The sequence below is a fragment of the Oncorhynchus tshawytscha genome, linkage group LG07 (genome assembly GCF_018296145.1).
Source record: "Oncorhynchus tshawytscha isolate Ot180627B linkage group LG07, Otsh_v2.0, whole genome shotgun sequence".
NCBI classification, from domain to species: Eukaryota; Metazoa; Chordata; class Actinopteri; order Salmoniformes; family Salmonidae; genus Oncorhynchus; species Oncorhynchus tshawytscha.
The window spans coordinates 52,188,398-52,307,943 of NC_056435.1; the positions used below are offsets into that span (position 1 = coordinate 52,188,398).

Genomic DNA, 119,546 nt, shown 5'->3' on the forward strand with positions numbered 1-119,546 from the left:
TTTAAAATAAGCATCCTCACATCGTCATTGTCTATTTACGTGGCCCGACAGTCTCGCAAAATGGAGTATTGACATAAGTCTTTCCCGGGAGCCGAAGTGAAAATCGACAGAAACCACAAATCTGTGACAGCTGAATTGACACAGATGACAGTAATCCACAATGCACCACGTGATCAATTAAATATATCTAGATACTGAAATATTTTATCCGTACGATAGATTGCTAGCTTTAGCTACATGGATCGAGCTAACGCCATCGCGACCATTGCAATTCCAAGTATGTCATAAAAATGGCAAGGTAAACACAGAAATGTAAAATATTCGCGTCTAAAACAATGTAAAAATGTACGAGGCAACGCCATTACCTTCTCGGACTGAACAGGTCGTCCATGTCGGAGGCTCTTAGTGTCGTTTTTAGGTTGACACTGCCAGCGTAGTGGTCGATACAAACTATGCTATTCCATACTACTCAAAATGGAGGCTAAGAGACGATTTTTTTTCTCCCTAGCACTAAATTGTGCAGTGACCTCAGCCCCACGCTCAGCATTAAAAGTTCCGCTCTCCGTAGATATAACGGAGCATGTGCCGCGGTCGCTAATAGGATAATCTACTGTAGTGTCTACAGAGCCATGCCCCAGAGAGCATCGATACCAAAATATAGAACCGCTTCGAACGCAGACATTATTCAGAGCGCCAGGAAAACTGTAGAGCGCGAGAATACTGAACAGGTTCACACCTGGATACATTATCCAGCCCAGACTATTATTCCAGGAATACATATTTTAATAATACATTATAGAACAATGGCATAATAGTCACACCGGTCACCCTTATAATACATATGCTTGACAATCAAAAAATTGTACACATCTTGCAAAAAAAGTAATGACCACAGGGAAATGGTTCAGTTCCAAACGAATTAGTTTATTCAACTACCTTTATACTTTCCCAAACCATGTTATTTTTGCTCTATATTTAAATAGTAATAATAGCAACTCACACTAATCCAAATGTGCCCCCCCCAACAAAGAATTGTAAGTAACTAGTCTACACAGACACCTTGTGATTCTAGGGCAGCAGAATACATGTAGACTAGGGTAGGTAATGTATGCATGTAACCAAAACCTATGGTCATGAAGTGTAACTTCATATACCTTTCTAGCTGCCTTGACGTGTGTGTAACTCAGTTTGTTCCGTAAACTTCTTCAGCATTTGCAAGTAATCATTGGAATGTTTGCTAAACTGTTATGTGCAAGTGTGTGCCTATATGCCAATGAGTATGTGCCCATTGCACTCAGTTAAGCCAGCGGGTTCCTGAAGTTCTTCCCAGCAAAGACAGCCTTGTCTCCCAATTCCTCTTCAGTTCTGAGAGGAAACTGAAAATACAGTTTAGCACCAAAGCAATATTCAAAACAGTTATGAAGTGTATAGCTTAGTCTGCAGTTTATCTTCAGTGTCCATACTGTATGTGATTGTTTGTCTATTCTAGTTGTAGCAGCAACATTTCACTTAATCAAGTTTAGTACATGCAAATTATTTGGCAAATAAAGGAGATTCTGTATAATGGTGAACTAAAATTATACATTTCCCCAATGGTTATGCAGGATTACATGGGTAAAAAACATGATCAACAAGAAAATAAATCCAGCAGAATAAAAATGACAAGCATCACAACATTACAGCCTAATCAAAGGTCATGAACCCTCACCTGAGAATCTGGTTGTACTTGGCCAGACGTTCAGAGCAGCAAGGAGCCCCAGTTTGGACAAACAGACAGGGGCAACATTAATTACATAGCAATAATGTAATGTAACAAATATAATTTAAAATCCATGATAACAATGATTCCTTTGGGCAGCCCCAAACCTGTCCAGTGCACAGGCCCACCACCAGATCAGCAATGAAGGTGTCCTCAGTCTCCCCAGAGCGATGGCCGACCATCACTCCCCAACCACTGGACTGGGCCATCTTGCACCTGGACAGGGGAAAGAGGACTCATGACGTGGTTAGAAGTTCACACCGTTGGAAAATTGCATCATGCAAGGCTCACATTAGACTTACAACTGGCAGGTTGTTTGCCTTGACTCACATGACATAACGGTTTGTAGACAGTCATGAAAATATAAAATGTAATGCTCATCAATGTATAGTATAATTACAAACTCCTAAATCTCAGGTATTTTCTCAGGTCTGCCCCCTCCCCCCCCAAAAAAAAGTCAGGGAAAAAACTGAGGTCAGAGCTCCTCTTGAAGTCACTATGGAGTGTAGATAGTGTGTGAAACTTACGTGGCCAGAGACTCCGTCACAGAGCCGATCTTGTTGACTTTAAGCAGCAGGCAGTTGCAGGCCTTGGTCACTGTGAGGTCATCACCCACCACCTGGATCTTCTCCGTGCTGCCAGTGAAGTTGGACCACGCCTCCCAGTCCTCAATGGACACCACTGTCACAGAGGGGACATAGAGCAGTGATCACCGAGAGGAAAGTCATGGTCCTGTACATTAGAGTAGACTAAACCATAGAATTGGACATTGTGCGTCATTTCATTTGCCAACCATAATATTTAACTTTGCCCAACTCCATTATAGTGTAAACTGATTCATGGAATTTGTGATAAAATACAAAGCTGATCCAGCCAGAGACAACATGAAATACTTTTGAAATACTCTAAAAGGTAAACAAGGACAAGACAACTGGGTAATCCTTGCAGAAGCTCTTGTAGACGTCAGCCAGCTCATCAGGAGTGATGTAACGCTCTGGGTCATCAGGAGACTTTAAGTTCAAGTCATATTTACCATCCCTGTAGAACTCAGAGGCAGCCACACCCATGCCAATCACCACCTCTTCTGTGTATCCTGCTTTGCTGATGGCCTCTGATAAGCTCTAGAGCTGTGGAAAATTAAATGGGTGTTCATTTGTTAGAATAATGGGTTATACATTGGCAACACCTTGTGATCATGTGGGTACTACAAGTTAGTGGCTGAGGTGGTGAGTTTCCCATATAAAAAGCTGCATCCAAAAAAGTACCAAAATATACTTTGTGCTGAAAATAAAAAATATACACTTTATGTGATCAAAATACTCTATGATTACATCTGATACCTTCCTTGTTCTCCAGGATGTTGGGAGCGAAGCCACCCTCATCTGCCACATTGGTGGCGTCCTGGCCGTAATTATTCTTTATGACGTTCTTCAGGTTGTGGTAGACCTCAGCCCCAATACACATGGCCTCCTTGAAGGTGCTGGCACCCACCAGTAGGATCATGAACTCCTGCATGGCCAGCTTGTTACCCGCGTGAGACCCACCATTGATCACATTAAAGGCCTGGGAAATACCAAATCCAAGATTTTTATTTGATTTCATTAAATTAAAATATATTTTGAGATATGGATGGAGAAAATTAACTACACGACAAGCTGTAAGACAAGGCATGTGTGAGCGTGTTTTGAGCAACAGTATTTTACTCTTACAGTACTGACTTTCACACCCTGTACTCACCGGCACAGGCAGGATGACCTCGGGGTTCCCAGCAAGATCAGCGATGTGACGGTACAAGGGGAAACCTTTCTCTGCTGCGCCAGCCTTAGACACCGCCAGGGAAAAACCCAGGATGGCGTTGGCACCAGACTTGGCTGATATGCAAAAAATAAGAATAAATGCAAGTGAAATTGATCAAAAATAACCTCATATGGGGCAAATATTGAGTTACTTAGCCGACAGAACTCATTCAGTGTGACTTACAATCAATGCATTTAACTAGGTAAAACATGTCCTCCGCATTTTAATCTGAAACTTACACTTGTTCTGTGCCATCCATGATCTGATCAATTTTCTCCTGCTCAACCACAGACACATCCTGAGATGAATAACAAACAAGTTAAGCACATAGCATTTAAACTGAGGAACAAGGGCTGCATTAACTACGAGTATGTGGCAGAGTGGGCACTAGACCTGTTTATCTTTACCAGGTAGGGAAACATCAACACGAGCAAAGACAACATTCCATGTCATTGTACATCAACTTTCAAGAAGTATTATTTCTACTGTACCTGACCAACGATTGCAGGTGCAAGTGCAGAGTTAATGTGGTCCACGGCTTGTGAGACACCTGAAAGGACAATGAAACATTACAGACGAACAGCCTTGCCACTCTGCAGCCATCTGGCATTGCCATCAGCCAGAGGGATTGCTTCCGGTGAAATTAATGAAAGCTGCTCTACTGCATGCGTTGTGCTCATGTTGTGTAACATCCAATGGCAGCGTCCAACCGCAAGAATGGCAGAGATTCAATTCGATGGCTGACACGCACATTCATTCCATATTGTGAATTGAAATAATGTGCTCTGTAGCAGGTAGAACATCACAGTGATGTTACGCTGATGGCAAAGCAACGCATGCAGTGGAGCTGAAATGTAAGAAGCATTGACAATTGGGGGATTTAGAAAGTAGCAATCCAAGCTACAACCCAGTATGCTTTTTCAGACACTAAAACAAATGTACCTCAGTCAGAGCACCATTCAGTTTTTTAGATTGGTGAATCATGCAACCATTACTGTGACAAAGGATTAACTTCACACACAAGGATGCATTCAGAGAAAACAGATTCCATTATAATCATATTATGCAGTTATAGTATATTAACCCCAGATACACACCTTTCCCAAGGTAGCATGACTTTGTCATGTCATTGTCCCTGAGCTCCAGGGCTTCATAGATACCAGTGGAAGCGCCACTGGGTACAGCTGCTCTGAACAGACCTGGGAGACAAGAGTGACAGATATAAAATAGCGTTTGTCATGAAAAGTTGGACAACCAACTATAGCAGTGGTTCCCAAACTGAGGAACACAGGGTTAGGCCAATAGCAACATTTACCTTTGTCAGTGTAGAGGTCCACCTCCACAGTAGGGTTGCCACGAGAAGCAAAGATCTCCCGGGCATGAATCTTCAGGATGGACATGGTGCTCAACCTTTGGAGGAGAAAAGTCTAAATATATTTAAGACTGCTAACCAGAACTTGTAGCGCACGATCAGTCCTATAAACATGATACTTCAATGTCCATTGTGCAACCTCTAGAGCCTTAAAATGTGAATCAGCATGTTTATTTCAGTGTATCAGTCATTTGAGGTATCAATGTTTTTCACATACCATCAAACCTTAAGTCAAGCCAATGAAGGCATGAACACCACCCCAAATGGGCTTGCTATATCAGAGGCCCTTTGTTGACTGCTGAATACAAATCTACTAGGTCCAGTAGAACCTACTGCTATTTCAGTCAGTGGTGGTTAAAAATGACTTTCATTGCATGAAAAGTCCTTTTCCTAAAAGTGTCCTTTCTGGTTGCGAGCTTAGTGGTGCTAGCAGTAGGTTATTAGCTACTGTCCATCTCATTAATTACATTGCACTGTACTAGACCGAAGCAGTGGTAAGGCATCTGTCAAGGCTAGAAGGACTACTGAATGTCAGGACGTATTGACAGTCAAAACCCAATATGTATAATTCTGAATGTTGTAGGTCCTCTATTCTTGGCATTGACATTGGATACATTTTTTCAAAAGATACCTACAGGGATTTCAAGTCATCCAATTGACATGAGATCCCCTAGTAATCCTGTCAATGGAACATCCTTTTAACTTGGTGCAAATAGTCTCGTACGTGGGTTGAGATTGCAAACTAGTAATTTACTGTGTCTTGCATCAAGTATATTGATTAAATGTTGAGTCTCCAAAGTGGTTAGCTAGCTTTAGAATTCTAGTCAAACTTGAATTGAAATGTTGTAGTAACTTTCAAACTTTGCACGGATGAAACAGGAGTGGCTAGACTAGCTAGCGGAAACACAGGGGAACTTTGTTGAAAAGTTACGGAACAAGGGTTAGTTATAAATTAACAAAAGTATGTGGAACCCTCTAAAAATAAGTGGATCCGGCTATTGCAACCACACCCATTTCTGATAGGTGTATAAATTAGAAAATAAGAGCCGCACACTCTAGGAGCTCATATGCAAAAATGTAATACCAACGTTTCGACAGCCAAGCTGTCTTCATCAGGGTATAATCACAAACACTGCGGGATGACTCGTTTATATAGTGTCAAAAGACAGGTGTCTGTAATCATGGCCAGGAGTGGCCTAATATCATTGGTTAATAATCAAATATTAAAATGTCATACAAAGAACAGCATACAAACAAATGGATAGCATACGATCATAGATTAGACTATACAAGTTTACAAACAATTACAATGGCAAAGTCACAATAATGGCTTCAGATCAAAGTCTACGTGGAGACGGAAGGGCGCAAGGGTCTTTAAATTAAAGATCCAGGCAGCCTCTCGTTTTAACAATAAATTATCAAGGTCACCCTCTCCTAGGGAGGGTGACATGTTCGATGCCAATATAACGCAGAGACGAAATCGAGTGGCCTGCCTCCAAGAAGTGGGCCGCAACTGGATAAGTAAAGTTTTTACACCTAATGGTGCTACGATGCTCTGAGATACGTACTTTTAATTCGCGGTTTGTTTTACCCACAATTTTTACCACAAGGACAAGTTATAAGATAAATAACTGCCTTAGTGGAATACGTAATAACACCTTTTATTGGGATTGATTTCCCTGTTTGTGGGTGTTTGAAGGATCTACATTTATAAGTGCCATTGCATTGAGCACAGCCATTACATTTGTAATTTTCATCCAGTAGGGGCGCAAATAGACGTTGTTCAGGAATATCTTGAGGTGGTAAATCAGAGTTTACCAATTGGTCTCTGAGATTTCTCCCCCGCGAGAGGTGTATAAATTAGACCACACAGCCATAGACAAACATTGGCAGTGGAATGGACTTACTGAAGAGCTCAGTGACTTAACTTGACACAGTCATACGATGCCACCTTTCCAACAAGTCAGGTTGTAAAATTTCTTCCCTGGTCAACTGTAGGTGCTGTTATTGTGAAGTGGAAACTTATAGGAGCAACAACAGCTCAGATGCAAAGTGGTAGGCCACACAAGCTCACAGAATGGGACAGCTGAGTGTTGAAGTGCGTAGCGAGTGAAAATCTGTCCTCTGTTGCAACACTCACTACCAAGTTCCAAACTGCTTCTGGAAGCAACATCAGAACAAAAACAGTTTGGGAGCTTCATGAAATGGGTTTCCATGGCCAAGCAGCCGCACACAACGCTAAGATCACCATGCCAAGCATTGGCTGGAGTGGTGTAAAGCTCGCCGCCATTGGACTCTGGAGCAGTGGAAACGCGTTCCCTGGAGTGATGAATCACGCTTCACCAACTGGCAGTCCGACAGAAGAATCTTGGTTTGGCGGATGTCAGGAGAACGGTACCTGCCCAAATGTATAGTACCAACTAAAGTTTGGTGGTGGAGGAATAATGGTCTGGGGCTGTTTCAGGCGCCTTAGTTCTAGTGAAGGGAAATCTTAAAAGGAACAGCATCCAATTACTTTCTAGATGATTCGGTGCTTCCAACTTTTTCAGCATGACAATGCCCCAGTGCACAAAGCAAGGACCATACAGAAATGCTTTGTTGAGATAGGTGTAAGAACTTGACTGGCCTGCACAGAGCCCTGACCTCAACTCCCTCGAGATGAATTGGAACATCAACTGCTAGCCAGGCCTAATCGCCCAACATAAGCTCCTGTCCTCACTAATGCTCGTGACTGAGTGGAAGCAAATCCCCGCAAATGTTCCAAAAGACCAACTCAATATTAATGCCCACGATTTTGGAATGAGATGTTCAACGAGCAGATGTCCACATACTTTTGGTTCTCTTTGGAAAGGTCGAAGAACAACTCAAAGCTCAGTCTTCGAAACCTGAAAACACACCTTGCGCTTCAGTTGTGAAAAGCACCTGCAGATCCAGGCTTTAATTTTGTCATAACAATGGTCATTTTCTTACATAACAGATACATGTGGTTAGTCACTTACCTTTGAATTAAACTAGAAGTCAAGGTGAGTCGAAGGGCAGTCTTTCCTGAGTAATTCTGGCGAGTTGTGCGTTAAGTTCTGGGAGGTGGAGAAAAATACTTCCACTCTGTCTTTTTCTGTGTTTTGCTCTTATTCTTCTCTGGAATCATCAACCAGAGCTCTCCACCCACCCTCTATAGTTTAGGAGTAGGGCCTACATGTCATGGGTCTGTGCTTTTGATTTACTGAGAGTAAAAATGGAGGAAAATGGAGGAAAGAAAGCTACTATTCCCCACCCAACTCCAGAAGCCTAATGAGATGTGTTTTTCCTCCCCAATGTAATCCCATAAAATTAGTACTAGGCCCTCTATCAGAGGAGGCTGTGGGAGGAGCTATAGGAGGATGGGCTCATTTTAATGGCTGGAATGGAATTAACGGAACGGAGTCCAACATGTGGTTTACTCATGTTTGATGTGTTACCGTTCCATTAATTCCATTCCAGCCATTACAATAAGCCTGTCCTCCTATATCTCCTCCCACCAGCCTCCTGTGATCTCTATGTGTAACCCCTGGTGGTATGCAGGCCTACTGTATGTTGCTCAATACATCGTTAACTCTGGTTGCTGTGTGAGTGTATACTGTATGTGTGAATATACATTTTTCACGCAGGCTCCCTGCATGTTGCCCAATATCTTACAGCTGGCAGGCACAGCATTCTGTTTACTCTATACTGCAATCTGTGACTTTTATGAGCTGAACAGCACCAGGAAGTCGTATATGGTCTTGCCAGTCAACATGGCTTTTTACTACATCCACTTTTATGCAATATCTTATTGTTTATCAAAGACAAAATGTGTTGTTGGTCAAATGTAAATGGACTGAAATACTTTGTATTTGTCTTTATGAGAATGATGAAACCACATCACATCAGGGATAAACGTACAGTACCTTCAGGGCGGTGTGTTTGTGTGCCTTGGTACCCATGGTAACGCCATCGTAACAGGATTCCCTGAGCTGAGCTCACCATCCCCACAGGGTCTGTCTGTTCCCCCTTTCCCCCTCTGTCTGTCTGTGTACCAGTAGCTGCATCATTCCCACAACCCCTACTTCACCTGTAGCTGGAACATGACATCTGTCTCTGGGTGTTGTTCTTTATGTAGCCTATTGTGTATGGATGCAGGTAGGTACCTGAATATCTGAGTGAGGTTACAGGATTGACAATGTTTGACAAGTAGTTTGTGGTTTAACCACTGTGCAATCAATGCAAGGCAGATGTCCTGAGTAGGAAGTTGAATCAGCCAGTTAATTGGCTTGTTTGGTTGCTGCTTTGCTTCCCAGATTCACCTGGTCCCATGGGGTTCTAGTCATTTGAACCCCCTGTACTGCCCCACCTGGTGCACAAACACCTGGGGCCCAATTACCTGAGAATGCAAGTCAGAGCACAGCCTTGTTGCTGGGGTGCATGTGCCCTCTGAGGATTACCCCATGCCCACTCACACCAATTGGAAGATCTCACAGTCTGTGTCCGCTATTATACAATGGACTGGAGTTCAATATTAGATCTAATTAAATATTTGAATATACAGTATATTGATTGAATAGTTTATCCCCCAAAAATTAACTCTGATATTAGTTACTAGTTTTAGTGGCTGGTTCTGTATTGCATATTCATGGTTTTAGGTGAGGTGAGATTAGCTGTGTGTCATAGAACATGATCAACTGATTTTGAATTGCGTTGGTAAATGCTATCCCTTGACTTTGGCACCCTGTAAAAACACTTTAAATTGACAAAAACATGACAAATAATACATGTTCTGTTTCATTGAACTGTTATTTAATAAGAAAACATATGTAAGTCCTTTATGCTACAGAACATATATTTGTATGTATTGTCAAAACTCCTGGGTGCTAGCAAATTGGCTTGTCTCATTGGTGATGTGCAGATGTCAGAGGAGGCTGGTTAGAGGAGCTATAGGAGGACAGGTTCATTTTAAGGCTTGAATGGAATCAATGGAACCAAGTCAATTGCGTTTTTTCCATATGTTTGATGTGTTAGGTACCGTTCCAATACAATAAGCCTGTCCTCCTATAGCTCATCTCACCAGCCTCCTCTGGTAGAGGTGTAGTGACATGTTTTGGTGATTTAGAGATATCTATCTATTATTTTGAATGCTAGACAGTAAACACAACTATTTAATAAAACCAAAAAATGCATACTAGTATAATGTGTGTCCCTCAGTTTTATGTCATTGGTGTTACAGCCTTGATTACAAAGATATACAACAACCTTGAGCATAATTTCAAGTGGCAAAATGTTATCGGGGGAGGAATCTATTTTAAACAAAATTATTCTCTAATAACACCCTTTTAGTATGTACTAAATTATTAGTTGATTTAGAATGGGAAGATGTACCCAAATACATTTAAATTAAATAAAAACTAGAAAACGTAAATCATTGTTTTCCCCAAAATGCCATGCCCAAATGCCACCATAATTCAAGAACGACCCATAAACTTCCAGCTGGGGTTAAAGGTTTGTACTTAAAAGTAAAGCTGGCCTGGCGGTCATTTCAGGACCACCATGTCTATGACTTCATGGGCATTTGTCAGTTTCACCTGCAGTATTTACAGCAGTGTTCATAAACCCCTTTTCCTGGGGTGCAGGCTTTTGTTTCAGCCCAGTACTAGTTCAGCACACCTGAGTTTAAGAAATCAACTAATCATCAAGCCCTTGATCAGTTGAGTGAGGTACTGTATGTTAGTACAGCCTTAGAGAATATGTACAGTTACTGCTTTTGAGAATATATATAGATTAGAGAGATGCATGTATAGTAGACTGACCAAGAATGTACTTTTACCTCAAGCTTTTACTAATACTTATACCTTTTACTGTGTTACACTCCATTGGGAGTTACATTATTATGTTATTTTGTATATCAATGCACTTTGTTCATTCATTTTACTCTTTAACACAAGCTCAGGTCAGGGGGTAAAGGTGTGTTTCAGACGAGGAAGAGAAGCCCTGCCAGGGTAGGGCGTGGTTCTCGACTGCAAAGCTGATGTCATACATGCACGAACACACATACCCTAGTGAACTCTCGGTAGGCTGGACAGACGAATCACAGCAAAGGAGATGCACGCACCTGCTAGGTGCTTGGTGCAAGGTGATTGGTTACACCACAGAGAGACATTGGGGTAGGGCTGGTAGGTGTACATGTAAACCAAAACCTTTACAAACTCAGACTCTTCACATTAAGAGCTTGTTCAGGTAACATCACCACCACTCCGGAGTCCCTCAACAATGGACATCACCTCTACCTCTGGTGTCTGCCTTTCTGCCTTCCTTTGACATCTACTGATTAACTGATCTCCTGAATCTCGGAGGCCTCTCTGCCTTTTGAATCTGACCCAGGCATGCAAGAAATCATTCGTCCTTCAGCAAGAGGAGGAAAGAGGGAAGAGGAAGAAAAGCCTCTCTAGCAACAAGACCCGGTAACACAATAGTATCTCTTGTTATGGCTTCTGGCTCTCTGGCTGCTACAAGGAAGGATAGGGTAACTTGTAATTATAAAACCAACGTTTTTAAACAGTACTATCTTTGTACTGAGTTTTCTTAATTACTATAACCCGTTTTTTACACAAGGGACTTTTTGAAATACTTTATAAAATCACTATCACAGAATATTATTTTAATGGCAGTATGCTGATATTTTCCTGTTTTACTTCAGTATTTATCTGTAATGTGATTTTTCAAATGGAAAATAAGTCCAGATTTGAAGGGTGTTTGACTGAGATGGCATAAGATAAGAGACACCTGTCATCACTGAGGAAAGCCTCTCTCCCGAGCTTGTGCTCTAAACAGAGGAGAATGGTGGTACAAAACAGGAAAAAATCTATCCTTTGACTAGACAAACCAGTTAGGGCACATAGGTCTAAACAGAAAGAGTCTTGTCATAAGTTTCTAAATTCTACTATGTGCAGGATAAGCAAAGTATGCTGGTCTCATGGATGAATTGACTTTATGTTGTTGTTGATATGCTGTAAGGAGACAGTTTCTCTATTCAATTATTTTATATTCTACACAGACAATTGTTAGGCTCCAGATTTAAAGGGGGGAAAAGGTGGAGAGTGAAAGGGCCTCTTCTTTTCAGTATAATAGATGTAACTGGCATGATTGTCTTCTCTAATAATAACTTCAAAAGGGTCTAGTCAGGCTTGTTCTTACTTGTTTTTAATTGGTATGATTAGAGATGAGACTAAATGAGAGTTTTCCCCCTCCTCATGCAAGTTCTGTAAGTCAATAGACGTACATTAAGTTGCGTAGTTATTGGCCTAAACTAAAGTAAGAATTCACTGCTCAATCTGAATCTCTGGTTTGATAATTGTTGGTTTATAAAGAACAGTTGCAGTCTTGCCTTGTTTGTGCTATTCCATTACTTGCATAGGCCAGCAGTTACTTACTTAAATATAAGCAACAATGGATATCATGGTTGGGAATGTGGAAGATACAATAGGAAAATGCATTAAAACTGTAGCTGATGCTACTGTATACACAACTAACACCAGTCATCTACAGGTGGTGATAATGTCATTTTCCCAAGAGGTCATTGTTGCTAGGCTTTAGGAATGTCTTCCTGCGAGAATAATATACATTTTGTGATGTGGCAATGTGCCTAGCCTCAAATATATGTGTTGAAAGTGTATACAAGTGTAATGGCCTTCACAGGTGAGAGGTCAGGTAGTGGATTGCATGGATTGGTTTTGTGTGGTTAAGACCATGCAGCCATTTTGTCTGAATGACTAAGCAACCGGTTGAGTCCTTTGTTTAATTTCTGTTTGTTCACGCATGCAAAGCGCTCAGGTTAGGCAGTGACCATGCAGATGCTGAATTACCCGTTTGCCTTTAAAGCAAAGTAGATTTTTGCATCTATGCATACAACTGGATATGATGTAAAGTCATTACTATACTTGTGTCACTTGAAATGTATCAATATACTAGAATTACAATTTAGAGTTTAATTAGATTATTCAAGAAAACAGGGCTTTATTGTTAAAAGGTCATGTAAAACCTATTGTAAACGTTTACTCCGGAATATTGAAAACATCATGTTTCATAAAAGGAGAATAAAATGTCACATCTTCCTTAGCCCCAAAAATGGATTAGGGACTAGACTAGGGATGATTATTATCTGATAGATGCCAAATATATAGATTTCTTGTATATCAATTGCTTCCTTATATAACTGTTCTTTCAGCCCCCTAAAAGATCATTTCTCTCTTTTGTCTCCCTCTCTCCTTTTCTCCCTTGGAGGGCCTCTAGTGCTGTTCTGTCTACTGAAATGCTGCCTGGCTGAAGACTAGGAGGGAGCAGGGCATGTCTGTGGGTTTTGCCTTTCATGGGGTCTTGAATGACCAGAGAGAGACTGGATGTGGCTCTCTCTCGGGCTCCAGGGGGAAATTTGAGATATTTCCCCTCTCTTTTCTCCCTCTACAACTCCTCACTTTTTTCTTTTTACATTCTTCCTTTACTGCTCTATTCACAATGGTAAGATTACAGGTGTTGCTGTTTGATTTCCTTCTCAGTCCCCTCCCTTTTTACCCTCCTACATACTCCCCCTCCCTCTTTTGTCCCACATTTTTACCTTCGCCCACCGCCATACAACTTTCCCGCTCTCGAAACCCACTAATCCCATGACATTTGCATCAAGTAATGTTTGATTTGCTTGTTTCAGAGAAAACCCTTTTCTTTAAGTTTGTTCTGACAACAATGGAGGCTATATATTTTGAACATGAAGAAAGAATTCAAACAGGATTTTACTTGTAGACTACAATGAATGAAATCAAATCTCTACTACTGAAAGTAATGTGGATACTTTACATAAAAGGGCTAATGTAATCAGACAATATGTATTTGGTGAAATAACACAAGACCAATTTTGAAATGCTACAATGGTGCAGGAACAGTGTGAATTGTGCACAGTGCATACAGTTTGTACGTAGGATGTTATGTAACGTATAATGTTTGCCGAGAAGTGTCATTGAGGGCATTCAATGTTGGTGGCAGTTTGCCAATGTGGCAATGATAAGGTGATCTTGAGGCATATTAGTCGAGACATGGGAGTAATCATCTTCTGAAATTCCTGCCATTGTGGTACTCTAGAATACTACATTACCTGCGTAATACAGTAGCGTTTTGTTACAGCTGCGGCCTGACTTTGCGAGGGCCCAGTGGCCTACCATACTTTGTTTTAGCTAACAGCGCAGGTGCATAACTTCAAGGAATCTTTGTAAAACCACAGCCTCTTAAATGATAGTTTATGTTCTTGGATCATAAAAAAGCCCAGTTGTGATGTGTTTGGATAATTATTAACAATGACTTAGCCTACTGATGTGGTTGCAAAATTATAGAATAAAAACATCAAAGAAATCCGACAGGGTTTGATAAACACAGCAGTGCTTTTCTGGATCCACCTGTATGGTAGCTTCCTCTATTTACACTGTCTACATCTGTGCTGCTCTTGTAAATGAAATATTGATATTTGGATGGCCATCTCCATCTTACGAGGTAGTTTTGGATGTTATAACTCCCTCTAATACTGCCTGGTAATGATGATGATGACCCTCTGCAGGCATCATAGACAAAAACACATAACACAGAAACACAATCCCACGTAGCACTGTATTTTCTTAGCCCTTGATCCTGGGTAGTAATATCTTATGAGTTGCTGATACGTTTGAATAGTATTCTAAGGGTTGTGTAGAAGTAGATATGCTCTGAGGTTGGATATAGTTAGTTATGTGCTTTTGGTGACCTTCCCTTTCTTTGGCTTCCAAAGCACGTCTTACCTGACAGTGCTGGGCTGTACACAGGTGTTCTAACACTGTCTGGTAATGATGTCCCCTGAAAGCCCCTCAAACAACCACACCATCTCAACAACCAATATAGGTGTAATGGCACTGTCGCATACCTGAAGCAGGACGTGTTCACAGTTAAATCGTTTTTTACTGTTTGGAAATTGTTTTCAGTCAACTCTATGTTTTAGAGAGAGACCCTCTATGTCTGTTGGCATTGCCATTGCTCAGGTGTAGACTCTAAGTCACGTGAACTCCAGTTCAAAGTTCAGAACATGGAAAGATGGAGACTGTAGTAGGGTAGTCTTTTTTAAAGGACTACATATGTGAATAAGACAATGATGGAACAACTGGCTGAAGGAAGCATCCAGAACAGGTGACACCAGACTTTAAAGGCTGACAGAGATAGTCCCATAAGAAAAGAGGATGAGGTAAAAGTCCTAAACGTCGTCTGTGGTGAGCACCTTCCGCCTAACCCCCCATTTGTGAAAAGTAGTTCCTCCCTGCCTCCTGCCCTTTGTGTAGATTTTCCACCCCACCCAGTAGTTAAAGAATACCAGTGAAATGACTGTTGCAGTAAGAGCCACTTCCTCTTCCCCTCCCCCAGTCAGAGCTGAATCTGGGCCTTTGTTGGCTCGTGATTGGTCCAGCGGCCCTACTGTACCTGCGTGGCATATTGTGCAGCTGACACCTGAGATCTGTGTGAGAAAAATAAACACAACTACCTCTATGGCTCTCCTGCTCTCACTTTCTCTTTATTTCTCTCTCTCTCCTCTTCTCCAGTGAAATCTGGTGGCATTAGCTGAATCTGATTATTGCATTTAAACTAAAATGAGAGGTTGATTCACTATTGTTGAAGTTGTTGTTTTTTTCATTACTCTCAACCAGTTATAACTCTCAACCTATTGCCCTATTCAACACCATTATGATTGTTAAGGTAAAACAAAGGTATACAAAGAAACAGAGTTCTCAAACTGTGTGTTCTGTAACAAGAGGTTGGCTGTACAAATGAGTGGAAAGTGGACACAAAAGCATTAAGTGATGGAGGTGTTTGTCAAGGGTTGTTCTTCTGAGTTCTGGTTTACCAACACTCAATAATTTAATCACAGCTTTGTGTACTCATTCTGAACTCTGAAATTGTAATGTCATCATTTTTTTGCATGTCCCATTAAAGATCAAATAATTTAAAGATTGTGTAATATTGCCTTATGACAAAGAATCTGCTCCAGTTATAAATGTCTTACTATAATTGTATATTATTACCTCCAATACATTTTTAAAAACTTTTCACCACTGGTGTGTTGCTATGAACTATTCCAATTCTCCAACTTATTTCTGTCTTCTTTCTTCACAGCTTGTCTGTCAACAAGCTGCTGTAGCTACAAAGACCCTGGCTACTTTTCTCTGATGCTCCTACCTAGACCTTATAATTGTTGTCTTACCAGACAAGTTTAGATCTAGTTACTCTGTCTAATACTGTCTGGTAATGCCGTCCATTACAAGGTATCTCATCGCTCTTCTTCTGTCAGTTTCTTGGACAATCTGTACAAATCAACTGGTATCCGGTCATGTGATGTCTTTTTCCCTCAATGGCTTTTTCCATAACTGGCATGTAAGGTTTAATTGCAGGTCAAATAAAAATAGTGTTGAATTATGTTATTGTATGCAATATCTCTAGTCAAAAACATCCTATAGGATCCCCCCAAAAAATATCCAATTAGAATCCCAAAGAAAATTCAATAAGATTTTGGAAGCTATCCTATAGGATAGGATTTTATCCCATGGGATAGTACCGTGTACCTAGGACAGAATCCTTCAGGAGTCCAATAGGACTGGTTCCAAAATCTGATAGGATTTTCTTTTGGCTTCTATTATTGAGTAGGGTAACTTGTTATTTTATATTTGGTTTTTTTCCAGGACAGATGTAAGATTGATTTGGAGACAGATATAGAGAAGGGTGAAGTGGTTAAGGGCACAGACAGTCGGCCGAGCCAGGGCTCGAATCCCCGTCTAGGAGGAGGCATGTGTGGTCCGGATTTGGGAGCTTAGACCGCTACACCAGACTCCAGCACACCGATAAGATTTTTATATTAGATTATTGTATATAAAATCCTATTCAATAGAGCCCAAAAGGACTGGTTCCAAAATCTGACAGGATTTTCATATTGGCCTCTAATTAGATCCTTGTATTGGAATCCTATCGGATGAAACACTATACGCTATAGTTAACTTGGCTGCTTAACACATGGAGCACCTGTGAACAGTGGACACGTCAACTATAATAGCATCATAAGCAACCAATATTGAACTGCCTCCTTTTCCACTTGAGATGCCGACCCTATAGTGGGGAACCGCCGGCAATGTCGAGATAGGGAAAATGGGGAGGGAGCACCTTCTAAGGATGGAGGGAGGGTAGGGGTGACAGCTCTGGGGGGGAAGGAGGCAGGGGAGGAGTTACAATCCTGGTAGGGAGGGAGGGAGGGAGGGAGGGAGGGAGGGAGGGAGGGAGGGAGGGAGGGAGGGAGGGAGGGAGGGAGGGAGGGAGGGAGGGAGGGAGGGAGGGAGGGAGGGAGGGAGGGAGGGAGGGAGGGAGGGGGGTAGGTACAATCCTGAATGGAAGGAGTTGGGCGGGTGTCATTATCTTTAGGTTTTTATTTTCCTCTCCCTATCCCAACAGAAAGAGGGTAAACGGAACATTCTCTATTTGAAAGCATAGCTGACTATTATACTGTATATTAAATTAAGAATGTTCATATCTTTGTGTTACTGTACCTAAAAATGTATTTTCATTCTACTTTTTTTTGCATATATGCAATGTAAATATGCTGTACATTCTAAGGGGAAAATTATCATTGTAAAATTGTATTTAGTATTGTATATAATATTGTAATGTCTTCTAATTCAAAAGAAAATAAGTTGCATGAATAAGAATCAAATCAAATAACTCAAGTGTTTTGTTGAAAAATGTGTACTGTACTGGTGGTCAAACTCCAAATGAATGTGTAGCCTTGAATCACTCCCTTATTGTGGTGGTGAATAAAACCTGTTGTTTCCAATTAAATCAAATATTGTAATTCATGTTGTTGTATTGTACTGGAACAAATGACAACAAACTTTAATATAATGGGTTCAATTAAGAAAAGTTCTGATTTAAGACGTATCAAAATCCTATAGGATCCAATAGGATTCCAGTAGGATTCTGATAGAGCTGACACAACATCCTATAGGATCCAATAGGATTCCAGTAGGATTCTGATAGAGCTGACACAACATCCTATAGGATCCAATAGGATTCCAGTAGGATCCTGATAGAGCTGACACAACATCCTATAGGATCCAATAGGATTCCAGTAGGATTCTGATAGAGCTGACACAACATCCTATAGTGTTGTGAAAATCTTATAGGATTTTATTGGAAAAATCACTAATTTTGTAAGATTTTTTGACTAGGAATGCCTTGAATAGTTATTTGTCTTACATTGTTTTGTTGATTATGTTAAAGGTCTTCAAGCAGTATTTGTGTGTGTTTTTCATTATCATATGAATCATTATAAAGTTTTGCACAACTATTCAAATTCAAAAACACTATATTAACATGCAAACATATTTCTTACAGTGAAATCGATAAATTCAATCACTACTCACTTTAAAGGTCAATTGCAGCTGTTTTTAAAAATGTCTATATCAAATCATTTCTGGCTAACAATTAAGTACCTTGATGTGATTGTTTTCAATTAAAATTGTAAAAAATAAACAAACATTGCTCCTTAGCAAAGAGCAATTACTCAAGCAAGAATTTTGCTTGGACTATCTGGGAGTGGTGAGGGGAAAACTGAGAACTAGCTGTTATTGGCACAGAGATTTGGAACTCTCTTTCTTATTGGTTTATTGACTAATTTAAACCCTGGTGATGTCACCGGGAGGCCAAAACTCCCTCCCCACCAAAACAGGCAAAAATTGCAGGTGGTCTTTTCTAATAGCTCTTACACTAAAAGGGCATTATCATAATTGTCACAATTTCACAGTATTATTCCAACCTGTGGAAATATACACTTGGTGGACAGTTTATTAGGTACACTCATCTAGTACCGGGTCAGACCCACCTGGTCAGCAACAATGTTCAGATACGCTTTGGCATTCAAACGTGTCTCAATTGGTATCAAGGGACCTAACATGTGCCAGGAAAATATTCCCCACACCATTACATCACCGCCACCAGCCTGTACCGTTGACTCCAGGCAGGATGGGGCCATGGACTCATGCTGCTTATGCCAAATCCTGCCACTGCCACCAGCATGACGCAACAGAAACCAAGATTTGTCAGACCATGCAATGTTATTCCACTCGTCAATTGTCCAGTGTTGGTGATCAAATGCCCACTGGAATCGCTTGTTCTTGTTTTTAGCTGATAGGAGTGCAATAGCCCATCCATGACAAGGACCGACGAGTTGTGCGTTCTGAGATGCTGCTCTGTAGATCACTGTTGTTCTGCGCCGTTATTTGCCTGTTTGTGGCCTTGCATGATTCTTGCCATTTTCTTCTCGACCTCTCTCATCAATGAGCTGTTTTCGCTGACAGGACTGGCGCTGACTGGATGTTTTTTGTTTGTCGCATCATTCTCGGTAAACCCTAGACACTGTCGTGAGTGAAAAGCCGAGGAGGCCGGCCATGCCTGGCATGCCATTTTGCCCATTCTAATGTTCAATCGAACAGTAACTGAATGCCTTGATGCCTGTATGCCTGCTTTATATAGCAAGCCACGGCCACGTGACTCACTCTCTGTAGGACCTAAATATGTTTGTGAATGGGGTGGAGTACCAAATAAATTGGCCAATGAGTGTATATGAAAAACAGGAAATCAGTTTGTGTATCTAGTTGAATTCTACTTTTTGTGCAGTAGGTGGCGGTAAAGTTCCATTCTGAACTCAGGCCCCCCAAAAAAGGTCCAGGAAGATAGAAATCAAATAATATCAAATCACATTTTATTGGTCACATACACATGGTTAGCAGATGTTATTGTGAGTGTAGCGAAATGCTTGTGCTTCTAGTTATGACAGTGCAGTAATATCTAACAGTAATATAACAATTCCACAACAACTATCTAATCCACACAAATCTAAATAAAGTGATGGAATAATAATACATACATATAAATATATGGATGAGCGATGACCGAGCGGCATAGGCAAGATGCAATAGATGGTATAAAAAACAGTATATACAGTGAGGGAAAAAAGTATTTGATCCCCTGCTGATTTTGTACGTTTGCCCACTGACAAAGAAATTATCAGTCTATAATTTGAATGGTAGGTTTTTTTGAACAGTGAGAGACAGAATAACAACAAAAATCCAGAAAAAAAACACTTGTTAAAAATTTTATAAATTGATTTGCATTTTAATGAGTGAAATAAGTATTTGACCCCTCTGCAAAACATGACTTAGTACTTGGTGGCAAAACCCTTGTTGGCAATCACAGAGGTCAGACGTTTCTTGTAGTTGGCCACGAGGTTTGCACACATCTCAGGAGGCATTTTGTCCCACTCCTCTTTGCAGATCTTCTCCAAGTCATTAAGGTTTCGAGGCTGACGTTTGGCAACTCGAACCTTCATCTCCCTCCACAGATTTTCTATGGGATTAAGGTCTGGAGACTGGCTAGGCCTCTCCAGGACCTTAATGTGCTTCTTCTTGAGCCACTCCTTTGTTGCCTTGGCAATGTGTTTTGGGTCATTGTCATGCTGGAATACCCATCCACGACCCATTTTCAATGCCCTGGCTGAGGGAAGGAGGTTCTCACCCAAGATTTGATGGTACATGGCCCCGTCCATTGTCCCTTTGATGCGGTGAAGTTGTCCTCTCCCCTTAGCAGAAAAACACCCCCAAAGCATAATGTTTCCACCTCCATGTTTGACGGTGGGGATGTTGGGGTGTTCTTGGGGTGTTCTTTGGGGTCATAGGCAGCATTCCTCCTCCTCTAAACACGGCGAGTTGAGTTGATGCCAAAGAGCTCCATTTTGGTCTCATCTGACCACAACACTTTCACCCAGTTGTCCTCTGAATCATTCAGATTTTCATTGGCAAACTTCAGACGGGTATGTACAGTGGGGGGAACAAGTATTTGATACACTGCCGATTTTGCAGGTTTCCCTACTTACAAAGCATGTAGAGGTCTGCAATTTGTATCATAGGTACACTTCAACTGTGAGAGACGGAGTCTAAAACAAAAATCCAGAAAATAACATTGTATGATTTTTAAGTAATTAATTTGCATTTTATTGCATGACATAAGTATTTGATCACCTACCAACCAGTAAGAATTCCGGCTCTCACAGACCTGTTAGTTCTTCTTTAAGAAGCCCTCCTGTTCTTCACTCATTACCTGTATTAACTGCAGATCTTGTGAGATCTTGCATGGAGCCCCAGGCCGAGGGAGATTGACAGTTCTTTTGTGTTTCTACCATTTGCGAATAATCGCACCAACTGTTGTCACTGTCTCAGCAAGCTGCTTGGAGATGGTCTTGTAGCCCATTCCAGCCTTGTGTAGGTCTACAATCTTATCCCTGACATCCTTGGAGAGCTCTTTGGTCTTGGCCATGGTCGAGAGTTTGGAATCTGATTGATTGATTGCTTCTGTGGACAGGTGTCTTTTATATAGGTAACAAACTGAGATTAGGAGCACTCCCTTTAAGAGTGTGCTCCTAATCTCAGGTCGTTACCTGTATAAAAGACACCTGGGAGCCAGAAATCTTTCTGATTGAGAAGGGGTCAAATACTTATTTCCCTCATTAAAATACAAATCAATTTATAACATTTTTGACATGCCTTTTTCTGGATTTTGTTGTTCTTATTCTGTCTCTCACTATTCAAATAAACCTACCATTAAAATTATAGACGGATCATTTCTTTGTCAGTGGGCAAACGTACAAAATCAGCAAATACTTTTTTCCCTCACTGTACATATGAGATGAGTAATGCAAGATATGTAAACATTATTAAAGTGACTAGTGATACATTTATTAAAGTGGGTAGTGATTTCAAGTCTGTATATAGGCAGCAGCCTATATTGAGATAGAAGCTGTTTTTCACTCTCTGGGTCTCAGCTTTGATGCACCTGTTCTGACCTCGCGTTCTGGATGGTAGCGGGGTGAACAGGAAGTGGCTCGGGTGGTTGTTGTCCTTGATTTTTTTTGGCCTTCCTGTGACATCGGGTGCTGTAGGTGTCCTGGAGGGCAGGTAGTTTGCCCCCGGGTGATGCGTTGTGCAGACCGCACCACCCTCTGGCAGTAATGGGCGGTGCGTTTTCCGTACCAGGCTGTGATAAAGCCTGTAAAAGTTTGTCAGGGTTTTATGTGACAAGCCAAATTTCTTCAGCCTCCTGATGTTGATGTTGATATTCACCACACTGTCTGTGTGTGCGGACCATTTCAAATCAAATCAAAATCAAATCAAATGTATTTATATAGCCCTTCGTACATCAGCTGATATCTCAAAGTGCTGTACAGAAACCCAGCCTTAAACCCCAAACAGCAAGCAATGCAGGTGCAGAAGCACGGTGGCTAGGAAAAACTCCCTAGAAAGGCCAAAACCTAGGAAGAAACCTAGAGAGGAACTATGTGGGGTGGCCAGTCCTCTTCTGGCTGTGCCGGGTGGAGATTATAATTATAACATTTCAGTTTGTCCGTAATGTGTACACCCAGGAACTTAAAACTTTCCACCTTCTCCACTGCTGTCCACCGATGTGGATAGGGGGGTGCTCCCTCTGCTGTTTCCTGAAGTTCACGATCATCTCCTTTTTTTTGACGTTGAGTGATAGGTTGTTTTCCTGACACCACACTCCGGGTGCCCTCACCTCCTCCCTGTAGGCTGTCTCATCGTTGTTGGTAATCAAGCCCACTACTGTTGTGTCGTCTGCTAACTTGATGTTTGAATTGGAGACGTACATGGCCACGCAGTCATGGGTGAACAGGGAGAACAGGAGAATGCTGAGCACGCACCCTTGTGGGGCCCCAGTGTTGAGGATCAGTGAGGTGAAGATCTTGTTTCCTACCTTCACCACCTGGTTTGGCAGCCCGTCAGGAAGTCCAGGATCCAATTGCACAGGGCGGGGTCGAGACCCAGGCGCCCAAGCTTAATGATGAGCTTGGAGGATACTATGGTGTTAAATGCTGAGCTGTAGTCAATGAACAGCATTTTTACATAGGTATTCCTCTTGTCCAGATGGGATAGGAAAGTGTGCAGTGTGATGGCGATTGCATCGTCTGTGGACCTATTGGGGTGGTATATGCAAATTGAAGTTGGTCTAGGGTGGCAGGTAAGGTGGAGGGGATATCATAGTGATTGCGGCGGAGCGGTTCCTGGGGCCGAAAGATTACATGCAATATTACATGCAATATTAGCACAAATCCCTCCCACTTAGATCCTAGAGCCTGAGAAGGGAGATATGGAGAACTGCTTTGCTTAATCTTGGCCAGGTCTCAGTTGTATGCCAACCAAGGTCAGCAACCCCTGTGGCGGCCAGCAACCCCTGTGGCGGGCCAGGCACAGTGCATGCCAACCAAGGTCGCCAGGTGCACGGTGTTTCCTCCGACACATTGGTGCGGCTGGCTTCCGGGTTGGATGCGCGCTGTGTTAAGAAGCAGTGCGGCTTGGTTGGATTGTGTTTCGGAGGATGCATGACTTTTGACCTTCATCTCTCCCAAGCCCGTACGGGAGTTGTAGCTATGAGACAGGTGTTTCGTATTGCGTCAGATAACAATATTGACGAATACGCTGATTCGGTGTGCGAGTTCATTAGAACGTGCGTTGAAGATGTCGTTCCCATAGCAACGATTAAAACATTCCCTAACCAGAAACTGTGGATTGATGGCAGCATTCGTGTGAAACTGAAAGCGCGAACCACTGCTTTTAATCAGGGCAAGGTGACTGGTAACATGACCGAACACAAACAGTGCAGCTATTCCCTCCGCAAGGCTATCAAACAAGCTAAGCGTCAGTACAGAGACAAAGTAGAATCTCAATTCAACGGCTCAGACACAAGAGGCATGTGGCAGGGTCTACAGTCAATCACGGACTACAAGAATAACTCCAGCCCAGTCACGGACCAGGATGTCTTGCTCCCAGGCAGACTAAATAACTTTTTTGCCCGCTTTGAGGACAATACAGTGCCACTGACACGGCCTGCAACGAAAACATGCGGACTCTCCTTCACTGCAGCCGAGGTGAGTAAGACATTTAAACGTGTTAACCCTCGCAAGGCTGCAGGCCCAGACGGCATCCCCAGCCGCGCCATCAGAGCATGCGCAGACCAGCTGGCCGGTGTGTTTACGGACATATTCAATCAATCCCTATACCAGTCTGCTGTTCCCACATGCTTCAAGAGGGCCACCATTGTTCCTGTTCCCAAGAAAGCTAAGGCAACTGAGCTAAACGACTACCGCCCCGTAGCACTCACTTCCGTCATCATGAAGTGCTTTGAGAGACTAGTCAAGGACCATATCACCTCCACCCTACCTGACACCCTAGACCCACTCCAATTTGCTTACCGCCCAAATAGGTCCACAGACGATGCAATCTCAACCACACTGCACACTGCCCTAACCCATCTGGACAAGAGGAATACCTATGTGAGAATGCTGTTCATCGACTACAGCTCGGCATTCAACACCATAGTACCCTCCAAGCTCGTCATCAAGCTCGAGACCCTGGGTCTCGACCCCGCCCTGTGCAACTGGGTACTGGATTTCCTGACGGGCCGCCCCCAGGTGGTGAGGGTAGGCAACAACATCTCCACCCCGCTGATCCTCAACACTGGGGCCCCACAAGGGTGCGTTCTGAGCCCTCTCCTGTACTCCCTGTTCACCCACGACTGCCTCCAACTCAATCATCAAGTTTGCGGACGACACAACAGTGGTAGGCTTGATTACCAACAACGACGAGACGGCCTACAGGGAGGAGGTGAGGGCCCTCGGAGTGTGGTGTCAGGAAAATAACCTCACACTCAACGTCAACAAAACTAAGGAGATGATTGTGGACTTCAGGAAACAGCAGAGGGAACACCCCCCTATCCACATCGATGGAACAGTAGTGGAGAGGGTAGCAAGTTTTAAGTTCCTCGGCATACACATCACAGACAAACTGAATTGGTCCACTCACACAGACAGCATCGTGAAGAAGGCGCGGCAGCGCCTCTTCAACCTCAGGAGGCTGAAGAAATTTGGCTTGTCACCAAAAGCACTCACAAACTTCTACAGATGCACAATCGAGAGCATCCTGGCGGGCTGTTTTCACCGCCTGGTACGGCAACTGCTCCGCCCACAACCGTAAGGCTCTCCAGAGGGTAGTGAGGTCTGCACAACGCATCACCGGGGGCAAACTACCTGCCCTCCAGGACACCTACACCACCCGATGTTACAGGAAGGCCATAAAGATCATCAAGGACATCAACCACCCGAGCCACTGCCTGTTCACCCCGCTATCATCCAGAAGGCGAGGTCAGTACAGGTGCATCAAAGCAGGGACCGAGAGACTGAAAAACAGCTTCTATCTCAAGGCCATCAGACTGTTAAACAGCCACCACTAACATTGAGTGGCTGCTGCCAACACACTGACACTGACACTGACTCAACTCCAGCCACTTTAATAATGGGAATTGATGGGAAATTATGTAAATATATCACTAGCCACTTTAAACAATGCTACCTTATATAATGTTACTTACCCTACATTATTAATCTCATATGCATACGTATATACTGTACTCTATATCATCGACTGCATCCTTATGTAATACATGTATCACTAGCCACTTTAACTATGCCACTTTGTTTACATACTCATCTCATATGTATATACTGTACTCGATACCATCTACTGTATCTTGCCTATGCTGCTCTGTACCATCACTCATTCATATATCCTTATGTACATATTCTTTATCCCCTTACACTGTGTATAAGACAGTAGTTTTGGAATTGTTAGTTAAATTACTTGTTGGTTATTACTGCATTGTCGGAACTAGAAGCACAAGCATTTTGCTACACTCGCATTAACATCTGCTAACCATGTGTATGTGACAAATAAAATTTGATTTGATTTGATTTAATTGGATACTATGAAAAAGGGGGTAAAATTCACAAACAAACATATATTTTTTTTTAAAGAAGGAAGAAGTTTTTTGGCAATGTACTATTTTTTATAAGGGTGTATTAAGTATTAAGTTAGTTTCAATATTAGGTATTAATTAATTTATTTATATATTTTATTTTGGTTTCAAACCATCCAGTTGGTGGCGGCAATACACCTTTTTGAATGTAGTCCGCCATAAAACCCACAGAAGAAGAAGACGAATACGAAGATGAAGAAGAAGAAGAAGAAGAAGAAGAAAGCGAAAACGGAAAAAAACGAAAACGACAAAGAAGAAGAAAACATTGAAGAAGAAAACAAAGAAGAAGAAAACAAAGAAGAAGAAGAAGAAGAAAACAAAGAAGAAGAAGAAAACGAAGAAGAATAAAAACATTTTTGCACGTTTGCAATTTTCTGCACATGCAGAGGTTACTTCTGGTTTCTACCACAGTAGCCGCAATACAGTTTTCATTGATACATCCCACAATATTTGGCTATTTTGCAGATTCAGTACATTTATTTATACATTTGTTTAGTCATCATGTCGGGAATACCACCAGATACCTGGCAGCCACCCACAGTGAGCCTGGAGACAACGTAAGCACCGGTAGCTAACTAGCTAACGTTAGCTATTGTTTTGAATGAATGAGCAGCTAGCTAGGAGTTATTCAAATGCTTGCTATTCAATTATGTTTAACCAATACCAAATGCTATGTATTGCTGTCCATTGGTTAATTTAATATCCCATGGAATAGGAATGCTCTTAGCTTAATTTCGTGTCCTCGCTTGTTCCAGAATGGGTACAATTGTAGTGGAACTGTACTGGAGACATGCTCCCAAAACGTGCAAAAACTTTGCTGAGTTGGCCAGGAGAGGTTACTACAACAACACCAAGTTTCATCGAATTATCAAGGACTTCATGGTGCAGGGAGGAGACCCCACAGGAACAGGTGAGGCAGATAAACACAAATACAGATGGTTGGGAAATTCTTTAGAATGTTTTGTTAAATATTGTTCCACTACCAGGGGGGTGTTCTGCAGGACACAACGTTTTGAAATGTTCAGATATAAATGTTATGTTGCTTATAGGTCGTGGTGGTGCATCCATATTTGGCAAACAGTTTGAAGATGAACTAAACCCTGACTTGAAATTCACAGGTAACTATACAATTTATAAACAGGAGAAAACATGTCATAGTAACAAAACGTTGTATTTTTTATGTTGCTCTCTACTGCTTTCTTATGGCGCCCTCTCCCTCCCTAGGTGCAGGGATCTTAGCAATGGCCAATGCAGGACCAGACACCAACGGAAGCCAGTTCTTCCTTACCCTAGGGCCTACTCAGTGGTTGGATGGGAAGCACAGTATCTTTGGGAGGGTGTGCCAAGGTATATCAGTTGTCAACCGCGTCGGCATGGTTGAGACGAACTCACAAGACCGACCTGCCGATGACATAAAAATCCTCAGGACAACTGTACCCAACTGAGACTCATTCATACAACCAGCAACTACTTTCTTGTACAGTCATTGTGTCATGATTTATGCCTTTGATTCATTTTGTTATTCTCAAATCAATAATGTAGCCTAACCATTGTGGTCATTATCACTAAAATGATTGAGTGACATGGTAGAAATGACACACTTGAGAATATGCCTGATGTTTATCTAATGATTGCAGATAAATCTCAACCTGAAACTTGAACAGACTACCACTGGAGGGAGACAAACAACAGAACATACAAGTCATGTTGGTCTTTTTCATAAGACATGATATTTAAAATTTTAAAAAGCCTACTCTGTTATGGACACATTATGTTTTGGTTATAATGTTTGGTAATCTCCCTATAGTTTGAGGGTTAATCAAGTTCACCTACCCTTAGCAGGTGCCAGGAAGTCATAAACCCTGCCAATTTCTCACCTTAGAACGTGATTTTAAACCTAACCTTAACCATACTGCTAACCTTATACCTAACCTTAAATTAAGACCAAAAAAAATGAATGAAATGTTTCATGAATTTTTACGATATTGTGCTTTGTGTAGATGTTATTTATCTCTCTACTATTACTCCAATTGAAATGCTGTAGCCAGTTAGCTTGGCTGCTAGCGGGGTCACTCACCGTAAGTAGTGATACCTACTGAAAACAACTTTTTGTTCATGGCACAGAACTCTCATTTAACTGTTGTCTTCCATTAGAACTTTTTATTCTTCGTTTACAGTTTGGCTTGTTAAATTGTTGCTTGGTGAGTAGTTCCTCTTGTACTGTTGAGGTCTCTTTGCTTGACGTAGGCTTCCAAGCCTCCTAGCTGTGGTTGGTTGCTTTCTTTTCAAACCTGGCAGCCATTTGACCAGTTAGGCCATGGTAAGACTCCCAGATGTGTTCTGGTAGTGCACACACAAACTTGATGGCAGCTCCACTGAGACAAAAATGCAGCCTGTCTACTTTGTCTGCCTCAGTCCACCACACCTCTTGGCCAGCCTCTCAAATGGAAGGATAAAGGAGTTCAAGCCTGCCACATCGTATGCTCTGCATGGGTAACGCTGCTTCGAGGGTGGCTGTTGTCGTTGTGTTCCCGATTCAAGCACAGGTAGGAGCGAGGAGAGAGACGGAAGCTATACTGTTACACTGGCAATACTAACGTGCCTATAAGAACATCCAATAGTCAAAGGTTAATGAGCAATGCAAATAGTCTGGGTTGCCATTTCATTAGGTGTTCAGGAGTCTAATGGCTTAGGGGGTAGAAGCTATTTAAAAGTCTCTTGGACCTAGACTTGCCGCTTCGGTACCGCTTGCCGTGCAGTAGCAGAGAGAACAGTCTATGACTAGGGTGGCTGTAGACTTTGACAATTTGTAGGGCCTTCCTCTGACACCGTCTGGTATAGAGGTCCTGGATGGCGGGAAGCTTGGCCCTAGTGCTATACTGGGCCATTCGCTTTCAAGTCGCTGTAGTTGCTTGCTTCTCACCAACTGCACCATGCAAGATGGCATCCTGAAAACCGGTCTTCTCATGAAAACGTCTGTAGCGTCCAAACGATTTGGCCTATAAACTAATTTCACCACTCTCACGAAGACAATGGTGTTCTCTGGGACTCATCTGAAGGTAACCCATACAAATGAATGGAAGCATGGAGGTACTTTTGTGCCAACAAAAATAAGGGGTTAAATGTGTCCAAATAAACAAATATTTCCTGAGCTATTTCCTTATATGTCACTCACTGAGTGACAAGGAGCTGGCATGATGGTACAAACAGACTGGGATTGAGGCGAAGGTCTGGAGAAGCGAGGAATGTGTGTGAGAGTGTTTGTCTTTGCATGTTGTGGCTAGAACAGAACAGTGGAAGATATCTCTTCTGTGCCATACCATCTTGCCCCTCAGGGAAAATATTTCAGGTAAGGTAAATAATGTCTACTCCCCAACAGTCACAACACTGATTTATTTGACTAAACTAACCTCTATTATGTTAGAGAAGACGTGAGAGAAGATTAAAAGGCATGTATCTTACGTCATAGTCAGGATGGAAAGAATTAAGATATGACCATCTTAACATTTTTCTCAAAAGGGGGTCGGATCAAATAGGATTACACATTTAATTTTCATTAAATTTTCATTTTCATTAAATTTTCATTTCAATTTTTTTCATGGTGTGTGTGTGTGTGTATCAAGGTTATTATAGTAAACTGAAACTAAAATTAAGACTTAAATTAGAAAAACTATTTAGTAAACTGAAATAAAAATTGAAAACATTTGAAAAACTAAAACTGTACTGAAACTATTATTTTACTGCAAAACGAACTAAAATAAAATAAAAACAATCATACAATTATTATTATTTATTTTTTTACTCCTAATGGTTTCAAGCTTTTTTTTCTATTGGGGTTTTCAAGCTTCTGAATCTGGTGGGTAAATGCTGCCAGTTGATGCCGGTGTTTCTAATGGGTAAATAGGCCTAGTTTGTGCATCAGGGAAGCATTCCAAGGGCAATCACCAAGCGTGACAGGGCCAAGCTAGAGCAGCTTGTGAAGTCACAGGAGCCATTTGCGATCCACACCGACCTACTTTAAACTGATAGCCAGTCGCTGTCTGATATGGTGCCGTGCTTTCTCAACCTTTAGGCATACTTGCAGTCAATTACTGTTGCCAAATAGTTGGCACAGGTCCTACACAAGTCACTGCATGAGTGTTTTGCATGCATACTGAATTCTCTGGAAGCCAACTTTGATCCAATCCCTCCAGCAACTTCCCAGATGGCACTTCGCTCAACAGAGATGGAGCCACTTATGAGGGAAGCGTCTTTTGAAGAGTCTTTTGTACTTCAACAAATAGAGAGTACAGTCTTGCAGCAGCGGGACCCCAGGAAGATACTAGCACAATGAATCCAACAAGCATCTCAAACATAGTGCTTCAGAAATATAGCTTCCTCGCATAGAAAATTGTGTCCGAGGTCACTGTCCAGCCAGAGGGTCAACCTGGCAGGGCGTTAAGTGTTCTATGTGAGCTGCAAAAATACGTTCAAGAGTTAAAATGTCGTCCGGCGCCGGCGCCGACAGAGATGGCCGCCTCGCTTCGCGTTCCTAGGAAACTATGCAGTTTTTTGTTTTTTTACGTGTTATTTCTTACACTAGTACCCCAGGTCATCTTAGGTTTCATTACATACAGCCGAGAAGAACTACTGAAAGTAAGATCAGCGTCAACTCACCATCAGTACGACCAAGAATATGTTTTTCGCGATGCGGATCCTGTGTTCTGCCTTACAACCAGTGTAACCGAGTGGATCACATGCAGCGACCAAAAAAAAAAACGACTCAGAAAAAGAGGGAAACGAAGCGGTCTTCTGGTCAGACTCCGGAGACGGGCACATCGTGCACCACTCCCTAGCATTCTTCTTGCCAATGTCCAGTCTCTTAACAACAAGGTTGATGAAATCCGAGCAAGGGTAGCATTCCAGAGGGACATCAGAGACTGTAACGTTCTCTGCTTCACGGAAACATGGCTCACTGGAGAGACGCAATCCGAAGCGGTGCAGCCAGCGGGTTTCTCCACGCATCGCGCCGACAGAAACAAACATCTTTCTGGTAAGAAGACGGGCGGGGGCGTATGCCTTATGGCCAACGCGACATGGTGTGATGAAAGAAACATACAGGAACTCAAATCCTTCTGTTCACCTGATTTAGAATTCCTCACAATCAAATGTAGACCGCATTATCTACCAAGAGAATTCTCTTCGATTATAATCACAGCCGTATATATCCCCCCCCAAGCAGACACATCGATGGCTCTGAACAAACTTTATTTAACTCTCTGCAAACTGGAAATGATTTATCCGGAGGCTGCATTCATTGTAGCTGGGGATTTTAACAAGGCTAATCTGAAAACAAGACTCCCTAAATTTTATCAGCATATCGATTGCGCAACCAGGGGTGGAAAGACCCTGGATCATTGTTACTCTAACTTCCGCGACGCATATAAGGCCCTGCCCCACCCCCCTTTCGGAAAAGCTGACCACGACTCCATTTTGTTGATCCCTGCCTACAGACAGAAACTAAAACAAGAAGCTCCCACGCTGAGGTCTGTCCAACGCTGGTCCGACCAAGCTGACTCCACACTCCAAGACTGCTTCCATCACGTGGACTGGGAGATGTTTCGTATTGCGTCAGACAACAACATTGACGAATACGCTGATTCGGTGTGCGAGTTCATTAGAACGTGCGTTGAAGATGTCGTTCCCATAGCAACGATTAAAACATTCCCTAACCAGAAACCGTGGATTGATGGCAGCATTCGTGTGAAACTGAAGGCACGAACCACTGCTTTTAATCAGGGCAAGGTGTCTGGTAACATGACTGAATACAAACAGTGCAGCTATTCCCTCCGCAAGGCTATCAAACAAGCTAAGCGCCAGTACAGAGACAAAGTAGAATCTCAATTCAACGGCTCAGACACAAGAGGCATGTGGCAGGGTCTACAGTCAATCACGGACTACAGGAAGAATCCCAGCCCAGTCACGGACCAGGATGTCTTGCTCCCAGGCAGACTAAATAACTTTTTTGCCCGCTTTGAGGACAATACAGTGCCACTGACACGGCCTGCAACGGAAACATGCGGTCTCTCCTTCACTGCAGCCGAAGTGAGTAAGACATTTAAACGTGTTAACCCTGGCAAGGCTGCAGGCCCAGACGGCATCCCCAGCCGCGCCCTCAGAGCATGCGCAGACCAGCTGGCCGGTGTGTTTACGGACATATTCAATCAATCCCTATACCAGTCTGCTGTTCCCACATGCTTCATGAGGGCCACCATTGTTCCTGTTCCCAAGAAAGCTAAGGTAACTGAGCTAAACGACTACCGCCCCGTAGCACTCACATCCGTCATCATGAAGTGCTTTGAGAGACTAGTCAAGGACCACATCACCTCCACCCTACCTGACACCCTTGACCCACTCCAATTTGCTTACCGCCCAAATAGGTCCACAGACGAAGCAATCTCAACCACACTGCACACTGCCCTAACCCATCTGGACAAGAGGAATACCTATGTGAGAATGCTGTTCATCGACTACAGCTCGGCATTCAACACCATAGTACCCTCCAAGCTCGTCATCAAGCTCGAGACCCTGGGTCTCGACCCCGCCCTGTGCAACTGGGTACTGGACTTCCTGACGGGCCGCCCCCAGGTGGTGAGGGTAGGCAACAACATCTCCTCCCCGCTGATCCTCAACACTGGGGCCCCACAAGGGTGCGTTCTGAGCCCTCTCCTGTACTCCCTGTTCACCCACGACTGCCTGGCCATGCACGCCTCCAACTCAATCATCAAGTTTGCGGACGACACAACAGTGGTAGGCTTGATTACCAACAACGACGAGACGGCCTACAGGGAGGAGGTGAGGGCCCTCGGAGTGTGGTGTCAGGAAAATAACCTCACACTCAACGTCAACAAAACTAAGGAGATGATTGTGGACTTCAGGAAACAGCAGAGGGAACACCCCCATCCACATCGATGGAACAGTAGTGGAGAGGGTAGCAAGTTTTAAGTTCCTCGGCATACACATCACAGACAAACTGAATTGGTCCACTCACACAGACAGCATCGTGAGGAAGGCGCAGCAGCGCCTCTTCAACCTCAGGAGGCTGAAGAAATTTGGCTTGTCACCAAAAGCACTCACAAACTTCTACAGATGCACAATCGAGAGCATCCTGCCGGGCTGTATCACCGCCTGGTATGGCAACTGCACCGCCCTCAACCGTAAGGCTCTCCAGAGGGTAGTGAGGTCTGCACAACGCATCACCGGGGGCAAACTACCTGCCCTCCAGGACACCTACACCACCCGATGCTACAGGAAGGCCATAAAGATCATCAAGGACATCAACCACCCGAGCCACTGCCTGTTCACACCGCTGTCATCCAGAAGGCGAGGTCAGTACAGGTGCATCAAAGCTGGGACCGAGAGACTGAAAAACAGCTTCTATCTCAAGGCCATCAGACTGTTAAACAGCCACCACTAACATTGAGTGGCTACTGCCAACACACTGTCAATGACACTGACTCTACTCCAGCCACTTTAATCATGGGAATTGATGGGAAATTATGTAAATATATCACTAGCCACTTTAAACAATGCTACCTTATATAATGTTACTTACCCTACATTATTCATCTCATATGCATACGTTGATACTGTACTCTATATCATCGACTGCATCCTTATGTAATACATGTATCACTAGCCACTTTAACTATGCCACTTGGTTTACATACTTATCTCATATGTATATACTGTACTCGATATCATCTACTGTATCTTGCCTATGCTGCTCTGTACCATCACTCATTCATATATCCTTATGTACATATTCTTTATCCCCTTACACTGTGTTATAAGACAGTAGTTTTTTTGGAATTGTTAGTTAGATTACTTGTTCGTTATTACTGCATTGTCGGAACTAGAAGCACAAGCATTTCGCTACACTCGCATTAACATCTGCTAACTATGTGTATGTGACAAATAAAATTTGATTTGATTTGATTTGATTTGGCATGTTTACAGAGTCACCTCTTCAGTTTTGGCAGGCAAGGAGCTGGCAAGCTGGTTGGCTGTAAACTAAGATATTTGTTGTTTTGCTTATTTTTTTGATGTTGTTGCAGATGTTTTTATTAACCCTATTTGAAGGGGTTAGTCAGGGAATATTCAGAGGTGGAAACTTTCCATGGGAATTAACGGGAATAAATGCAAATGAATATTAATACCATTTAAAAGTAGATGTTTTTTGCATTGGATAAATTTACCATATCATATGGAGACAGAAACATAAACCTTTTACCTTATCATAAGTAGACATAATTGCAAATTATTAAATCTTTCAAATAGAAAAAAATAACAATTTAGTTACGAATCGAACTTTAAATGAGTTGACTCTTCATATGGGATGATTTCACAGAACAACAAAAGACAAGGACTATTGAATGATCCCCAATGATCCATCACATCTCCCAAAAGCTTTTTCAACATATATCTGTAAAATGATAGTCTGGAAACTAAAGCTTTGGTTGTCTTCCTCTCCAGGCTTCCATGTCTTCTCCCTGGACCTCCTCAATGTCCGCCTCTTGAACATCAGACTCTGAGGCCTCAACTTCACTGTCACTTTCCAACCTTGTTGAGGATGGCTCATTGTCAGGCTAAAAAAGCCTCAAATTTGCCCGGGTGTCCACCAATTTCTCAACCCTTGTAATGGTCAACCTGTTGCATGCTTTGGTGTATGTGTATGTTCCCAAACAAGGACCAGTTGCGCTCTGAGGCGGCTGATGTTGGTGGGATTTGGAGGATTTAAAAATATATATATATATTTCACCTTTATTTAACCAGGTAGGCTAGTTGAGAACAAGTTCTCGTTTGCAACTGCGACCTGGCCAAGATAAAGCATAGCAGTGTGAACAGACAACACAGAGTTACACATGGAGTAACAATTAACAAGTCAATAACACAGTAGAAAAAAGAAAAAAAGAGAGTCTATATACATTGTGTGCAAAAGGCATGAGGAGGTAGGCGAATCATTACAATTTTGCAGATTAACACTGGAGTGATAAATGATCAGATGGTCATGTACAGGTGTGCAAAAGAGCAGAAAAGTAAATAAATAAAAACAGTATGGGGATGAGGTAGGTAAAAATGGCTAGGCTATTTACCGATAGACTATGTACAGCTGCAGCGATCGGTTAGCTGCTCAGATAGCAGATGTTTGAAGTTGGTGAGGGTGATAAAAGTCTCCAACTTCAGCGATTTTTGCAATTCGTTCCAGTCACAGGCAGCAGAGAACTGGAACGAAAGGCGGCCAAATGAGGATGATGGAGGCAACAGAGGAAAGAGCCTCAGATCCACAAAGTCCCTTCAACCAGGTGGCTGATGAGATATGTTGGCACAACTGCCATATTGCATCTCCATTCCAAAGCCCTTGCTTGGAAGTGAACTTCGCCAGACTGCCAAGAACCTTTCCCTCATCCAGGCCAAGGTGGCGAGATCTCTGCACCAGACAGGATGCTCTTGCCAGCATACTTAGGGTCCCACATGTATGCTGCGGTGTGTATGGGCTTCAGGCAGAAGTCTTCACGCTTTTTGATGTATTTCAGACCAGTAGTTCTCTCTGCTTGGAGCAACAGTGAAGTGGGCAGGGCAGTACCGATTTATTCTCTTACAGAGTCTGAACATCAGCAGAGTCTGCAGAGTCTGAACATCAGACAGGATGGCATTGCCTCCCTCAATCCGTGCAATGGCTACGACTATAGTTTTCAGAAGTTTCAGGCTGCTTACCACTCTTTCTCCCAAAATGGGACAGTAGGTAGCCTAGTGGTTAGAGTGTTGAACTTGTAACCGAACGGTTGCAAGATTGAATCCCCGAGCTGACAAGGTAAAAATCTGTCTTTCTGCCCCATCATTGTAAATAAGAATTTGTTCTTAACTGACTTGCCTAGTTAAATAAAAGTAAAGAAAAAAAAAAATATATATATATATATATATATATATAGAGAGAGAGAGAGATAATCCAGGAGGATCCTCTTGATAGGGCTGTCCATATCGGCAGACTGTGATATGGCCCTTTCTTGGAGAGACTCCTTCCCCTCCAGGAGACTGTCAAACATGATGACCACACCACCCCAACGGGTGTTGCTGGGCAGCTTCAAGGTGGTGCTCTTATTCTTCTCACTTTGCTTGGTGAGGTAGATTGCAGCTATAACTTGATGACCCTTCACATACCTAACCATTTCCTTGGCTCTCTTGTAGAGTGTATCCATTGTTTTCAGTGCCATGATGTCCTTGAGGAGCAGATTCAATACATGAGCAGCACAGCCAATTTGTTCTTAACTGACTTGCCTAGTTAAATAAAGGTTACATTAAAAATAATAATAATCTTACCCCAACTGTAGGTCCATTTGTGTGTGTGTGGTCACTTAGGCCTGTACATCAACCAGCACTGCTTACAATGACAATGTTTTCACTTTTGGTGACTTTACCTACAATGCATGCTCTATGAATATGACCATAGTGCAAGATTTTGCTTTCAAAGTGCTTCTTGACTGTCTTCTGGTCTGCCTCTATAAAGGTCAAGTACAAAATGGAGGAAATTAACAATCTGTGGCTTAGGTTGAATTCAAAGTTGACACCAGAAGAGGCTGGTGGGAGAACCTATAGGAGGATGGGCTCATTGTAATGGCTGGAATGGAATAAATGGAATGCATCCTCCTATAGCTCCTCCCACCAGCCTCAACTTTCGGTCTGGAAGCACGCTTTTGCCTGCACCTACAGTAATGCTTAGTTACTGCGTTTTAACTGAATCACAGTCGAGAAAGACAATTCCCATTGATGTTATTTGAAAATTCCTAATAAGACATTTTATTCAAATTAGTCTCAGATGAAGATTTCTTAAAATCACTCACAGCCAAAGATATTAACATTTTATACTCATGCTCTGAGGTCATGAGCCCAGCTAGCCAGGGGAAGTGTCGGTTGGCTTGTTTAGCTGTCCACGTGCTCTGACAGAGTTGTTCGCACGATACTGCTGTCTGTCCAGCGCTAGTACGCAAGTGGAATAATCGCAGTAAGAAACAACAAAACTGAGTATGCAAATGTGAGTAGATTACGTTGAAATCAAAGGTCGGCCATCTTTGTGGCAATCTCTAGTTTTTATTATGCAATACGAGACAACAAGCTACTACACATATAAAAGACTGTACCACACAGGTACAGTTATAGCCTACACATGGAGATGAACCTAAAGGCACATACAGTACAAACCAATACTACTCACCCGACAGACAGGGTAGGTGTGGACTTGGCTGTTGTCTTGGCTGTAAGTCTTCTGGTCCCCAGCTGTTCCCCTCTTAGCATACATCGCCTTTGAATCAGTCAACAATTTCAACTTTAACTTGAGTGGAGCATGCATTATATATCAATACCATCGAAATGAATCCCCCTCCAATTGTACCCATAGTACAGATTAATGACTTAAAAAGGTGGACTTCTCCAGATCTGAATGGCAGGATTGCTTACACCTGATTACAAATCATAGGCTATCACTGTGATTTGTTATGTTGATTATTTAAGTCAGGTGTTAGAGCTGGGCTGGGACAAAACCCTTCACACACTACTGCTCTTCAGGACTTCCTGAAATTACAAACAGACCAAAGCAGAAGAATAGTGTTCCAGGTTGAAACAGCTTACCTAGATGAGAGGTGATAACCCAGGCACACCCATTGGTTCTGGAATAGAGCAGGTGCAAATAAGGTTTTCAATTTGGCATCAATAACATGACAGTTATTCTACCTCAAAAACAAATGTGTGGATACCAATTCATTTAAAACCCACCTTAGCAAGTAGGACTAAATAAGGTTTCATAACCTTGCCAAGTTGGAACACAAATTATCTGCTGTCCAGAGGGTAACAACAAACAGATCAATGTCATCCTTCATTAAAGTAAGCACACTGACTCAAGAACGTTGAAGTAGATACAGTGCAATGGGAAAGTATTCAGACTCCTTGACTTTTCCCACATTTTGTTACGTTACAGCCTTATTATAAAATTGATAGAAAACATGTTTTATTATCATCAATCTACACACAGTTTGCAAAGCTGTCATCAAGGCAAAGGGTGGCTACTTTGAAGAATCTCAAATATAAAATATATTTGGATTTGTATAACACTGTTTTGGTTACTACAGGATTCCATGTGTTAGTTCATAGTTTTGATGTCTTCACTATTATTCAACAATGTAGAAAATAGTACAAATAAAGAAAAACCCTGGAATTAGTAGGTTTGTCCCAAAAAAAAGTCCCAAAGAACATAGTGGCCTCCATCATTCTTAAATGGAAGAAGTTTGGAACCACCAAGACTATTCCTAGAACTGGCCACCCGGCCAAACTGAGCAATCGGGGGAGAAGGGCCTTGTTCAGGGAGGTGACCAAGAACCCAATAATCACCATCTGTGGAGATGGGAGAACCTTCTAGAAGGTCAACCTTCTCTGCAGCACTCCACCAATCAGTAAAAGGCGCATGACAGCCCGCTTGGAGCTTTCCAAAAGGCACCTAAAGACTCTCAAACAAGATTCTCTGGTCTGATGAAACCAAGATTGAACTCTTTGGCCTGAATGCCAAGTGTCACTTCTGGAGGAAACCTAGCACCATCCCTATGGTGAAGCATGGTGGTGGCAGCATCATGCTGTGGGGATGTTTTTCAGCGGCAGGGACTGTTAGACTACTCAGGGTTGAGAGACAGATGAAAGGAGCATAGCACAGAGAGATCCTTGGTTAAAACTTGCCCCAGAGCGCTCAGGACCTCAGACTGAGGCAAAGGTTCAACAAGACAACGGCCCTAAGTATACAGCCAAGACAAAGCAGGAGTGGCTTCAGGACAAGTCTCTGACTGTCATTGAGTGGCCCAGCCAGAGCCTGTATTTGAACCTAATCGAACATCTCTGGAGAGACCAGAAAATAGCTGTGCAGCGACACTCCCCATCCAAACTGACAGAGCTTAAGAGGATCTGCAGAGAAGAATGGGAGAAACTCCCCAATTACAGGTGTACCAAGCTTGTAGCGTTATACCCAAGAAGACTTGAGGCTGTAATTGTTGCCAAAGGTGCTTCAACAAAGTACTGAGTAAAGGTCTGAATACTTAATATTATTTAATATTTACACATTTGCAAACTGTGCTTTTGCTTTGTTATTATTGGGTATGGTGTGTAGATTGATGATGAAAAAACAGATTTAATCAATTTTAGAATAAGGCTGTAACGTAACAAAATGTGAAAAAAGTAAAGGAGTAGCTATTGGTTAACTATTTAATTAACTATTTAGCTGTTCAGGGTCCTGTTGGTTCCAGACTTGGTGCATCAGTACCGCTTGCCATGTGGTAGCTGAGAGAACAGTCTATGACTTGCGTGGCTGGTATATCTGACACTGCCTGGTATAGAGGTCCTGGATGGCAGGGTGCTCAGCCCCAGTGATGTACTGGGTCATACGCAGTACCCTCTGTAGAGCCTTGTGGTCGGATGCCAAACAGTTGCCATACCACGCAGTGATGCAGCCAGTCAAGATGCTCTCAATAGTACAACTGTATAACTTTTTGAGGATCTGAGGGCTCATGCCAAATCTTTTCAGCATCCTGAAGTGGAAGAGGCGTTGGTTGTCTTGCACTCTTCGCGACTGTTGATGTGTGTGGACCATGATAATTCCTTAGTGATTTGGACACAGAGGAACTTGAAACTCTTGACCTGTTCCACAACAACTCTGTCGATGTGGATGGGGACGTGCTTAGCCCTCCGTTTCCAATAGTCCACGATCAGCTCCTTTGTCTTGCTGACGTTGAGGTAGAGGCTGTTGTCCTGGCACTACACTGCCAGGTCTCTGACCTCTTACCTGTAGGCTGTCTCATCGTCGTCAGTGATCGGCCTACCATCGTCGCTAACTTAATGATGGTGTTGGAGTCGTGCGTAGCCACACAGTTGTGGGTGAACATGGAGTACAGGAGGGGACTAAGCACGAACCCCTGATGGGCCCATGTGTTGAGGTTCAGCGTTGCGGATGTGTTGTTGTCTACCCCCACCCCCTGGAAGTGGCCCGTCAGGAAGTCAAGAACACCTAGCTTCACCGTCTAAGTTAACTAGCTAGTTAACTAGCAGGCTAGACTGTTGGTTTATAAAAACCAAAGAAAGCTTAACTCGGTTTTATGAACTCCTCATGCATTTAAATGGATAGACAAATAGACTGCTAATTTAGCCCTGTAGCCAGGCTAATGTTACTAGCTAAATAACAGGTATTGTATACATTTTAAACTTTCCCAAGACAGTCTACAGAATTTTCAATTTAAACAAATTCAGCCAATTAATTCATTACTAAATGTACTGTAGCTATCATACTAATTTGAGTGTACAGTATTTACGTTTACTGTGTTACGCTTAGTCTATGAGAGCAGGCTGCATTTTCACAACTTGGTCAAACACATTATTTTCAACTATCATTTTTAGCATCCAATTTGTAAGCAAATTTGAATCAGTTACAATAAGGAAGTAATATCCAAGACAAGACCACTGCCATATCTGTAACATTGTAAGTAATCATGATGAATCTGAAGAAGAGTTTCTCCGTGAGCAAGCAAATATTTAAATAACTGAATTAAGTGTTGACAGGCTTTAGGACAGAGTAGAAAGAAGAAGCTGGAAGTTATTTTTTACAGCCTTCAGTCGATTTTACATGACTTAATCAGGCCAGGAAATGAAACATAACTGAAAAGCTTTCACAAAAAAACATCACTTAACATTTTCATGGGGCTGTACTACACAGATTCAACATTAAACACAAATCCATGTCTCAGTCAAATAACCGTCATATCCTTCCATATTTGTGGCCCCTCACGGTTTTCCCTGACAATACTGTTTTGAAAATCACGGACGGTTGTGATACAGCCTGGAATCAAACCAGGGTCTGTAGTGATGCCTCTAGCACTGAAATGCAGTGCCTTAGAGCGCTGCGCCACTCAGGAGCCCAAAATTCAGGAAGCAAACTGAAATTAAAAAGCTTAAAAGAAGAAGCTATTTATGTCTATTTATGTTTATGTCTGACTAAAAAGCACCCTAAGGAAAAGCAAAGCTAAAATGGTGTGTTTAGCGGGCATGGATGTCTGGAACACCGGCAAGTGCATTTAGAACCGTATTTTAACTTTTGGGTTACCAGGTGCCTATTTTCAATCACCAGTTGCACAGAAAAAAAATAAAAATAAACCTTCCATAAAGCACTCAGGACGCCCCCGACGGATAGATGGCCGTAGTAGGGTCCTCCCATAGTGGGCTTGGATATCTGGAACACCGGTAAGTGCATTTAAAGATCTCTTTTAAATATGTCCACAGTTTTGGCGCCCCTCAGGTTCTCTGGCAGACTGTATGCTCTCCATCCAGTCTTGGTCAGTAGCCGTGCTGCAGCATTCTGTATGTTCCACAGTCGACCAATGGCTTTCTTGGGTAGACCAGACAGGAGAGCATTACAGTATTCAAGCCTGCTTGTAATAAAAACATGGATGAGTCTCTCTGTATCAGCCTGAAATAGAAAAAGCCACACTGTGGCAATGTTCCTCAGGTGGTAAAAAGTGATTTGTCACATTTCTAATGACTGGAAATTGAGTTCAGAATCTAAAACGACACCATCGTTTTTCACCTGGTGTTTTGTCTTTATTGCCCGTGAATTCAAATGTGAGGTCAGATTCTCTCTGTGCTTTGGCTCCAACAATATGTACCTCGGTCTTGTATTGATTTAGCTGGAGGAAGTTGTGAGCCATCCAAGTATTTAAATCACTAATACAGTCTAATAATTTATCCGTGGAGCTAAAATCCTCCGGTGACACAGGAATATAAAGTTGTGTATCGTCTGTGTAGTAATGCGAATCAATGCTGTGCTTTCTGATACCGCTGGAAAGGGGTAACATATATAAACTGAACAGTACCAGACCGAAAATCGAAGATTGTGGAATGCCACATGTAATATGTATTTGCTCTGAGTTATGTTCACCAAGGGTGACAAAAAACTCAGGTTAAATAGGTCCTAAACCAATTTAGAAATGGACTGGAGAGGCCAACCCACCTCGCCTGTCTGTCCAGGACTTCAGGGTGGACAACAGTGTCGAATGCAGCCCTTAGATCCAAGAGTACAAGGACAGTGAGCTGTTTGGCATCCGTGTTGGCTCTAAGCTCATTTACCACTTTAACTAAGGCGGTCTCTGTGCTGTGGTGGGCATGAAAACCAGATTGGAGTTTTTCAGAAATACATTTGGCACTTTAAAAAAATAATTTAGCTGTTTGAAAACCCATTTCTCCTGAATTTTAGATTGGAGATTGGCTGAAAATTGTTAAGAGCTGAAGATTCTAGATTTACTTTCCTTCAGAAGGGGTTTCACCATAACATAATTTTTAGTGCATTAGGGAAAGTGCCTGTGAACATGTTAATCACTTGATTAACAATAGCTTGCACTTCTTCAGATATGCACTTAAAAACTGTTTTGAAGAAGGTGGTGGGGATAGGATTGAGAAGGCAGGTAGAAGGCTTAAATTGTGATATCACTTTCTTGAGCATGTCAATGTCAACCAGAGAAAATACATGCATAGTGTCTTTGCGTGGTAGGCCTGGGCACATACACTTCTCATCAGGTCTTGCTTGACTGATACCCAGCCTAATGTTTTCTCTCTGAAATATGCCGCAAACTCATCACATTTAGATGTGGAGGAAAGTTCACATAGATTTGCGGGTATGGTAGTAGGTGCCAGGCACACCAGTTTGAGTGTGTCAAGAACTGCAACGCTGCTGGGTTTTTCACACTCAGCAGTTTTCCTTGTGTATCAAGAATGGTCAACCATACAAAGGACATCCAGCCAACTTAACTGTAGGAAGCATTGGAGTCAACATGGGCCAGCATTCCTGTGGAACGCATTCAACACCTTGTAAAGTCCACGCCCCAAAAGCTTGCACCTGTTCATAGGGCAAAAGGGGTTCAACTCAATATTAGGAAGGTGTTCCTAATGTTTTGTACACTGTATATACACAATGTCCAAGGTGTACTTGTTGACTTTCTAAAAAATACATACAAATCTTCCACAGCAGAGTATTTTATGCAAGACCAACAGTTTACCAAGATAGGTTGTGTCTACACTTGACTTCTATCAGAATACGAAGATAGCATTGAAAAGATGGGTTTAGACGCACAAAAGTCGCTTTGTGGTCTGATTGTGCTCAGATGTGTCTGACCACTTTAGGTGGTCAGGGATGCATTGTCTGCGGATTTCTCCTCAGTCTAGACGCAATAAGGCTACCGAAAGCACATACAGTGGGCAACGTCTTCAGCACTCCTCCCACAAGTCTCCATAAAACTTGCGTTTTGGGAAAGAGGCAACTTTCCATTATAACGTTGGAGGAAATAAGTTCCTAGAATGAGGAACGTGTTTGCTGGACTCATAAATGCTAGCCAGCTAGCTAATATTTAGAAAAACTAGTGTTATGCTAACCTGTTTTCAATCCCTTTAGCGTTGCTTGCTAGCTACAGAGGTTAGCTGGCTAGTTAGCTACAGTAGTTAGCTACTGCCATCAGTGGTTGTTCTTGACATATTTAGCCTAGTCTACCATTTGTAGAATGCATACTGGCATTTAAATATAGCGTGGGAAAAGGGAATCTGGACACGCAGTGGTCACGGTAGAGAACTAAAATGTAGGTGTATGTAGCTGCATGAAGTGTCAAGTCTAGACACGGCCATAAATACATCAGAAATGGCTTTGGAGTTTACCAGTAGACTGCAATGCATTATATTTTCGTGACCTTGTGCACAGGGGTTTATTACACTATTGTTAATAATTCGATCCTGAGGCTGGTCATTTTGGTTCTTCAAATAAGAATAGTTAATTACAAAGAGTTCATTAAACGTGTACATGACACTGCAACAAAATTTCCCCATGAGGACAATAAAGTCAGTAAAGTACAGGGTGTAATGTTCATTTCCCCAGTAAAATAAAAAGGTAAACGTCAATGTCTTGGATTGATTACCTATTGTATACAGAGTGTATACATACAGATTAAGCCTAGACTTGGACTAAAAAGCATGCTCAATGAAGATTTGCCATTGAAAGTGCTTTTTAGCATAGGAGGAGGCTTAGTCTGGGAAACTGGTCAAAAATGTTTAGGTGTTCTAGGTATATCTTATTTATGAATGGTCTACAACTAATTATTTGAATCATATAAGAAAAATATTTTGCTATGATTTTACACATTATGCTACAAATGTTCAGTTAATACAAAATACAAAAATATGAACTATACTGCAATCCAAACACAATACCAATACCTCAAGCACAACTCTGACCAGCTTCAACTGTATTAAACCCACAAAAACCAAAATCCTTACTAAAAAAGTTACAAAAATAGAGTATAATAGAATATAAAGGGACGGTTTCCCAGACACAGATTAAGCCTGGACTGAAAAGCATGGTAAATAATACTTGGTCCAGGACTAGGCTTAATCTCGGGTCTGGGAAACCAGCCCGAAAAGTAATAGGAGAACAGTCCAGTCAGTCTATAGATTATTGTTGTAGGTCTTCTCATCTTCAGTAACACGGTCCAGAGCATAGAGACCTGCCATCTCCTTCTTCATCATAGGAAGGTCATCTGCTGGCCGACAGACTGTCTGGAGGCGCTGGGGAAGCAAAGAGGTCTCAATATAAGTATAATCAATTTGCTGCAAAGGTATTCTTCAAAATCTCAGAATAGCTCAGAAACTGTATGCTAGAGTTAAAAGGCCCAAATGAAAGGTCCCAGCATTTCTGACCAGATTCATTTTATTTTATTTAGCCTTTTTAATTTAAAAACTTTTGTTTGTACCTCAATCTAACTTACTTGATGCAACCATTCATACTTTTAAATGTCCAAGGAAAACGTTCCATCATATAATGCCACTGACCTGCCAGAAAGTCCCTTTGGCCTGGTACAGTTTGTAGACCATGGTGATGGGGATGAGAGAGAGGGAGGACATAGCCAGGATCCAGCCTAGCCCATAGGCCCACCACGGGTACACATAGGTGTTGTTGAACTTCAGAGGGCTGTACTTCAGCAGCGAGAATACAAAGGTTACCTTGAAGAGATTTTTTTTTTTTTACAGCAATGTTGTTTCATTATTTCTTGACACTGTATTTAAATGGACAGCACAAAATATTGTAAGCATAACTGTTGTGAAAGAATGATAAAAATGCACTGGTCTTAAACTCACGGTGCCAATAGTTGGAGTAATGTAGAGCCAACAGTACTTCAGCAGGGAGGAGGGCCTGTAGCCAATCATATCCTCAATGTTGTCACAGAAGCGTTCAGCACCTTGGACAGAGACAATTATGTGACAAAATACTCATGAACAGTCCCTTTAAGGATTTTCAATTACTTTGTATCACATTTTGTCCATTACAATAACGTCAAATTGATCAGAAATACAGTGTAGACATTAATGTTGTTATGTTGACTATTGTAGCTGGAAACGGCAGATTTTTTATGGAATATCTACATATGCATACAGAGGCCCATTATCAGCAACCATCACTCCTGTGTTCCAATGGCACGTTGTGTTAGCTAATCCAAGTTTATCATTTTAAAAGCCTAATAGATCATTAGAAAGCCCTTTGGCAATTATTTTAGCACAGTTGAAAACTGTTGTTATGGTTAAAGAAGCAATAAAACTGGCCTTCTTTAGACTAGTTGAGTATCTGGAGCATCAGAATTTGTGGGTTCAATTACAGGCTCAAAATGGCCAGAAACAAATAACTTTCTTCTGAAACTCATCAGTCTTATCTTGCTCTGAGAAATGAAGGCTATTCCATGCTAGAAATTGCCAAGAAACTGAAGATCTCGTACAACGCTGTGTCCTACTCCCTTCACAGAACAGCGCAAACTGTCTCTAACCAGAATAGAAAGAGGAGTGGGAGGCCCCCGTGCAAAACGGAACAAGAGGACAAGTACATTAGAGTGTCTAGTTTGAGAAACAGACACCTCACAAGTCCTCAAAACATCAGTCACAATGTCAACAGTGAAGAGGTGACTCCGCGATGCTGGCCTTCTAGGCAGAGTTGCAAAGAAAAAGCCATTTGTCAGACTGGCCAATAAAAATAAAAGATGGGCAAAAAAACACAAACACTGGACAGAGGAAGATTGGATAAAAGTGTTATGGACAGACAAATCTAAGTTTGAGGTGTTCGGATCACAAAGAAGATTATTCATGAGACTCAGAAAAAATTAAAAGATGCTGGAAGAGTGCTTGACGCCATCTGACAAGCATGGTGGAGACAATGTGATGGTCTGGGGGTGCTTTGGTGGTGGTGGTAAAGTGGGAGATTTGTACAGAGTAAAAGGGATCTTGAAAAAGGAAGGCTATCACTCCATTTTGCAAAGCCATGCTATAACCTGTGGACGGCGCTTAATTTGGGGCCAATTTCCTCTTACAACAGAATAATGACCCAAAGCACAGCTCCAAACTATGCACAAACTATTTAGGGAAGAAGCAGTCAGCTGGTATTATTTCTATAATGGAGTGGCCAGCATAGTCACCTATTGAGCTGTTGTGGGAGCAGCTTGACCATATGGTACGTAAAAAGTGCCCATCAAGCCAATCCAACTTGTGGGAGGTGGTAATCTCTTCAGATTACCTCAACAAATTGACAACTAGAATGCCAAAGATCTGCAAGGCTATAATTGCTGCAAATTGAGGATTATTTGATGAAAGCAAAGCTTGAAGGACACAATTATTATTTCAATTAAAAATCATTATTTATAACCTTGTCAACACCTTCACTATATTTCCTATTAATTTTGCAACTCATTTCATGCATGTTTTCATGGAAAACAAGGACATTTCTAAGTGACGCCAAACTTTTGAACAGTAGTGTATGTTTGCCCATGATTACATAGTGTAATGTCTATTCTTACCATATATCCATCCAATACTGAGTGACTGGCATATGGAGAGGAGCAGCAGAGTGGCACCACTGCACACATAATGATCAAACAGCTGGATGATGTAGAGGCCACCCTGTGAGAAAATAAAACTTTAATATAAAGTCAAATCAATGTTTACAAATTTAGTTATTGTAATAACCAACCATAAATGCCTTGGATCAAAGTAGCTGAGTAAACTACACTGCATCCATACAGTGCATTCGGAAAGTATACAGACCCCTTGACTTTTTCCACATTTTGTTACGTTACAGCTTTATTCTAAAAATTGATTTAAAAAATGTTACTCAGTACTTTGTTGAAGCACCTTTGGCAGCGATTACAGCCTTGAGACTTCTCGGTATGACGCCATAAGCTTGGCATTACAGCTATTTTCAGGTCTCTCCAGAGATGTTCAATCAGGTTCAAATACGGGCACTGGCTGTACCACTTAAGGACATTCAGAGGCTTGTCCCAAAGCCACTCCTGCATGGTCTTGGCAGTGTACTTAGGGTCGTTGTCCTGTTGAAAGGTGAACCCTCGCCCCAGTCTGAGATCCTGAGCACTCTGGAGTAGGTTATGATCAAGGATATCTCTGTACTTTGCTCCGTTCATCTTTCTCTTGATCCTGACTAGTCTCCCAGTCCCTGCCGCTGAAAAACATCATGCTGACAGTGCCACCACCATGCTTCGCCGTAGGGATGATCAGGTTTCCTCCACGCTTGGCATTCAGGCAAAAGAGTTCAATCTTGGTTTCATCAGACCAAAGAATCTTGTTTCTCATGGTCTGAGAGTCTTTATGTGCCTTTTGGCAAACTCCAAGCAGGCTGTCATGTGCCTTTTACTGATGAGTGGTTCTACCATAAAGGCCTGATTGGTGGAGTGCTGCAGAGATGGTTGTCCTTCTGGAAGGTTTCCTCATCTATACAGGAGGAACTCTGGAGCTCTGTCAGAGTGACCATCGGGTTCTTGGTCACCTCCCTGACCAAGGCCCTTCTCCCCCGATTACTCAGTTTGCCCAGGCGGCCAGCTCTAGAAAGAGTCTTGGTGGTTCCAAACTTCTTCCATTTAAGAATGATGGAGGCCATGGTGTTCTTGGGGACCTTCAATGCTACAGACATTGTTTGGTACCCTTCCCCAGATTTGTGCCTCAACACAATCCTTTCTCGGAGTACAGATAATTCCTTCGAGCTCATGGCATGGTTTTTGCTCTGACATGCACTGTCAACTGTGGGACCTTATATAGAAAGGTGTGCGCCTTTCCAAATCATGTCCAATCAATTGAATTTACCACAGTTGGCCTCCAATCAAGTTGTAGAAACATCTCAAGTATGATCAATGAAAACAGGATTTTTTTAAATTACATTTTTTATTACACCTTTATTTAACCAGGTAGGCTAGTTTAGAACAAGTTCTCATTTACAACTGCGACCTGGCCAAGAAAAAGCAAAGCAGTTGGACACATATAACTACACAGAGTTAAAAATGGAGTAAAGAGAAAGGGGAAGCAGTAGTTGTTTGGGCTATTTATAGATGGGCTATGTACAGGTGCAGTGATCTGTGAGCTGCTTCCAGTTTCAGAGATTTTTATAGTTCGTTCCAGTCAGTCTTCCAGCAGAGAACTGGAAGGAGAGGCGGCCAAAAGAGGAATTGGCTTTGGGGGTGACAAGTGAGATATACCTGCTGGAACGTGTGCTACAGGTGGCTGCTGCTATGGTGACCAGCGAGCTGAGATAAGGGGGGACTTTACCTAGCAGGGTCTTGTAGATTACCTGGAGCCAGTGGGTTTGGCGACGAGTATGAAGCGAGGGCCAGCCAATGAGAGCGTACAGGTCGCAGTGGTGGGTAGTATATGGGGCTTTGGTGACAAAACAGATGGCACTGTGATAGACTGCATCCAATTTGTTGAGTAGGGTGTTGGAGGCTATTTTGTAAATGACGTCGCCAAAGTCGAGGATCGGTAAGATGGTCAGTTTTACAAGGGTATGTTTGGCAGCATGAGTGAAGGATGCTTTGTTGCGAAATAGAAAGCCAATTCTAGATTTAACTTTGGATTGGAGATGTTTTATGTGAGTTTGGAAGGAGAGAGTTTACAGTCTAACCAGACACCTAGGTATTTGTAGTTGTCCACATATTCTAAGTCAGAACCATCCAGAGTAGTGATGCTAGTCGGATGGGCTGGCAGCTGCAGGCAGCGATCGGTTGAAGAGCATGCATTTACTTTTACTTGTATTTAAGAGCAGTTGGAGGCCACGGAAGGAGAGTTGTATGGCATTGAAGCTCATCTGGAGGGTTGTTAACACAGTGTCCCAAAGAAGGGCCAGAAGTATACAGAATGGTGTCGTCTGCGTAGAGGTGGATCAGAGACTCACCACCAGCAAGAGCGACATCATTGATATATACAGAGAAGAAAGTCGGCCCAAGAATTGAACCCCGTGGCACCCCCATAGAGACTTCCAGAGGCCCTGACAACAGGCCCTCCGATTTGATACACTGAACTCTGTCGGAGAAGTAGTTGGTGAACCAGGCGAGGCAATCATTTGAGAAACCAAGACTGTTGAGTCAGCCGATGAGGATGTGGTGATTGACAGAGTCGAAAGCCTTGGCCAGGTCAATGAATACGGCTGCACAGTATTGTTTCTTATCGATGGCGGTTAAGATATCGTTTAGAACCTTGAGAGTGGCTGAGGTGCACCCATGACCAGCTCTGAAACCATGGCGGAGAAGGTACGGGATGCACCTGAGCTCAATTTTGAGTCTCATAGCAAAGGGTCTGAATACTTATACCCAGGCCCACCCATGGCTGCTCCCCTGCACAGTCATGTGAAATCCATAGATAAGGGCCTCATGAATTCATTTAAATTGACAGATTTTCTTCTATGAACTAACTTAGTAAAATCTTTGAAATTGTTGCATGTTGCGTTTATATTTTTGTTCAGTATATTTTATGATTTAGTTTTGAAAAAGTGCTGCTTAGATCCAACCTTTTATTGCCATTCTTTTGAAGTTATTTCACTTACCTCAATATAACACTTCACAATTCATGTTCCTGATATTAAGTTTTCAGTTTTAGAAAACCACCTCTACCTGTGGTCATACAGCAACAACCTCTCACCTCTGTGATCATGATGAGACCGACCAGGTAGCAGCAGCAGCAGATGAGCAGCAGCAGAAGCTCCCTCCGGTAGCCCTTTCTGATGAGGTTGGGATAGAAGTCCGTTACCGAGGTCATAAGGCTCTCAAGGGCGACAAACTGGGGAAAATGAGAGAGAAGGCAAGGTACATAGGAGGGAAAGGTAAAGGGAAGGACACAACAGGGACAGGACACCCAGGTGTGTTGAGCTCTAACCTGGCTATCTACTCCCAACAGGATGATCATGGTGAAGAAGCAGACAGCCCAGAACTGAGGGCAGGGGAGCAGGGACACTGCCTGAGGGTACACTATGAAGACCAGGCCAGGACCTTCAGCAGCACAACAATGAAAAAATTACAGAATATATGTACCCAAATGCAATCTGATTGAATTAATTTAACGAGACATTTAGTTATGCATGTCAAAAAAGTAGATTTCATGAGCTGAGACAGTGCTTCTACCAGACAAGGTATAGATGCAGACAAAATGAAGTTCAGAAGAAAGGTGAAGTAGGCACAGATCTCACTAACTAAAGCAGATGGGCCAGCTCTCTCTGATGATTAAAGTGCAGGCTGAGGACAGGATAGAAAATCAGATACTGTTTGTCTTGAACATAATTTTTCTATCTTCGCATCCCACTCTCTCAGCCATCCACAATGCTGAGCAATTATGTTGTCAGACAGTACTTGGGGTGATCAGTAGGATAATAGGGAGTCATACCATTGTAGATTGATGTCCTTTAAAGACTCACCTGACTCAGCAACCACAGAGATGTCCACACCCTGTTCTCCAGCCATATAACCCAGTATGGAGAAAATGGCAAAACCAGACACAAAGCTGGTCCCACTGTTCAACAAGCACAGGTAGAAGGAATCTCTGCAAGGTACAAAACAAGTTTAAAGTATAAAGACACCTTCCTCTTTCACATACACTGTTGGCAAGGGTCTAATAAGATTTAAATACATGTTATTAATGTTCAGGACGATTGAGGTAATGTGTCATGAATCCTCCTGGCGTAGGTGAATAAGCAAACTGTTATTATATGCTCTGAAGAGATCTTGACCTGCAGTGCTTGCCAGATGAAACCCTGAAGGCAGCTTGCTGTTGAAACGTTATTAAGTGATAAAAAGGAATGTGTCAGAGCCATGAGAGTATGTGGTTTTTCTTTTCCATGCATTCTACTTCTCCAGCCTGCACCTCACCTAACCAGATGTGCTTTTTCTGACTGAAGAGATCTTGTGACCATAGATCCTCCTGGTACTGCTAAATAAGCAAACTATGTGAGATCTTCAATGTGCCAAATTATTACCTCCAATTTTTAATCAAACCCACACACTAGTTGAAGCCTCACTTGTAGCAGTTGTTGTTGTATTTGTTGTAGCTTCCAAGAGAGGTCAGGTAGCCCAGGCATATGGCGTAAGAATAGAATATCTGGGTTCCTGCATCCATCCAAACCTTATTAACGAGCAAACAGACAAAGAAGAGGGAAACTAAAGTCATAAACTGAACATATTTAAGTAACACAAGGGAAATGTATATCAGTAAGAAGCGAGACTAAACAAGGATTTAGAGGGCCGGTTTCCTGGACACCAATGAAGCATACTCCTGGACTAAGGATGTTCAATGGAAATACTCAACTTGAAGTGTTTTTTTGTTGTCGTCCAGGACTAGTCTTTATCTGTGTCTGGGAAAATTGCCCATACTACAGATAATACCTGTGGATCAACGAGGCGTGTAACATTGGGATACAAGTAGTAGAATATGCCATCTTTAGCTCCTGGAAGGGTCACTCCTCGGACAAATAGCACCGCTAGCATTACATAGGGGAAGGTGGCCGTGAAGTAGGCTGCCTATGAATTAGTAGTACAGGATTAGTAGAACACAGAAAACACAATATAGCCAAGCATTCCCGGCATCACCATACCAACTATGGGCCCATAATTGCACCAAATAACTTTAAAGCTACATCAAATAGCTGTCCCTCTGTTAATTTTATGTTTATTTTGTTACCTCTGAATTCAAGATTGATTGAGATTGGGATGATGCATAATTATGAAACGACTGTCTTGACTAATATATGAAATCAAAATCACCTTCCCTGTAGACCTAACTCCTTTCCAGATACAGAAGTAGCAGATGGCCCAGGACAGCAGAAGACACAGAGCCAGCTCCCATCTAATGCCTCCCAATGACTCAATTCCATCTGACATTCTCAGCACTCGCCGGCTGTAAGGAGAAATAGTTGACACAGCAATACATTTGATCACCAAAATAAAATATATTGTATGTAAATGTATTGTAGTCTATTGTATGCTTATAAGAATCATTTCATAATTCCAATAGTTCATTTTAAGAAATAAGACAATAGTATCTGATTCATTTATAAATTGAGGAGTCAAGAATCTAATCACGAACGATGCAGTGGGGTTAAAAACACAGCATTTATAAATAGACTTACTGCCAAAACTCCACAACGGAAGATGACACATTCAGGAGTGGAACAGTCCAATTGGTGCTGGCATTCTTGGTGCCAAATGTCACACAAAAATCTGAAATACATTCAAGTCTAGTTGAAACAGGTTATAAAGTTGACAGCTTCAAATGCATATGCAACCTAATAGACAGATCCTCTTAATGTAAATGACTCAAAAGAAATATGAACCCTTAACATGTTAAACGCTATTTCTTTCAATCTGAGAAAATGTTTTAAAGAGGTCTGATGACAAGGTAAACACTTTCAAATCAAATAAAAGTTTATTTGTCATGCGCCCTGAATACAACAGGTGTAGACCTTACAGTGAAATGCTTACTTACAGGCTCTAACCAATGGTGTGAAAAAAAGAAAGAAAAAGAAGTGTGTGTGTAGGTAAGTAAAGAAATAAAACAACAGTAAAAATACATTTGAAAAAAGAGTAGCAAGGCTGTATACAGACACCTGTTAGTCAGGCTTATTGAGGTAGTATGTACATGTAAGTATCGTTAAAGTGACTATGCATATATGATGAACAGAGAGTAGCAGAAGTGTAAAAAGAGGGGTTGGCGGGTGGTGGGACACAATGCAGATAGCCCAGTTAGCCAATGTGCGGGAGCACTGGTTGGTCAGGCCAATTGAGGAAGTATATACATGAATGTATAGTTAAAGTGACTATGCATATAAGATAAACAGAGAGTAGCAGCAGCGTAAAAGAGGTGTGTGTGTTTGTGTTAGAGAGAGAGGGGGCGGGGGGTAGAAGATACCAGACAGCTCTTCTCCCCCATTATTCTCACTGTCTGCAGTATTTGTGCAAACTGTCAGAAGATGTTCACGTGAACACACTGATTGCTCATGATCTCCCCTCACTGAACTACCATGGCTGCAAGCGGTTAGAATTTTTTGTTGTTGATAAGAGTCATTGAATTTCAGTGATGGATGTTACTTGTTAGCAGCACTCTGTGCTTCATTACTGTGGCAGCAGGTAGCCTAGTGGTTGGGCCAGTTGCTAGATCGAATCCCTAAGCTGACAAGGTAAAAATCTGTCTTTCTGTTTCTGCCCCTGAACAAGGCAGTTCATAGGCCGTCATTGTAAATACGAATTTGTTCTTAACTGACTTGCCTAGTTAAATAAAGGTAAAATAAAAAAAGAGAAAATAACTAGGCTTCAGAGGTAGTTGCTCCTATAAAGATTATCGCAACCCAGCAGCCTCGAATACACCGTTTGATTAAAACTGCCACCAAGTCAGGGGATTTGGCCATTTTGGGACCTGTTACATTTGTGTTTTTAATTTCAAGAAATGATTAAATAGATATAGGCCATATAAAGTTGTGTTAAAAATCAGTCAGTGGGGACCCCTCAGCCAGCTGGGGTCTGTTTCAGTTGAAACATATGCACAAAGCAGTCCTCCTCTGCACCAAATTTCAGTCAAGTCAACAATATTGTAAATACCTGTGTTCCAAGCATTGTTGCAGTTAGCCCATGGCAGGTCAGCAGTGAAGGATGAGAACAGGTAGAGGAAAGCCCACACCAGAATCACTATGTAGGTCATACATCCATATATAGTGATCACCTGGGCGGCATAGCCCATTCCTGATGAAGACAAGCAAAACATAGCAACATGCTCATAAAAAACTAACACGTTTTTTCAAATGACCTTCACTGCAGTTGATTCCCAATGACAGCAACCCAAAGGCCTGTGCGGCACATAATTGAGTCTTGTCACCTTACTGTCCAAATGCATTGTGTGCAGCCGGCAAAACGTTCATATCCTTTGTGGACCGGTTAGCACCTAAAACATCAGGCGGCATAGGCTTCGATTTCCGTAACATTATTTCGAACATCCTAACAGGTTATAGTTGTACGCGTGTCGCGATCAATCAGTTAGTAGGTTGGATATTTCCGAGTTTCCTAGTTCCGACTTGCACTTGAACGCGGCCTTCAGCCAGGACATTTTCGTCAGTTCGTGCACACATTTTTTCTCTCGAGGCAAGCCAAAGCGTCGTCACTGGTTACCACAGACAAAGTCTAAACCACGCCCGTTTCTAAAATGTATGTTCTTAAAATGTTATTTTAAACCTAACCTTAACCACACTGCTAACCTTATGTCTCACCTTAAATTAAGACCAAAAAGCGATATTTTACGATCTAGCCCCCCAAAATTTGTGGCACTGATGAAGGGGCGTAGCTTCGTCGGTGATTGGTCAACAGAAGGGATTATTCAATGAAGTGTTTGTTGTCGTTTAGCGAGAAACAAAAAATTTATGATTTTTTTTCACTTGAGATACAGTATACTGCACCAAACATCTTAGTTAGATGTCAAATTGCGTGACAAATTGCGTGACTACTCAATAAATCTGTCATTCATTTTTACGTTATGTAAAGATTATACCACAATTGTGGAATAAAACAATATGAAATCACACATTTACCTGTAGAAATACATTTTTTTCCCTGTTGATATTGATTTATATAAGCAAATTCATAGTTTCTCATCTTTTGGTTGCTAGAGACTCGACCCAGTCATTCGTTCTTTATGATCCATACTAGCCATGCACGATAGCAATGTTCTTATCCCTTGCTTGCTGCTAACTAGCCAACGAGCAGCCAGAATACAGAATGAAGTGGTAATTGCCGGGTTTGCCTGGCATTGCTAGAAAAGTTTGCGTCCTCATCAGGACACTCGACACTGTACATTACGACGAAATGGCATTGCATATCAAACACTAGGCTAGAAGCTAGCAAAATAGTTTTTGTTGCTAGCAAACCTGCCAATATGACAAGCGAATTCAAATATCAATTGCTGAAAACAGCTGGTCAAACTAGAAACGTGGAGTATTTAACAGCATAGCGCCACTTGCATCATGTCTGCAGTGGGGACCAGAGAATTGCATGTTCATCACTCACCATGTTGGGACATCAGATGGCATCTGAGATGCTCCATAAAAAAATGTCTCTGCAAAAACAATGCCAGCCAGGTTTTTTCCTCACTGGACCTGCGTTTACGATGTATCCAATTTCAGTTTGTGTGGTTGTTGGTTTAGCTTTCTGCAACTTTGTAGCAAGTACCATCTGCATGTATAGGCACTTATTGCGTCATGATTGCAAGGTGTCCGATATCTTTTCCAACTGTCCAATTATCTGGCATTATACAACAGGTGGGTCTAATCCTGAAACCGCATTCCAGCCGGTGTCTATTTAATGGAAGCCTCTCAAATGTAATCCAGTTAGAATCAGGAATTCCCCAGGGTAGCTGTTTAGGCCCCTTGCTTTTTTTTCTAAATTTTTACTAACTACTTGCCACTGACTTTGAGTAAAGCCAGAGTGTCTATGTATGCGGATGACTCAACACTATACACGTCAGCTACTACAGCGACTGAAATGACTGCAACACTCAACAAAGAGCTGAAGTTAGTTTCAGAGGGGGTGGCAAGGATAAAATTAGCCCTAAATACGTTGCCAGGCAGTATGGCAATAGAACATTTAGAACAAACAACTGGGCCGTGTCTATAGATACAGAACAAAAAGACTGAACTGGGCTGCGTCTCTAGCAACCGAATCGACAGAACGAACAACAAATTCATCAAAATTATGTTTCTAATGAAAATATGTAAATCATTATTTGAATATGTTGATAACCCATTGTATAAAAGTGATAATGCACTTGAAGCCAGTGTTTGAAGAATATATTGGCACGGTCTGCCAACAACACCCGTGCCAATATATCCTCCAAACACCGGCGTCTCGGACATGATCATTTAATTATTCAACGCTGGGTCTAATCCTGAATGCTGATTTGTTAAAATTGCATTCCAGCCTGTGTCTATTCCACAAGATACCACTGGCTACATCTATGATGTCAATATGCCTATTTACTCTGTTTCATCTGACTGCGCAATCCACTGTCTCATCAGCCCAGCCACAACCACAGGGCTCTCCAGAGGGTGGTGCAGTCTGCCCAATGCCTGCCCTCCCGGACACATACAGCACCCAATGTCACAAGAAGGCCAAAAAGATCATCTAGGACATCAACCACCCGAGCCACTGCCTGTTCACCCTGCTACTATCCAGAAGGCGAGGTCAGTACAGGTGCAAAAAAACTGGGACCGAGAGACTGAAAAACAGCTTCTATCTCAAGGGCATCAGACTGTTAAATAGCCATCACTAGCCGGCTACAACCCGGTTACTCAACCCTTCACCTTAGAGGCTGCTGCCCTATATACATAGACATGAAATCACTGGTCACTTTAATAATGGAACATTAGTCACTTTAATCGTGTTTACATACTGCTTTACTCATTTTGTATGTATATACTGTATTCTATTCTAATGTATTTTAGTCAATGCCACTCAGACATTGCTCGTCCTAATATTTATATATTGCTTAACATTCTTTAACTTTAGATTTGTGTGTATTATTGTGAATTATTAGATATTACTGCACTGTTGGAGCTAGGAACACAATCATTTCACTACACCCGCAATAACATCTACTAAATATGTGTATGTGACCAATAACATTTGATTTGATTTAATACAGCGCTGTGTTAGGTTAGGGGTGAGAGAACGGACTGATGCAACCTGATTGGCTGAACGCAATACACAACATCTTGAATTAGCATTTAGTCACTGGTGATGGAAAATGTTTTTTCATAATGAAAGTAAGCATATTTTCCCAGTTTGTCTCATAATTAAATATATTTAAGGAGGAAAATGCAGCCTATGCAGCCTGAATGGAGAATGTTTTAGGCATAAACTGGTCAATGAGGGATACAAAACTATTGCTGGCTGCATACAATGCATTTGGATGGTAAAATGACACGACTCAATATCGCCATCTGCCGGCCTTTGGGCTTCCATGATAGATTTAGTCAGATTAAGGTTACCACAGGCCCACATTCATTCTGAAAATACTGTATGTCTAAGATCCAAATCAATTTGTTTCAAGTAGCCCTTCTGAAGACTGTCTGACTGATTTGCATTTTTGAACACATTTTTTATTTGTGTGTGTGTGTGTGTGCTTGCTTCAGCTGTTTGATCATGACATCAATTAATGTGGGACTCAGACTCAGTTGGTAAAAGCATGGCTCTAGTAGCAACACCAGGGTCACGAAAGGTTAATTTCCTGCTGCTAAGATGTATGCTATCTCTGTGCAGTTAGACACTTTAGCTAAAAGGATCAGCTAAATGGCATATATTATTATTGATTTAAAAAAGTGAACATTTAATTCAGACACGGTCTTCAGAAAGGGACGCTGTTGTAATATTAGTTGGATATACACTACCGGTCAAAGGTTTTAGAACACATACTCATTTAAGGGTTTTTCTTTATTTTGACTATTTTCTACATTGTCTAATAATAGTGAAGACATAAACTATGAAATAGCACAAATGAAATCATGTAGTAACCAAAAAAGTGTTAAACAAATCAAAATATATTTTATATTTGAGATTCTTCAAATAGCCAGCTTCATACACTCTTGGCATTCTTTCAACCAGCTTCCTGAGGTAGTCACCTGGAATGCATTTCAATTAACAGGTGTGCCTTCTTAAAAGTTCATTTGTTGAATTTCTTTACTTCTTAATGCGTTTGAGCCAATCGGTTGTGTTGTGACAAGATAGGGGTGGTATACAGAAGATAACCCTATTTGGTAAAAGACCAAGTCCATATTATGGCAAGAACAGCTCAAATAACCAAAGAGAAACAACAGTCCAACATTACTTTTACTTTAAGACATGAAGGTCAGTCAATACAGAGAATTTCAAGAACTTTTGAACGTTTCTTCAAGTACAGTCGCAAAAACCATCAAGCGCTATGATGAAACTGGCTCTCAGGACCGCCACAGGAATGGAAGACCCAGAGGTACCTCTGCTGCAGAGGATAAGTTCATTAGAGTTGCCAGCCTCAGAAATTGCAGCCCAAATAAATGCTTCATAGAGCTCAAGTAACAGACACATCTCAACATCAACTGTTCAGAGGAGACTGTGTGAATCAGGCCTTCATGGTCAAATTGCTGCAAAGAAACCACTACTAAAGGACACCAATAATAAGAAGAGACTTGCTTGGGCCAGGAAACACGAGCAATGGATATTAGACCGGTGGAAATGTTTCCTTTCATCTGGAGTCCAAATTGGAGATTTTTGGTTCCAACCGCTATGTCCTTGTGAGACGTGGTGTGCGTGAATGGATGATCTCTGCATGTGTATTTCCCTCTGTAAAGCATGGAGGAAGAGGTGTTGTGGTGTGGGGGTGCTTTGCTGGTGACACTGTCTGTGATTTATTTAGAATTCAAGGCACACTTAACCAGCGTGGCTACCACAGTATTCTGCAGCGATACCCTATCCCATCTGGTTTGGGCTCAGTGGGACTATCATTTGTTTTTCAACAGGACAATGACCCAACACACCTCCAGGCTGTGTAAGGGCTATTTTACCAAGAAGGCGAGTGATGGAGTGCTGCATCAGATCACCTGGCCACCACAATCCCCCTACCTCAACCAAATTGAGATGGTTTGGGATGAGTCGGACCGCAGAGTGAAGGAAAAGCAGTCGACAAGTGCTCAGCATATGTGGTAACTCCTTCAAGATTGTTGGAAAAGCATTCCAGGTGAAGCTGGTTGAGAGAATGCCAAGAGTGTGCAAAGCTGTCATCAAGGCAACGGGTGGCTATTTGAGGAATCTCACATTTATAATATATTTTAATTTGTTTAACACTTTTTTGGTTACTTCATGATTCCATGTGTTATTTCACAGTTTTGATGTCATCACTATTATTCTACAATGTAGAAAATAGTCCAAATAAAGAAAAACCCTTGAATGAGTAGGTGTTCTAAAACTTTTGAATGGTAATAAATGGGGGCCCTATGTAACTGCACAAAAATCTTAATGAATGAAGATCACAAAGCAACTATTTGTTTCGTGTCTCAGCACGAATAAGGAACCACACCTACTCATTCTACTCTAAGTCTCACTCTACTATTCATTGCAAAGTGGTTTATTCTGTTTACTTCATTATGGTTTATACTTTACATAATGATGTACCGTAATCTTTACTGTGCTGTAGCAAGACCATGCAAGACATCTACATTATGAAATGCGAAAAGCACTTCAAGGCTCAGGCTCATCCTACGAGAGAATTTGTCACAATGAAAACAATGTAGCCTACTTGAGCTGCAGCAAAGGCATTTGAAAACATAACTTTTAAGTGCACAGAACTGTACAGCAATATTCACCCTCAAACAGCGGGCAGATTTTCCTCCAGCAGGTGATGCCCCCCTGGCTGGTGTACTGTCCCAGAGCCGTCTCCAGGATGAACAGAGGGATGCCACAGGTCACCAGGTACAGGATGTACGGGATGAAGAACGCACCTACAGTACAGGAAGGAGTCACATATTAGGACTGCTTGATGTTAATCTATGTTCAAACTTTAACCTTCAGTTGACAATATCTTGTGACAGCTGTTTTGGTTCTGGGTGCTGAGATTAAGTTGACACTGACAGTATGCATAAGTCTTTGTATCTTTCATCATTATACATCTGAACAAACCAATTTATTTTCATGCCACTTTAAATTTAAATTTGTCTCATGGATCATGGATCACACCCTCACAATATACCCAGTTTTAGAAATCAAATTCCTGTTGTCTGCGACAGATGACTTTTCAACCTCCATCACTACTGATCGGGTCACACTACTGTGCAAACCAAACACACCCTTGAAAGTGCAGTGTGGAACCCCCCCCCCCCCAACAAAAAAATCCTGATACCATGCAAGGTGAATTAATGTATACTTACTTATCTCAAAGGAATGGGAATGAGAAGCCAGCACAATGACCATGGGGTCAGACGGTATGAGTTTTCAAGGGGTTCAACTACAGTATTTGGATGCAGCTTTGTTTATTTGTGTCATTTAAAGGAGCTTTAGGCTAAACAACAAACCAATCCTTCTCTTTTCTCTTTTTGCCTGAACTGACCAGGCAGCAAATCAACCATGCATTTGTAAACAAGACAGAGAGACTTGGATAAAATAATAGGATAATTTCATCATATGCTCTCACAACCAAACTTTTTATTAAAAGGGAACAAATTTGGAAACTTCAATGTAATGTTATTAGGAGTGGAAAGTGTGTAATACAACATTATATTTTCTAGTATCTATTGTAGAATCACATACAAGTTAAGCATGTAGTATACACTGAGTATACAAAACAATAGGAACACCTTCCTAATATTGAGTTGCACCCCCATTTTGCCCTCAGAACAGCATCAATTCGTCGGGGTATCGACTACACAATGTGTCGAAAGAGTTCCACAGAGATGCTGGCCCATGTTGACTCCAATGATTCCCACAGTTGTGTCAAGTTGGCTGGATGTCCTTTGGGTGGTGGACCATTCTTGATACACACGGGAAACTGTTGAATGTTTAAAAAAAACAGCATCTTTGCAGTTCCTGACACACTCAACCCGGTGCGCCTGCCGCCTACTACCATACCCTGTTCAAAGGCACTTAAATCGTTTGTCTTGCTCATTCACCCTCTGAATGGCACACATACACAATCCATTTCTCAATTGTCTCAAAGCTTAAAATCCTTATTTAATTAACCTCTCTCCTCTCCCTCATCTACACTGATTGATGGAATCATAGCTTTCAGCTGGATTCACCTTGTCAGTCTGTCATGCAAAGAGCAGGTGTTCCTGTTTTGTACACTCAGTGTATATTGTAAACTGTACACCAAATACATGCAAGATGCAAATAAGTGAACAATATTGAATAAGATCAAAAATGTTTTTGGTTAATTTCATGTTCTCTGATGTGACACTGAATGGTGTTTAGGTACAAAACATCAAGAAATTTAGCAGGAATTTTAAAAAAACGGTTGCTTAGTCATGGGAATCAAAAATTAAGACGGAGCTGGTGACCTTAATAACAGTATTCTCGCGAGCCAGAACCAACTCTCGAGCTAGCCAACTGGCTCAATGTAAGAATAGCTGTTATGAGACATTAGATCAACAGCCACATATCTCACAGACTGCACATATTTCAAATTATTACTTATTATTTTTATTACTGACCCATAACTATGAGACGTATTTTGGAAGTTCTAAAGAACATTTTGGAAGTTCTAAAGAATTTTTTAAAAGGGACCTACCCCCCGAAACACTAAACACCTCTCCATTAATATGGATGCTACCATGATTACGGATGATCCTGAATTAATCATGAATAATGATGAGTGAGAAAGTTACATATGCACAAATATCATACACAAGACATGCTAACCTCTCACCATTACAATAATAAGGGAGGTTAGCACTTTGGGGGGGAGAGGGGGCATGATATTTGTGCGCCTGTAACTTTCTCATTAATCATTATTCACGATCCATTCAGTATTATCCGTAATCATGGTAGTATCCACATTAATATAGAAGTGTTTAGAAACATGTTCTATTCTTATTTACAATAAAAAGGACTCCAAAATTATACAAATATATTATTTACCATGAATTTCTATTGGGCACAAAATAATCTGAAACAAAGCCAAAACAAACAGCAAATGCATCCAACATGTTTGTAGAGTCACAAGCTTGACGTAATCATTGCGTGCTAGGAATATGGGACCAAAAACTAAACTTTTGACTACTTTAATACACATATAAGTAACTTTTGGTCCCCTAAAATGGTGGGACTATGAACAAAAAGTGGTATAATTTTTAAACGGTTTACCCAATATAAATGAAAATACTCTCAAATTAAAGCTGACAGTTTGCACTTTAACCTCATTGTCATTGTATCATTTCAAATCCAAAATGCTGGAGTGCAGAAACAAACCATTGTCCCAATACTTTTGGAGCTCTCTGTATTTAACCAAAAGACAAAAATAGGACTTTGTTGACTCACCCCCACCGTTCTTGTAACAAAGATAGGGAAATCTCCATATATTTCCAAGTCCAACAATTGCGCCAGCCACAGTTAGAATAAACTCAAGTTTGTTCTCCCACTGGCCTCGTTCATTGACCCTCTGTTGGGCAACCTGCATCGGCCCGGGGAGAGTCTCATGCCTGCCTGCCAAGAGAGGACCTGCCATCCTGCAGTGAGTGAGAGAGAGAGAGGGTCCGAAGGCGAGTACTGCTGGTCGAGTCTGTTGAGTTCCTGCCTGGAGGTCAGTGGTTGGTGCAATTGTCTGCTGCTGGAGCTTTTATGGATAACAGCCCTGTCAAGATTCCAGATTCTTCTGCCTGAAGGGGGACGCAAAAACATGAGGGCTGACAAGTCATTAATTTGCTTGCACGGGATCCAGATATTTGAATGAGAGCTGCACTTTTAGTGTCCAAAAGAATGCCTGCAGGACTGTGATCCTCTCAGCTGGGTTGGGAAAGACTGACGTTTCAGCATAGCTACACAGAATAACACATTGTACAATTCCAATATAGGATAACTGACTTTCAATTCTTGTTGAAACAGGTTAATTTCCTAATTTATACGGTTTACAACTCTCAGTGACATTAAAGGAATTACAGATAATACTGATATTTTGTATTACAGTTAGTGACTTTGATCACTCTGTATAGAAGGAATAATTTTAACAGATTCTGGTCTGGTATACATTCAGAAGAGGGTGCTTATATCTTAGCCTTGGACAACCAGACTATAATAACAAGGCATTGGGCTTATCCTACTACTGTACAAAGTCCTGTGCTCTACAGACATCACAAAGTACCGTGTAGACATCACAAAGACTATGTGTTCTATATTTATGCACATACAGACATAATTAGATCTTTGTATAAGGTTCCTCTATCTTCAAAAGGCCCCCCCATATGTATTTAATTTCAGGCAATTGTGCAATGTGTATGCCCTATAAAGCTGTTTAATCATCACATTTGCGTTCAGAATCAGTCAGTGGGGGTCCCCTGGGGAGCAGGGGCCCATTGCATTAGAAACTAGCGAAACATAGAGCTAAGTCCACTTCTGAATGTCAGTCCTAGTGATGGGAAAACATGGAACTAAAAACTGAAAACACATAATTCCTGAAGTCCTGACCTTGGTTGGGCCTCAAGTCCATTATCATGCCATTGCCTTCTGGGGTTTGAGTTCATCAAGGGCCTACATCTTGAGGTTCCAGATACCAGCACCATGGGGAGGCCAGCCTGAAATACCATTGGTATTTATATATGTAGGGGTGGGCTGTGAAACTGCAGCTGACCTCAGCTCTGTGAGTAGCAGGCTGGATATTGAGACCACCTAAGGTGCAGACAGATAAGACAGACAGGGGTTAGGGCACCAGGCTTAAAGGAGCCTTAACCAGGAGCCTTTGGGTTCCTTGTATTACATAGAGTACAGTGTTCTCAGAAATACATTGATACTCTTTCATAGTATGTAGATGAAAAAAACATTGGAACGATGGTGTAACGGCATTCGTCCTCCTGTGACGAGGAGTATGAGAGATCGGACCAATGCGCAGCGTGGTATGTGTTCATGATGTTTATTTACTGAACACTGAAATACAAAATATCAACGTGAAAAAAACGAAAACAGCTCCATCAGGTGCAAAACACACTAAACAGAAAATAATCACAGACAAAACACAGGTGGGAAAAGGCTACCTAAGTATGATTCTCAATCAGAGACAACGAACGACACCTGCCTCTGATTGAGAACCATACTAGGCCAAACACATTGAAAAAAGAACATAGACTACCCACCCCAACTCACGCCCTGACCAACCTAAAAACAGAGACATAACAAAGGAACTAAGGTCAGAACGTGACAGTACCCCCCACCCCAAAGGTGCGGACTCCGGCCGCTAAACCTGAAACTATAGGGGAGGGTCTGGGTGGGCGTCTGTCCGCGGTGGCGGCTCTGACGCAGGACGTGGACCCCAGTCCACCATAGTCTCGGCCCACTTAAGTGGCGCCTTTGGAGCGGCAACCCTCTCCGCCGACCTCAGACTGGGGACCCTTGCCGCGGGTCCCAAATGGACGGGAAATTCTGGCAGCACCGGACTGGCGGGAGACTCCGGCAGCTCCTGACTGACGGGCGGCTCCGGCAGCTCCTAACTGACGGGCGGCTTTGGCAGCTCTTGACTGACGGGCGGCTCTGGCAGCTCCTCACTGACCGGCGGCTCTGGCAGCTCAGGACAGACAGGCGGCTCTGGCAGCTCAGGACAGACGGGCCGCTCTGGCAGCTCAGGACAGGCGGGCGGCTCTGGCAGCTCAGGACAGACGGGCGGCTCTGGCAGCTCAGGACAGACGGGCGGACCTGGAGGGAGGAGACGGAGAGACAGCCTGGTGCGTGGGGCTGCCACAGGACCCACCAAGCTGGGGAGACCTACAGGAGGCCTGGTGCTTGGAGGAGGCACCGGATGGACCGGGCTGTGGGTGAGCACTGGAGATCTGGTGCATACCACTTGCACCTCTCCCTTAGGCTCAATACCCACATTCACCCGGCACGGGCGGAGCGCAGGCATAGGATGCACTGCACCTTCCCAGCTCCTCGGAGACACAGCACGCAGAGCCGGCGCAGGATACCCTGGGCCGAAACGGCGTACTGGAGATCGAACACGCTGGGCTGGCACAACACGCCCTGGCTGGATGCCCACACTCGCTTGGCACTTGCGGGGGGCTGGCCTATAGCCCACCGGGCTATGAGCGCGTACTGGCGACACCGTGCGCTTGACCGCATAACACGATGCCTGACCAGTACTGTGCTTCTTCCGGTAAGCACGAGGAGTGGGCTCAGGTCTCCAACTTGACTCTGCCACACTCCCCGTGTGCCTCCTCCCAAAAACATTTTGGAGCTGCCTCTCGTGCCTGTCGCGTTGCCAAGCTACCTCCTCATATCGCCGCCACTCAGCTCTCGCTGCCTCCAGTTCTTCCTTGGGGCGGCGATATTCCCCAGCCTGTGCCCAGGGTCCTTTTCCGTCCAAAATCTCCTCCCATGTCCATGAGTCCAGAGATCGCTGCTGCCCGATACCACGCTGCTTGGTCCTTGGTTGGTGGGTGATTCTGTAACTGCATTCATCCTCCTCTGACGAGGAGTATGAGAGATCGGACCAATGCGCAGGGTGGTATGTGTTCATGATGTTTATTTACTGAACACTGAAATACAAAATAACAATGTGAAAAAAACTAAAACAGCTCCGTCAGGTGCAAAACACACTAAACAGAAAATAATCACCCACAAAACACAGGTGGGAAAAGGCTACCTAAGTATGATTCTCAATCAGAGACAACGAACGACACCTGCCTCTGATTGAGAACCATACTGGACCAAAAACACATTCTCACACCCTTACCCACCCCAACTCACACCCTTACCAACCTAAAACAAAGACATAACAAAGGAACTAAGGTCAGAACGTGACAGATGGGTTGAGATGGGTAGAAAATAGTATACTGTCAAATACAATTTGGCAGACAATTCTTTTATTTTTTTTATTTTTTTTACAAATAACCATATAAATACTCAAATAAAAGTAGTTGTTTTGGGCTGTGTATTTGAAAATGCTCAAATACACAGAAAAAGTATTTTAAATACTAGATACTCAAGTACACATGTATTTGAACATGTGCTGTGCCTGTTTCGTGTGCTGTCTGTCTCATGTGTCGTGTTTGTCTCATGTTCTTTGGGTGTGTACAGTATTACTGATGTGCTGAAGGGTCAAGATCACAGACCTTCACCCTCGGAGCAATAAGTCCTACCTGCACCTTTAACCTCGGCACAAGGGAGCCTCAACTAGGGCCCCATTAGTAACTAATGAGCCTGAAGAGAGTGAATGAGCACCCAGTCAATAAAAGTACTTGTCCTCCTTTTCAATTTAGTGTACATGAGTTCTTTCAAACAGGTCAACTGTGGCAAAAGGAACTTGACAGGCTAGACTACGGAAAGTTTAGAATTTGTTGAATTATTCAGTTGTTGAGTAAGCGTCATTGTGATGATGATTATGATAATGGTGGTGATAATGTTTATGATGAATATTATGATAATGATACATGAAATCTGAATGAAAAGATGGGAGATGACATGATCATGAGCAGCAGGTGAATCCATAAGTATGTTTTTTTCAGGTCATCTCCTCAAAACAAGGTACAATAATGATCACAGCCCAGTTCTGAAAACCTTATGATAACATGAACACGGCTTATATTTTTTGTTTTCTTGGAAAGAGAGCCTTCTACATACTTTATATACAGCTTCAGCAGAAATGCCTAAGAATTCACAAATTCCAGCTAGATGATTTGTGCTTGTTTGTAAATAGTAGTACTTATTCATCAACTGTTTCCTGACTCATGTCTGTCTTCCTCAATATCTGAATGAATCATGTAATGTGACCAGTGTGATCGAAGAGAGCTGCTTGCCTTGATTAATAAGACCTTGAACAGCAGCAGGGTTATACCAGGGTTATACCAGGGTAATACCAGGGTTATACCAGGGTAATACCAGGGTTATACCAGGGTTATACCAGGGTTATACCATATACTATAGACTAAATGGTAACACTTTACTTTGATTGACCCAAATAGATGGTTTGTAGATGTTAATTAGATGTTCAACTAACTGTCGTCAAGATTTCCAACTATCCACTTACCCTAACCCTTATCCTAAATGCAGCCCTAACCTTAACTCTTACCCTAACCCAGACCTTCCCAAATAGTGGGCCACGCCCCCCTGGGGGGGCTCGAAGCGATGCCAGGGGGGGGGGGCGCGTGTGACCCCGGGGAACACGGAGATAATGAGACAAACGTCAGTCTCCCAAAAGCTAAGACGAGGAAATATGACGAAGCGTATGTAGCGCTTGGCTTCACTGTGACTACGGTTGGAGACGAGTAAAGACCGGTATGTTTACTGTGTCTAAAAATGTTGGCAGCGGACAGCATGAAGCCAAATACATTAAGGCGTCACTTAAAGACATTACACCCCAATCACGCTGATAAGCCGCTTTAGGTTTTTCAGTGAAAACGTGCCGAATATTGCCAATAATTGTCCCGCTTTGTGAATGCTACTTCAGTAAACCAGCGAGCACTGTTAGCATCATGTAAGGTGGCGTACCAAATTGCTCAGTGCAAAAAAAAACACTACATAGCAGAGGAGCTGATACTGCCTGCAGCATTAGACATGGTCTCTGTCATGCTGGATGACGCAAGTGCTGCAAAAATAAAAACCATCCCTCTGTCCAATGACACTGTCGCCAGACGTATAAATGACATTGCTAACGATCTTAAAGAACAGCTGGTAGATAAACGTTTTGCCTTACAGTTCAATGAAGCAACTGACAGCAACAAAGACTGTTTGTTTATGGCTTATGTACGTTTTGACATGACAAATTCCCTGTGTGAGGATCTATTTTTTTGTAAATATATCAGAGACAGAGCCACAGCTGAAGAGCTATTCAAAATGCTGGACTGCTTCCTGACTGAGAATGGGCTAAAGTGGGAGAACTGCATTGGTGTTTGCAGTGATGGTGCACAGACCATGGCAGGGATGAGAAAAGGACTTCGGGCACTCATCAAGAAGGCCTCACCTAATGCTGAGTGGACACACTGTGTCATACACAGAGAAGCACTGCCATCAAGGCACCTTTCCTCTGAATTAAGTGAGGTTATGACTGACATTGTAGGTGTAGTCAATTTTATAAAGACCAGACCACTAAAAACAAGAGTCTTCTCTGCTATCTGTGAGATGGGAGCTGAACATCAAGCTGTGCTGTTTCACAGTGAAGCAAGGTGGGTGTGGTTATATCCTTCCTGTTTGGCCCTGTCCGGGGGTGTCCTCGGATAGGGCCACAGTGTCTCCTGACCCCTCCTGTCTCAGCCTCCAGTATTTATGCTGCAGTAGTTTATGTGTCGGGGGGCTAGGGTCAGTTTGTTATATCTGGAGTACTTTTCCTGTCCTATTCGGTGTCCTGTGTGAATTTAAGTGTGCTCTCTCTAATTCTCTCTTTCTCTCTTTTTTCTCTCTCTCGGAGGACCTGAGCCCTAGGACCATGCCTCAGGACTACCTGGCATGATGACTCCTTGCTGTCCCCAGTCCACCTGGCCGTGCTGCTGCTCCAGTTTCAACTGTTCTGCCTTATTATGATTGGACCATGCTGGTCATTTATTAACATTTGAACATCTTGGCCATGTTCTGTTATAATCTCCACCCGGCACAGCCAGAAGAGGACTGGCCACCCCGAAACAAATAGGTGTTGGCTTTAGGGATGATCAGTGAGTTCCTGCCGGATGGGTGTTGCCAGGTTTCTTTTAGCATGGACTAGATGACCTTTTGGCCTTTCTCGCAGTGGTGGGGGAGCTTTTTGGCACTGTGATATACTGCCACTGTGCATTTTTAGATGACACCTGCATTGCTTGCTGTTTGGGGATTTTTAGGAACATCTTGGCCATGTTCTGTTTCCACCCGGCACAGCCAGAAGAGGACTGCCACCCCACATAGCCTGGTTCCTCCCTAGGTTTCTTCCTAGGTTTTGGCCTTTAGGGAGAGATACCTCAGCTGTTTGGGGATGTACGGCACTTTGAGATAAGCTGGGCTATATAAATACATTTGATTTGATTTGATTTGCTGTCACGAGGAAAAGTCTTGTCCCGAGTTTTTGAGCTCAGAGAGCAGATAAGAATGTTTTCGGAGCAGGAGCACAAGTATGACCTCGCAGAAAAATTTAGTGATGAGAACTTCCTGGCAAAACTGGCCTACCTGAGTGACATATTTGGAAAGCTAAATGAACTAAATCTACAGCTTCAAGGGAAAGATAAACACCTCCCTCAGGTCCAAGACAAGATTAGCTCTTTCACTTGAACGCTTGCAATGTGGGGCAGGCGACTTGATGAAGGAAATACTGATTCATTCGAGAACCTGCATGAATTTGTTGACACTACTGACTATGATGCCACCTCAGTGATTCCATATATTAAAGAGCATATTTCATCACTGATAGGATTCTTTAAAAAGTAATTCCCTGAAAACAGTTCCCAATATGACTGGGTGAGAGATCCTTTCAATGCACCAGCTCCAACTGGTTTCAGCTCTGCAGAGGAGGACCAGTTCCTTGATATGACGTCTGACTCCACATTGAGTCTGAGGTTCACATCACAGACACTGAGTGAATTCTGGCTGAGTGTAGAGAGGCAGTATCCACTCTTAGGGCAGAGGGCATTCTTCTTCCTTTTGCCACATCTTATATTTGTGAGACTGGCTTCTCTGCTGTTGCTGCACTGAAGACCAAGTACAGGTCCCAGCTAAACATTGAGCTGGAGCTGAGAGTTGCAGTATCATGCTTCAAACCCCACTTCGGAAAGCTGTGCTCTGCAAAACGTGCTCATTGTAGCCATTAATCCTGACTTACTCATTTTGATTTTAAAAAATCAGCACAAATTGTTTTATTCATTTTTGTTTTATAGGTCAAAGTGTTTCATATATTGTGCTCCTGAGTTAATGTTGCTGATCAATTTGAATTTATTATTTTTTATTGATTATATTTTATTTTTCAGTATCAAATGGTAACAAAATGTTTACAGTTTAAATAAGGGTTGAATTTAAATTTTTAAAATTGGTGCAAATTGGTGCACTTTAAGTCTTTTCTGTTACAGACTAAAAAACAATGTCAATAAAGTTATTCTTTGTTGTAAGTTGATCTATATTTCTTTCTTTTTTCTTTTTTTCTTTTCTTTAATGTTAATAAGGATACAATGTTATGCAGAGGTGTACTTATAACAATTTTATAGACAAATTATACTATTTACAGTCGCGGCGGAGAGTTGGGGTGGTGCAAAATGTTTACTTCTTCCTAGGGGGGGGCGTAACAGAAAATAATTGAGAAGCACTGCTCTAACACAAACTGTAACCCAGCTAGTTGTTGTATCAAAAAAGTTGCAGTTAATAGTTTGTTGATAGCTTAAGAATATGTAGACCATCTATAGGGGAGTATCCAAATAAAGAGAAACCGATTTCATAAATTAAGTGCTGTATGTTTATTATTACGAAACCTTGAAGTGTTGAGGTAAATCAAGGGCACTGCAATGGGCAAGTGTTGGTTGGTTGGTGGATGGAGTCAATGAATGGTAGTAATGAATGGTAGTAGTAATTGCATCCATGTGTTGAAATACTGGCATGTATGTACAGCATGTAAAGGCTGGATGAAGTAAACATGTTTTCCTCCACCTTGAATTTCAATTTACAGAATGATTGAGTCTTTACACTTGAGGAAGGTGGGCTATGCTATGCATTTTCATACTATATGACATGTTGAACACACACACACACACACACACACACACACACACACACACACACACACACACACACACACACACATATATACTCACACACACAAACCTGACAAAGAAGTTTTATAAAGTAAAAACTAGACCATAATTGATCATCTGATACATTTCAATTTGGCATCAATTTCAAATGTACATTTGATTGAAAATAAAATAATACAAAAAAACATATATAGTTGTCAAAAGTGACCCATATAGCATTATAAATTAAGTAACACAAATCATTTTGGCCACGTCATTTTTAGGGTTGTGTCACATGATGACTGGTTGGACCGTGGACCCCTACTGTGCAGCCAGCGGCTTATGTTGCATCAAAGTAACTGGGGTTACGTCCTTAACAGCCCTCTATTTCCTATTTAGTGCACTATTTTTGAGCAGGGCACAGATGGCTCTGGTCAAAAGTAGTGCACGATATAGTGAATAGGTGCCATTTGGGATGCAATCTGGGTATTAAATCCTGGCGACAGCAAGATGAGACGGCATTATGAAACTTAGACAGAAAAAAATACATAAAGACTATTTTCCCACAGTGTCATATGTCTCTCATTCCATTAATGTCTTCTTATGATGGTTCTTGGAAATTCTTAGATAATGTTTACTGGACCCACAGGGTACTTGAAGCCTGCCAGACTAAAGTGATGGAAGCAACTGTGTTGCTAAGTCCCTGCTTCCTAATGCTTGGGGGGACATGGTTGTATTGTATAATCAAATCAAATCAAGCTTTACAGCACATTTCAAACATGGAATGCAACACAATGTGATTCATAGGAAAAAAATATAAAAAACAATTTAAATAAAAACTGAAATATTTACTACACAACAAACATGAGAGGATAAAAAACTAAAGAATAACAATAAAAACTGAACAACTAAAAAGCACCCTTAGGAAAAGCAAACCTAAAAAGGTGTGTTTTAAGAGCAGTGGTAGTACATTGGCTGGATGGCATGAACATAGTTAGTTGTTTTTCACTTGATAATTGGCTGGATTACAGTCATGTATAAATCCTTGCTTCAAATCAATGTCTGTGCTTGTGAATGACATGGTATAAAGGTCCTGTACTGTAAGAGGTGTGAACACACATGACCTTGTGGACTAAAGCGGCTGCCTGAAACAATGAATAACACTTCCTCGATGTCCAAATCACTAAAGACTTAAAATGGTCCAAACACGCAGACAGTCGCAAAGAAGGTGCGACAGCGCCTCTTCCCCCTCTGGAGTTTGAAAAAGTTTGGTATTGGCCCTCAAATCCTCAAAAGGTTCTACAGCTGTACCATTGAGAACATTTTGACTGGCTGCATCACTGCCTGGTATGGAAATAAAGCAGACTTCGATCGCATGGCGCTACAGAGGGTGGTGCGGACAGCCCAGTATATCAATGGGGCCGAGCTCCCTGCCATCCAGGACATCTATATCCGGAAGGTCCAGACAATCGTTGAAGACTCCAACCACCCAAGCCATAGGCTATTTTCTCTGCTTCCGCACGGCAAGCAGTACTGGTGCATCAAGTCTGGCACCATCTGAGTTAACCTTGCATCCTTATTTACCTTTTGATTTTTGTACTGTATGCACACTCACAGGGCCCTACACACTCACACGGCCCTGCACACTCACAGGGCCCTACACACACACACACACTCCATCATCTGCTCACAAACACATAATATGCACATACATTTATACCGACTCTACACACACGCACACCCACTCACATACAAGCTGATGCTACTCTGTTTATCTTATATCCTGATGCCTAGTCACCTTACCCCTATACATATCTACCTCCATCACTCCAGTATCCGTGCACTTTGTAAATATGGTATTGGCACTGACCCTGTATATATGCTTACTTACTTATTGTGTTATTCACATTTCTTGTGGTTTTTTAAATTTTGTTTTCTTTTAGTATTACATTGTTTTTGGTTATTGCATTGTTGGATTTTGAGTTTGAAGAAAGGCATTTCACTGTTCTTGTGCATGTGACATTAAAACTTGAAACTTTAACAGATGTGAAAAATGATCAGTATGGCAACCTGAGGGGAAAAACGTATGTGTTTTCTTTTGTATTATATTGGAAAATCTCAGGATATTGCATTCATAGACACAACTATTGTTATGCCTCTGGTGTGATAACACACTGAAACACAGACCTTGAGCCAATACAAAAAAGATTCCCTTGCCTAACATTTGTTCATCCAGAATGGCTCAAATTTGCATGTACCCAGAATATCGTCTGATATGGACTCATGTGTGAACATGTAAGTTGTGACATACTGTCAGGATGAGTGCAGCCATAAATAATGGAGATAGCTGTTATTACTGCACTATACAATTGTAAAAAGTGTAAAGGCCGATTGTCAATGATGATATCATCAACAATATTTAGAATGGAAATAACTGATTCGAAGGCTAGTGTTATAAAACCGTTTCATAAAATAATTTTGTAATGTATCATAAAAGAGTTACAAAAGAGTATTACAAAATACCTTAATCAGATCAGTTTCACGATAATTGTAATTGACAGTTTAACTACATAATTTCGCACCTTTCCACATCATATCATGTCTGTCATTTAATATACTAACTAAATAATTGGGGTGTTATTCGGACAATTATCAATTATCTTTATCTGTCAAATCCAAGGTGCTAATGGTTGGATAATTTATTTGTGTCCTGCAGGGAATTGAACTTCACTTAATTTGCTTCTGGAATTCCATAAGATGAGGATTTCCATACATAGAGTTCCATAAGACCTTGTCTTTGAGGGATGATATGCTGCTTTTATGCCTTTGGTGAATTCCTGCAAAATTACCTCCAGAAGGACTGTTCTGTTAAATACTGACTTGACACATCTGAGGAGAATACTGCCAATGTTTCCTTCAGATGCCCAGAAACAGTCTACTACCTTGGATTCTCAATTCCTGCTGCTTATCCATTTTCTCTCATCAATTTCAGCTTGGTTGCTCAAATCCTGCTATCTTCATTCCTGCTTAACTTTCTAAGTTGCTAATCAATGCTTGCTGTATGCACATTTAAAACAATTTAAAATAACCTTTAAAACACACCCCATTATTATATCGTCACCATCTACATAGTAGTCAACTCACATCTGAAAGGTATTTGAAAAGAAAAGTATTTGAAAACTCACAGTGCAAATAACATTTATAAAAGTCCTATCCCAAAAATATGGCTACCATACACCACTAAGGTGGGTCCTATATACAGTATAGGTAGAATAGCTGAGGTTAAGAAATAAATGACCTCAATACAATATCTGAGATCTGGAGAAAAAAAAATACAAAATGATTACAATTTTTTATTTGCATATATTCCTCAAATATACAATACTTATGTATGGACTGTTTAATTGGGCACTGAAAATATCATATCAAAAGTACTATGTATCATGTTTTCAAATTAGCAAGATGTCATGTGTGCATCTCTAGCTCAACTACACCACTTCCCTTGTACTCAAGATTAAGAATGGAATCTGGGTTCAGAGGGCACTGTTCAGGAGTTTGCTGCTTCTGGTTGAGGGCCTTGTTGGTTTCTGGGCGACATAGGTGTTTTAGGCTCTGTGAAAGCAGGTCGTCGATAAAAACAAAAATCCAATAACATGCATTTCACAGTTCTGATCAAAGAAGAGTAATAAATCCAAACAATTGAAATTACATTTCTGTGTTTTTGCTAAATGTACGTTTTTGGTAAGCCCAAAGTCATTACTGAAGTATAAATCCCTATTTCTATGGTTCAACGTTATTAGGTTGTAATCTTTGTAAATATTTGACCAAGCAATGTATGCCGTGGGCACTTTTGTATTCTCATGAATATTGTATCTAACCATTGTATCAACTACCACCATTGACAGTAGTCTTACCTGCCAGACTGTCAATTTGGACCGATAGACCTTCCAGATCATCCACAGAGGCACCAGAGCCACACAGGCGAGCCCCAGGAACCACCCCAATGCATATGCCCAGTCAGGGTACAAATAGGTTTTGTTGAACTTTAGGGGCTTATATTGTACCAAGGAAAAGATGAATGTACCCTGAAGAGAAACAAATATTAGCATAGGCATGTCATTCTATCATGAATTGTTAAGGATTTGTATTGCTCTTTAGGCATGTTGCATTAGATAATATCCTTCATATTAAAACCATAATATTACAGTTAATTCTTTTAATGTATATATTCCTCGAAGAAGGATTTTTGACAAAACAGTGAGCCAACCACTCACCAAACAGACTGTAGGTGTGACGTAAAGCCAACAGTACTTAATCACTGGCCAGGGACGATACCCAATCATATCTTCTATGTTGTCATAGAGACGATCCACTCCTGTAAATAAAAAGTATAACACAGAGTTTGGGTCGACTTCGTTTACACTTCAACAAATTCAGGAAATTCATTCATATGATTTTCAGTGAGTGTCAGTCTGAATTGTTAAATTCTTGCTCTGAATTTGCTCAGGGTGAAGCTTTTAAAGGTTTAACCTGAAACACAAGTATTTTATGACCAATCAAGGGTTCAGCTAGGATGATATTGTTGAAGTCGGAAGTTTACATACACTTAGGTTATAGTCATTAAAACTCCACAAATGTATTGTTAACAAACTATAGTTTTGGCAAGTCGGTTAGGACATCTACTTTGTGCATGATTGAGTGTAGTCTGGCCCAGGAGTGGGAAGGTGAACGGAAAGGCTCTGGAGCAACGAACCGCCCTTGCTGTCTCTGCCTGGCCGGTTCCCCTCTTTCCACTGGGATTCTCTGCCTCTAACCCTATTACAGGGGCTGAGTCACTGGCTTACTGGGGCTCTCTCATGCCGTCCCTGGAAGGGGTGCGTCACCTGAGTGGGTTGATTCACTGATGTGGTCATCCTGTCTGGGTTGGCGCCCCCCCTTGGGTTGTGCCATGGCAGAGATCTTTGTGGGCTATACTCAGCCTTGTCTCAGGATGGTAAGTTGGTGGTTGAAGATATCCCTCTAGTGGTGTGGGGGCTGTGCTTTAGCAAAGTGGGTGGGGTTATATCCATCATGTTTGGCCCTGTCCGGGGGTGTCCTCGGATGCGACCACAGTGTCTCCTGACCCCTCCTGTCTCAGCCTCCAGTATTTATGCTGCAGTAGTTTATGTGTCGGGGGGCTAGGGTCAGTTTGTTATATCTGGAGTACTTTTCCTGTCGTATTCGGTGTCCTGTGTGAATCTAAGTGTGCGTTCTCTAATTCTCTCCTTCTCTCTTTCTTTCTCTCTCTCGGAGGACCTGAGCCCTAGGACCATGCCCCAGGACTACCTGACATGATGACTCCTTGCTGTCCCCAGTCCACCTGTCTGTGCTGCTGCTCCAGTTTCAACTGTTCTGCCTTATTATTATTCGACCATGCTGGTCATTTATGAACATTTGAACATCTTGGCCATGTTCTGTTAAAATCTCCACCCGACACAGCCAGAAGAGGACTGGCCACCCCACATATGCTCTCTCTAATTCTCTCTTTCTTTCTATCTCTCGGAGGACCTGAGCCCTAGGACCATGCCCCAGGACTACCTGACATGATGACTCCTTGCTGTCCCCAGTCCATCTGACCGTGCTGCTGCTCCAGTTTCAACTGTTCTGCCTTATTATTATACGACCATGCTGGTCATTTATGAACATTTCAACATCTTGGCCATGTTCTGTTATAATCTCCACCCGGCACAGCCAGAAGAGGACTGGCCACCCCACATAGCCTGGTTCCTCTCTAGGTTTCTTCCTAGGTTTTGGCCTTTCTAGGGAGTTTTTCCTAGCCACCGTGCTTCTACACCTGCATTGCTTGCTGTTTGGGGTTTTAGGCTGGGTTTCTGTACAGCACTTTGAGATACAGCTGATGTACGAAGGGCAATATAAATAAATTTGATTTGATGACAAGTACATTTTCCAACAATTGTTTACAGACAGATTATTTCACTTGTAATTCACTGTATCACAATTCCAGTGGGTCAGAAGTTTACATACACTAAGTTGACTGTGCCTTTAAACAGCTTGGAAAATTCCAGAAAATTATGTCATGGCTTTAAATGGTTCTGATAGGCTAATTGACATCATTTGGGTCAATTGGAGGTGTAGCTGTGGATGTATTTCAAGGCCTACCTTCAAACTCAGTGCCTCTTTGCTTGACATCATTGGAAAACAAAATAAATCAGCCAAGACCTCAGAAAGAAAATGGTAGACCTCCACAAGTCTGGTTTATCTTTGAGAGCAATTTGCAAACGCCTGAAGGTACCAGGTTCATCTGTACAAACAATAGTATGCAAGTATAAACACCATGGGACACTGCAGCCGTCATACTGCTCGGGAAGGAGACGCGTTCTCTCTCCTAGAGATGAACGTACTTTGGTGCAAAAAGTGCGAAACAATCCCAGAACAACAGCAAAGGACCTTGTGAAGATGCTGGAGGAAACAGGTACAAAAGTATAAATATCCACAGTAAAACGAGTCCTATATCAACATAACCTGAAAGGCCGCTCAGCAAGGAAGAAGCCACTGCTCCAAAACCACCATAAAAAAGCCAGACTTCGGTTTGCAACTGCACATGGGGACAAAAAATGTACTTTCTGGAGAAATGTCCTCTGGTCTGATGAAAAAAAAGAAAAATTGTTTGGAGGAAAAAGGGGGAGGCTTGTAAGCTGAAGAACACCATCCTAACTGTGAAGCACGGGGGTGGCAGCATCATGTTGTGAGGGTGTTTTGCTGCAGGAGGGACTGGTGCACTTCACAAAATAGCTGGCATCATGAGGTAGGAAATGTGGATATATTGAAGCAACATCTCAAAACATCAGTCAGGAAGTTAAAGCTTGGTCGCAAATGGGGTCTTCCAAATAGACAATGACCCCAAGCATACTTCCAAAGTTGTGGCAAAATGGCTTAAGGACAACAAAGTCAAAGCATTGGAGTGGCCATCACAAAGCCCTGACCTCAATCCTATAGAACATTTGTGAGCAGAACTGAAAAAGCATGTGTGAGCAAGGAGGCCTACAAACCTGACTCAGTTACTACACCAACTCTGGCCAAAATTCACCCAACTTATTGTGGGAAGCTTGTGGAAGGCTCCCTGAAATGTTTGACCCAAGTTAAACAATTTAAAGGCAATGCTACCAAATACTAATTGAGTTTATGTAAACTTCTGACCCACTGGGAATGTGATGAAAGAAATAAAAGCTGAAATAAATCATTCTTTCTACTATTACTCCGACATTTCACATTCTTAAAACAAAGTGGTGATATTAACTGACCTAAAACAGGGAATTTTTTACTCTGATTAAATGTCAGGAATTGTGAAAAACTGAGTTTAAATGTATTTGGCTAAGGTGTATGTAAACTTCCGACTTCAACTGTAGGTAAGGACATATCGGGTAGATATATTATGTTCAGTCAAACTAATAGTTGACTTCTCCATAATGAAGTATCATATCAATTATATTCCCATCATGAATCAAAGGTAAAAAAAAAAAATCTAGTCAGCACCCAAGATGTTATAACACCTTTTGACAGGATTGCAGCAGATCTGACATGACTTTTGACATAATTTCTGGATACGTTCCTACCTGCTGAGTCAGGAAAGGCCGGGGGCCATATGTATTAAGATTCTCAGACTAGGAGTGCTGATTTAGGATCCGTTTAGCCTTTTAGATCAAAATTAATATGATTACATGAACAGGGGGGACCTGATTCTAGTGCAGCACTCATACGCTGAGACACTTGATACATACATACGGCCAAGATGTCACCTTTCAGTCCATAGTATTCCTATACGTTTTCCAGTAAGAGGTCAGGAAACTCATCCTCAGGTGTTCCTGTCTCCGTCCCTCTCATTAGAATACTTCTAGGATCTACAGTATTTACCCTAACACGCACCTCATTCCTACAGAAACACTTTGTAGCGTCAGCATACCATGTCATTTGGTTAGAACCTTCCTAACAATGTTTGAATCTTTACTACAGTTATCTCATTTACCAGCTATCCATGTGAACAAAGTCTCATAACATGTTGCTTCACTTGATATTAATATTAATTGTATTATATTAGGTGCACACTGGGGGTGGTTTCTTTTTCTGACAGCACAGTTGCCTGCCATCTTTGTAAATTACCCCCAGAGACATACACGGCCTGGCTGTGAACACACTGAAACACAATACTTCCTATGCCAGCAGACTGCCTTCAATATTTCAAATTGAGTGAAAGATGAATGTCTGGAGTCAGTTTCAGGACAATGTTAGTAAATAAATGTTATTTAAATAACACCATTACCTCTCTGAAAGATAAACTTGGATTGAGTATACTAAAACATTGAACAAGAAAATTTCATGTCCCACCCACCCTCCCAAAGCCCAAGGGAGACGGGCTATCCATGTTTCACAACCATTGACAGTTTATTTCCATAAAGCAATAAACACGTTCAAAGTTAGTCAAACGGACACAATTTGCAATAGCATGCCATGACTTGCATTGTTATGTTTATCTTAAAAGTAGTATCTTATAAAAGCGTTCAAGATGACATAATTGAACATCATCACTCTGCACATGAGTGAAATGGACCCTAATGAAACCTTATGTTAAACCCATGTGGATCTAAAGGTTTTCTTGTGCGTTTGAGCTTATTTAGTCTGTCAATGGTTAAGGCTTTTCTGTTTTGCAATCAAAGCCTAAGTAGCTGTGACAGCAGACATCCTTTTTCAAGAGAGCGGGATGCCATCAAGCTTATATCCTCAATGGGGAAAGTCTAAGGAAGTATTATACACAGCTGACAAACGTGATGGACGGAACAAAGGTGTATAGTCAAAGAGCACATAAAGATTAAACCTAAGCAGAGGCAATGTCTAGAATTTTACTAACTAAGGACTAAGAGGGTGAAATCAAGAGGTCATATAGAAGACCTACTGTATATCCAGTCATTGTTTGAACAGTGTTATTGAATAGGCTTGCGAAACAAGTGTACAATTATTTCACAAAAGTCTGAATTAAGCACCTGGGACTTTAAAACACTGAAAACCCACAAGGAACATCAGAGGAACTGCACTTTAGAGATTTAAGAATCAACTTTATTGAATATCTGTTTTGGCTTCTGTGCCTCTTGCTTTAAAAGTACTTAGGCTACTTACTGAGTGATTATTTAGAAAGAATAGTATATCAACTGAGCAAAATGTAAGATCATTTGGCATTTGAAGATTTCAAAGTGATATACAGCATTATTCAAAGACAATGTAGACTGCACTTACGCAAGTGCTATCATGGGACAAAATAATATTGCATGACATTTGAGCAACATTCCTAGATGTTCAACGTTCTGGTCTGTCTACATGTGACAAAAAATGCAAATGCAAAAATGAGGGAACTTGGAGGCACACGTTTAGATAGACGTATCCACAACATTCTTAATCTAAAATAATTCCAACTCGTCTTAGAAAGTCAAAATATTTCAACATAAATTAATTCCTCTCTAAGGATAAATCATAACCCAAAACAGGAACTGAATGGACGCTTAGGGCGAATAACTAACTCCTGAAGAGACACATTATTTCATTGTTATCACCAGAGAATCTTGAGGACTTACCATAAATCCAACCGATTGCTATTGACTGGCAGACGGAGAGCAGAAGGAGATTGTTGCCACTGCACACGTAATGGTCAAAAAGTTGTAGAAAATATAAGCCTCCCTGCAACAGAGAACAGACATGATCGTACAGTGTGAAACGATGACTAATCGTGTAATCAGACAATACACTGGTATCATCTGATCACAAAATGTTAATCAAAGGTACATGATATAAGGTATGTGATTCTCTAGAAAATAGTAACCAATAGTATGTATAGTACCATGAGGACTTTAGATGTTAGCCTTTCTCACAGAGTGTGAGAATAAAATATTCATATGCCCCCAGGAAAGCAGCTTAACACGTTTCAACTTCTGGTAAAGCGTTGGGGGGGCCCTATCAGCAGTCTCACTAGACTGGTATACTAAGACAGTGTTGAGACATTGGCAAGTTCAGGACATAACTTTGTTCCAGTGCTTGACAACTATAGACTAGAAAAACACAGCCAGAATGAAAGGAGAAAAGAATGAAGACTTGTGTAGTGAGACACTCACCTCTGTGACCAGAAGGAGTCCCAGGAAGAAGCAGACAGAGCAGAGACAAAGCAGCAGCAGCTCTCGACGGTACCCCCTTCGAAACACGGTGGGGAACATGTCTGTCACAGAGGTCATCAGGCACTCCAGACTGACAAACTGTGACCAGGAGCAGAGAGGGGCCAAGTCATTCTCTACTCCTACTCTCAAAGTTGCATGAACAACATTAAGCTCCGTCACTTGACTAAAAAATCATAACAATAAAAATAATTTCCCATCTGTAATAAATAACAATGAAATCAGACACAAAATAATAAAAAATTATCCTACTAATGTAGCCTCATATGGATAATATTTCAAGAATGATTCATCTAACTTCGATGTGGTTGAACCTTTGTTGTCTCACCTGTGTGTCAGCACCCAGCAAGATGACCATGACGAAGAAACATATGGACCACAACTGAGGTAAAGGCATCATGGCCACGGCACGAGGATAGGCTATGAAAGCCAGGCCAGGACCTGTAGCAATGTGGATACATGCACTTTCTCATTCTCATTCAAAATAAATAACCATAAACTCTGGAAATATTGTTAAGTATAAAAGTTAGTGGTAAACTATGGAAGTTAGTGGTGGCCCCGGATCTGTTTGTGTTGTCTTGCCAACTCCTATGGTCATTGTCACGAGGAATTGGCAAGACAGCACAACGTGATCTGGCACCAGGCAAGGAAGTTAGTAGTACTCTTACCAGATGCTGCAACTTCAGATATGGGCAGCCCCTGTTCATATGACATGAAGCCCAACACAGAGAAGATAGCAAACCCAGCAACGAAGCTTGATCCTCCATTCACCAAACACAGCACAAACGTGTCCCTATAAATGAGGTAAAAGGTAGGAAAAGGTAAGGTAAGATCAGCTCAGGTCAAATCTCATGGATTGTGCCTAAGGTCTGAGTAAATGTACTCTGTACAAGAATTCAAATAACTACATTTGAGATAAGCTAAACCTTCAGACAATTGACAATAAAGAGGAGAAGGCTTTTAAGTCGCCTCTCTGTCTCACTTGTTTGTGAACCAGGATAAAGAACGTCCTGTGATGAGCCAGACCCCCCCTGAGCCTGAGCCATGGACACTATGATGTATGAAAAGGCCCTTTAAGGGGTCAGTCAGAATCAATGCTAACAGTGTGTGGCTCCCAGACTCTCAGGCCAAGGACGGCATGGCCTATAGAGACTGTGAGACACTTGAAAGCCATTGCCAGCTACAGCACTACAGTTCCTGAAGTGATCCAAATTATAATATAGAATATACTGTATATATCCAATACCCAAAAGTGTAAAATAATTTGATAATGGCAGACATAATTCAAACTGTCAGAGTGGGGCTCAAAAACAATACTTGGACATTTCCAGATCCACTACATCCTAGGTTAGTTAACCTCGCAAAGGACACAAAAAAAGGTTAAATAAAAATGATAATACAATAGACAGCCAGCTGGCAGGGAAGAAAATATAAGTATTTACTTATAGCAATCATTGTTATAATGATTGTAGCTGCCCAGTGCAGTCAGACTCCCTTGACAGATACCAAAGGAGAAAAGCACCTGTGCTCCAGCATCCATCCATACCTGCAATGGCACACATACAGTATACATCACTTTGAAGCCTTTTTAAAGGTAGAACATGAGCTGAAAAACATTGAGTAATAAAAACAGACAATGCATTGTATTTCCTTATCTTCAATGATTTTCTTGATCTACTGTTTTACCTGCTGCTCTCCAAACATACCTGTGGTGCTACAACAACCACATTGTAATCACCTGTTTGTTACGGAATTATGATATTTGGCACACATGTTAAGGGGCATGACAGCTAATTATTTACCTGTGGGTCGACCAGTCTTGCAGGGTCCGGGTAGAGGTAGAACTTGATCCCATCAATAGCTCCAGGTAACGTGAGTCCCCGAGCCAATAGAACGATCAACATCAGATAGGGAAAGGTAGCTGTGAAATACACCACCTATCAAGAGGAGAGATATTACCTGACAATAAATAACCAAACATATTCACCATGATAGACATTTTAGTCCTTTCAGAAGATGTTTGTATCAAGGGAAAATAACAGGGTGCGTATATAACAAGGGGCTTAACGTCAGCCTCAGAAAGAGCTAAATGTATGTTAATAAAACTAAAGAAGTCCAATAGTGAGAATATTACACTGAGTGTACAAAACTATAGCAACACCTGCTCTTTCCATGACATAGACTGACCAGGTGAATCCAGGTGAAATTTATGATCCATTATTGATGTCACTTGTTAAATCCACTTCAGTCAGTGTAGATGAAGGGCAGGAGACAGGTTAAATAAGTCTTTTTAAGCCTTGAGACATGGTTTGTGTATGTGTGCCATTCATAGGGTGAATTAGCAACCAAAAAGTGCCATCGAACGGGGTATAGTAGTAGGTGCCAGGTGCACCGGTTTGAGTGCGTCAAGAACTGCAACGCTGCAGGGTTTTTCATGCTCAACAGTTTTCCGTGTGCATCAAGAATGGTCCACCACCCAAAGGACAACCAGCCAACTTGACACAACTGTGGGAAGCATTGAAGTCATGGGCCAGCATGCCTGACGAATTGAGGCTGTTCTGAGTGCAAAAGGGGGTGCAACTTTATATTAGGAAGATGTCCCTAATGTTTTGTACACTCAGTGTATAAGCAATAAATTAATCTAAATGTGACACATTTCTAGTTGGAACACTTTGTAAAAACAACAACATATGGTTCCCTTTGTGAAAATATATCAATGTCCCTGGTGAATTGGCACATAAAGCAAAAATTCATGTCAGAATGCAACAGCGCTGGAAGGCTTGCAGGTATAGGGGTAGCTTAAGAAAGCATTTGCACAACTCCAGGTAAGTAGGTTGAATCATTTAAAACCACTCTTACTTAAACTTAAAGGGGCAATCTGCAGCTGTTTCATCCATTTTTGGACTTCTGAATTACTTACAGTTGAATTTGGAAGTTTACATACACCTTAGCCAAATACATTTAAACTCAGTTTCACAATTCCTGACATTTAATCAGAGTAAAAATTGCTTGTCTTAGGTCAGTTAGGATCTCCACTTTATTTTAAGAATGTGAAATGTCAGAATAATAGTAGAGAAAATGATTTATTTCAGCTTTTATTGATTTCATCACATTCCCAGTGGGTAGCCTTCCACAAGCTTCCTACAATAAGTTGGGTGAATTTTGGCCCATTCCTCCTGACAGAGCTGGTGTAACTGAGTCAGGTTTGTAGACCTCCTTGCTCGCACATGCTTTTTCAGTTCTGCCCACACATTTTCCATGGTATTGAGGTCAGTGCTTTGTGATGGCCACTCCAATACCTTGACTTTGTTGTCTTTAAGTCATTTTGCCACAACTTTGGAAGTATGCTTGGGGTCATTGTCCATTTGGAAGACCCATTTGCGACCAAGCTTTAACTTCCTGACTGATGTCTTGAGATGTTGCTTTAATATATCCACATAATTTTCCTACCTCATGATGTCATCTATTTTGTGAAGTGCACCAGTCCCTCCTGCAGCAAAGCACCCCCACAACATGATGCTGCCACCCCCGTGCTTCACGGTTGGGATGGTGTTCTTCAGCTTGCAAGCATCCCCCTTTCTCCTCCCAAGCAGTGGCTTCTTAATTACTGAGCGGCTTTTCAGATGATGTCTATATAGGACTTGTTTTACTGTGGATATAGATACTTTTGTACCTGTTTCCTCCAGCATCTTCACAAGGTCCTTTGCTGTTGTTCTGGGATTGATTTGCACTTTTCGCACCAAAGTACGTTCATCTCTAGGAGACAGAACGCGTCTCCTTCCTGAGCGGTATAATGGCTGTGTGGTCCCATGGTGTTTATACTTGCGTACTATTGTTTGTACAGATGCACAAGGTACCATCAGGCATTTGGAAATTGCTCCCAAGGATGAACCAGACTTGTGGAGGTCTACAATTGTTTTCTGAAGTCTTGGCTGATTTCTTTTGATTTCCCCATGATGTCAAGCAAAGAGGCACTGAGTTTGAAGGTAGGCCTTGAAATACACCCACAGGTACACTTAGATTGTATACAAATCAAATCAAATCAAATTTTATTTGTCACATACACATGGTTAGCAGATGTTAATGCGAGTGTAGCGAAATGCTTGTGCTTCTAGTTCCGACAATGCAGTAATAACGAGCAAGTAATCTAACTAACAATTCCAAAAAAACTACTGTCTTATACACAGTGTAAGGGGATAAGGAATATGTACATAAGGATATATGAATGAGTGATGGTACAGAGCAGCATAGGCAAGATACAGTAGATGATATCGAGTACAGTATATACATATGAGATGAGTATGTAAACCAAGTGGCATAGTTAAAGTGGCTAGTGATACATGTATTACATAAGGATGCAGTCGATGATATAGAGTACAGTATCAACGTATGCATATGAGATGAACAATGTAGGGTAAGTAACATTATATAAGGTAGCATTGTTTAAAGTGGCTAGTGATATATTTACATCATTTCCCATCAATTCCCATTATTAAAGTGGCTGGAGTAGAGTCAGTGTCATTGACAGTGTGTTGGCAGTAGCCACTCAATGTTAGTGGTGGCTGTTTAACAGTCTGATGGCCTTGAGATAGAAGCTGTTTTTCAGTCTCTCGGTCCCAGCTTTGATGCACCTGTACTGACCTCGCCTTCTGGATGACAGCGGGGTGAACAGGCAGTGGCTCGGGTGGTTGATATCCTTGATGATCTTTATGGCCTTCCTGTAGCATCGGGTGGTGTAGGTGTCCTGGAGGGCAGGTAGTTTGCCCCCGGTGATGCGTTGTGCAGACCTCACTACCCTCTGGAGAGCCTTACGGTTGAGGGCGGTGCAGTTGCCATACCAGGCGGTGATACAGCCCGCCAGGATGCTCTCGATTGTGCATCTGTAGAAGTTTGTGAGTGCTTTTGGTGACAAGCCGAATTTCTTCAGCCTCCTGAGGTTGAAGAGGCGCTGCTGCGCCTTCCTCACGATGCTGTCTGTGTGAGTGGACCAATTCAGTTTGTCTGTGATGTGTATGCCGAGGAACTTAAAACTTGCTACCCTCTCCACTACTGTTCCATCGATGTGGATGGGGGGTGTTCCCTCTGCTGTTTCCTGAAGTCCACAATCATCTCCTTAGTTTTGTTGACGTTGAGTGTGAGGTTATTTTCCTGACACCACACTCCGAGGGCCCTCACCTCCTCCCTGTAGGCCGTCTCGTCGTTGTTGGTAATCAAGCCTACCACTGTTGTGTCGTCCGCAAACTTGATGATTGAGTTGGAGGCGTGCATGGCCACGCAGTCGTGGGTGAACAGGGAGTACAGGAGAGGGCTCAGAACGCACCCTTGTGGGGCCCCAGTGTTGAGGATCAGCGGGGAGGAGATGTTGTTGCCTACCCTCACCACCTGGGGGCGGCCCGTCAGGAAGTCCAGAACAGGTGGACTTTATTTAATTATGAGAAGGTAATTGGTTGCACCAGATCTTATTTAGGGGCTTCATAGCAAAGGGGGTGAATACATATGCACGCCCCCCTTTTCCGTTTTAAAATCTTTTGAATTTTTTTAAACAAGTCATTTTTTTCATATCCCTTCACCAATTTGGACTATTTTGTGTATGTCCATTACATGAAATCCAAATAAAAAGCTATTTAAATTACAGGTTGTAATGCAACACAATAGGAAAAACCTCAAGGGGGATTAACACTTTTGCAAGGCACTGTTGGCCTACTGTACCTTCCCAGTAGACTTCACTCCTTTCCAGACACAGAAGTAGCAGAGTATCCAGGCCAGCAGCAGACACAGAGCCAGCTCCCACCGCAGTCTACCAATCTGTTCTATCCCTGTTGAGATGCTCAACACCCTGCGCCTGGAAACAGCACAGACACATGTGATTCTTAATCTCACTGTCTCACAATCTTCACATACACTTAATAAAAATACTACGTATCAAAAATGTAACCCTGACTAATGTATATTTTGCTCCCTTCAAAAGGTTGTAATTGTGTTGGTATAGGCCCGGCCTAGACCAATTTCTGTCTTGTTATGGATTAATAAAGTGTTCTAAGGATTAATTAAATCATTTGGATATGGAGCTAACTATCTCTCCAAAGTGGTCTGAACCAAACAATAATCCCTGAGAACAGACGTCACAAACAGGGTTAGGTTGGACACACTGCCTTCCCTTAACACTATTTTACAGACAGAAATCTTGAGATGTTTTAGATATCATATTGAAAAGACAGAATAATGAAGAAACTGCAGTTGTGCAATTCCTAAAAATGTCCTGCCAGACACTAACTATATGATAACTTCTGTACTTTTCAAGACTCATCTTCAATCAGCAGCTGCAGAAACTCCCAAAGTCAATACAGCTGTAAGGATTGAGTCCTATTGACTTGCCCTGATAAAGTATTATTTTGAACAAATACAAAACAGTATTTTAAACTGCTATGAGACTTTTGTGCTTTTAGGTTTAATTAGTTTAGAAGGATGTGTGTTGACATGATAGTTGGCAACAAGAGAGAAATAGTAACCATATAAATCTATCATGTATACACAGACCTTTGTTGAGATATTTAATTAAAGAGTACATGGTTAAATGGAAAACACATAACTTGTCAATTACTTGATCATGAGAAAAAGTTGGCACATGACTACACTTGATTATTATAAGAATCACAGTAGAGTGTACAGTAGCTATAAGAATCCATGTGGAGAGAGTAGTGTAGAAATAGAATCACTTAGAATATTACAATAAGTACTGTACATGACACTTACTCCCAGAACTCTGTCGCAGGTGAAGTTGCATTCACAGGGACTGTCCAGTTAGTTGACAGATTCCTCTTGTCAAATTCTACACAAGATTCTATGGGAGAAATACTTTTCATTAAAAATAAGACAAGTTTAATAGTTCAAGTAATATGTGTATAGAGAATGTTTATTGTTCTTGCAAAGGCTGGAGATTATAATTTTGTTTTGTCAATAGACACCCCATTGTTTTAACCCAGGCATACAAAACATAATATAGGCTGGAAATGAAAATCTAAGTTTAGATATTGAGGCAAAACAATGTCTAATGCAGAGACAGCATGAGCAGCTCAGTGGGAGCTCAAACTTGGCTTAAAAATACATCAGAACATATTGCGCCCTTTGAGAACTTGGGGAAACATTTAAGATTACAGTGGTAGTCTATATTATCACACACGTCCTGTAATGTGATCTAGCGGACTCAGTGGATCAGGGTAACATCATAAACTACAAACTTCCTCCCCCACCCTTTTGTATCTGATACTTACTACTTACAAGTGAAGTGGTAAAACAAGCTAATAATGACACTAACCTAATACAATCAAAACAAGCACCACTTGGTCTGTACTGGAACTAGATAGTGTTACGTGGAGTGGAAGAGGGAAATCCAAGACTCAGACGAGGAGACTGGGATGAAGTAACCAAGGTATTTATTGACAGGGGGAGATGGAGTGCAGGTCAGGGGAAGCTCAGGTGGGTTTCTGGAAACCAGGTGCGGAGGCTGAGGCAGGAGCGAGAGGGGTTGAGACAAGGTAAGCAGGTCCGGAGGGGAATAAAAGGGAATAGTAGAGTGGGGAATCCAGGACAGATTATACGTGGGACTGGAGACAGGGACCAGAGTCAGAGCGGGCAGAACTATAGCGAAGAGGAACAGGCACAACAGGATCTGAATAGTAACAAACAGCTAGAAACGTAGACTGACTGAGCAGAGGATTAGGATTTGGCAGCATGGAAGTGGCAGGGCTGAGTTTTTGTAGAGGTTGTGATTATGGAACAGGTTGCAGCTGGTGGGGATCTGCTCTGACTCCAGCACACCTGTCTCCGCCCACACAATCACACACACAGAGAGAGGGAGAGAGTACTGGTGGCGGCAGGTCAAGGAGACACCGGATGAGTGGTAGAGGGCATTGCAGGAGCAGATGTGACAGTACCAGCCCCTCTAAGACTGGGCAGACAGGTTTAATCAGGGATACATGGAAGGTAGGATGGATCCTGAGAGAGGCTGGGAGTTTCAGGCACACAGCAAAGGGGTTAATGACACAGTCAATTTCAAAGGGACCAATGAATCGGGGGGAAAGTTTCTTCAATGCAACCTTCAATGGCAGGTTCTTTGATGAGAGCCATACCTTTTGACCCGGGGATGTAGACTGGAGCTAAGGCCCTGCGAAGGTTGGCTTGGGACTGGGTCCTGTCGGACCACGAAGAAGGGCAGCCAAAGCCTTCCTCCAGGTTGGGTGACAATGGCGCAGATGGTTCTGGACAGAGGGAACCGCAACCTCAACCTCTTGGGCGGGGAACAAGGGGAGTTGGTAACCCAGAGCACACACGAAGGGTGACATACCTGATGAGGCGTTGGTGAGGGTATTGTAAGCATATTCAACCCAGGGTAGCTGAGTGCTCCAGGGGGAAGGGTTAGCAGAAGTCACGCAGCGTAGGGCATTTTCCATCTTTTGATTGGCCCGTTCAGTCTGGCCGTTGGTCTGGGGTTGATATCCAGAAGAAAGACTGACATTGATACCAAGAGCTGAACAGAAGAATCTGCATACCTGGGAAGTAAACTGAGGTCCTCTGTTGGAAACGATGTCAGTGGGGATGCCATGCAGACAAAACACACTGGGTACTAACAGGTCCGCAATCTCCCTGGAGGACGGGAGCTTGGAGAGGGGAATGAAGTGAGCCATTTTGGAAAACCTGTCAATAATGGTGAGGATGACGGAGTTACCGTTCGATGGGGGAAGGCCAGTGACGAAGTCCAGAGGGTGGAGCAGACCGGAAGTGGGTTTAGTGGAGGTTTTGTTCCGGGCACAAACCAAACAGGCTGAGACAAACTCTCCAGACATCTCCCTCCATGGTAGGCCATCAAAAGCGCTGACGCAGGAACACGAGGCTCCGGTTCATACCAGGGTGACAGGTGAGGTGGGTAGAATGGCCCCACTGAAGAACATCAGAGCAAACACAATCTGGAACAAACAGAGCATTACTAGGACCGTTACCTGGGTCAGGCTGGTTCTGCTGAGCCTGGCGGATATAGGACTCGATCTCCAGGTGACGGCGGCAACAATGCAGGTGGATGGCACAATTGCTTCTGGCTCACTACCCATGTTGTCGGTGGTGAAATGGCAAGAGAGGACATCAGGCTTGGTATTCTTCGGACAGGGTAAATAAGTGAGCGTGAAATTGAATCTACCGAAGAACAAGGCCCACCTGGCTTGCCGGGAGTTCAGATGTTTGGCGGTCTGTATGTAGGACAGGTATTTATGGTCAGTCCACACGATGAAGGGGGTTACAGAGCCCTCCAGACTGAGCAGAGATTACGATCTGGCAGCGTGGAAGTGGTAGGGCTGAGTTTTGTAGAGGTCTTGATTATGGAACAGGTTGCAGCTGGTGGGGATCTGCTGTAACTCCAGCACGCTTGTCTCCACCCACACAATCACACACACACACACACACACACAGAGAGAGAGGGGGGTGGGGGTACTGGGGGAGTGGCGGCAGGTCAAGGAGACACAGAATGAGCAGTAGAGGGCGTTGCAGGAGCAGATATGACAGATAGTTGCTATTTATGTACTATATTTGGATGTAAGTAATGCAATGTATTGTAACCACATAATTGTTGAGTACATTTTATTAACAGCTGAAAAAGGACTGTAAAGAATATATTTTCCTAGTGCAACAACCACATCTCTAGTGCACTCTACCCAAATCAGTATAATCATAGTACAAGTAGATAGGTCTACAGGCTTGGCAGTTTGACTTTTAAGCTTGGCAGCTATCTACTGAAAGATACAACAAGACGGCCTTCAAATGGAAAATTACCAAACAATCTGACAGTGAAATTTATAGAAGTGCGAAAGAACAACTGGCACAAGTCAGAATAGACTATATACAGTGCATTCGGAAAGTATTCAGACCCCTTGACTTTTCCAACATTTTGTGACGTTACAGTCTTATTCTAAAATTGATTAAATATAAAATATTTTTTTTGCCCCTCATTGATCTACATACAATACCCCATAATGACATAGTGAACGCAGGTTTTTTAGACATGTTTGCAAATGTGTTAAAAATAAAAAACAGAAATACCTTATTTACATAAGTATTCAGACCCTTTGCTATGAGACTCGAAATTGAGCTCAGGTGCGTCCTGTTTCCATTGATCACCTGTGTTGAATTCAATTGATTGAACATGATTTGTAAAGGCACACACCTATCTATATAAGGTCCCACAGTTCACACTGCACGGCAGAGCCATGAGGTCAAAGGAATTATCCGTAGAGCTCCGAGACAGGATTGTGTCGGTGCACAGATCTGGGGAAGGGTACCAAAGAATGTCTGTCCCCAAGAACACAGTGGCCTCCATCATTCATAAATGGAAGAAGTTTGGAAACACCAGGACTCTTCCTAGAGATGGTCATCCGGCCAAACTGAGCAATCGGGGGAGAAGGGCCTTGGTCAGGGAGGTTACCAAGAACCCGATGGTCACTCTGACAGAGCTTCAGAGTTCCACTCTGGAGATGGGAGAACCTTCCAGAAGGACAAACATTTCTACAACACTCCACCAATCAGGCCTTTATGGTAGAGTGGCCAGACGGAAGCCACTCCTCAGTAAAAGACAAATGACAGCCCGCTTGGAGTTTGCCAAAGGGCACCTAAAGGACTCTCAGACCATGAGAAACAAGATTCTCTGGTCTGATAAAACCAATATTGAACTCCTTGGCCTCACTCTCCACTGGGATTCTCTGCCTCTAACCCTATTACAGGGGCTGAGTCACTAGCTTACTGGTGCTCTTCCATGCCATCCCTAGGAGGGGTGCGTCACTTGAGTGGGTTGAGTCACTGACGTGATCTTCCTGTCTGGGTTGGCGCCCCCCCTTTGGGTTGTGCCGTGGCGAAGATCTTTGTGGGCTATACTCGGCCTTGTCTCAGGATGGTAAGTTGGTGGTTGAAGATATCCCTCTAGTGGTGTGGGGGCTGTGCTTTGGCAAAGTGGGTGGGGTTATATCCTGCCTGTTTGGCCCTGTCCTGGGGTATCGTCGGATGGGGCCACAGTGTCTCCCGACCCCTCCTGTCTCATCCTCCAGTATTTGTGCTGCAGTAGTTTATTTGTCGGGGGCTAGGGTCAGTCTGTTATATCTGGAGTATTTCACCTGTCTTATCCGGTGTCCTGTGTGAATTTAAGAATGCTCTCTCTAATTCTCTCTCGCTCTCTTTCTTTCTTTCTTTCTCTTTCTTTCTTTCTTTCTCTCTCAGAGGACCTGAGCCCTAGGACCATGCCTCAGGACTACCTGGCCTGATGACTCCTTGCTGTCCCGAATCCACCTAGCCGTGCTGCTGCTCCAGGTTCAACTGTTCTGCCTGCGGCTATGGCCTGTTCACCGGACATGCTGACCTGTTCACCAGACGTGCTACCTGTCCCAGACCTGCTGTATTCAACTCTCTAAAATGTTACTTCCGGCGCCGTCAGAGATGGCCGCCTCGCTTCGCGTTCCTAGGAAACTATGCAGTTTTTTGTTTTTTTACGTGTTATTTCTTACACTAGTACCCCAGGTCATCTTAGGTTTCATTACATACAGCCGAGAAGAACTACTGAAAGTAAGATCAGCGTCAACTCACCATCAGTACGACCAAGAATATGTTTTTCACGATGCGGATCCTGTGTTCTGCCTTACAACCAGTGTAACGGAGTGGATCACATGCAGCGACCAAAAAAAAAAACGACTCAGAAAAAGAGGGAAACGAAGCGGTCTTCTGGTCAGACTCCGGAGACGGGCACATCGTGCACCACTCCCTAGCATTCTTCTTGCCAATGTCCAGTCTCTTGACAACAAGGTTGATGAAATCCGAGCAAGGGTAGCATTCCAGAGGGACATCAGAGACTGTAACGTTCTCTGCTTCACGGAAACATGGCTAACTGGAGAGACGCAATCCGAAGCGGTGCAGCCAGCGGGTTTCTCCACGCATCGCACCGACAGAAACAAACATCTTTCTGGTAAGAAGATGGGCGGGGGCGTATGCCTTATGGCCAACGTGACATGGTGTGATGAAAGAAACATACAGGAACTCAAATCCTTCTGTTCACCTGATTTAGAATTCCTCACAATCAAATGTAGACCGCATTATCTACCAAGAGAATTCTCTTCGAATATAATCACAGCCGTATATATCCCCCCCCAAGCAGACACATCGATGGCTCTGAACGAACTTTATTTAACTCTCTGCAAACTGGAAACGATTTATCCGGAGGCTGCATTCATTGTAGCTGGGGATTTTAACAAGGCTAATCTGAAAACAAGACTCCCTAAATTTTATCAGCATATCGATTGCGCAACCAGGGGTGGAAAGACCCTGGATCATTGTTACTCTAACTTCCGCGACGCATATAAGGCCCTGCCCCGCCCCCTTTCGGAAAAGCTGACCACGACTCCATTTTGTTGATCCCTGCCTACAGACAGAAACTAAAACAAGAAGCTCCCACGCTGAGGTCTGTCCAACGCTGGTCCGACCAAGCTGACTCCACACTCCAAGACTGCTTCCATCACGTGGACTGGGAGATGTTTCGTATTGCGTCAGACAACAACATTGACGAATACGCTGATACGGTGTGCGAGTTCATTAGAACGTGCGTTGAAGATGTCGTTCCCATAGCAACGATTAAAACATTCCCTAACCAGAAACCGTGGATTGATGGCAGCATTCGTGTGAAACTGAAGGCACGAACCACTGCTTTTAATCAGGGCAAGGTGTCTGGTAACATGACTGAATACAAACAGTGCAGCTATTCCCTCCGCAAGGCTATCAAACAAGCTAAGCGCCAGTACAGAGACAAAGTAGAATCTCAATTCAACGGCTCAGACACAAGAGGCATGTGGCAGGGTCTACAGTCAATCACGGACTACAGGAAGAAACCCAGCCCAGTCACGGACCAGGATGTCTTGCTCCCAGGCAGACTAAATAACTTTTTTGCCCGCTTTGAGGACAATACAGTGCCACTGACACGGCCTGCAACGGAAACATGCGGTCTCTCCTTCACTGCAGCCGAAGTGAGTAAGACATTTAAACGTGTTAACCCTCGCAAGGCTGCAGGCCCAGACGGCATCCCCAGCCGCGCCCTCAGAGCATGCGCAGACCAGCTGGCCGGTGTGTTTACGGACATATTCAATCAATCCCTATACCAGTCTGCTGTTCCCACATGCTTCAAGAGGGCCACCATTGTTCCTGTTCCCAAGAAAGCTAAGGTAACTGAGCTAAACGACTACCGCCCCGTAGCACTCACATCCGTCATCATGAAGTGCTTTGAGAGACTAGTCAAGGACCATATCACCTCCACCCTACCTGACACCCTTGACCCACTCCAATTTGCTTACCGCCCAAATAGGTCCACAGACGATGCAATCTCAACCACACTGCACACTGCCCTAACCCATCTGGACAAGAGGAATACCTATGTGAGAATGCTGTTCATCGACTACAGCTCGGCATTCAACACCATAGTACCCTCCAAGCTCGTCATCAAGCTCGAGACCCTGGGTCTCGACCCCGCCCTGTGCAACTGGGTACTGGACTTCCTGACGGGCCGCCCCCAGGTGGTGAGGGTAGGCAACAACATCTCCTCCCCGCTGATCCTCAACACTGGGGCCCCACAAGGGTGCGTTCTGAGCCCTCTCCTGTACTCCCTGTTCACCCACGACTGCGTGGCCATGCACGCCTCCAACTCAATCATCAAGTTTGCGGGCGACACAACAGTGGTAGGCTTGATTACCAACAACGACGAGACGGCCTACAGGGAGGAGGTGAGGGCCCTCGGAGTGTGGTGTCAGGAAAATAACCTCACACTCAACGTCAACAAAACTAAGGAGATGATTGTGGACTTCAGGAAACAGCAGAGGGAACACCCCCATCCACATCGATGGAACAGTAGTGGAGAGGGTAGCAAGTTTTAAGTTCCTCGGCATACACATCACAGACAAACTGAATTGGTCCACTCACACAGACAGCATCGTGAGGAAGGTGCAGCAGCGCCTCTTCAACCTCAGGAGGCTGAAGAAATTCGGCTTGTCACCAAAAGCACTCACAAACTTCTACAGATGCACAATCGAGAGCATCCTGGCGGGCTGTATCACCGCCTGGTATGGCAACTGCACCGCCCTCAACCGTAAGGCTCTCCAGAGGGTAGTGAGGTCTGCACAACGCATCACCGGGGGCAAACTACCTGCCCTCCAGGACACCTACACCACCCGATGCTACAGGAAGGCCATAAAGATCGTCAAGGACATCAACCACCCGAGCCACTGCCTGTTCACCCCACTGTCATCCAGAAGGCGAGGTCAGTACAGGTGCATCAAAGCTGGGACCGAGAGACTGAAAAACAGCTTCTATCTCAAGGCCATCAGACTGTTAAACAGCCACCACTAACATTGAGTGGCTACTGCCAACACACTGTCAATGACACTGACTCTACTCCAGCCACTTTAATCATGGGAATTGATGGGAAATGATGTAAATATATCACTAGCCACTTTAAACAATGCTACCTTACATAATGTTACTTACCCTACATTGTTCATCTCATATGCATACGTTGATACTGTACTCTATATCATCGACTGCATCCTTATGTAATACATGTATCACTAGCCACTTTAACTATGCCACTTGGTTTACATACTTATCTCATATGTATATACTGTACTCGATATCATCTACTGTATCTTGCCTATGCTGCTCTGTACCATCACTCATTCATATATCCTTATGTACATATTCCTTATCCCCTTACACTGTGTATAAGACAGTAGGTTTTTTGGAATTGTTAGTTAGATTACTTGCTCGTTATTACTGCATTGGCGGAACTAGAAGCACAAGCATTTCGCTACACTCGCATTAACTTCTGCTAACCATGTGTATGTGACAAATAAAATTTGATTTGATTTGATTTGATTTAGAGACAACAGGAGCGGTAGAGATACTCTGAATGATCGGCTATGAAAAGCCAACTGACATTTACTCCTGAGGTGCTGACCTGTTGCACCCTCGACAACCGCTGTGATTAATATTATTTGACCCTGCTGGTCATCTAGGAACATTTGTACATCTTGGCCATGTTCTGTTATAATCTCAACCCGGCACAGTCAGAAGAGGACTGGCCACCCCTCATAGCCTGGTTCCTCTCTAGGTTTCTTCCTAGGTTCTGGCATGTCTAAGGAGTTTTCCCTAGCCACCGTGCTTCTACATCTGCATTGCTTACTGTTTGGGGTTTTAGGCTGGGTTTCTGTACAGCACTTTGAGATATCAGCTGATGTAAGAAGGGCTTAATAAATACATTTGATTTGATTTGAATGCCAAGTCTGGAGGAAGCCTGGCACCATCCCTATGGTGATGCATGGTGGTGGCAGCATCATAGTGTGGGGATGTTTTTCAGCGGCAGGGACTGGGAGACTAGTCAGGATCGAGGGAAAGATAAACGGAGCAAAGTACAGAAAGATCCTTGAAAACCTGCTCCAGAGCGCTCAGGACCTCAGACTGGGGTAAAGGTTCATCTTCCAACAGGACAATGACCCAAAGCACACATCCAAGACAATGCGTCGGGACCAATGCTTCGGGACCAATCTCTGAATGTCCTTGAGTGGCCCAGCCAGAGCCCGGACTTGAACCCGATTGAACATCTCTGGAGAGACCTGAAAATAGCTGTGCAGCGACAGTCCCCATCCAATCTGACAGCGCTTCAGAGGTTCTGCAGAGATGAATGAGAGAAACTCTCCAAATACAGGTGTGCCAAGCTTGTACCGTCTTACCAAAAAAGACTCAAAGCTGTAATCGCTGCCAAAGGTGTAATCGCTGCCAAATTGGTACCCCAGGTAATCTTAGGTTTTATTACATACAGTCGGGAGTAACTACTGGATATAAGAGTAACGTCAACTCACCATCATTACGACCAGGAATATGACTTTCCCGAAGCAGATCCTCTGTTTTGCCCACCACCCAGGACAATGGATCGGATCCCAGCCGGCGAACCAAAACAACATCGCCGTAAAAGGGGCAGACGAAGCGGTGTCTGGTCATGCTCTGGAGACGGGCACATCGCGCACCGCTCCCGAGCATACTACCTGCCAATGTCCACTCTCTTGACAACAAGGTTGATGAAATCCAAGCAAGCATACTCTTCCAGAGAGACATAAGAGACTGTAACGTTCTTTGCTTCACGTAAACATGGCTCACTCGAGACACGCTATCAGAGTTGGTACAGCCAGCTGGTTTCTTCACGCATCGCGTCAACAGAAACAAGCATCTTTCTGGTAAGAAGAGGGGCGGGGGGGGGTATGCCTTATGATTAATGAGACGTGGTGTGATCATAACAACATACAGGAACTCAAGTCCTTCTGTTCACCTGACTTAGAATTCCTCACAATCAAATGTCGACCGCATTATCTACCAAGAGAATTCTCTTTGATTATAATCACAGCCGCATATATTCCCCCCCAAGCAGACACAGATGGCCCTGAACAAACTTTATTTGACTCTATGTAAACTGGAAACCACAAATCCTGAGGCTGCATTCATTGTAGTTGGGGATTTTAACAAGGCTAATCTGAAAACAAGACTCCCTACATTCTATCAGCATATCGATTGTGCTCCCAGGGCTGGTAAAACCCTGGATCATTGTTACTCTAACTTCCATGATGCATATAAGGCCCTCCCCCGCCCTCCTTTTGGAAAAGCTGACAGCGACTCCATTTTGTTGCTCCCAGCTTATAAACAGAGACTAAAACAGGAAGCACCCGTGCTCAGGTCTGTTCAATGCTGGTCCTACCAATCTGATTCCACGCTTCAAGATTGCTTCGATCATGTACCCACAGCAACTATTAAAACATTCCCAAACCAGAAACCGTGGATTGATGGCAGCATTTGCACGAAACTGAATGCGCAAACCACTGCTTTTAACCAGAGCAAGGTGACCGGAAACATGACTGAATACAAACAGTGTAGCTATTCCCTCCGCAAGGCAATCAAACAAGCTAAGCTTCAGTATAGAGACAAAGTAGAGTCGCAATTCAACGGCTCAGATACAAGAGGTATATGGCAGGGTCTACAGTAAATCACGGATTACAAAAAGAAAACCAGCCCCGTCGTGGACCAGGATGTCTTGCTCCAAGACAGACTAAACAACTTCTTTGCTCGCTTTGAGGACAATACAGTGCCACTGACACGGTATAAAAACCTGTTTTTGCTTTGTCATTATAGGGTATTGTGTGTAGATTGAATAAACTATTTAAACCATTTTAGAATAAGGCTGTAACGTAACAAAATGTGGAAAAAGTCAAGGGGTCTGAACACTTGAGTGAGGACCTAAGTGTGTAGGAAAGGGCCGACAGGAAAGGGGAGAAATCTATGTCTTCATTGAGTCCTGGATAGGTGAGGCTTTTGAGGGTATGGATCCAGTATGAAGTAGTTGTCAATGAATAAAGAGGCTGTCATTCACCCCGACTAATTCAGGTTGAGTTGAATACCAATGTAGCTATTTTTATGTTTTACTGGAGTTTACATTTGAAGGTCTGGTACCAGCAAAACCCCTTCAATGTGAAGGCCTATAGATCCTGTGTGGCTCAGTTGGTAGAGCGTGGTGCTTGAATGACAATGTTGTGGGTTCGATCCCTACGGGGAACCAGTATGAAAAAATAGGAACTCACTACAGCAAATTGCTCTGGAAAGGATTGTCTGCTAAATGACCAAAAAAAGGCCTGTTCCTCTACTAGTGTGGCACACATAAACTATTCCTTCTGACCTAGTCCACCTTTCTACCCATTAATACAAACTACATTGAACTCCTTCACTAAAAGGTGTCTTATGAGGTAGAACATTTAATGAACAGAAGAAACGCCAGCACAACTTGAACCCCCACAAAAATTCAAATGTGTGGATTTCTTAATAAAAACCCTTGGTTGCAGGATTACCTTCCTACATCCAGGACAGTCTTTATGCAGCAACATAGTCCATGATGAAGGCATTTAGGCTTTATAATGAGTCAAGACCTGGTGACCTGATGCCCCCTAGTGACTTTATTGTGCAACTCACTGTGGACCCTAAATAACAATGTCTTCCTGGTCCAGGACCAACTGTAAAGACAGGATAAGGGGATAGCTTTGGGAGCTTGTTTCGCACCAAATAATGCTAACTTGTTTTTAGGACTATGGGAGGACTGGTTTATATACTTTGCCACCAATACCTTTCAAGACAAGATTGTCTTGTGGGGCCGGTACATTGATGTAGTGATTCTGTCTTCTCTGACTCTGAACAGAAACTGTTGGATTTCCATGCATAAAATAACTGAACCAATGAAAACCTGAAGCTGAGCTTGGAGTGTGATCAAACCAAGATCAACTTTCTTGACTGAAAAAATCGCAAAGGACGACCAAAGCAATTTACACACTTATATCTACAGAAAAAGCATGGATCGGAACACCATAATGCATGAAGACAGTTTCCACCCCCTGTGGCTTTTCAACAACATTCCATTTGCACAATTAAACGTGTACAGTATGTGACATGCAGCAATGCTTTAAGCAGAGAGGGTACCAGCCTCAGGTGCTTACACAAGCTCATAACAGAGCCCTGTCACTTGATAGAAATGAGCTGCTTTGTCACAAACATAAACGAGAACAGGCTCAAAAGCCCTATTTTGTTACACGGTACAGTATTGAAGCAGTCCAAATCAGACAAATCATCAAAAGTAATTGGGACATCATCCATAGTGACCCCACATTATGTGAAATGTTAACTGAACCTCCTGGGCTCAGTTTCAGTTTCAGACTAGCCCCCACAATAAATTACAAACTAGTAAGGAGCTACCTACGTACTGGATGCATACCTTCAAAGGCCTTGTCACAGACTGACCAGGTGAATCCAGGTGAAAGCTATGATCCCTTATTGATGCCACTGGTTAAACCCACTTTAATCATTGTAGATGAAGAAAAGGAGACAGGTTAAAGAAGGATTTTTAAGCCTTGAGACAATTGAGACATGGATTGTGTGTGTGTGCCATTCAGAAGGTGAATGGGCAAGACAAAAGATTTATTAGCCTTTGACTGGGGTATGGTAGTAGTTTTCAGGTGCAAAGGTTTGAGTGTGTCAAGAACTGCAACATTGCTGGGTTTTTCATGTTCAACAGTTCCCTGTGTATATCAAGAATGGTCTACCACCAAAAGGACATCCATCCATGGGCCAGCATCACTGTGGAATGCTTTCGACACCATGCCCCAACGCAATATTAGGATGGTATTCCTAATGTTTTGTACACTCAGTGTAGATTTCTCCTCTTTCATGTAGGCCTTTTTATTTTACCTTTATGGTATGGCTCTCTGATTCAGAGGGGTTGAGTTAAATGCAGAAGACACATTTCAGTTGCGGAAGACACATTTCAGTTGCACAACTGACTAGATATCCCCCTTTCCCTTTATTAACTGTTATGAAATACACTACATGACCAGAAGCATGTGGACACCTACTCGTCAAACATCTCATTCCAAAATCATCGGCATTAATATGGAGTTGGTCGCCCCTTTGCTAGGGAAGGCTGGGAAGGCTTTCCACTAGATGTTGGAACATTGCTGCGGAAATCGACTCTGCCGCACAAGCATGCTTTTGCGGCACAGTCGATAGCACGCCGGACCTCGGGCTCGAAGGTCGAGGGTTCAAGACCCGCTCCCTGCTGTTTCATTACAATACTGTAAATTAAAGATACACATTTTTGATAAGAGTATTATTAAAATGATTTATACTTTTAATAATACTCTTATCAAAAATGTGTATCTTTAATTTACAGTATTGCGCGAGGACGCGCTCTTTGAAAGGAGGGAGTAGTGTAACGACCCTGGGTTTATACTGTTTTAATCATGTTATGAGGCTATACAGTATTTGTTTACATTTACAATGTTTACAAACATTGGAGTCATTTTTGGTTCTCATGGAGTGACAGTTTAACTAAACTAAAAACAAAAAGCAAAAAAAAAAGGACTGACCATCCATGTGATCAAAATGACAGTTTAAGTCTATACAGTGTTGTTTACAAGGAGTAAAACAAGCTTATATTTGGGGTTCTATTAGAAAGAAAATGATAATCTCATGATGGATATATAAGTTATATTCTTCAAGAATCAATGAGTATTTATCATACATTTAAAAGGAATTTAGCGAAATAAGGTACAGTAGCTTTATTCACATCAGGGGAATATTGTTAAACAAGGTAGCTATAATCACAACAGGAAAATTTAGCAAAACAAGGTAGCTTTATTCACATCAGGGGAATTTAGCAAAACAAGGTAGCTTTATTCACATCAAGGGAATTTATCTGATTACGGTGCAACTCTACACGATTCAAGGTTGCTGCGTTCACGTCAGGGGTTCATAGCAGGTGTGAAACTTAAGTGCACCTCCCTATAATTCAAGGTTGATGCATTCACGTCAGGTGAACATAGCAGGGGTGAAACTTTGGTGTTACTCCATACGATATGACATGTGGCTCTGTACACGCCAGGGGAATGGAGCAGGAGTTAATGACTTTGTTGAAACTCCACATGACATGATTATTGCATTTCCATTTTGGTTTTTGTGTGTGGTGTACTTGCATTCAGTAGCATCTATGAATCACATGATTATGCATAGTATTGACGTAAAACAGAAGAACTAAGGATACCGATGTGAGAATCTCTCTGGTGTTTACAGAACAACAAGTGCTGTGAGATTAGGATATCAGGATTCAAGGATGCTGTGAGATTAGGATATCAGGACATGCTTAGACAAAGCAATTATAATAGTAGAACGAAGGATAGCAATACATAAGAAAATGAATGGCTGCAGCATTGCTGTTATAATGAGAACATGATGTATGGAATGCTAAACATAAATTTAGGAAAGTGGGTATTCTTATTTTAAATGTATGTAGTTCTATCCTTGTGCTGTACTTGTCTATTAAAGGGAAACTTCAGGATTTTGGCAATGAGGCAATACTTCCCCAGAGTATATCAAGTCTCTGCATCCAGTATGAAGTAAGTTAGAGTTAGTTTCACGAGCCAATGCTAACTAGCATTAGCACAATGACTGGAAGTCTATGGGTATCTGCTAGCCTTATTAACTGTTATTATCTGTGTTCTTAACTGCTATTACATATGTTATTAACCCTAAAGTAAGACTAGTTGTCGCTATTGGATCTTAATAAATAAAAATCAAATAAAAGGTTACCAACCAGCCACTGACGAAATACACGCCTGCAATTCTTACATCGTAGAGCAGTAGGAGAGAATGGTTTAATCCCTATAGCATATTCAGAGATCGATTTATAGCCATTAATCTAAAATAATTCATAGGTTTTAAACAAAAAAACACTTCTTGCTTGTCATAGATGGACAAGATTAATATGAGATGAAAGGCGAGTTCCCAATGAGTTCAGGAAGCCAAGCTAGGGCTATCTGACATTCACAGTGGTGGGGGCAGATGTTTTGATCAAGCGAGACCTTTGGAAAATATGCACATTTTCTTTAACACTAAACATACAACTATGCATTTTACAGTTATAAGTGTCACTCACCCAAGAGGGAATATCATGACATAAAAAAGGTGAAATCTTAGTTAATGGTTTTATATTTTTTTTATACTATATTTAGAAAGCATAATTGTCATTTCAAGCCTTATTCATAGTTTTGTTGAATAGGCAAAAGTCATAGAAAATATTTCATATTTTCATATTAATATCATATTTATACTGTTCCTCAAAAGTGACTACACCTCATCAATGTATAACTATTTTTACCAGAAAGGTGAGATTTTAACCTTTCTTGTAGTGTGCAGCATTACTTATTTATGGTCCCCATGATAAATAATTACTTTCGGGGATTAGATTACATGTAGTTACATTTAAGAGGTTTTAAAGTCAATCCCTGCTACAACTAGGTTCTGAAGTTTTACCTGCTTACCATCAAGGAAAAACTCTGGGCCCAAGGGGAATAAAACTTTGCCCCCACTTCTGGGACCTGTGGCCACCTCTGCTCAAAAATATAAATACCAAATGATTTACCCTCCAGAATATGTCTCCCCACCAAGTTGAGTTGATAACCCATAGCATTCAAAGTCAAGAGTCAAAAGTTAAATATGGCAGTGGCAGCCATATCGGCGGCCATCTTAGTTCACACCAGTATGTCAGATTAACTGAATCGCCAATTTCTCAGCCTCTCAGTATCAGAGGAACACAAAACTTTGAATGAATAACAGACAAAGGTTTATGACAAGTTTTTGTGATTGATATTGATCAAAAATAACTTAAAACATGAAAAGCGTACATCACATTTGACTATAAAGGTGTGAAAAGGTTAATAAAATAAAAATGTGTTACTGCTTGACAGACAGTCTCTTCGCAATCATTACCAATTTGGAGTTGGCACTTTTAAGTATATAAACATGTTGCCACTTTTAAGGCTCAGACACACCAATAGCTTTTGCCAACCGATAGTACTTAGCACCTCTGAACAGAGTGCCGGATGTAATTTGCAAAATGAGTGCAAATCGATTCCTCATATAGAATCGTACAAAAATGTTGGGAGCCAGACATCCATCAGCAGGTGGTCCCAAAAACAAACCACGCCGAACAAGCAGCAGACGAACAGAAGATCGACAATCGGCGTGGTGTGTGTTGTCCTTTAGGGTTAATTGTTATTCCCTATGTAATTAACTTATTTGCTGTGTATTAATGTTATTAACTATTAATACATGTTTTATTAACTGTTACATGTTATTACTTGTGTTATCACCTGTTATTACCTGTCATTGCTTGTGTAATTTACCTATTGTATATGTCAATATGCATATATTTGTAACTGCTATTGCCCATGTTACAAACTGTTATTACCTGTGTTATTGACTGTTATTACCCATGTTGCTGTTATTACCTGTGTTATTGACTGTTATTACCCATGTTTCTGTTATTACCTGTATTCCAGGGGTTTCTGCAGCTGGCCCATGGCACCTCGGCACTGAAGGAGGAGAACAAGTAGAAGAAGGCCCAGGCCTGGATGATGATGTATGACACTGCAGCATACGCAATGACCACCTGGGTGGCATAACCAATCCCTGGGGATAAACAAAACTAATGTAAATCTAAGTGCACTTAAATATAAATGTAAATGTTCACACTTTCCTGTTTGCAGGTTTTGTGTTTTCCACCCTGATGAGGTTGGCTTTGAGGGAATGTTGTTACGGCCGTGTATATCCCCCCTCAAGCCGATACCACGACGGCCCTCAAGGAACTTCACTGGACTTTATGCAAACTGGAAACAATATATCCTCAAGTTGCAATTATTGTAGCTGGGGATTTTAACAAAGCAAAGTTGAGGAAAAGGCTGCCTAAATTCAATCAACATATTGACTGTAGTACTCTCGCTGCTAAATCACTAGACCACTGTTACACCAACTTCCGGGATGCATACAAGGCCCTCTCCCGCCCTCCATTCGGCAAATCTGACCCCGACTACATTTTGCTCCACCTTTGCTATAGGCAGAAACTCAAACAGGAAGTACATGTGCTAAGGACTATTCAACGCTGGTCTGACCAACCGGAATCCACGCTTCAAGATGGTTTTGGACTGGGATATGTTCCGGGTAGCTTCTGAGAATAGTATTGACAAATATACTGAAACGGTGACTGAGTTTATCAGGAAGTGTATAGGAGATGTTGTACCCACTGTGACTATTAAAATCTACCATAACCAGACACCGTGGATAGATGGCAGCATTTGTGTTAAACTGAAAGTGAAAGTGCGAACCACCACATTTAACCATGGCAAGGTGACTGGGAATATGGCAGAATAGAAACAGAGTAGTTATTCCCTCCGCAAGGCATTCAAACAGTTAAAATGTCAGTATAGAGACAAAGTGGAGTCTCAAGTCAACGGCTCAGACACAAGACAGGGTCTACAGACAATCACAGACTACAAAAGGAAAAACAGCCACGTCGTGGACACTGACATCTTGCTTCCGGACAAGCTAAACACCTTCTTTGCCCGCTTTGAGGATAACACAGAGCCACTGATGCGGCGCACTACCAAGGACTGCGGGCTCTCCTTCTCCGTGGCCGACGTGCGGCCCAGATGGCATCCCTAGCCGTGTCCTCAAAGCATTTGCAAACCAGCTGGCTGGTGTGTTTATGGACATATTCAATCTCTCCCTATCCCAGTCTGCTGTCCCCACATGCTTCAAGATGGCCACCATTGTTCCTGTACCCAAGAAAGCAAAGGTAACTGAACTAAATGACTACCGCCCCGTAGCACTCACTTCTGTCATCATGAAGTGCTTTGAGAGACTAGTCAAGGATCATATCACCTCTACCTTACCTGTCACCCTAGACCAACTTCAATTTGCTTACTGTCCCAATAGGTCCACAGACGATGTAATTGTCATCACACTGCACACTGCCCTATCCCATCTGGACAAGAGGAATACCTATGTAAGAATGCTGTTCATTGACTATAGCTCAGCATTCATCGCCATAGTACCCTCCAAGCTCATCATTAAGCTCGAGGCCCTGGGTCTGAACCACGCCCTATGCAATTGGGTCCTGGAATTGCTGACGGGCCGCCCCCAGGTCCTGAAGGTAGGGAACAACACCTCCACTTCGCAGATCCTCAACACTGGGGCCCCACAAGGGTGCATGATCAGCCCCCTCCTGTACTCCCTGTTCACTCATGATTGCGTGGCCAAGCACACCACCAACTCAATCATCAAGTTTGCAGACGACACAACAGTAGTAGGGTTGACTACCAACAACAAGCCTACAGGGAGGAATTGGGGGCTCTGTGGTGCAAGGAAAATAACCTCTCACAATTTTTTTTTAAATATAGGTTTCAAAATTATTGCTAACAAAGGGTATATAACAAAGTATTGAGATAAACTTTTGTTATTGACCAAATACTTATCTTCCACCATAATTTGCAAATAAATTCATTAAAAATCCTACAATGTGATTTTCTGGATTTTTTTTCTCATTTTGTCTGTCATAGTTGAAGTGTACCTATAATGAAAATTACAGGCCTCTCTCATCTTTTTAAGTGGGAGAACTTGCACAATTGGTGGCTGACTAAATACTTTTTTCCCCCACTGTATTGTGTGGAATATTTCCCCTTGGCGTCACCTGCTATTTACAAAACAAAATCCATCAGCACAGCACAGTACTGTACTATGAGGGTCCCTAAAATGAAATGTTCTTGCAGCTATAAATTATAGCTAAATTATACCATTATTTATAAATTATACCATTATTTATCTCTCTCTCTCACACACACACACACACACACACACACACACACACACACACACACACACACACACACACACACACACACACACACACACACACACACACACACACACACACACACACACACACACACACAGGGATTCTATATGAAATTCTATTCTTGCAGTAGTAACCTTCAAAGAGAGGGCAGAAGTGTCTCCAGCAGGTGATGCAGCCCTGCGAGGTGTACTGTCCCATGGCTGTCTCCAGGAGGAACATGGGGATCCCACAGGAGAGCAGGAACAGAACATAGGGAATCAGGAATGCACCTATGAGGAAGGTTACAAAGTGTTGTTATGCATAACTTGATCCACATGCCGAGTGGAGGATGCCCTTCATGCCAACCTCATAAAATGTTAATCACATGGTCTAGACCAGCAGTTCCCAAACTGTGGGGCCTAGAGGGCGCAAGTTTTTTTTTTAAGGAACTCAGTCTGGCTTTCAACTTACTCCTGAAAGATGTAATAGTAGAATGCACAAGGCACAATTTCAAAATTGAGTAGTGCATCATCAGTTTTCCTATTTATAACTTTTTAGAAATCTAGATTAACTAGCCCATGTCAGCTAAGGTCTTTTAGCTAGGTTTTGTAGCCCATTGATTTTCTTGTAATGTTTGAGTAACTCAAATATCACCAGAAACACACATAAGACAATGCAAAATGTGAACAATTGCAGGAAATTTGCTCTGACCCCCTCTGGTGGCATTTGTTAAATGACACATAATATTGAATACTACCCTCATTAAGTACAATTCGGTCTCCAACTATAAGTCCTACAAACACATGTTTACTACAGTTAAAAAGGTAAGAACTGTGGGATTCAGATGAAGGTGGGGGGGTGTCCCGAAAAGAGATTTGAGCGGTTTGTTACGAGATAAAATATGTCACCAATTACTGTTCCAAAGGGAGTGTATTTTTTGTTGTTGTTGGAAAATAACATTTCAAATCTTTTACCTAATGGTGGCGCTGTAAACACGGACAAATTCCCATTGGAACACAGCCATTTTAAAACCAATCCAATCCAATTTTATTGGTCACATACACGTGTTTAGCCGATGTTATTAGCAAAATGCTTCTACTCTAGCTCCGACAGTGCAGTAATATCTAACAAGTAATATCTAACAAAAAAAAACATATACCCAATACACACAATAAGTAAAGCAATGGAATTAAGAATATATAAATATATGGACAAGCAATGTCAGAGCGGCATAGACTAAGATACAGTAGAATAGTATAGAATAAAGTATATACATATGAGATGAGTAATGCAAGATTATTATTATTATTAGATTAAACATTATTAAAGTGACATTTAGCTGTTTTTCAGTCTCTCAGTCCCAGCTTTGACGCACCTGTACTGACCTCGCCTTCTGGATGATAACTCAGTGAACAGGCAGTGGCTCGGGTGGCTGTTGTCCTTCATTAACTTTTTGGCCTTCCTGTGACATTAGGTGCTGGCTGTAGGTGTCCTGCAGGGCAGATAGTTTGCACCCGTTGATGCGTTGGGCAGACCGCATCACCCTCTGGAGAGCCCTGCGGTTGCGGGCGGTGCAGTTGCCGTATCAGGCGGTGATACAGCCCGACAGGATGCTCTCAATTGTGTATCTGTAAAAGTTTGTGAGGGTTTAGGTGACAAGCCACATTTCTTCAGCCTCCTGTGGTTGAAGAGGTGCTGTTGCGCAGAGATTGAATATGTCCATAAACACACCAGCCAGCTGGTTTGCGCATGCTCTGAGGACGCGGCTTCAGATCCCATCTGGGCCGCAGCCTTGCGAGGGTTAGCACGTTTAAATGTCTTACTCATGTTGGCCATGGAGAAGGAGAACCCACAGTCCTTGTTAGCGGGCTGCGTCAGTGGCTCTGTGTTATCCTCAAAGTGGGCAAAGAAGGTGTTTAGCTTGTCCGGAAGCAAGACGTTGGTGTCCGCGACGTGGCTGGTTTTCCTTTTGTAGTCCGTGATTGTCTGTAGACCCTGTCACATATGTCTCGTGTCTGAGCGTGTGACTTGAGACTCCAATTTGTCTCTATAATGACGTTTTGCCTGTTTGATTTCCTTGCGGAGGAAATAACTACTCTGTTTCTATTCTGCCATATTCCCAGTCACCTTGCCATCGTTAAATGCGGTGGTTTGCACTTTCATCCTGAAAGTTGGAGTAACAGTGGTCGAGTGATTTAGTAGCGTGAGTACTACAAGCAATATGTTGATCGAATTTAGGCCGCCTTTTACTCAAATTTGCTTTGTTAAAATCCCCAGCTACAATAAATGCAACTTCAGGATATATTGTTTCCAGTTTGCATAAAGTCCAGTGAAGTTCCTTGAGGGCCGTCGTGGTATCGGCTAGAGGGGGGATATACACAGCCATGACTATAACCGAAGAAAATTATCTTGGGAGATAATACGGTCGGCATTTGATTGTGAGATATTCTAGGTGGACAAAAGGACTTGAGTTCCTGTATGTTATCACAATTACACAATGAGTCATTAATCATGAAACACCCCTGCCCTTCTTCTTCCTGGAGAGATATTTATTCCTGTAGGCGCGATGAACTGAGAATCCAGATGGCTAGACCGATTCAGACAGTATATCCCGAGAGAGCCATGTTTCCGTGAAACAGAGTACAGTATGTTACAATCCCTGATGTCTCTCTGGAAAGCAACCCTTGACCTGAGCTCGTCAATTTTATTATCCATGAACATGTTATTTATGAACATTAGCAAGTAATATACTCGGGAGCGGTGGGTGGTGTGCGCGCCTCCTAAATCGGACTAGAATACCACTCCAATTACCGGCGTTGTTTTGGGTCGGCCTCTGGAATCAGTTCAATTGCCCTGGGTGATACGAACAAAGGATCCGCTTTGAGAAAGTCATATTCCTGGTCGTAATGCTGGTAGTTCTGGTGAGTTACCGCCGCTCTGATATCCAATAGGATATTTTAAACATGCAGGGCTTGTGCAATGTGCCATACCTTCATTTTTTGTGTACATATGAGGAGAAAGCTGAAGTCTCTACCTACCCACTGATATAAATATATGCTGGGTCCGACGGGAATAATCTGGTGGGAAGTGAGCTGGCAACCAGAGGGTTGCTGGTATCAATTCCTTCATGCCATTGTCTGCCGTTGTGCCCTTGAGCTATGCACCCCACACAATTTTCAGAGGGGTTGGGTTAAAAGCGGAAGTTAGTAAAGACCTTGTGTACAATAAAGTGATCTTAATACTTGTTTCCCCTTTTACTGTTCACACCCCACACCTATTTAATGCATTCAATGTAGGTATCGGTATCAAACATTTCCTATCAAGCCATACCAGAGGAGATCAAATGTTGCTTCAATTTCACAAGCTATACAATTTTTACAAGCTCAGGTAACACAAGGTACCCTTAATCCTTAACCTACAATTTCCTCGCCCCCATGGAAATCGAATTAACATAATACAAAAATCCCTATCAAAATCCGTCTGTTCAAGCTAGAGATATGTTTTTTTTTGCATGGGCTGCGTCTCAATCCATCACATCCGCAGATATCATCCTTCCAGTGAAAAAGTGGCAGAACTGGAGCAGAGTTTGTCAGACCATGAGACTTCCCCGAAAATTGGTATTTTCACAAAAACATTTAATGATGAGACTCTCACGAACTTGATGGTTTTCTCCATTTTGCTCTAGGACGCCCACAAGCCACAAGATTTGTCTGAAGGTCCCTGGTACCAGTTTTAAAAATGTATGGAATTATATATGGAGATATTGTACTTTAGTGCCTAAAATAAGGAGATAAATACATGTAAAAAACAATTCTAATAGTTTCCTGGTCCTTCTTATATCTCTCAGATATAAGACAGACACTTCAGAACAAACTTCCTTTAGATTTTTGGGGGGGCTATCTGTTGTTCCATGTAGTGAATCCGTTATTCAATGTGTTTCTATTGGCTAATACCAGTAATGGCAAATTCAATGTTTCCTCCACTAATTTTTGTACATATTTTTTATACTTTAAGGGGTCTTAAAATTCCAAATCAAATAGCTAAATGATCTTTAGTATGACCATCTTAAAACAATTCCATATGTTAGATTAGAACCCCCGTTCCCTGGCTTAGACAGGGCTTAGACTCTATGGTTAAAGGGTTTCCAAGACATTTAATCATTAGTTAATTAATATGTAGTTTATAAACAGTTATATAACTCCCTTAAAAGGTACCCTAATGTAAAGTGTCACCAACTACACCCACTACGATCATAATGAAACCTGTGGGGAAAGACAGTACAGTACCTTACAACCATATCAAGTCAAATATTAATTAAGATAAACATAAATAATAAGAATAGCAAGGTTATTCTTTCCCATGGTGTTGACATGGCAATCAAGTTCACTTAGTCCATGACTCTAGTGTAAATGCAGTAGTAGTGTTCAGACAAAGTGTGCAGTTGTCTCGAGCGTGTGGTAGCGTCCCTTACCTCCTCCATTTTTGTAACACAGATATGGGAACCTCCACAAGTTCCCCAGCCCCACCAAGGTGCCTGCCACGGCCAAGAGGAACTCTAGCTTGTTCGCCCACTGGCCACGGTCTAGCAGCAACTGGCTCTTCTTTTGGCCCTTCACCAGACTGATGTCCTGGGCAGGCAGGTTATGACTGTGATCCTTTGGGAAATTTCTAGTCATGGTCACCAGCACACAGCAGTCTTTGGGTTAATAAAATTATACCAAAACCTTGTTTATTTAGGTGTTTGTTAAAAATCATAAAGACAAGCACCAATTTTGATAAATGTTCTCATTGCTTAATTTCCAATTAAATAGCCTATCACTCACTCTGTACGTTCTGAACCTAATCACTCACTCTGTACGTTCTGAACCTAATCACTCACTCTGTACTTTCTGAACCTAGTGAACCACAACACCCCACCTCTTTAAAGTGATTTGGTGCCAATAGGCGTTCCGTCATCTGCAAGGAGTTGGGCATAGATAATGCTGTATCTTCAGGTTGCGCACAGAGATACCTTTGTCCCGTGGTATTCTCACAAGTGTCTGAGGAAGTTCTAATTTTGCATCCATTGTTCTCCCAGTGTGTAACAGCCTAAAACTACTCAGCTGATCCTTACTTGGCACCAGTAGTAAGCTTCATTAATTTGCCCATGTAGGATTACCAACAGTGGACATTTTTCTCAATTTCAGGTTAAAATGTATGGCTATATAGCACAATTACCTGACAATACTAAACCATTTGGATACTGTAGAGTGAAATATGCAGAACAAACATAATAACGTACTTACCCCTCCATTACCATTGTCTCCTCCCCCATCCTCGCAGTGGTCTGGGTCTGTGCTGTAACGGCAGACTGATCAGTATTCCCCTCAGACAGCATGCTCCTAAGCTGCTGCATACCCAGAACAAAGCAGAGATGTCATGAGTAGCCTAGACCAACAATCACAACAAACTAGTCAAACAATTCATTCTTAGTAACTACCCTTCACAACTTTCATCATAATCTTCATACATTGCCTTGAGAATAGGGGGATGGAGGAGGCTGAAAAAAGTATAGCACAAATAAACGGATAGCCAGTCAGGCCTGTTGTATGAGCTTGTTATTGTGGCAAGAGCTGCTACAGAGGAAAACAACACAGAATATTTTCCTGGGAGTACTTTTCCACTGGGACCGAGCTGTTGGGGTCATTGAGATTGGCAAAGTCGCTAACAACTAAACCAGATAAGCTGAGCTGTCTCTGGTATGTCAGAGCTGGTCATTAGGCTTTGGTTATTTGGTAATCGGGAAATGCTGATCATGGACAACTTATTATGTTGTTATTTAAACATATTTAGTCAACAATCCCTTCTCTCCCTATTATATCTTTGTAAAACAAGAAACTTATCTGTGTTTTATTAAGATGTACAGTATACATAACACATTTTAAATGAATACATTACTGCAGTTTTTGTTCGTGTCAAGGTACAATTTTTTCAAGTAGCGGTTCTCAGTTGGCAAAATTATTTTGAAATGCCATTCATACACAGAAAATTAAGGTGCATGTGTAAACTTTTGACTATGTTACTGAGTTGGCCTGGTTAAGTATCCACCATAGTTGCTGGAACCAGTCTGAACAGAACAATGTGAAAAGAAAATATGTGAGCCAGCATAGTAGTTTGGGTTGGCCCTATAGTGTGAATCAGACATACATGTACTGTATGTTCACCAGCTTGTGTCATCAACATTTATTGTAAACAAACTGGATGGACTTCTCAGATGCTACCCAACCCTGGGATTAACACTGCAGAGAACTATTAAAGCTAAACATTACATATCATACATAATGTAGTTCAAAGGTGCACTCTAAACACAAAAAAGGTTCCTGGAGTATCCTTCCGGGGTTGTTCAAATTGAAACTGTGGGGAAACCCCAATAAGTTCTTAGAATAACCCTTTTTAATAACTAATTTTAATGGTTCCTTTTGGGGTTCATTTTTGAACTACCCCCTCCCTAATATTTGTATTATTAATTAATATGCATAAAAATAACAACAATAACATAATATTATAGGTGTCAGTGTTTATTTTGATTTAAGAGGCAAAGCACAATTTAAAAATCTAAATATGAGGTAAACTCCCAGCACAGCCTCATGTATAATGGGTATATTTTCTGGCATGTTGATGTTCTCCATATCCATAGCCAGAATGATGTTGCAGTGCATGGTGATTGAACAGGTTTCCTGTTATATTCATCAGAGGTGTAGGGAGAGTGAAGTCTGTGAATCCCCAAAAAATGTATTATACAGATGATTAAGAAAACATGCACACAACCGTATTCATACAGTTGAAGTCAGAAGTTTACATACAGTTAGGTTGGAGTCATTAAAACACGTTTTTCAACCACTCCACAAATTTCTTGATAACAAACTATAGTTTTGGCAAGTCGTTTAGGACATCTACTGTGTGCATGACACAAGTCATCTTTCCAACAATTGTTTACAGACAGATTATTTCGCTTATAAATCACTGAATCACAATTCCAGTGGGTCAGAAGTTTACATACACTAAGTTGACTGTGCCTTTAAACTGCTTGGAAAATTCCAGAAAATGTCATGGCTTTAGAAGCTTCTGATAGGCTAATTGACATCATTTGAGTCAATTGGAGGTGTACCTGTGGATGTATTTCAAGGCCTACCTTCAAACCCAGTGCGTCTTTGCTTACTTAACATCATGGGAAAATCAAAAGAAATCAGCCAAGACCTCAGAAAAAAAATTGTAGACCTCCACAAGTCTGGTTCATCCTTGGGAGCAATTTCCAAACGCCTGAAGGTACCACGTTCATCTGTACAAACAATAGTACACAAGTATAAACACCATGGGAACACGCAGCTGTCATACCGCTCAGGAAGGACACGCGGTCTGTCTCCTAGAGATGAATGTACTTCAGTGCGAAAAGTGCAAATCAATCCCAGAACAACAGCAAAGAACCTCGTGAAGATGCTGGAAGAAACAGGTACAAAAGTATATATATCCACAGTATAACGAGTCCTATATCAACATAACCTGAAAGGCCGCTCAGCAGGGAAGAAGCCACTGCTCCAAAACCGCCATAAAAAAGCCAGACTATGGTTTGCAACTGCACATGGGAAATAAGATCATACTTTTTGGAGAAATGTCCTCTGGTCTGATGAAACAAAAACAGAACTGTTTGGCCATAATGACCATCATTATGTTTGGAGGAAAAAGGGGATGCTTGCAAACTGAAAAACACCATCCCAACCGTGAAGCACAGGGGTGGCAGCATCATGTTGTGTCGGTGCTTTGCTGCAGGAGAAACTGGTGCACTTCACAAAATAGATGGCATCATGAGAATGGAAAATTATGTGGATATATTGAAGCAACATCTCAAGACATCAATCAGGAAGTTAAAGCTTGGTCGCATATGGGTCCTCCAAATGGGCAATGACCCCAAGCATACTTCCAAAGATGTGGCAAAATGGCTTAAGGACAACAAAGTCAAGCTATTGGAGTGGCCATCACAAAGCCCTGACCTCAATCCTATAGAAAATGTGTGGGCAGAACTGAGAAAGTGTGCGAGCAAGGAGGCCTACAAACCTGTCTCAGTTACACCAGCTCTGTCAGGAGAAATGGGCCAAAATTCACCCAACTTATTGTAAGAAGCTTGTGGAAGGCTACCTGAAATATTTGACCCAAATTAAACAATATAATGGCAATGCTACCAAATACTGAGTGTGTATGTAAACTGACCCACTGGGAATGTGATGAAAGAAATAAAAGTTGAAATATATAATTCTCTCTACTATTATTCTGACAATTCATATTCTTAAAATAAAGTGGTGATCCTAATTTACATAAAATAGTTTTTTTAATTTTTTTACTAGGATTAAATGTCAGGAATTGTGAAAAACGGAGTTTAAATGTACTTGGCTAAGGTATATGTAAACTTCCAACTTCAACTGTACCTTGGTCTTTGTGGTAAATGTGAATGAAAAAAAACTGTTTTCACACCCATACCTTGTCCATAATGTATAGGCCTATGGGATATTAATTGAAGAGAAAAGGGAAGAGGATAGTAAATGTGCTCTGCATAACATACCAAAACCAATAGACATACCTTTGTATGCCTCCTCATCTGTATACCTGCAGACCTACACACAAAAGTGAGCAGATCAGTCACCTGCACCCAATACAGCTAGACTTCAAAATATTCTTATAGCCTACATATTCTTAGCTCTTTGTTGATTGATATCCATTGAATTGTGGTGTCCATTTTGTTTTAGAATGATTTGCACAAATATGAAAAGATATATGGTATCATCATAAAACAATATCCATTTATATAATACAAGGTACAAACCTTACCTTAAATTGAGGAGATCTTAACATTTTCCAATTAAGTGCCTGCACCTGCTGTCCTTTCAAATTAAAATCCAAATGTTTCAGTTGGGCAGTTAGGTTCCTGCAAAAACACCCAACCTCAATGTACCCCACCTCCTATGGGGTACTTGGAAGAAACTTTTGGGGGCAATTTTCAGTGCCAAGAACCCTGAGGCTCTTAGAAGAACCCTTGTTGAACCCCTAATTTTTAGAGTGTACAAGCAGGTGGTATCCAAGCCTTACACATAACAGTGGACACTACATCACCGCACTCCCTCTCTTGCTCTTGGTACTCATCTTTGTAAGTCACATTAATTTAGCACCTGTGTGTTTTATCAGTTTCTATATGAAAATATTTAGCGAACTCCATGACAGTAGCTAAAGTAAGGGGCTATTAGCAACACACAAGTAGACTGCAAATTGGGCGGCTGGTAGCCTAGTGGTTAGAGCGTTGGACTAGTAATGGTTGCAAGATTGAATCCCCAAGCCGACAAGGTAAACATCTGTCATTCTGCCCCTGAACAAGGCAGTTAACCCACTATTCCTAGGTCGTCATTGGAAATAATAATTTGTTCTTAACTGACTCGCCTAGTTAAATAAAAGTAAAATAAACAAATGCTGAGGCAGGCATGCCCTGAGCTCCTGAAGTGAGCGGGTGAGAAGGCTGACAATCTAGCCTTTGGGAATCTTGCTCCACGTTCCATTCAAATTGGGCACATTCCGCTCATATACTCAGGGACTGGTAAGCTACTTCTACAATCTTTCCTCCTTGGGGGGCTGCTTCAAAATAGCACTGTAGAAGTGACCAAACTAGTGTCACCTCAGGAACACTGGCCTATAGGATGTCAATGCTCAATAACATTCACAATGTTAGCTTCTGTTATACAGGATGGGTTCTTCTGTTAACACTACAAACATGAACTATGGATCCTAAGATCAGTTGGAACCTTTCCTCTAGCATCTTATATTACTTAACACCAAACGGAGTAAAAACAATAAAAGCTCTTCTTTATTTGTGAGATTCCTCTTTTTGACACAATGGATCATTAGCCATGAAACAAGACAGACATATCAACACAGCAAGACAACTATATAAAGCATATTTACAGCTGGATCAAAATCTCTAGTACTTACAAGACCATGCGCTCTGTACAAAAAAATGATAAAACGTGTTACACAGGCAGACAACAAGTGCATGCTCAAAGTAAGGTAGTAAACAATATTTCACCTGCCAAAAGCAGTCTAAAAATGTATGTAATGTTGAATTTCAGGTTCTTTGTAAAACAAGATTATTATGAAGTAATATTCCATTGAAATGTAAATACTCCAATCTTACTGAGGGCAATTTTAACAGGTACAGGCAGCTATTGATCATTTCCTCCAATGGAATGATTCAGTGTAAAAAAATAAACTGCTTCGGATTAAAATGTTATTTTGATGACTATGTTCTTTACAGTTTCATTTTAATGTTGACATTACATTTAGTCACATACATATTTTTCATACAAGTCACACTCTTCAATGGTTTATATACCATAATTCTCACCAAATGGCATGTACTCACCATTATGGCATTCATCAAAATAGTTTCATTTACCAAATGGCATGCCTGTTTAGTTTTGTATTGGGACAGGGACAGGAGGGGTACAGATAACATCCTGTATTATACAGGTCATCTTCTCTCAGAGTGATGGTATATGACATTTTTTATTCCCCAAATATAATGAGATGCTATGAGTTTCATCTTTCCACATTTCAACAGATGTAGCAAAAATAGCTTAGTTACAGTAGCTCCAATGAAGACAAGAGAAGACCTTCACTGCATCATACCCATATATATTATGTACATACCGAGAGACACATACTTACAAGAAATGCAAATATATACGAAGAAGAAACTCGCATAGCAAATTTTTAAGTTGAGAAAACTTTTGAACACTCACTTTTCTGTTTTCAGCAAGGATAGAAACATTAAGCATAGTTGCCCTTCATCTATACAGAGTCTCTCTTTGCTTATTACATTCATACCGCAGGTAAAACCAAGACCAGAGGGTGTCTCTCAAGGAGAGTCCTATAGAGTTCCTGGTGAGTCTCAGCAAGGTGTGTCCCTGACCTTTGGTCAAAGTCATAGTACTCAAGGACATTTGGCACTCAGTCAATATTAGTGTACATCACAGTCAATTAGTTTGGCCCACCCAAAATTTCTATCAACCAATCAGCACGAATTCCATCACATATATATTATTATCACCATTAACATACAGGTTCAACAGGTTTCCATTGATCTGGTCTTATTGGAATAGAAGAGTGTTAGCTTAGCATGTGACTGGATGAAAATAACGGACTCCTGTCAATATCATCGTCACCCACCAGTGGATATCACACATGCATTCAATAGTAAATAAATAAATAAACAAAACAAAAACATTTAGAAAATACAGTACCAAGTCACTGTAACATTTCATAGATTTTGAGCTACTTTGTTAGTACCTTGGTAACATTATGGCACTAAGTGCATTACGGACCTAGAGTGGCATTTCGAGGGGCTGTGGAAGGAAAATTACTTATTTTCCCATAATCCCCATCATTGTGGCAAGAAACACCACTTGATGGCGATCTGCCTGTCAGGCAGTTGTAATGAATTTACAGAAAAGAGGGCAAAAACCTGTTGTTTGAATTCAATTATGGTAAAAGATACACATATTAGCCACTAAGTTGTAGTTTATACGTGTGTATATCAGAGGAGGCTGGTGGAAGGAGCTATAGAAGGATGGGCTCATTGCAATGGCTGAAATGGAATCAATGGAATGGAGTCAGTCATGCGGTTTCCATGTTTGATACGTTCCATTAATTCCATTCCAGTCATTACAATGAGCCCGTCCTCTTTTAGCCCCTCCCACCAGGCTCCTCTGGTGTATATGCTGTACATAGCTCATAAAGGTCTTTATTAAGTCTTATTAACCATATATTGGGCCTTAATTAAGTGTTTTCTTATTCAAACATAAGTCATGTGTTACTGGCCAGTAGTGCTGAGCGATTAGTGCTTTTTGAGGTCGGTTTGGTTTCGGTTTGAGAAAATAATCACGGTTTTCGATTTAAAAAAAAACATTAATGTGGGTTGAATGCTGTAAAAACACAGAAAACAACAATTGATGGTAGTGACTGCCTATTACTATCACTTATTAAGCTGTGGTCTGTCATTGTCATTGAAAGCAAGTCTAAGAAGCAGTAAATCGGTTTTATGTTAACTATTTTTATTCAAATCATTCTTAAATTTAGTTATGCGTCTTTTACTTTCGGTTTTGTACACCAGCTTCAAACAGCTGAAAATACAATATTTTTGGTTTTGGAAAATATATTTCACAGCGATTTATACATAAACTGAAATTAGGCAAACTATTAGAATATTAGCAACCAGGAAATGCCAGTGTGATTTCTGCATAGTGCATCTTTAAATAACATATTTTGGTAGAGTATATTCCATATTTGTTTTTAGTACGATGACTTTATTATTTCATTATTAAAACCCAAATGATGGTAGTGACTGCCCATGACTATTTACCACTTTTTAATGCACCATCCTTAATCAAATATTTCAGTAGTGTATATTTAAGCAATAAATATAGTGGGTGTGGTATATGGCCAATATACCATGGCTAAGGGCTGTTCTTAAGCGCGTCGCAACGTGGAGTGCCTGGACACAGCCATTAGCCGTGGTATATTGGCCATATATCACAAACCCCCAAGGTGCCTTATTGCTATTATAAACTGTTACCAACAGAATTAGAGCAGTAAAAATAAGTGTTTTGTCATACCCGTGGTATACCACGGCTGTCAGCCAATCAGCATTCAATTTTTTATGATTTATTATTTAATCCCAAATCGTCATCACCTTAGCAGCCAGCCATCTATCCATCTATCTCTGTGCTCCCCAAATAGTCATCCTATTTAGGCTAGCAGCCTAGTAGTTCTTCAAAGTAGATAAGGCACAATTTTAAGACTGATGAATAACAACTATCAATTGATTTGATTAATTGTCGGTCGGGTAGATACCTAAACAACTGTTCCCTCATTCGTGAAGCGTTTTATGAACTTCTGTCTTTCCCTTCCTTCTAATTCTGCCGGTCCCACAGGCTTGAACCATTGTGAACAGGCCGCTGAAGGCGCAAAGGATTCTGGTCATTGTAGTTATTTACCCCCTCCCTGCAACGTCTCACAGTTCATACTTGATCTCTGAAGACAAACCCCAAGTTGAGCCAGAGATCAATACGTAATGAAGTCTCCGCACTAACAATGGGTGTCGTTGTCCCAAAACCAGTAAGGCAGGCGACAAGCTTAAGTCCTAAATAAGGCCATAGAAAGGAATTGGGCTTATGTTGGACATATTTTGGCGACAGTGAAACCTCTTGCTTTGGCATCTTTCTCTGGTAAGAGCAAGAAAAAATATTTAC

At 42.0% G+C, this 119,546-nt stretch overlaps 4 protein-coding genes and 1 pseudogene across 9 annotated transcripts in view; 1 reads left to right on the forward strand and 4 right to left on the reverse strand.

Moving 5' to 3' along the window:
• LOC112254796 (arginine-glutamic acid dipeptide repeats protein) overlaps nucleotides 1–655 on the reverse strand; it is a 16,819-nt gene extending 16,164 nt beyond the window's left edge. Inside the window, 1 exon segment of the mRNA XM_024427658.2 lies at nucleotides 366–655. Coding sequence (XP_024283426.2) covers nucleotides 366–391 — 26 coding nt within the window. The 5' untranslated portion in view covers nucleotides 392–655.
• Nucleotides 656–1,040: 385 nt separating this feature from the next.
• Nucleotides 1,041–4,965, reverse strand: LOC112255510 (annotated as a pseudogene).
• A 6,169-nt stretch (nucleotides 4,966–11,134) lies between these two features.
• On the forward strand, nucleotides 11,135–27,577 carry LOC112254797 (peptidyl-prolyl cis-trans isomerase-like 1). Of its 3 annotated transcripts, none has more exons than XM_024427666.2 (4): nucleotides 11,135–11,398; nucleotides 26,672–26,826; nucleotides 26,966–27,034; nucleotides 27,141–27,577. In XM_024427666.2, the coding sequence occupies exons 2-4, from the start codon at nucleotides 26,673–26,675 to the stop codon at nucleotides 27,359–27,361; spliced, it is 444 nt and encodes a 147-aa protein (XP_024283434.1). In that variant the 5' UTR covers nucleotides 11,135–11,398; nucleotide 26,672; the 3' UTR covers nucleotides 27,362–27,577. The 3 variants fall into 3 exon arrangements, with proteins under 3 accessions (XP_024283434.1, XP_024283435.1, XP_024283433.1); XM_024427667.2 differs by lacking the exon at nucleotides 11,135–11,398 and adding an exon at nucleotides 25,863–26,483; XM_024427665.2 differs by lacking the exon at nucleotides 11,135–11,398 and adding an exon at nucleotides 25,867–26,473.
• Nucleotides 27,578–43,707: 16,130 nt separating this feature from the next.
• On the reverse strand, nucleotides 43,708–62,768 carry LOC112254798 (sodium- and chloride-dependent GABA transporter 2). Of its 3 annotated transcripts, XM_024427668.2 has the most exons (14): nucleotides 62,357–62,768; nucleotides 59,692–59,826; nucleotides 53,912–54,052; nucleotides 52,447–52,537; nucleotides 52,082–52,214; nucleotides 51,704–51,838; nucleotides 51,340–51,443; nucleotides 50,740–50,864; nucleotides 50,205–50,317; nucleotides 49,971–50,108; nucleotides 46,850–46,952; nucleotides 45,150–45,250; nucleotides 44,844–45,014; nucleotides 43,708–44,579 (listed from the first exon to the last, which is right to left on the reverse strand). In XM_024427668.2, the coding sequence occupies exons 1-14, from the start codon at nucleotides 62,541–62,543 to the stop codon at nucleotides 44,460–44,462; spliced, it is 1,797 nt and encodes a 598-aa protein (XP_024283436.1). In that variant the 5' UTR covers nucleotides 62,544–62,768; the 3' UTR covers nucleotides 43,708–44,459. The 3 variants fall into 3 exon arrangements, with proteins under 3 accessions (XP_024283436.1, XP_024283439.1, XP_024283438.1); XM_024427671.1 differs by lacking the exons at nucleotides 59,692–59,826; nucleotides 62,357–62,768 and adding an exon at nucleotides 54,574–54,649; XM_024427670.1 differs by lacking the exons at nucleotides 59,692–59,826; nucleotides 62,357–62,768 and adding an exon at nucleotides 54,186–54,566.
• An 11,267-nt stretch (nucleotides 62,769–74,035) lies between these two features.
• On the reverse strand, nucleotides 74,036–111,620 carry LOC112254800 (sodium- and chloride-dependent GABA transporter 2-like). 2 transcript variants are annotated; one of them, XM_042324605.1, is made up of 16 exons: nucleotides 111,507–111,619; nucleotides 110,693–110,889; nucleotides 110,436–110,483; nucleotides 106,377–106,511; nucleotides 103,881–104,021; nucleotides 87,660–87,747; nucleotides 86,616–86,748; nucleotides 82,709–82,843; nucleotides 82,349–82,452; nucleotides 81,575–81,699; nucleotides 81,235–81,347; nucleotides 80,850–80,987; nucleotides 80,316–80,418; nucleotides 74,970–75,070; nucleotides 74,610–74,780; nucleotides 74,036–74,307 (listed from the first exon to the last, which is right to left on the reverse strand). In XM_042324605.1, the coding sequence occupies exons 4-16, from the start codon at nucleotides 106,459–106,461 to the stop codon at nucleotides 74,161–74,163; spliced, it is 1,584 nt and encodes a 527-aa protein (XP_042180539.1). In that variant the 5' UTR covers nucleotides 106,462–106,511; nucleotides 110,436–110,483; nucleotides 110,693–110,889; nucleotides 111,507–111,619; the 3' UTR covers nucleotides 74,036–74,160. The 2 variants fall into 2 exon arrangements, with proteins under 2 accessions (XP_042180539.1, XP_042180538.1); XM_042324604.1 differs by lacking the exon at nucleotides 110,436–110,483 and having other exon boundaries at nucleotides 111,507–111,620.
• Nucleotides 111,621–119,546: the final 7,926 nt, after the last annotated feature.

Excerpts from the sequence above, each read along its gene's own strand:
- LOC112254798 (XM_024427668.2), bottom strand. The coding sequence starts at position 62,543 with ATGGCAGGTCCTCTCTTGGCAGGCAGGCATGAGACTCTCCCCGGGCCG. Across the intron at positions 51,839-52,081 it reads GAGTTAGGTCTACAGGGAAG|GCAGCCTACTTCACGGCCAC; the intron begins GTGATTTTGATT and ends ACTAATTCATAG. Across the intron at positions 45,015-45,149 it reads TTACTCCAACTATTGGCACC|GTAACCTTTGTATTCTCGCT; the intron begins GTGAGTTTAAGA and ends AATCTCTTCAAG.
- LOC112254797 (XM_024427665.2), top strand. The coding sequence starts at position 26,418 with ATGTCGGGAATACCACCAGATACCTGGCAGCCACCCACAGTGAGCCTG. Across the intron at positions 26,827-26,965 it reads AGGAGACCCCACAGGAACAG|GTCGTGGTGGTGCATCCATA; the intron begins GTGAGGCAGATA and ends TGTTGCTTATAG. Across the intron at positions 27,035-27,140 it reads CCCTGACTTGAAATTCACAG|GTGCAGGGATCTTAGCAATG; the intron begins GTAACTATACAA and ends CTCCCTCCCTAG.
- LOC112254800 (XM_042324604.1), bottom strand. The coding sequence starts at position 111,616 with ATGCAGCAGCTTAGGAGCATGCTGTCTGAGGGGAATACTGATCAGTCT. Across the intron at positions 110,890-111,506 it reads GAGACAATGGTAATGGAGGG|AAATTTCCCAAAGGATCACA; the intron begins GTAAGTACGTTA and ends GACCATGACTAG. Across the intron at positions 80,988-81,234 it reads TGCTGGGTGCTGACACACAG|TTTGTCAGTCTGGAGTGCCT; the intron begins GTGAGACAACAA and ends TCCTGGTCACAG.